This window comes from Staurois parvus, unplaced genomic scaffold, assembly GCF_062004578.1.
Source record: "Staurois parvus isolate SC_StPar_1 unplaced genomic scaffold, SC_StPar_1.0 ptg001212l, whole genome shotgun sequence".
Lineage (NCBI taxonomy): Eukaryota > Metazoa > Chordata > Amphibia > Anura > Ranidae > Staurois > Staurois parvus.
Window position 1 is genome coordinate 7,058 of NW_028319008.1, and position 141,411 is coordinate 148,468.

Genomic DNA, 141,411 nt, shown 5'->3' on the forward strand with positions numbered 1-141,411 from the left:
GGGAACACCAAAGGACAGGGGCAGGTAGAGGACACGTGATTTCAGTGGGCTTGCTCCCGGGCCATGCCAACTAACGGTTGTGTCTGACGTACACACCGACCGTTGGCTGTAGGTGTCAGAGGTGACCTGGGAAGAGGAAGACGACCGAGCCAACCAATCGATGACGGCAGGGTTGTCGGTGGAGACACGACCGCTGGATGACACCGGGAGCACTGGCCTCTGGCTGCGACTAGTGCTGCCTCGACCCCTTCCTCTGCTGCCACGTCTGCTCGCTCCTAAAACATTGCCTCCTCTGCCACTCCTCTGCGTGTTGTCTGACATACTCTTTAATTCTATAAGCACCCCAAAAATAACGTAACGATTCTGTGTCCCTCAGTAACAATTCTGTGTCCCTGAGTAACAATTCTGTGTCCCTGAGTAACAATTCTGTGTCTGTCCCTGAGTAACAATTCTGTGTCCCTGAGTAACAATTCTGTGTCCCTGAGTAACAATTCTGTGTCCCTCAGTAACAATTCTGTGTCCCTCAGTAACAATTCTGTGTCCCTGAGTAACAATTCTGTGTCCCTCAGTAACAATTCTGTGTCTGTCCCTGAGTAACAATTCTGTGTCCCTGAGTAACAGTTCTGTGTCCCTGAGTAACAATTCTGTGTCCCTGAGTAACAGTTCTGTGTCCCTGAGTAACAATTCTGTGTCCCTGAGTAACAATTCTGTGTCCCTCAGTAACAATTATGTGTCTGTCCCTGAGTAACAATTCTGTGTCCCTCAGTAACAATTCTGTGTCCCTCAGTAACAGTTCTGTGTCCCTCAGTAACAATTCTGTGTCTGTCCCTGAGTAACAGTTCTGTGTCCCTGAGTAACAGTTCTGTGTCCCTGAGTAACAATTCTGTGTCCCTCAGTAACAATTCTGTGTCCCTGAGTAACAGTTCTGTGTCCCTGAGTAACAGTTCTGTGTCCCTGAGTAACAGTTCTGTGTCCCTCAGTAACAATTCTGTGTCTGTCCCTGAGTAACAATTCTGTGTCCCTCAGTAACAATTCTGTGTCCCTCAGTAACAATTCTGTGTCTGTCCCTGAGTAACAGTTCTGTGTCCCTGAGTAACAGTTCTGTGTCCCTGAGTAACAGTTCTGTGTCCCTCAGTAACAATTCTGTGTCCCTCAGTAACAATTCTGTGTCCCTGAGTAACAGTTCTGTGTCCCTGAGTAACAATTCTGTGTCCCTGAGTAAGAATTCTGTGTCCCTCAGTAACAATTCTGTGTCCCTGAGTAACAATTCTGTGTCCCTCAGTAACAATTCTGTGTCCCTCAGTAACAATTCTGTGTCCCTCAGTAACAATTCTGTGTCTGTCCCTGAGTAACAATTCTGTGTCCCTCAGTAACAATTCTGTTTCCCTCAGTAACAATTCTGTGTCCCTCAGTAACAATTCTGTGTCTGTCCCTGAGTAACAGTTCTGTGTCCCTGAGTAACAGTTCTGTGTCCCTGAGTAACAATTCTGTGTCCCTCAGTAACATTTCTGTGTCCCTCAGTAACAATTCTGTGTCCCTCAGTAACAATTCTGTGTCTGTCCCTGAGTAACAATTCTGTGTCCCTGAGTAACAGTTCTGTGTCCCTGAGTAACAGTTCTGTGTCCCTCAGTAACAATTCTGTGTCTGTCCCTGAGTAACAATTCTGTGTCCCTCAGTAACAATTCTGTGTCCCTCAGTAAAAATTCTGTGTCCCTCAGTAACAATTCTGTCCCTGTCCCTGAGTAACAGTTCTGTGTCCCTGAGTAACAGTTCTGTGTCCCTGAGTAACAGTTCTGTTTCCCTGAGTAACAATTCTGTGTCCCTAAGTAACGATTCTGTGTCCCTAAAGTATCTGTGGCCCTAACTCTGTCCCTTATACAGAGAGGTCTGTCTCTCTTGAATGACCGGAGGCAAATGGAGAATTGTAAGATGGCCGCAATTTATAGCTCCACCATTACACAGTGCTGGCTGGCTGGCTGCTGATTGGCTAATGCGATCACATGTCATGAATGAATGCATTATGGGTCAGCGCACCTTGTCTGCGCGCCTTCCCAGAGATCCCCGCTCCGTCGCCACACATGTCGCCGCCATTTTTGGGAAAATTTCGATTCGCGCATCCGAAGTTGGCTAATCTTCGGATTCGTCGCGAATCGAATATTTCCCAATATTCGAAACAAATTCCACTTCGCCATGTTCGATTCGCTCATCTCTAATCTTAATCTATCCATCTTGTTAAAAACTTCTCCCTTTCTGTCTTCCATATCCTTATATGACCCAATTTCCTCCCCGACCATTATATCTCTCAATTGCGCCTCCTGTTTTATGATCCATTTCCCTGCTATACTTTCCATACCCAGGATGAAATACTTTGTGTTCCTAAGTGGTATTAATTGTGAATTAAAAACCCACCCCTTTTGTCTGTGTAGTAAATCCCATTCTTTTAAAACATTCAAAGTATACTTACTGGTGCTCTCCTCTAATTCCCTATATTGTGCAGGTACCCAAATACTTTTACTTAAACTTATTCCACTCAGTGCTTTTTCAATTTTAACCCAACTTTTCTCCGGATTATGGATCCAGTCAAAAATTCTCGCAATGATCCCCGCTCTATAATATCTCCTGAAATCTGGTACTCCCAATCCTCCTCTCTCTTTACTTCTAGTCAATATCTCATAACCTATTCTAGGTTTTTTATTTCTCCATATATATTTTATCATCATTTTCCTGAGTTCTTTAAAATATGTCTCTGGGAGTTTAATTGGGATCATTTGAAATTTGTATAATACTTTAGGGACAATTATCATCTTTATCAGGTTTATGCGTGCCATCCACGATGGATTTCCATTTCCCACCCTCCTCAGCTCCGCCTTTATCTCATTTAATAGTGCTATATAATTGGCTTTATATAAGTTCGTGGATGAGGCTGATAATTTTATTCCTAAGTATTTTAAGTCTTTATCTCTCCATAGGAAAGGAAATTCCTCTTTTAGTTTTTCCTTTTCACCATTTTTAAGGTTGATATTTAAAATTTCAGTCTTTGTCGGGTTTATTTTCAGATTCGACAGTTCTCCATACTCTCTCAATGCTTTCATTAGATTTGGATGTGATGTCCTACATAGAACATCAAATCATCCGCATACGCCGCTACCTTATTTTCTCTATCTCCTATCTTTATTCCTTTTATGTCTATGTTCTTCCTGATCCTAGACAGCAAGGGCTCCAGTGATAACACACATAACAGTGGAGACAATGGACATCCCTGTCTTGTACCATTTGACATCTTAAAATACTCAGATCTTCCTCCATTTACCATTATGGTAGCGGTAGGCCCTCTATATAACTCTCCAATCCACCCTCTTATTCTATCTCCCATTCCTAACGCTTCCAGAGTGTCCATCATAAAACCCCAGCTCACTCTGTCAAATTCCTTCTCGGCATCTATCGACATCAGTATCATTGGGGTTTTCCCTTTTTTACCCTCTTGTATAAGCAGCAGTGATCTCAGAGCGTTGTCTCTACCCTCTCTTCCTGGAACAAACCCCACTTGATCTCTATGTATCCACTCCGGCATCAGTTCTTTTAGTATATTTGCCAGAACCTTTGCAAATATTTTAGTGTCTACATTCAATAGCGCTATTGGTCGATAACTTACACATTGCGAGGGATCTTTATCTTCCTTCTGAATCAATACTATATTAGCCTGTAACGATTCTCCCCTCATCTCCATCCCATTCCCCAAGGCGTTCATATAACTCTTCATCTTGGGTATTAAAAGCTCTCTATATTTTTTATAGTATTTAACTGTGTATCCGTCTGGACCCGGACTTTTCCCTGCTTTTTAAGGCAATTTTTATTTCCTCTGAAGTTATTTCTTCCTCTAAAGAGTTCAGTTGTGTTTCTCTTAATTTCGGTAGACCTGCCTCCTCTAGGTATATCTTTCTTTCCCCCCTATTCACTATAAAGGACATGTGACTTAACCACTTGCCTTCCTGAGCATCCCCCTCCTGACCCGGCCATTTTTTTGCAATATGGCGCTGCGTTACTTTAACTGACAATTGTGCAGTCATGCAACGCTGCACCCAAATTAGATTTATGTCCTTTTGTTCTCATAAATAGAGCTTCCTTTTGGTGGTATTTGATCGCCTGTGTGTTTTTTTTTTTTTATTTTGTTTGTGCTATAAACAAAAAAAGACCGACAATTTTGAGAAAAAAAAACATTCTGACACTGGGGGGGGGGGGGGGGGAACTGACTTGGTGTCACTGACATCCCAATGACACCAATACAGTGATTAGTGCAAATAAAAAGTACCAACACTGTACTAATGGCACTGGGCAAGAAAAAGTTAACATAAGGGGTGATCAAAGGGTTAACTGTGTGTGTTTCACTGTAAGCATGCTGCTATGCAGAGCCATACAAAGCAGTGTGCCAGAGCTGACGGGAGAGATCTGTGTTGTTTATACACAGGTCTCATCCCCATTGGAGATACTCGGGTGAACACCAGATGCTGGTGAGAAATCACCGGGGTGGGTCCAATGATTGACAGCCAAGGCCATAACCTGGAACTGCAAAATCACATATATCTGCATGATTTTGTGCACCCGTGCTGCCCTGTAGCTGTATTTCTGCTTTAGGGTGGCGCGGAATTGGTTAAAAACTGCACCAAAAATGCTTCTCGGAGGCATTTTTCAGGCGTTTTCCATTGATTTTTGGGGATTTTTTTTAACAAACATGCCCAGCGGAAAATATACACAGACACACATAGACCCACACATAGACACACACAGACATACAAATACACACACAGACCTACATAGACACACATAGACACACATAGACCTACATAGACACACACAGACATGACACACACAGACCTACATAGACACACACAGACATGACACACACAGACCTACATAGACACACATAGACATGACACACACAGACCTACATAGACACACACAGACATGACACACACAGACATACATAGACACACACAGACATGACACACACAGACATACATAGACACACACAGACATGACACACACAGACATACATAGACACACACAGACATGACACACACAGACATGACACAGACATGACACACACAGACATGACACACACAGACATGACACAGACATGACACACACAGACATGACACAGACATGACACACACAGACATACATAGACACACACACACACACATAGAGAAGCATTTTTCTTGAGCGTTTTCAGGTGCTTTTTTTAACGCAAAAATGCTTCAAAAACTCCTCCGTGTGAACGTCGTCTTGCAGTAAAATAAATGCTGTGTGATTGCAGCAATAGGTTTATTATAGTCAGTATGTTGGGGAGTGACTAATATTACATCTCTTCTGCTTTTCTTTTGTAGGAACGATAATTGTGATATTTTCTCTTCTATTCATCATTTCAATGTTATCAATGTTGCTTATATATTGGATATTTTTCTGGAGAGATTTCATTACAGGTAAGTGTCTGACAGTTTATACAACCAATATGGAGTGTAAGGGTATCAATAGGGAGAGATTTATTAGATTAATGGGGATCCAGCCATCCTAAGGAAACAAAACATTTACCATCTTCTGTACATATCATATATAAACTATTGCAGAAATTGTGGGAGGTTTCCGATATGTTTGCCGACATCCTTATTACAGAATTCAGCCACAAACCCCCCTATATAAGTGTGCGATTTGTGAGGAAATGGGATTATTTATTATTTTATTGAGTTGCACCTCTTTATAGATTTCTGTGGGGGCCGTATGGTGAGGAAGACTTACCCAGCTGAGGACTGTACAATATTTCATCCTTTCCCCTCTATTTGGGTGTTTTGCGTTTTCTGTCATCCAATCCGGTGGGATCAATACATTAGTTTGTGGTTTATATATATAATAGACATAGACAAGCCACACCTTCTGTCTCTCTCCTCTTTGCTGGTTTCTACGTGGTGCCAGTGCTTACCTGCAGAGATTTCCGGGCGGGGGGGGGGGGACGTGGAGACCCCTTCCTTCCTACCCCTTTATTTTTTTGGGGGGGATTCTAATGTGGTGTTATTTGGTCATACTGCTCTCAGCAATTCCTTATCTTGATTGAGCTGTGAGTACTATTAACCCCTCGCCCTCCAGAGGTTTTCCCCCCCCGTCCTGCCCAGGCCATTTTTTGCTATACAGCGCTGCTGTTACTTTAACTGACAATTGCGCGGTCATGCAACGCTGCAACTCAAATGAATTTTATGCCCTTTTTTCCCACAAATAGAGCTTTCTTTTGGTATTTGATCACCTCTGTGTTTTTAATTTTTTTTGCTGTAAACAAAAGACCTACAATTTTGAAAAAAAACAATATTTTTGACTTTTTGCTATTAAACGCGTCCAGTAAAAAAAAAATTTAAAAACAAATTTCAGCACAAATTTATGCCAAAATGTGTAAATTCATTGGTTTACCTGAAAGTTATAGTGTCTATAAATGGTGGTATATATACTGACATTTCTTTTTATAATTGTAATGGCGGCAATCAGCAACTTATAGCGGGACTGCGGCGGGCATTCTGACACTGGGGGGAGGAACTGACTAACTGCCACTGACATCCCCAGTGACACCAATACAGTGATCAGTGCTAATAAAAAGCACTGACACTGTACTAATGGCACTGGACAGGAAGGGGTTAACATCTGAGGCGATCTAAGGGTTAACTGTGTGCTGTGTTACTAGGGAGACATCATACAAAGCAGCATGTCCATACTGACAGGAGAGAGACCTGTATGGTATTGTTCCCATGTGTGATACCATGTGCATGGGAAACCGCTGGTCTGTACCTGATTAAATGTGTGTTCTATTTGACGTGTTTTTTTTTTGTTTTTTGTTTTTTTGATATTTGGAATAAGCAGCATTACACTATGGAGGTCTATCTCGTTATGGTCTTGGTATTCACCGCATATGTTTGAGTCCTACTACGCTGATCATACAGACAGCTCCATAAATATTGGGACATGGACACAATTCTAACATTTTTGGCTCTATACACCACCACAATGGATTTGAAATGAAACGAATAAGATGTGCTTTAACTGCAGACTGTCAGCTTTAGGGTATTTACATCCAAATCAGGTGAACGGTGTAGGAATTACAACAGTTTGCATATGTGCCTCCCACTTGTTAAGGGACCAAAAGTAATGGGACAATTGGCTTCTCAGCTGTTCCATGGCCAGATGTGTGTTATTCCCTCATTATCCCAATTACAATGAGCAGATAAAAGGTCCAGAGTTCATTTCAAGTGTGCTATTTGCATTTGGAATCTGTTGCTGTCAACTCTCAAAATGAGATCCAAAGAGCTGTCACTATCAGTGAAGCCATCATTAGGCTGAAAAAACAAAAGAAACCCATCAGAGAGATAGCAAAAACATTAGGCGTGGCCAAAACAACTGTTTGGAACATTCTTAAAAAGAAGGAACGCACTGGTGAGCTCAGCAACACCAAAAGACCCGGAAGACCACGGAAAACAACTGTGGTGGATGACCGAAGAATTCTTTCCCTGGTGAAGAAAACACCCTTCACAACAGTTGGCCGGATCAAGAACACTCTCCAGGAGGGAGGTGTATGTGTGTCAAAGTCACCAATCAAGAGAAGACTTCACCAGAGTGAATACAGAGGGTTCACCACAAGATGGAAACCATTGGTGAGCCTCAAAAACAGGAAGGCCAGATTAGAGTTTGCCAAACGACATGTAAAAAAGCCTTCACAGTTCTGGAACAACATCCTATGGACAGATGAGACCGACATCAACTTGTACCAGAGTGATGGGAAGAGAAGAGTATGGAGAAGGAACTGCTCATGATCCGTCGCATACCACCTCATCAGTGAAGCATGGTGGTGGTAGTGTCATGGCGTGGGCATGTATGGCTGCCAATGGAACTGGTTCTCTTGTATTTATTGATGATGTGACTGCTGACAGAAGCAGCCGGATGAATTGTGAAGTGTTTCGGGAATATTATCGGCTCATATTCAGCCAAATGCTTCACAACTCATTGGACGCTTCACAGTGCAGATGGACAATGACCCAAAGCAGACTGCAAAAGACACCAAAGAAGTGGAATGTTCTGCAATGGCCAAGTCCATCACCTGACCTGAATCCGATTGAGCATTTCACTTGCTGAAGACAAAACTGAAGGGAAAATGCCCCAAGAACAAGCAGGAACTGAAGACAGTTGCAGTAGAGGCCTGGCAGAGCATCACCAGGGATGACACCCAGCGTCTGGTGATGTCTATGCGTTCCACACTTCAGGCTGTCATTGACTGCAAAGGATTTGCAACCAAGTATTAAAAAGTGAAAGTTTGATGATTATTATTCTGTCCCATTACTTTTGGTCCCTTAACAAGTGGGAGGCACATATGCAAACTGTTGTCATTCCTACACCGTTCACCCGATTTGGATGTAAATACCCTCAAATTAAAGCTGACAGTCTGCAGTTAAAGCACATCTTGTTCGTTTCATTTCAAATCCATTGTGGTGGTGTATAGAGCCAAAAATGTTAGAATTGTGTCGATGTCCCAATATTTATGGACCTGACTGTATATATAGAGGAGTACCAGTTCTGTCAGTGGAGTCTATGTGGAGCCAGGTGGAACTTCCAATAACCTAAATGAGCTGTGGCCCCTAGGGGTCGAGTTAAGGAGGTGAGGAGGCACTCTACCACTTAAGTATAGATACACTAGAGTGTCACCTGAGCACACATCATGCGTGGAGTGGAGAAGTGAAGCACTTAATTTGCATACTTGCACATTTATTATTGTTTGCACTTTATTGTGGACTGAATTTTTGAATATATATTTTTATACATTGTGAGCACCTGTCACTTTGTGTGAATAGATTGAGTGCCACATCACTGTATTATTTCACATAATCGGTCTGGTTAGCTGTTTGGCATATCAGGTACAATTAGTGTTTGCACAACACCACAAGTGTGGGTTTACAACACTATATCACTGTGATGATTATTTATTTATATTGCACTTGTGTATATCATGTTTATTTCATATTGTGTATATAGAATATATGATTTATTTTTGAGTATGGGAATATAATCTGGTATTTTTATGGCACATTCATTTTGCACACATTACTATAGTGTGCATTTATTATTATTTTTATTTATTCATTACGTATTGCACTTTATAATTATGTTAAGCATAGCGCTTCACCATTGTTGAATGTTATAAATCACTTGTATATATTTTAGATATTATATAATAAAGACTACATACAAGTTTGTGTTTTACATTTGCCTAAACAATCCCATACTTCTATAGGGGGAGTTTGTGAAAGAATATTTACACTATGAACATTATATCTAAAGAAAATCCCTCAATATTCGATGCAATTGTGTTTGACTGTCATGTTGCCAAAGTCATGTCATTTCAGTGGCGTAACTAGAAGCTTCAGGGCCAAAGCAACCTTGAAGGGCCCCCCTGATCCTCAGTCGGGGCCCTTCCCTCCAAGCCTGGTGGCGGTACGCCAAGGCCTGGTCGCAAGTGCGACCTTTGTGACTCTGGTTATTTTATTTATTTGTCTATGTATTTATTTATTACCATTTTTTACATTTGTTTATTTTTGTTATTACATTTTTAAAAAATTATTTATTACAATTTTTTAGGAGCTCCGTTGGGGGGCTTTGGTGAAATAGACCCCTGATGTTCCACCTTTGGGACCGAGAAAGGAGATTGAGGACACGGTCCTCTATCTCTGCAGCCTCAGCTGCATAGAATGAATGAACAGGAATAGCTCTGTACAGAGTCGGTGGTCGGTACCAATCACTGACTGCATTCGGAAAAGGAAGGGGCCAGTAAATGACACGTTTACCAGACTCTTCGCCGCTCTCCAACCTGACAGATTCCCCGCCACAGCAGCAAGCGGGAGAGGGAAGGGGGGAACCTGGCAGAGTTGCAGGTGCAAAGGGGGGGAGTGTAGAGCATGAAGGGTGGAGAGAACGGGGGGGCTAAGAGCACCGAGGGGCTGCAGAGCACTGGGAAGGAGAGCAGAGGGGGCAGAAAGCATGGGGGGGGCGAAGAACACAGCAGGGGGCAGAGAGCCACAGATATATGCAAGAGAGACATGTGTAAGAAAAGCATAAAGTCATGTGACCAAGTGCCAATGAAAACTCAATGGTGTGCAAATATCTAAAGTGTCTTCTTGCCACCCCTGGGGCACCACTCCCAAGGGGTACATCACTGAGAAAACCTTGTGCCTCCTAACCCCTGGCCATCATTTCTACCAGAAAGGTATTAGGCTCTGATGGTGACAAGTAGGGATAGGCTGTGTGTCCAAGTGGAACATTCGTGTGTTCGCCTGCCACGCCCCACAATGCACTGCACCCTGACAAAGCATTGTGATTGGCCAAAGCAATGCACCTGACCACAAGTCAGGTGCCATGCTTTGGTCAATCACCGTGCATGATGACGTCACAAGGGGGCAGGTGTGACCCCGCCCCCTTGTGACATCATGCCAGTATTTAGGAACTGTCATCAGGGTTGCAGCTGTCAGACGTCCAGTAGCCAGCGTTGAGAGCGGAGCGGGGTTTTTTTTTTGGTTGGCTGTGGCGGTGGGCATCATGATTAACATTCGATCTACTTCGGGGGACATTTTGCTGATTTTTGTTTTTAATAAAGGACTTGTCAAAGACTGTCTGCTGTCACTTTTTACACTACACTTTTTTTTATATATAATGAATAGCTGTACATTGCATTGGTCAATCACAGCGCATGATGATGTCACAAGGCACGGGGGACCCGGGAGAACCAGATTCTGATCACATGATCACTGTGATAGCCTGACATTAACTATCACAGTGAATATTCACTCTATAGACTGTCCTTGTGGTGTTTCTCCTCTGTGAAGAGGTATGGTAACACTGTATTGCTCTGCTAACTGTATGTTAAAAAAAAATCATGAAAAAAATTTAATAAAATAAGAAAAAAAATTAATAAAATGATTATTTTTTTTTAACCTACTGTCACCAGTCATGTCCTGACATTGGGGGGTATTTGTACTGTTTATCAGTGAGGATCCCGGGCTTGGTGCTTCTCAGCCCACAGCAGTCATTCCCGCGAACATGCAGCACGTGGAACGCCTGGTCTTGGATCATCGATCTTGAAATTGCGCAAGAGACGAATCTTTCTGTGTGAACGGTGAACATAATGATGGGGAATGAAGCCGGCTGTCCTAGGATGGGTCAGGCTGACAAATCTTTCTATGCTGAAGCTGTCAAGGCATTAGTTACACGCTGGGATAAATGGGTAAATGTAGCAGGGGAGTATTTAAAAAAATGACTGCAGTTTCCCCATCATTAAATTTGTTCTTTTATTATATAAACTCAAAAGTCCCGGTTTGACTTGAACGCCCCTCGTTAGGTGAACAATATTGTACTATTGACAAGCAGAGGATGGCAGGCACCTTTAGGCCAATACAGAAAAGAAATGGCGCAGTATTAAAAAAACAAACGCCTCCATCCAGATTACCAGATCTATTTGTACCCTGTTCTGTTACAAGAGACTTTAACAAATAACACGTGTGTTCATTTTCAGGAGATAAACCCAGTTTATAGAGAAGATGGAACAAACCTAACCGGGATCTTCGATGTACAACAAATCCCGTGCTGGAGTCCTGGACACATCATAGACTCTAAAGTTTGACTGTGAAAAACTGCCCCATTGTTGGTCCTCATTATAACTCGCTGGCATTTGTAGCTATAATTGCTGCTGCTGTAATAAAAATAACAATCTGTCCGACACCACCACCCCTCTGTCCAAGTATACCACATCCACTGCCACCCCTCTGTCCAAGTATACCACGTCCACCGCCACCCCTCTGTCCAAGGTCTTGCTCACCTCCTCATAAAAAGAAATCAGATTAGTTAGACAACTTCTGTCTTTCATGAATCCATGCTGTCTGTTGCTTAAAACATTTTTTTCCAGCAAGAACTCATCTATGTGGTCTGTTATTAAACTCTCCAGTATCTTCCCAACTATACATTTGTTTAAATTTATTTATATATTTTAAAAATATTTTTAAATATAGGCACCACATTGGTCTTACGGCAATCCAGTGGTACTATGTCAGTCATTAAAGAGTGGGTGTATGCCATCCGGTCCAGGGGCTTTATTCACCTTTATTCTATCTAAGTATTTTTGGATCATATCAGTTGTGAGCCAATGTGGATCATCTGGAGCTGTGTCAGTACCACGCCCATTATGGACAAGAGCCCCCCCATGCTCCTTTGTATACACAGAGCTGAAGAAGGGATTTAATAAATTTGCCTTCTCTTTGGCCCCAGTCACCCCCTCTAGATTATTTTGTAATATATATTTGAAGAATTTTTGGGGTTGGTTCTGCTAACTTTTGCAATCTGTTGTTCTTTTTCAATTGTTGTGGCCTTGACTTCCTTTTTATTTATTCTGTTATATTCTTTGTAATGTGTAAACGATGATGGCGTTCCTTCATTTTTATATTTAATGAAAGCTCTTTTCTTATTATTTATAGCTTTTTTAACTTTGGCCGTAAGCCACATAGGTTTGGTTTTTAGCCTTTCAAACGTGTTGCCCATGGGAATATACTTTGCAGAGTGTTCACATACAGGTTTATATAAGAACTCCCATTTCTGTGTTGTGTTCATTGATGCCAATATTCCCTCCCAGTGTAAGTCTTGGAGAGCAGCTCTCAGCCTTGGAAAATTAGCTCTCTTAAAATTGAGCGTTTTTATTTTTCCCATATGTGCTTGATGTGTACAGCTAACAATAAATGAAATCATGTTATGGTCGCTGCTATCCTGATGTTCTTTTATATGGATATTCGTAATAAGCTCTGCATGGTTTGAGATTACAAAAAATGGCCCCTGCCCCAGTCTATAACTGGCCTTCACAGCAAAGAGCACATGGAAATGCGACGCATGTCAAGCAACAGAAGAGAAAAATTCCCGGCTCAACTTGCCAAACAGCCTTCGAACAAACCAATTTAACATGTCGAACAGTAAACGTGGGTTTAGTTAGCACAGATTTGCAAATACATGTGTAAGCTACAGAGCCTCATCATGGCACCCCGATATTCTGTAGTTCCCAAAGCTGGCCATACATTATACTATTTTTTTGAGAATTTTGTTTTAGATTTACCAAAAACCATATAATATGAGGTCAAACCTGAACAACACTATCAATTATATCCAATTAGGCAGGCCCTTACAGTACATAGTTGAAGGTAAATCTAAAGGAAATTGGACAGAAAATTGTATAGTGTATGGCCAGCCTAACTCTGCAAATTTTCAGAGCCTACAAAGTATAGGTACAGGAGTGCACTGGACACCCAGCATGCAGCACAATGGCAGCTAAGGTGTCCAGAGCGCCCTCACCAACAATTCAACAGTACAAATAATGGCCACTGCCCCAAGCTATAACTGGCCTTAAAATCAAGGAGTACATGGAAGGGCTATGCATGTCAAACAACAAAAGAGAAAAATTCCCAGCTCAACTTGCCAAACAGCCTGCAAACAAACCGAATGCTATAGTCCAGTATATACGGCAGTGTAAAGTGCAGTGGGGGGGGAGTGCTTCTATAGTCCAGTATATAGGGCAGTGTATAGGATAGTGGTGGGAGTGCTCCTATACGCCACTATATACACGGGTGTGTAATGTACAGTGGTGGGAATGCTCCTATAGTCCAATATATATGGCAGGGTACTGTACAGTGGTGGGATTGCTCCCGTAGTCTACTAAATCTGGCAGCATACAGTACAGTATTGGGAGTGCTCCTATATCCCAGTATATACGGCAGTATAGCGTACCATGGTGAGAGTGCTCCTATAGTCCAGTAAATAGGGCAGTGTAAAGGACAGTGGGGGGAGTGCTACTATACTCCAGTTTATACAGCAGTGTACAGTATAGTGGTAGGAGTGCTCCTATAGTCCAGTATATACGGCAGTGTACAAGACAGTGGTGGGAGTGCTGCTATACTCCAGTATACAGGGCAGTGTAAAGGACAGTGATGGGAGTGCTCCTATACTACAGTATATACGGCAGTGTACAAGACAGTGGTTGGGGTGCTCCTATACTCCAATATATATGGTAGTGTACAAGAGAGTGGTGGGAGTGCTCCTATACTTCAATATATACGGTAGTGTACAAGACCTTTGTGGGTGTGTTCCTATACTCCAGTATATATGGTAGTGTACAAAACAGTGGTGGAAGTGCTCCTATACTCCAATGTATATGGTAGTGTACAACAGATTGGTGGGAGTGCTCCTATACTATATATATGGTAGTGTATAAGATAGCGGTGGGAGTGCTCCTATTCTCCAATATATATGGCAGTGTACAAGACAGTGGAGAGCGTGCTCCTATACTCCAATATATATATGGTAGTGTACAAGACAGTGGCAGGAGTGCTCCTATACTCCAAAATATATGGTAGTATATAAGATAGTGGTGGGAGTGCTCCTATTCTCCAATATATATGGCAGTGTACAAGACAGTGGCGGGAGTGCTCCTATACTCCAGTATATACAAGACAGTGGTGGAAGTGCTCCTATACTACAGTATATACGGCAGTGTAAAGGACAGTGGTGGGAGTGCTCCTATACTAGAGTATATACGGCTTCGTACAGGACAGTGGTGGGAGTGCTCATATACTACAGTATATACGGCGTCATACAGGACAGTGGTGGGAGTGCTCCAATACTCCAGCATATACGGCAGTGTACAATACAGTGGTGGGAGTGCTCCAATACTCCAGTATATACAGCATTCTACAGGACAGTGGTGGGAGTGCTCCTTTAGTCCAGTATATATGGCAGTGCACAGAACAGTGGTGGGAGTGCTCCTATAGTCCAGTATATACAGCAGTGTACAGGACAGTGGTGGGAGTGCTCCTATAGTCCAGTATATACGGCAGTGTACAGGACAGTGGTGGGAGTGCTCCTATACTCCAGTATATACGGCAGTGTACAATACAGGCTCTCCGTGGTGTCTCTGGTACTGGCACAAGGGTTATATCTGCCTTGAGAATCTCACAAGGAGAAGGAAGTTTCTCATTCTAACCCTTAACAATGTCATTAGTTGGTGGTAAAGCAGCACAAAGCGCTTTGACTTTCCTCATCACGGCGTTTGGTTGTTGTATTTTGTTGCCTTTTACTTGTGAGTGACTTTATTTGGAGTGCAGCCTTCAGGATTTGTTCCTTTGTTCAGCGGGTTTGCACCCAAGTGGTAGTTGTGTGGAAGTGTCACAGCGGAACGTCCCGGGACGACACTTGTATGGTTTACAGCACAGGAGTCATTCCTATGAATTATGAATGTATTCAGTATAGTGAGTGATTGTGATATGCAGAGTGAGGTCACGGATAATGTTCGGGTAGAAATCTTTCTTCAGTAATCTGATATTCTGGATGTAAAGGGGCAATACAATCCAATTATCGCCCCGTATATTTTATAACCTTTAATTTGGTCAGATGTGACATTGCTGCATTGTACGTACTGCCAACAGAACATGTTGGTGGTGATCGAGATCTCATGGATCTTCCAATTAGCCATAAGGCAATGGACATCGACAATTCCTCCAATGATGATGTCTCCGTCCAGAACATATTCATGGTGATACAATCTGGAGGTCGCAAGATTTTGGTAAAGTACAGACAATAGAAGAGTAAAACGCTATACAAGGCATAAGAGCGCACAACATGACTTTCACAGATTTCCATTGACAGATACGTGTCCACATCTCCAAAAGATGCAAAGACTGGAGAACCTTGTGTAGATGTGGACACGTTGTATCTGTGAATGTAAAAGACTGGAGAACCTTGTGTAGATGTGGACACGTTGTATCTGTGAATGTAAAAGACTGGAGAACCTTGTGTAGATGTTGACACGTTGTATCTGTGAATGTAGAAGACTGGAGAACCTTGTGTAGATGTGGACACGTTGTATCTGTGAATGTAGAAGACTGGAGAACCTTGTGTAGATGTGGACACGTTGTATCTGTGAATGTAAAAGACTGGAGAACCTTGTGTAGATGTGGACACGTTGTATCTGTGAATGTAAAAGACTGGAGAACCTTGTGTAGATGTGGACACGTTGTATCTGTGAATGTAGAAGACTGGAGAACCTTGTGTAGATGTGGACACGTTGTATCTGTCAATGTAAAAGACTGGAGAACCTTGTGTAGATGTGGACACGTTGTATCTGTGAATGTAGAAGACTGGAGAACATTGTGTAGATGTGGACACGTTGTATCTGTGAATGCAGAAGACTGGAGAACATTGTGTAGATGTGGACACGTTGTATCTGTGAATGTAGAAGACTAGAGAACCTTGTGTAGATGTGGACACGTTGTATCTGTGAATGTAAAAGACTGGAGAACCTTGTGTAGATGTGGACACGTTGTATCTGTCAATGTAAAAGACTGAAGAAGCTTGTGTAGAAGTAAACACATTGTATCTGTGAATGTAGAAGACTGGAGAACATTGTGTAGATGTGAACACGTTGTATCTGTGAATGTAAAAGACTGGAGAACCTCACGTTGATGTGGACACGTTGTATCTGTGAATGTAAAAGACTGGAAAACCTTGTGTAGATGTGGACATGTTGTATCTGTGAATGTAAAAGACTGGAGAACCTTGTGTAGATGTGGACACGTTGTATGTGTGAATGTAAAAGACTGGAGAACCTTGTGTAGATGTGGACACGTTGTATCTGTGAATGTAAAAGACTGGAGAACCTCACGTTGATGTAGACATCTTGTATCTGTCAAAGTAAAAGACTGGAGAACCTTGTGTAGATGTGGACAAGTTGTGCCCAGACTAGTCCAGCCATATGGGAGAAGACAGGCTGACAGCTACCCATGTAACCGCATCCTCCAGCACACTATCTGCCCGGAGGGGCTCTGCTCAGCTTCGGCTACCTTCTCTGTTATCTGCCATCACTGCGGATGCCTGCCATGAGGGATCTGCCAATATGTCTGGGGCTGCTGAGCCCTGTGGTCCCACAACACACAGCCTGCTGCATGGCTAGCAATGACACAGACAGCTAGCAAGGTGTGGGAGAGTGCTTCTGTCCTGATGCCAGTAATACTGCTACAAACCTGTGTCCTGGAACCTTCCTCATGTGGGGAAATTGCTGGGGCTTTCAATCATCCCTGAAGACACCAACCATGGACTCGGCCAAGAATGGACTCTTTCCTGTTCAGGTGTGTTGGGCAGCCACAGCCCTGTAGTTAGGGACTAGGAATGTTAGGAAAAGACTGCACTTTATGCTGAACAGTTATCTTACATTACTCATGTAAAAGGTTTAAAGCTTTGTCATGCCTGGTCTGAAGTTACTTAAAGGGGTGCATGGTGGTAATGGAATGCAGAAGAACACGGCTTTGATGCACACAAGGGGTGAAATGGTAATATGACATTTCAGCCAGACAGTGGGAGAGAGGTACCGGCAGGGTTGATGGGTCTCATGTGTAGTGAGGGGAATGGTTCAGAACCTACCCCCTGAGCAGTTGTTGCCCCAGCAGCCAGGACTGGACCTGCATGACGGAGTTATTTATGCGTGCTCATGGGGTGCACGCTGGTTCCCGGCGGGACCTGCTTTGTCAATGGCTTGCATGGCAGAGGATGTTGAATGGAAATAGTAAGTGGAAAGAAAAGGAAAACCCATTGATTGCATGGCAGAGGATGGTGAATGGAACTCGAAAGTGGAAAGAAAAAAAACCATTGATGGCTTGAAAGGCAGAGGATGGTAAATGGAACTCATAAGTGTAGAGAAAAAAAACATCAAAGGCTTGCATGGGAGAGGATGGTGGATGGAACTTGTAAGTAGAGAGAAAAAAAACCCATGGATGGCTTGCATGGCAGAGGATGGTGAATGGAATTCATAAATGGAGAGAAAAAAAAAAACTATCAATGGCTCGCATGGCAAAGGATAGTAAAAGGAACTTGTAAGTGGAAAGAAAAAACCATCGATGGTTTACATGGCAGGAGACTGTAAATGGGACTCATAAGTGGAAAGGAAAAACCCATTAATTGCTTGGATGGCAGAGGATGGTGCATGGAACTCGTAAGTGGAGAGAAAAAAAATATCAATGGCTCGCATGGCAGAGGATGGTGGATAGAACTCGTCAGTGGAGAGAAAAAAACATCAATGGCTTGCATGGCAGAATTTGGTAAATGGAACTCGTAAGTAGAAAGAAAAAACCCCTCCATGGCTTGCATGGCACAGGATGGTGAATAGGCCTCGTAAGTGGAGAGAAAAAAAATCTATCAATGGCTTGCATGGCAGAGGATACTAAAAAGAGCTCCTAAGTGTAAACAAAAACCCATCGATGACTCGCATGGCAGAGGATAGTGAATGGAACTTGTAAGTAGAAAGAAAAATCCCATCCATGGCTTGCATGGCAGAGGATGGTGAATGGAACTCGTCAGAGGAGAGAAAAAACCCCATCAGTGGCTCATGTGACAGAGATGCCTACACCACGCAAGCCATTGGTGGGTTTTATTCTCTCTACTTACAGAAAAAGGAAAGAAAAAACTTTACAAATGTTTAATTTTTGCAAATGACTTTTTATGTAACAGTTGTTGAGACATACCCAACACTCTGAATGGGTCCAACAACATACCTCTACTCCTATTGTCACATGAGACTCATTTCACAAATATTTCTATCTCACGTTCCAGTTTCAAATAAAAAAATGAACATAGGAAAGTATGAACATGTCCCAAAATTGCAACGCCAAAAATGAAACGGATTCCCCGGCCTATTCTAGGACATATAATCGTTAAAGGGTTTAGTATGGACATCTGTTCTGTCCTGGACACGACTCGCCATCCGTAGGATCATCCTTTTGGGTTGTTAGATGTTTATCCAGCAGGTTCTTCTTGTTTTTGTTGGAAGTTCTTTCTCGTTTTTGAAAAGTCTAGAAGTTCTTCGGATTACAGTAGCTCACCGGTGTTTTGTTATCTCCCTTTTTGAAGTAGACACAACTTGGGAATACAAAATAAAAAATAATATTTCAAATAACGCACGCACAAACTCTCCCGCTGTTGCAAGCTGATTTTGGGGCCGCGGTCCTATCTGGTGGTCCACGTTTGGACGGACGCTCTAGTCCGCGCTGGTGTTCTTCTTTTCTTGCCAGTTCTTCTCTCTCTCCTCAAGTTCACCTTGGGTGAAAGAAGCCGGTCCCCAGTTTGTGATGAACACGGGATTTTTAGAACCTGAAAAGGTGACAGAATTTCAAGAATGCATCAATGTATTTAGAGGAACAGTAATCCAGATATTCCCAGATGGAATGAGAACGGGTCAGGGCTCTCAAATCTGGAATTTCAGAGTTTGGTGGATATCAGAGATTATAACCCCCTGAAAATTAAATGGCTCAGTGATCTCTGTACAGCGCTGCGGTATATGTCAGAGCTATATAAATGTATCATAATAGTGTGGGACTGTGGGGGAGGGGATATTAGAGGGTAAGCTCCTCTGGTACAGAGACTGATGTGACTGTGGGGGAGGGGACATTAGAGTGCAAGCTCCTCTGGTACAGAGACTGATGTGACTGTGGGGGAGGGGACATTAGAGTGTAAGCCCCTCTGTACAGAGACTGATGGGACTGCGGGGGAGGGGACATTAGAGCGTAAGCTCTTCTGGTACAGAGACTGATGTGACTGTGGGGGAGGGGACATTAGAGTGTAAGCTCCTCTGGTACAGAGACTGATGGGACTGTGGGGGAGGGGACATTAGAGCGTAAGCTCCTCTGGTACAGAGACTGATGTGACTGCGGGGAAGGGGACATTCGAGTGTAAGCCCCTCTGTACAGAGACTGATGGGACTGGGGGGAGGGGACATTAGAGTGTAAGCTCCTCTGGTACAGAGACTGATGGGACTGTGGGGGGGTGAACATTAGAGCGTAAGCTCCTCTGATAAAGAGACTGATGTGACTGTGGGGGAGGGGACATTAGAATGTAAGCTCTTCTGGTACAGAGACTGATGTGACTGTGGGGAAGGGGACATCAGAGTGTAAGCTCCTCTGGTACAGAGACTGATGGGACTGGCTCAGTGATCTCTGTACAGCGCAGCGGTATATGTCAGAGCTATATACATGTATAATAACAGTAGCGTGTGATTGGTCTGGGGACAATAAAGTGTAAGATACTATCATGACTCTAAATACTATGGAGACGTATTTTTCTATATAACTGAATAAGAGAATGTCTTTTTCCCGCCACATTGTAGCACAGCAGTTATTCCATACCTGGCTGTATCAGTCGGATTAGGCCTTCATGTTGCGCCACTTTGTCCTTCCAGCTCCTTGTCTTACTCGTCGCAACTTCCAGATTATCTTTAATTTGCTGTCATGGTATAAAAGAAATGTGAATTTTAGTTGTAAAGTGGCATTGTACATTCCAAACATAATAAATGTATAAGATGGTGAACTAAAGTCAGTAAACATTTCATAGATATGGATTCCTGACATTTCAGAATGCTATCAGCCTGGCAATCACTTTTATTTAGTTTTTGATATTACAGAGAGTGGACTAAATCTCTGCCAGATTGTATTGGTGAACATGGCTGCGGGGGGACAATTTCCTCTCATTTCCCGTGTGGCTGCTGAGACAGGAAGTGTAGGGAAATGTCCCAAAAGGTAACAGACAATAGTAGAACCTGGCAGAGGCTCTAACCCTTTCCTACTGAATCTGAAACTAAAACAAAAATTGGCTTAACCTCTACTTTAACTGGGGGCAACCTTAAACTTGAGTCAACAGAAAACACAGATACAGGTCCTGAACCTCATCAGAGTTTAGGGATGGAATCTTGAATGGATCTAGGTTGACCCCAGGTTGACAGGCCCACGCCTACAATGGATCGCTCCCAGTCACCTGGTATTGCTCCAGGGCTGCCATCCGCTCCTTCTCCAGCTGTTCCAGCTGCTGCATAGCCTCCTCTAGCGCTATCTCCTTCATCTCCCGGATAGTCTCCAGTTCCTTCTTCTCAGCTTCCGTCATCTTGATAGCAAGCTCCTGCTCCTGGTGGAGTTTCTCCAGCATGGCTCGCTTGGCTGCTTCCTCTTCCAGGAGTCTGGAAATTACACAGGTATATAGTCAACGAAGACATGAAAATACTCAGGTCTGTTTAGCCCAACTGTTCACAAATTGCAGGTTGTCATCCAGAGGTAGGCCTAACCCCAGCCCCATACATACACATGCCCCCCCATACTAACTTTGTCTCTCACCCCATACATGCACATGCCCTCCAATACTAACTACTGTCTCGAAAAAACTCTTCTTTCTCGAACTCAAGAATAACAAGCATTCAGGCCAAACATTTACAGATGCTTTCTTATATCAAGTTGCCAGAATTCAGTACAATTGCAGATTAAAGCAGGCCTAAATTATAAAGTAAACCAAAGGCCATACTCATACTATTAGATCTTTCTGCAAGCTTTGATACAGTTGGCCACCTGCTCCTCCTCAAAAAATCCACTTCTTTAATCCTCAAAATCTCTGCTCTTTCCCAATTCTCCTCCTACCTATTTAAGTGCTCCTTCAGTGTCACCTACAACTTTATCCTCTCCTCATCCTCCTTCTGTAGAGGTCCCCAAAGGCTTTGTACTTTAGATACCTTCTATCCTCCTCCCTTGGTCAGTTGACTACACCTCTTTTGGTCAGCAGATAGCCTTTCATAGCTTCCAATTCCATCTTTATGCTGAAGACACCCAAACCTATTTCTTTACTTCTCAGCTCACAACCTACAACACTATTTCCTCCTCTCCTCAATCTCCTTCTGTAGTGGTCCCCCAAGGCTCTGTACTCAGATACCTTCTATCCTCCTCCCTTGGTCATTTGATAACCTTCCATGGCTTCCACTGAAATCTCTATGCAGATGACACCCGAACCTATCTCTCTACTTCTCAGCTCACAACCTACTACTCTACCTCCTCTTGTTGTAGGGGTTCCCCAGGTTTTGTCCTTGAACCGCTTCTACTACCTATCTACACTTTTAGGCGATCCCTGAAAATCCATCTACACTTCTTGTCTTGTGATTGTACTACCTTCCATGATTGTAGCCATATTAGTGTACTTGGAAGGCCTAAATTCATAAAGTAAACCAAAGGCCATACTCATACTATTAGATCTTTCTGCAAGCTTTGATACAGTTGGCCACCTGCTCCTCCTCGAAAAATCCACTTCTTTAAACCTCAAAATCTCTGCTCTTTCCCAGTTCTCCTCCTGCCTATTTAAGTGCTCCTTCAGTGTCACCTACAACTTTATCCTCTCCTCATCCTCCTTCTGTAGAGGTCCCCCAAGGCTCTGTACCTCCTATCATCCTCCCTTGGTCAGTTGACTACACCTCTCTTGGTCAGTTGATAACCTCCCATAGCTTCCAATGCAATCTCTATGCAGATGACACCCAAACCTATCTCTCTAATTCTCAGCTCACAACCTAGTACTCTACCTCCTCCTCTCCTCTTCCCGTAGGGGTTCCCCAGGTTTTGTCCTTGAACAGCTTCTACTCCCTATCTACACTTTTCGCCAATCACTGAAAATCCATCTAAACTTCTTGTCTTGTGATACCTTCCATCATGTCTGAGGTGATTGTAGCCATATTAGTGTACTTGGAAGGCCTAAATTCATAAAGTAAACCAAAGGCTATACTCATATAATTAGACTTTTCTGCAAGCTTTGGTACAGTTGGCCATCTGCTTCTCTTCAAAAATTCCACTTCTTTGACCTCAAAATCTCAGTTTTTTCCTGGTTCTCCTTCTGCCTATTTAAGTGCTCCTTTGGTGTCACCTACAACTTTATCCTCTCCTCATTCTCCTTCTGTGGAGGTCCCCAAAGGCTTTGTACTCCCTTGGTCAGCTGACTACACCTCTTCTTTTGGTCAGTAGATAGCCTTTCATAGCTTCCAATACCATCTTTATGCTGAAGACAACAAACCTATCTCTTTACTCTTTGTAGTACTACCTTCTACTATGTTTGAGGGGATTGTAGCCATATTAGTGCACTTGCAAGGCCTAGATTTTTAAAGTAAACCAAAGGCCCTACTCATGCTATAAGACCTTTCTACTAGCTTTGATACATTTGGCCACCTGCTTCTCCTCGAAAAGCTCCACTACTTTGACCTCAAAAACCCTGCCCTTTCCTGGTTCTCCTCTTGCCTATCTAGGTGCTCCTACAATGTTGCCTACTTTATCCCCTTCTCTCTTATCCTGATCCTCTTTCTGTGGGGGCCCTCTAAGGCTTTGTCCTAGGACACCTTCTATTCTCTATCTACAACTCCTCCCTCGGTCAGTTGACTGCACCTCCTCTTTTGGTCAGTTGATAGCCATTCATAGCTTCCAATACCATCTCTATGCTGGAAACACCCAAACCTATCTCTTTACTCCTCAGCTCACAACCTACAACTCTACCTCCTCCTTTCCTCTTCCTCTTCCCATAGGTGTCCCCAAGGCTCTGTCCTTGGACACCTTCTTTTCTCTATCTACATCTCCTCCCTTGGTCAGTTTTATAACCTTTCATAGCTTTCAATAACATGTCTATGCTGACGACACCCAAACCTATCTCTCTACTCTTTAGCTCACAACCTACAACTCTACCTCCTCCTCTTTTCTTCCTTTTTCTGTAGGGGGTCCCCCCGGTTCTGTCCTTAAACCACTTCTATTCTTTATCTACACTTCCTCCCTTGGTCAGTTGATAACCGTTCATAGTTTCTAATAACATATCTATTCTGACAGCACCCAAAACTATCTCTCTACTCCTTGGCTCACAACCTACAACTCTACCTCCCCCTTCCCTCTTCCTTTTCCCATAGGGGTCCCCAAGGCTCTGTCCTTGGCCACCTTCTTTTCTCTAGCTGCATTTCCTCCCTTAGTCAGTTGATAACTTTTCATAGCTTCCAATAACATCTCTAGGCTGACGACACCCAAAACTCTCTACTCCTCAACTCACAATCTACATCTCTACCTCCTCTCATCCTTTTCCCATAGGGGTGCCCCAGGCTCTGTCCTCAGACCACTTCTGTTCTTGATCTACACCTCCTCCTATGGTCAGTTGGTAACCTCCAATTGCTTCCAATACCATCTCTATGATCTCTGCTCTCTCTACTCCTCACATTACCTTTTCAGTCTCCTTAACTCCTCTCTGATAATTCTCTGCAATTCCTCCACAAATTTTCTCACCCAACCAGGGGCGGACTGACAACTCATGGGGCCCCCGGGCAATAGGGGATCATGGGGCCCCTGTGTCCTTGCCCACACCCAAAAAAGCCTATGAAAAAGCCAATGAAAGGTACCAGGGGCATCTCATGGGGCCCCCTACTGACCCCGGGCACTGCACCCAACACATACAATTCAAAATCCTAACAAAAACATACAAGGCTGTCCACTGCTGTCCAATGTTCTGAAATATATCACCAACCCTATCTCAGAATAACACCCAAACTGACCTCCTGTTCTCTAGCTCCCTTGTCACCTCCTCCTCCATACTCACTTCTAGGACTCACGTCTTGTCATGGAAATTTTGTATTTACAGGTTGAACTTTAAATGTGTCATATATTAAGTGTTATTCATATGTCTCTCGTGTGGCTTAATTAAAGCTCTGAAGGCTGCAATTGGGCCATGCGCATGTACAATGTATGTATTACAGTACTCAGCTCGGTAATGGATGAGATGGCAGATCTGCGCTTATAGACCGGCGTGTATGCCACCATGGCATTCGATGCGAATGCTGCCAGCGGTAGGCCGCGGGCCTGTATCCACATATCAGCAGCATAGTACCACATAGACTTCGTATGTCTAGGCGCCAGGCAATGCGAACTCCGCGTCTAGGCTCATGGATATCTCTACAACCACTACCGACCTGAACTGTATCTGAATGGATGTGTTTTAATAAAGATCATATCGGGCCCATTCAGATACAGACTGATGTTTAATCTAGGGGATACTTGTACAGAGAATTTACATACCACTAGGAGCTAGGACAGGAAGTATGCTCTCCATAGAGAGCTCATGGGGGGAGGGGAGGAAGTCTGCTGACCTCAGAGGGCTCATGGGGGGAGGACCGGTGATAGATAAGAGGAAAGGCTATGCTCCAATCGGAATGTACATCCTGTGTATAGGCATTCCCCATGCATTGTTCTGTGGGAGGGGATTGACCTTATTCATGTGGGGGGCGTGTGTCTGCTTGTAAATAAAAATCGGAGGCTGGGGTTGGATCCGCCTCTATGTGAATTCCAACAGCAACCTGAGAGTGTCGTGTGATCATTCCTGGGTAACGGGAGCTCCATTTCCTCACATCTCAACAGAGCTAAATCAGTTGGATGGGCAGGAATCGTGTAGTTTAGCTGCAGTCGTGGTAAGCGAGATTCGCACAGCTTTATGGGGGATTTCTGCGCATCCAACTGCGAGTACTCACGGTAAGGAGAAATTTGTTTAAAAGCTAATTTCCAAGACAGTTTCGAGCCCTTTCCAACCTATGGAACCCTCTACCCCAATCAGTCCGACTATCTCCCACTCCCTGAAAACTCTTCTAACCTTCTTGTCTTGTAACTGTACCACCTTCCATCATGCTTGAGGTGACTGTGGCCATCTTAGTGCACTTCCAACACAACGACTTGCACTAACAGTCAGATTTTCAGGACAAGTATTTGGGGTATTTGGGGAATTTCTGGCATGGCACGGTCAGCGGGTATTTTTTTTGCAGTTTTTGAAATATAACAAAATGCTTTAAATAGTACATAAAGCAGAACATAGGAGAAAGGAGGAAAGGAGAGAGACGCTCCTCTTTAGGGTTTACACACTTCAGTCCTTTTTTGGTTTTATTCGGCACCCTCACCTGGCCTGTAAGAGCCGCGCTCTCTCCTCTTCAAGTCGCGCTTGTTTCTCATCATCTAGCGCCTCCTGCAGTCGATGATACATTTGTTCCAGCTCTCGCACCCTCTTCAAATACTGCTCTAATTCTGAGGACTTCTGTGCTACCTGTTCTTCCATTTGTTGCCGAATCTACGGATAGACGAATAATAGATAGAGGTTCATTCTTTGCAACCTGCTGATCCGGGTTCTGAGCCATTTCAGGATAGAGAAAGGCTGAAAAGAAGACTACCTGAAATGTATTCAATAAGTATTGTAACCTGTGGTGGACACTGGGTATGCTACACACGCCCAGAAGTACACAAGGTATGTGTAGCACACCCTGTGCTCCTGCCCCACTGTCCCTCCCCCCCTTGCATTTGCCTGCCAGCAATTCACACCTTTCAAAATGACTGTCATTAGTTGTGTTGTAAGTGCTTCTGCTGTAATAGCTGCTGCTGCCAAAAAACAGCCACCTGACAATGTATTGTTTAGGCTTGAGATAGAAAGACACAAAGTAGTTATAAACATTGATGAGAGAGAAGATAGATACAAAGTAACATTGTTTATAAACATTGATCAGACGGGAGATAGAGAGATACAAAGTAACATTGTTTATAAACATCGATCAGACAGGAGATAGAGAGATACAAAGTAACAATGTTTATAAACATCGATCAGATGGGAGATGGAGAGATACAAAGTAACATTGTTTATAAACATCGATCAGATGGGAGATAGAGAGATACAAAGTAACATTGTTTATAAACATCGATCAGACGGGAGATAGAGATACAAAGTAACAATGTTTATAAACATCAATCAGATGGGAGATAGAGAGATACAAAGTAACATTGTTTATAAACATCGATCAGACGGGAGATAGAGATACAAAGTAACATTGTTTATAAACATCGATCAGATGAGAGATAGAAAGTAACATTGTTTATAAATATTGATCAGATGGGGGATAAAGAGATACAAAGTAACGTTGTTTGTAAACATGATCGGACGAGAGATAGAGAGATACAAAGTAACATTGTTTATAAACATCGATCAGACGGGAGATAGAGAGATACAAAGTAACATTGTTTATAAACATCGATCAGACGGGGGATGGGGAGATACAAAGTAACATTGTTTATAAACATTGATCAGACGGGGGATGGGGAGATACAAAGTAACATTGTTTATAAACATCGATAAGACCGGAGATAGAAAGATACAAAGTAACATTGTTTATAAACATCGATCAGACGGGGGATGGAGAGATACAAAGTAACATTGTTTATAAACATTTGGTTTGTGTTGAGCAAATCCACATCGAACATGCCAAGTGCACGCCTGTGAAATCACAAAAAAAAAAAACTATGGTACCCAAAATTCTCCATAGGCGATGCTTTAAATCCTTGACAGGTTATCATTTTAGAATTAACTGTGATTTATGGAATTATTGCTCTCACTCTAACATTTGTGACGATACCTCATGTGTGGTGCAATTGATTGATTTTATTTATTTATTACAGGTACTTATATAGCGCCACCAATTTACGCAGCACTTTTACATACCCGCATGGAAGAAAAATATATTTTAAATATATTTTAAAAATATTCTTCCCAAATACATTGGCATATATTTGAAATACTACAATTTTGGCCGTATTCAATATATATATTTATACTGTATGTTGAAATGCGCTTTTTATATATTACACTATATAAAAAATATTTTTAAAAATATACTCTTCAGATTTTTTTTAACATATAAAAAAGTAATTTTAACACATATTTGTAAATGCATTCCAATAAATGTATTTTTAAAGACATACCGTATATCTGAAAATTTATTTTTACAAATATTTTTCATATATTTTGTAATATATAAAAAACGCATTTCAACATACAGTATTATATATATATATATATTTTTTTTTTAATTTTTTTTTTTATAAATATATTGAATACGGCCAAAATTGTAGTATTTCATATATATATGTCCACATATTTGGGTAGAATATTTTAAAAATATATTTAAAATATATTTTTCTTCCATGTGGGTATATACTGTATTTTGTATTCCCATCAGTCCCCGCCCCCGAGGGGTGTACAATCTAAGGTCCTTAACTCACATTCATACATACACATACTAGGGCCAATGTAGACAGGAGCCAATTAACCTACCAGCATGTCTTTGTAGTGTGGGAGGAAACCAGAGTACCCTGAGGAAACCCACGCAGGCACAGGGAGAACATGCAAACTCCAGTCAGGTGGTGCCGTGGTTGGGATTCCAACCAACAACCCGAGTACTGCCAGGCAGAAGTGCTGACCACTTAGCCACTGTGCTGCCCATAATTGATGCTTACATACATGTTTCTGTACACTGTACTTTATTGGGGTGTATGGAGGTATTATTTATTTATGCTTTTTTTATTTTTGTTATTATATTTATTTATTTTGTATCTTTTTTTTTTTGTGCACAAGGTAGCCTGCATTTATTATCGAGTAAATCCAAGTTGCAGTCCCATGTGAACTGCTTCAGTTCTGCCAGACGGGAACATATATTATAGAATGTTCACCTTCCGGTAATTACCATTTGCTCCCGTTCCAGCTCCTCTCTGAAGCGATCCTGTAACTCCATGTGCGTCTCGTGGCGTTTTTTCTCCTCTTGGGTGGCCCGGGCAGCGGCTTCCCTTAGTTGCTGCCCAAAAAAAACAAAAACACAGATCTAGAACGTATATACATTCTAAAGAAACAATATTGTGTTCTAGAAAGGAAGCAGTTTATACCGTATTTATGTTAGTTTAAAAAAAGTGCATCGCTTACAACGGGAATAAAAACTACAATTATATAAATCAACAATAAAAAAACGTCTATGATACAAATGATCGAATTCAGGTGCAGAAAAATGGGGTGCAAAAGTCATGGAATGTGATAACAATCGTCAATCTCCGGAAATGTTCTTGTACATCCAAGTGCAGCATTTTCCACCCGTGATGTGAAATGTCCTTGGGTACAATCATAAATGTGTGCCCACTTCCAAGATGGCCGCGAGCATCCACGCATGCGTAGTGATGTCTGCGCAGACGTCACCACGCATGCACGGACATCACCACCCCTGGGGTCCCTGCAGACACTAATTTGTGATTCCTGTTTTGTACCTTTATAGCAGTGATCTCTAGCAGTCTCTTGTAATAGGTTTCCAGTCTATGACTGTTTCCTGAAGCATGTCTCCAGTCTTCAACAACTCCTAGAACATGCTCAGTCTCTGAAAGTCACCTACAGCATGTTCATAGTCACTGATAATCTCCTGTACCATGTCTGCAGTCTCTGACCATCTCCTGTACTATGTCCGCAGTCTCTGACCATCTTCTGTACTATGTCCGCAGTCTCTGGTCATCTCCTGTACTATGTCCGCAGTCTCTGACCATCTCCTGTACTGTGTCTGCAGCCTCTGACCATCTCCTGTACTATGTCCGCAGTCTCTGGTCATCTCCTGTACTATGTACGCAGTCTCTGACCATCTCCTGTACTATGTCTGCAGTCTCTGGTCATCTCCTGTACTATGTACGCAGTCTCTGACCATCTCCTGTACTGTGTCCGCAGTCTCTGACCATCTCCTGTACTATGTCTGCAGTCTCTGACCATCTCCTGTACTATGTCTGCAGTCTCTGGCCATCTCTTGTACTATGTCCGCAGTCTCTGGTCATCTCCTGTACTATGTCCGCAGTCTCTGGTCATCTCCTGTACTATGTCTGCAGCCTCTGACCATCTCCTGTACTATGTCTGCAGTCTCTGGTCATCTCCTGTACTATGTCTGCAGCCTCTGACCATCTCCTGTACTATGTCCGCAGTCTCTGGTCATCTCCTGTACTATGTACGCAGTCTCTGGTCATCTCCTATACTATGTCCGCAGTCTCTGACCCTCTCCTGTACTAGGTCTGCAGTCTCTGGTCATCCCCTGTACTATGTCCGCAGTCTCTGACCATCTCCTGTACTGTGTCTCCAGTCTCTGACCATCCCATGTACTATGTCCGCAGTCTCTGACCATCTCCTGTACTGTGTCTGCAGTCTCTGGTCATCTCCTGTACTAGGTCTGCAGTCTCTGGTCATCTCCTGTACTAGGTCTGCAGTCTCTGACCATCCCATGTACTGTGTCTGCAGTCTCTGACCATCCCGTGTACCATGTCTGCAGTCTCTGACCATCCCGTGTACCATGTCTGCAGTCTCTGAGCATGCATTGTTTGGTCCTCATATCAAGTTGATTTTTATATTGGCCCGGAGATGCCAATGAAAGCTGCAGATTTCAAAAAACCTGAAAAGCCTTTAAAAGGACGCTGACATGTTAATGTTATTTTAGAGGTCGGGTTCTTCTATCTGCTGTAAAATAATAAGATACCATTGAGGGGAAAAATATTTTTTTCTTTGCATCAGCAAACGTGGGGCGAGTTCTGGACCAATGTGATGGTCAACGTTCCAACAATGACTTCTCCCGATCCCCCCACCTGGTATAGGTAACCAGTTATCTCTGCCCCACCCTCACCATCCTCATCATCTCCAGCTCCTGGTGCTTTGTCTCGTTGGACATCTGGAGGTCTTTCATCTTCTGCTGTAGCTCTTCCTGCTCTGCCTGTAGTTTTTGCCGAATCGCCTTTCGTTTCTGGCGTGCGTCCTTGTGTGGGGAGGGGATCCCCATCTTTCGTAGGTTCACCACCGTCTGGATGGCTGTAGAGGAACACAACGCAGATCTTACAGGTAGGCAGAGAAAACAGAAAGATGGTAGCTTCTACTGCACGCTTCTTTTTGAAGGTTCATGCTCTGGGGATGTCATCTGCACATTACAGGACCTGGAGCAAGCAGTGCATTTTGTGACCTCCAACTCCTCCTTGGCACATGCTTGTTCCTGTGATAACAGCCCCCCCCAGGCTTCAAAAAGGCCCTGAAATACATTGTGTGACCTAAGGTCCTGCCTGACCACTACAACAATATGAGCTTGACCATCCTGAGTCAAATCCATGACCCCTCCTCCTTGTGGCTTTAATGGCCTCCATGTTTCTTGGAAGGTTTTACACAAGATTTTGGAGGGTGTCTGTGTGGGCCCCTGACTGTCACAGTTATATGAGTTTGTTGGACATCTTATTCCAGGGCCATTATTTTTGGGTTGCCCCTCCTTCCTCCACGGTCATTAATGTGGAGTTGCCCCACTCTCTCCATGGTCATTAATATGGGGTTGTCCTTCTCCCTCTATGGCCAATAATATGAAGTTGCCCTTCTCTCTTCTTGGCCAATAATATGGAGTTGCCCCTCTCCCTCTATGTCCATTAATATAGAGTTGCCCCGCTACCTCTATGGCCATTAATATGGAGTTGCCCCACTCCCTCTATGTCCATTAATATGGAGTTGCCCCTCTACCTCTATGGCCAATAATATGGAGTTGCCCCTCTCCCTGCATGGCCATTAATGTGAGGTTGCCCCACTCCCTGCATGGCCATTAATATGGAGTTGCCCCACTCCCTGCATGGCCATTAATGTGAGGTTGCCCCACTTACTGCATGGCCATTAATGTGAGGTGGCCCCACTCAATGCATGGCCATTAATGTGAGGTGGCCCCACTCCCTGCATGGCCATTAATATGAGGTTGCCCCACTCCCTTCATGGCCATTAATATGGAGTTGCCCCCCTCCCTGCATGGCCAATAATATGGAGTTGCCCCACTTCCTGCATGGCCATTAATATGGAGTTGCCCCTCTACCTCTATGGCCAATAATATGGAGTTACCCCACTCCCTGCACGACCATTAATATGGATTTGCCTCCCCCCCCCCATTGAGGTTATAACATCCTCCACTCTTCCTGGAGGGCCTTCTGCACGTTTTTGGAGGGTGTCTGTGGGAATTTGTGTCCATTTGTGAGGTCAGGGACTGACACTGGATGAGAAGAGCCGGCTCACACCTTGGGCCCCATGTTGGGTGCCAAACAAAAAAGACTTGGCTTACAGTCAGCGTTGTAATTCATCCTTTAGGTGTTCAGTAGGTTGAGGTCGGGGATCTGCTTATGACACTCAAGTTCCTCCACCAACCTGAACAGACCAAATCTTTACTGAGATGGCTTTGTACACAGGAAAGGGAGGCGTGAAAATCACGGAGTTCCACTTTAAATATGACATTGCTGTCTAGTACTTCTGTTATGACCCCCTGTGCTCTCTCCTGGCCCCCCTGTCCTCTCTCCTGTGCTCTCTCCTGGCCCCCCTGTCCTCTCTCCTGTGCTCTCTCCTGGCCCCCCTGTCCTCTCTCCTGTGCTTTCTCCTGGCCCCCCTGTGCTCTCTCCCGGTCTCCCTGTGCTTTCTCCTGGTCCCTCTGTCCTCTCTCCTGGCCCCCCCGTGCTCTCTACTGGTCCCTCTGTGCTCTCTACTGGCCCCCCTGTCCTCCCCCCTTTGCCCCCCCTGTCCTCCCCCCTTGCCCCCCCTGTCCTCTCACCTGGCCCCCTGTGCTCTTTCCTGGTCCTTCTGTGCTCTCTCTTGGCCCCCCTGTGCTCTCTCCTGGTCCCTCAGTGCTCTCTCCTGGTCCCTCAGTGCTCTCTCCTGGTCCCTCAGTGCTCTCTCCTGGTCCCCCTGTGCTCTCTCCCGGTCCCCCTGTGCTTTCTCCTGGCCCCCCTGTGCTCTCTCCTGGTCCCTCTGTCCTCTCTCCTGGCCCCCCCGTGCTCTCTACTGGTCCCTCTGTGCTCTCTACTGGCCCCCCTGTCCTCCCCCCTTTGCCCCCCCTGTCCTCCCCCCTTGCCCCCCCTGTCCTCTCACCTGGCCCCCTGTGCTCTCTCCTGGCCCCCCTGTGCTCTCTCCTGGTCCCTCTGTGCTCTCTCCTGGCTTCCTTCTTCCCCCCGCAGCTCTCCCACCGGCTGCTGCAGGGGATCTGTGAAGATGTAGCATGGGGAAAGGACCAGTAAATACGTCATTTACCGGCCTCCTTGTCTGAATGGACAGTCAGTGATCGGAACCAATCACTGACTCTGTTCATTCATAACTGAAGTGTAGTAAACTGTGTTTTGATGCTTCATTTTATGAATGAATGGGAAGCTGTATACAGAGCTAATTCCGTCCATTCATTCTGTGCTGCTGAGGCTGCAGAGATGGATGGGCTGTGTCCTCAATCTCCTTTCTCTGTCTCAAAGGTGAGATGTCAGGGATCTGTTTAGACTCCGGATATCCTACCAAAGCCCCCCATAGGGGCTCCTAAAAAAAAAATTGTAAAAAAAATAATAAAAAACAAAATCATTAAAAATAAATAAATATATAATTGTAAAAAAATAAATAAAAATAAAATAAATGGTATAAGAAAAAAAACTACCGACACCAGCAGGGGAACCTCAGGGGTCGCAAAGGTCGCACTTACAACCGAGCCACCAGACTCCAAGGGAAGGGCTCCCGGGCTCAGTCTAAAATGCCCGTCTGGGCCTGATAACGGGACCCGGGGCAATAAATAAATTTGAAGATGTCTTCAACTTTTGTAAGACAACAAATACTTAAATCTCGGGTGGATGGAGATTATTTATAAATGGATGGGGGTTGTCTTGTGCACAACCTTTGTAAGATGCCCCAGTGTTTGTCAGTACCGGCACGTAGGTACTCATGGGCACCCCGGGAACTGCACACCCGCACCTTTATAAATGGGTTCCCCATCGAATGATTTGTAACTCACCCTGAATCCACTCCTGTTTCTTCTTTTTATCAGAGGCGCTGATTTCATAACTCTTCTCTACGCATTTCACAAGGAAAAGGCACTTCTTCCCGTCTCTGTCCGCTAGAGACTGAAAACAAAAGAATACAGAGTCAGCTAGAAGTAAACACTTCCTCAGTCTCTTTATGGCTCCGCCCCCTACCCATCTCCGAGCGCCGACCCTTGGCTCCACCCCCTACCCATCTCCGAGCGCAGACCCTTGGCTCCACCCCCTACCCACCTTCCAACCAGCCGCAATAGACCCCCCCCAGCAACAATAAACTCCTGCAACAAAAAAACACCCCAGCAAAAATTGATCTCCCAGCAGCCAGCATCAATAGACCCTTCCCTCAATAGTAGATCCCTTCCAGCAACAAATGACCCCCCCCCCAGCAAAGTAAGACCCCCCTCCAGCAACAATAGATCCCCATCTGCAATACTAGACCTCCCCGGCAGCAATAGACTGCTACGAAAAAATATATCCTCTCTAGCAACAATAGATCCCCCAGCAGCCAGCATCAGCAGACTCTTTTCTCAATAGTAGATCCTTTCCAGTAACAATTGACCAACCCCCAGCAAAGTAAGCACCCCTCAAGCAACAATAGATCCCCATCAGCAGCAATAGACCTCCCCAGCAGCAATAGACTGCCATGTAGAATTAGATCCCCTACAGCAACAATAGATCCCCCAGCAGCAAGCATCAATAGACCCTTCCCTCAATAGTAGATCCTTTCCAGCAACAATTTACCTCCCCCAGCAAAGTAAGCCCCCATCAGCAACAACAGACCTCCACAGCAGCAATAGACTGCCACGTAAAAAGAGATCCCCTCCAGCGACAATAGATCTCCCCACCAGCAGCAATAGACCATTCCCTCAATGGTAGATTCCTTCCAGAAACAATTGACCCCACAGCAAAATAAGCCCCACTTCAGCAACAATAGATCCCCATAACCAACACTAAACCTCCCCAGCAGCAATAGACTGCCATTTAAAAAGATCCTCTCCAGCAACAATAGATCCCCCTAGCAGCCAGCATCAATAGACATCCCCCCAGCAAAGTAAGACCCTCCAGAAACAATAGATCGCCATCATCAACACTAGACCTCCTCAGCAGCAATAGATGGCCACGAAAAAAGAGATCCTCTCCAGCAACAATAGATCCCCCAGCAGTCAGCATCATTAGACCCTTCCCTCAATAGTAGATCTCTTCCAGCAACAATTGACCTCCCCCTAGCAAAGTAAGCTCCCCTCCAGCAACAATAGATCCCCATCAGCAGCAATACACCTCCCAAGATGCAATAGACTGCCATGTAAAAAGATATCCCCTCCAGCAACAATAGATCCCCCAGCAGTCAGCATCAATAGACCCTCCAGCACCCCTTGCCATTATGTACAGTACCTTGAGTATGTGCCCCCACACTCCTTTTGGGGATATATATATATATATATATATATACACACACACACAACACACTTTCAGATAGATTTTTATCCAGTACATCCATTGCCCATGAATGTACCAAATCAAATGTTCCTCTATAGGTCATAAAAAAAAGAAAAAACGAATGGCTTTGGAAAATACCCCATTATGGCCACTAGATGGCATGAAGGGTCACGACAGATATGTATTTCCGATGTCATCCTGCAATATTCTCCGACACCGCTCTTTATGAATAAATAACAATTGACCTGTACAGGAACTAGCCCGAGGACATTCGGTTATGACCTATTCACAAAGACAGAGCGCACCGTTGGTCTCCATTGACAAAAAGCAGCGCTGCAACCACACTGCAACTGCAGCCAATGAGGAGGCAGCAGAACATAGAGACAAGCAGCAGAGGGCGCCACCAACCAAGTATCTATAGACAAGTGTCCTGATATATATAGACCTGATATAGGAGCAGCAACAACCATCCAATGGGGGCCGTCAGGGAATAAAAAGCTATTTTATATCTACATACAGCCATGGCCAAAAATCTTGTGTTCCCCCCCCCCCCCCCCGGCATTTCTGTCAGATATCGCACCACTTCACCCAGAAAGTTGCTGCAATGACAAATGTTTCGGCGTTCTCGTGTTTATTTCTTGTGTTTGTATTGATATGACAGAAAAAAGTGGAGAAACAAAAAGTCTGACCCATTCCACCCAAAACTCCCAAAATGGACAAAATTATTGGCACCTTCTCAAAATTGTAAGAAATAATTAAATTCAAGGTTTGTGATGGAGAAACTAAATTTATTCTCTCTTGAGAAGAGAAGATTAAGGGGGATATGATCTCCGTGTATAATACATAAGGGGGGATATGATCTCCATGTATAATACATAAGGGGGATATGATCTCCATGTATAATACATAAGGGGGGATATGATCTCCGTGTATAATACATAAGGGGGGATATGATCTCCATGTATAATACATAAGGGAGGGGATATGATCTCCATGTATAATACATAAGGGGGGATATGATCTCCATGTATAATACATAAGGGGGGGGATATGATCTCCATGTATAATACATAAGGGGGGATATGATCACCATGTATAATACATAAGGGGGATATGATCTCCATGTATAATACATAAGGGGGGATATGATCTCCGTGTATAATACATAAGGGGGGATATGATCTCCATGTATATTACATAAGGGGGGATATGATCTCCATGTATAATACATAAGGGGGGATATGATCACCATGTATAATACATAAGGGGGATATGATCTCCATGTATAATACATAAGGGGGGATATGATCTCCGTGTATAATACATAAGGGGGGATATGATCTCCGTGTATAATACATAAGGGGGGGATATGATCTCCATGTATAATACATAAGGGGGGATATGATCTCCGTGTATAATACATAAGGGGGGATATGATCTCCATGTATAATACATAAGGGGGGATATGATCTCCATGTATAATACATAAGGGGGGATATGATCTCCATGTATAATACATAAGGGGGATATGATCTCCATGTATAATACATAAGGGGGGATATGATCTCCATGTATAATACATAAGGGGGGATATGATCTCCATGTATAATACATAAGGGGGGATATGATCTCCATGTATAATACATAAGGGGGGATATGATCTCCATGTATAATACATAAGGGGGGATATGATCTCCATGTATAATACATAAGAGGGGATATGATCTCCATGTATAATACATAAGGGGGGATATGATCTCCATGTATAATACATAAGGGGGGATATGATCTCCATGTATAATACATAAGGGGGGATATGATCTCCATGTATAATACATAAGGGGGATATGATCTCCATGTATAATACATAAGGGGGGATATGATCTCCATGTATAATACATAAGGGGGATATGATCTCCATGTATAATACATAAGGGGGGATATGATCTCCATGTATAATACATAAGGGGGGATATGATCTCCATGTATAATACATAAGGGGGGGGATATGATCTCCATGTATAATACATAAGGGGGGATATGATCTCCATGTATAATACATAAGGGGGATATGATCTCCATGTATAATACATAAGGGGGATATGATCTCCATGTATAATACATAAGGGGGGATATGATCTCCATGTATAATACATAAGGGGGGATATGAACTCCATGTATAATACATAAGGGGGATATGATCTCCATGTATAATACATAAGGGGGATATGATCTCCATGTATAATACATAGGGGGGGGGATATGATCTCCATATATAATACAAAGGGGGGGGATATGATCTCCATATATAATACATAAGGGGGGATATGATCTCCATGTATAATACATAAGGGGGGATATGATCTCCATGTATAATACATAAGGGGGGATATGATCTCCATGTACAATACATAAGGGGGGATAAGGTCTCCATGTATAATACATAAGGGGGGATATGATCACCATGTATAATATATAAGGGGGGATATGATCTCCATGTATAATACATAAGGGGGGATATGATCACCATGTATAATACATAAGGGGGGATATGATCTCCATGTATAATACATAAGGGGGGACATGATCTCCATGTATAATACATAAGGGGGATATGATCTCCGTGTATAATACATAAGGGGGGATATGATCTCCATGTATAATAGATAAGGGTGGATATGATCTTCATGTATAATAGATAAGGGGGGGGGTATGATCACCATGTATAATACAAAAGGGGGATATGATTTCCATGTATAATACAAAGGGGGGGATATGATCTCCATGTATAAAACATAAGGGGGGGATATGATCTCCATGTATAATACATAAGGGGGGGATATGATCTCCATGTATAATACATAAGGGGGGGATATGATCTCCATGTATAATACATAAGGGGTGATATGATCTCCATGTATAATACATAAGGGGGGATATGAGCTCCATGTATAATACATAAGGGGGGATATGATCTCCATGTATAATACATAAGGGGGGGATATGATCTCCATGTAAAATACATAAGGGGGGGATATGATCTCCATGTATAATACATAAGGGGGGATATGATCTCCATGTATAATACATAAGGGGGGATATGAGCTCCATGTATAATACATAAGGGGGGATATGATCTCCATGTATAATACATAAGGGGGATATGATCTCCATGTATAATACATAAGGGGATATGATCTCCATGTATAATACATGAGGGGGGAAATAATATCCATGTATAACTACATAAGGGGGGAAATGATCTCCATGTATAAAACATAAGGGGGGATATGATCTCCACGTATAATACATAAGGGGGGATATGATCTCCATGTATAATACATAAGGGGGATATGATCTCCACGTATAATACATAAGGGGGATATGATCTCCATGTATAATACATAAGGGGATATGATCTCCACGTATAATGCATAAGGGGATATGATCTCCACGTATAATACATAAGGGGGATATGATCTCCATGTATAATACATAAGGGGGGATATGATCTCCATGTATAATACATAAGGGGGGATATGATCACCATGTATAATACATAAGGGGGGATATGATCTCCATGTATAATACATAAGGGGGATATGATCTCCATGTATAATACATAAGGGGGGATATGATCTCCGTGTATAACACATAAGGGGGGGGGATATGTTCTCCATGTATAATACATAAGGGGGGATATGATCACCATGTATAATACATAAGGGGGGATATGATCTCCATGTATAATACATAAGGGGGATATGATCTCCAGGTATAATACATAAGGGGGGATATGATCTCCATGTAGAATACAAAAGGGGGGATATGATCACCATGTATAATACATAAGGGGGGATATGATCTCCATGTATAATACATAAGGGGGGGGATATGATCTCCATGTATAATACATAAGGGGGGATATGATCTCCATGAAGAATACAAAAGGGGGGATATGATCTCCATGTATAATACATAAGGGGGGATATGATCTCCATGTATAATACATAAGGGGGGATATGATCTCCGTGTATAATACATAAGGGGGATATGATCTCCATGTATAATACATAAGGGGGGATATGATCTCCATGTATAACACATAAGGAGAGGATATGATCTCCATGTATAATACATAAGGGGGGGATTTAATCTCTGTGTATAATACATAAGGGGGGATATGATCTCCGTGTATAATACATAAGGGGGGATATGATCTCCATGTATAATACATAAGGGGGGATATGATCACCATGTATAATACATAAGGGGGGATATGATCATCATGTATAATACATAAGGGGGGATATGATCTCCATGTATAATACATAAGGGGGATATGATCTCCATGTATAATACATAAGGGGGGGATATGATCTCCATGAAGAATACAAAAGGGGGGATATGATCACCATGTATAATACATAAGGGGGGATATGATCTCCATGTATAATACATAAGGGGGGATATGATCTCCATGTATAATACATAAGGGGGAAATGATCACCATGTATAATACATAAGGGGGGATATGATCACCATGTATAACACATAAGGAGAGGATATGATCTCCATGTATAATACATAAGGGGGGGATATAATCTCTGTGTATAATACATAAGGGGGGATATGATCTCCGTGTATAATACATAAGGGGGGATATGATCTCCATGTATAATACATAAGGGGGGATATGATCACCATGTATAATACATAAGGGGGGATATGATCTCCATGTATAATAAATAAGGGGGGATATGATCTCCATGTATAATACATAAGGGGGGATATGATCACCATGTATAATACATAAGGGGGGATATGATCTTCATGTATAATACACAAGGGGGGATATGATCTCCATGTATAATACATAAGGGGGGATATGATCTCCATGTATAATACATAAGGGGGGGATATGATCTCCATGTATAATACATAAGGGGGGATATGATCTCCATGTATAACAAAAAGGGGGGGATATGATCTCCATGTATAACACACAAGGGGGGGATATGATCTCCATGTATAACACACAAGGGGGGGATACGATCTCCATGTATAACACACAAGGGGGGATATGATCTCCATGTATAATACATAAGGGGGATATGATCTCCATGTATAATACATAAGGGGGGGATATGATCTCCATGTATAATACATAAGGGGGGATATGATCATATCACCCCTTATGTATTATACATGGAGATCATATGATCACCATGTATAATACATAAGGGGGGATATGATCAGCATGTATAATACATAAGGGGGGATATGATCACCATGTATAATACATAAGGGGGATATGATCTCCATGTATTATACATAAGGGGGGGATATGATCTCCATGTATAATACATAAGGGGGGGATATGATCTCCATTTATAATACATAAGGGGGGATATGATCTCCATGTATAATACATAAGGGGGGGGGGTATGATCACCATGTATAATACAAAAGGGGGATATGATTTCCATGTATAATACAAAGGGGGGATATGATCTCCATGTATAATACATAAGGGGGGGGGGGGTATGATCACCATGTATAATACAAAAGGGGGATATGATTTCCATGTATAATACAAAGGGGGGATATGATCTCCATGTATAATACATAAGGGGGGGATATGATCTCCATGTATAATACATAAGGGTGGGATATGATCTCCATGTATAATACAAAAGGGGGGATATGATCTCCATGTATAATACATACGGGGGGATATGATCTCCATGTATAATACATAAGGGGGGATATGAGCTCCATGTATAATACATAAGGGGGTATATGATCACCATGTATAATACATAAGGGGGGGATATGATCTCCATGTATAATACATAAGGGGGGGATATGATCTCCATGTATAATACATAAGGGGGGATATGATCTCCATGTATAATACATAAGGAGGGATATGAGCTCCATGTATAATACATAAGGGGGGATATGATCTCCATGTATAATACATAAGGGGGGATATGATCTCCATGTATAATACATAAGGGGATATGATCTCCATGTATAATACATAAGGGGGGATATGATCTCCATGTATAAATACATAAGGGGGGGATATGATCTCCATGTATAATACATAAGGAGGGATATGATCTCCACGTATAATACATAAGGGGATATGATCTCCATGTATAATACATAAGGGGGATATGATCTCCATGTATAATACATAAGGGGGGATATGATCTCCATGTATAATACATAAGGGGGATATGATCTCCATGTATAATACATAAGGGGGACATAATCTACATGTATAATACATAAGGGGGGATATGATCTCCATGTATAATACATAAGGGGGGGATATGATCTCCATGTATAATACATAAGGGGGACATAATCTACATGTATAATACATAAGGGGGGATATGATCTCCATGTATAATACATAAGGGGGGATATCATCTCCATGTATAATACATAAGGGGGGATATGATCTCCATGTATAATACATAAGGGGGATATGATCTCCATGTATAATACATAAGGGGGGGATATGATCTCCATGTATAATACATAAGGGGGGATATGATCATATCACCCCTTATGTATTATACATGGAGATCATATGATCACCATGTATAATACATAAGGGGGGATATGATCACCATGTATAATACATAAGGGGGGATATGATCACCATGTATAATACATAAGGGGGATATGATCTCCATGTATAATACATAAGGGGGGATATGATCTCCATGTATAATACATAAGAAGGGGATATGATCTCCATGTATAATACATAAGGGGGACATAATCTCCATGTATAATACATAAGGGGGGATATGATCTCCATGTATAATACATAAGGGGGGATATCATCTCCATGTATAATACATAAGGGGGGGGATATGATAACCATATATAATACATAAGGGGGGATATGATCTCCATGTATAATACATAAGGGGGGATATGATCTCCATGTATAATACATAAGGGGGGATATGATCTCTGTGTATAATACATAAGGGGGGATATGATCTCTGTGTATAATACAAAAGGGGGATATGATTTCCGTGTATAATACAAAGGGGGGATATGATCTCCATGTATAATACATAAGGGGGGGATATGATCTCCATGTATAATACATAAGGGGGGGATATGATCTCCATGTATAATACATAAGGGGGGGATATGATCTCCATGTATAATACATAAGGGGGGATATGATCTCCATGTATAATACATACGGGGGGATATGAGCTCCATGTATAATACATAAGGGGGGATATGAGCTCCATGTATAATACATAAGGGGGTATATGATCTCCATGTATAATACATAAGGGGGGGATATGATCTCCATGTATAATACATAAGGGGGGGATATGATCTCCATGTATAATACATAAGGGGGATATGATCTCCATGTATAATACATAAGGGGGGATATGATCTCCATGTATAATACATAAGGGGGGATATGATCTCCATGTATAATACATAAGGGGGATATGATCTCCATGTATAATACATAAGGGGGGATATGATCTCCATGTATAATACATAAGGGGGGATATGATCTCCATGTATAATACATAAGGGGGGATATGATCTCTGTGTATAATACATAAGGGGGGATATGATCTCCATGTATAATACATAAGGGGGGATATGATCTCCATGTATAATACATAAGGGGGGATATGATCTCTGTGTATAATACATAAGGGGGGATATGATCTCTGTGTATAATACATAAGGGGGGATATGATCTCCATGTATAATAGATAAGGGTGGATATGATCTCCATGTATAATAGATACGGGGGGGGGGGTATGATCACCATGTATAATACATAAGGGGGGGGGTATGATCACCATGTATAATACATAACTGGGGGGGGTATGATCACCATGTATAATACAAAAGGGGGATATGATTTCCATGTATAATACAAAGGGGGGATATGATCTCCATGTATAATACAAAGGGGGGATATGATCTCCATGTATAATACATAAGGGGGGGATATGATCTCCATGTATAATACATAAGGGGGGATATGATCTCCATGTATAATACATAAGGGGGGATATGATCTCCATGTATAATACATAAGGGGGGGATATGATCTCCATGTATAATACATAAGGGGGGATATGATCTCCATGTATAATACATAAGGGGGGGATATGATCTCCATGTATAATACATAAGGGGGGATATGATCTCCATGTATAATACATAAGGGGGATATGATCTCCATGTATAATACATAAGGGGGGGATATGATCTCCATGTATAATACATAAGGGGGGATATGATCTCCATGTATAATACAAAAGGGGGATATGATCTCCGTGTATAATACATAAGGGGGATATGATCTCCATGTATAATACATAAGGGGGGATATGATCACCATGTATAATACATAAGGGGGGATATGATCACCATGTATAATACATAAGGGGGGATATGATCACCATGTATACTACATAAGGGAGGATATGATCTCCATGTATAATACATAAGGGGGGGATATGATCTCCATGTATAATACATAAGGGGGGATATGATCACCATGTATAATACATAAGGGGGGATATGATCTCCATGTATAATACATAAGGGGGGATATGATCTCAATGTATAATACATAAGGGGGGATATGATCTCAATGTATAATACATAAGGGGGGATATGATCACCATGTATAATACATAAGGGGGGATATGATCTCCATGTATAATACATAAGGGGGGATATGATCTCCATGTATAATACATAAGGGGGGATATGATCTCCATGTATAATACATAAGGGGGATATGATCTCCATGTATAATACATAAGGGGGGATATGATCTCCATGTATAATACATAAGGGGGGATATGATCACCATGTATAATACATAAGGGGGGATATGATCACCATGTATAATACATAAGGGGGGATATGATCACCATGTATAATACATAAGGGGGATATGATCTCCATATAATACATAAGGGGGGATATGATCACCATGTATAATACATAAGGGGGGATATGATCTCCATGTATAATACATAAGGGGGGGATATGATCTCCATGTATAATACATAAGGGGGGATATGATCTCCATGTATAATACATAAGGGGGGATATGATCTCCATGTATAATACATAAGGGGGGATATGATCTCCATGTATAATACATAAGGGGGGATATGATCTCCATGTATAATACATAAGGGGGGATATGATCTCCATGTATAATACATAAGGGGGGATATGATCTCCATGTATAATACATAAGGGGGGATATGATCTCCATGTATAATACATAAGGGGGAGATATGATCTCCATGTATAATACATAAGGGGGGATATGATCACCATGTATAATACATAAGGGGGGATATGATCTCCATGTATAATACATAAGGGGGGACATGATCTCCATGTATAATACATAAGGGGGGATATGATCTCCATGTATAATACATAAGGGGGGATATGATCTCAATGTATAATACATAAGGGGGGGATATGATCTCCATGTATAATACATAAGGGGGGATATGATCGCCGTGTATAATACATAAGGGGGATATGATCTCCATGTATAATACATAAGGGGGGATATGATCTCCATGTATAATACATAAGGGGGGGATATGATCTCCATGTATAATACATAAGGGGGGATATGATCTCCATGTATAATACATAAGGGGGGATATGATCTCCATGTATAATACATAAGGGGGGGATATGATCTCCATGTATAATACATAAGGGGGGATATGATCTCCATGTATAATACATAAGGGGGGATATGAGCTCCATGTATAATACATAAGGGGGATGTGATCTCCATGTATAATACATAAGGGGGGGATATGATCACCATGTATAATACATAATGGGGATATGATCTCCATGTATAATACATAAGGGGGGATATGATCTCCATGTATAATACATAAGAGGGGATATGATCTCCATGTATAATACATAAGGGGGGATATGATCTCCATGTATAATACATAAGAGGGGATATGATCTCCATGTATAATACATAAGAGGGGATATGATCTCCATGTATAATACATAAGGGGGGGATATGATCTCCATGTATAATACATAAGGGGGGATATGATCTCTGTGTATAATACATAAGGGGGGATATGATCTCTGTGTATAATACATAAGGGGGGATATGATCTCCATGTATAATAGATAAGGATGGATATGATCTCCATGTATAATAGATACGGGGGGGGGGGGGGTATGATCACCATGTATAATACATAAGGGGGGGGGTATGATCACCATGTATAATACATAACTGGGGGGGGTATGATCACCATGTATAATACAAAAGGGGGGATATGATTTCCATGTATAATACAAAGGGGGGATATGATCTCCATGTATAATACATAAGGGGGGGATATGATCTCCATGTATAATACATAAGGGGGGATATGATCTCCATGTATAATACATAAGGGGGGATATGAGCTCCATGTATAATACATAAGGGGGGATATGATCTCCATGAATAATACACAAAGGGGGATATGATCTCCATGTATAATACATAAGGGGATATGATCTCCATGTATAATACATAAGGGGGATATGATCTCCATGTATAAATACATAAGGGGGGGATATGATCTCCATGTATAATACATAAGGGGGGATATGATCTCCATGTATAATACATAAGGGGGATATGATCTCCATGTATAATACATAAGGGGGGATATGATCTCCATGTATAATACATAAGGGGGATATGATCTCCATGTATAATACATAAGGGGGGATATGATCTCCATGTATAATACATAAGGGGGGATATGATCACCATGTATAATACATAAGGGGGGATATGATCTCCATGTATAATACATAAGGGGGGATATGATCTCCATGTATAATACATAAGGGGGGATATGATCTCCATGTATAATACATAAGGGGGATATGATCTCCATGTATAATACATAAGGGGGGGATATGATCACCATGTATAATACATAAGGGGGGATATGATCTCCATGTATAATACAAAAGGAGGGGATATGATCTCCATGTATAATACATAAGGGGGGATATGATCTCCATGTATAATACAAAAGGGGGATATGATCTCCGTGTATAATACATAAGGGGGATATGATCTCCGTGTATAGTACATAAGGGGGGATATGATCTCCATGTATAATACATAAGGGGGGGATATGATCTCCATGTATAATACAAAAGGGGGATATGATTTCCATGTATAATACATAAGGGGAATATGATCTCCATGTATAATACATAAGGGGGGGATATGATCTCCGTGTACAATACATAAGGGGGGGGATATGATCTCCGTGTATAATACATAAGGGGGGGATATGATCTCCGTGTATAATACATAAGGGGGGGATATGATCTCCGTGTATAATACATAAGGGGGGGATATGATCACCGTGTATAATACATAAGGGGGGATATGATCTCCGTGTATAATACATAAGGGGGGATATGATCTCCGTGTATAATACATAAGGGGGGATATGATCTCCATGTATAATACATAAGGGGGGATATGATCTCCGTGTATAATACATAAGGAGGGATATGATCTCCATGTATAATAGATAAGGGTGGATATGATCTCCATGTATAATAGATAAGGGGGGATATGATCTCCATGTATAATACATAAGGGGGATACGATCTCCATGTATAATACATAAGGGAGGATACGATCACCATGTATAATACATAAGGGGGGATACGATCTCCATGTATAATACATAAGGGGGGATATGATCTCCATGTATAATACATAAGGGGGGATATGATCTCCATGTATAATACATAAGGGGTGGGATATGATCTCCATGTATAACACACAAGGGGGGGATATGATCTCCATGTATAATACATAAGGGTGGGTATGATCTCCATGTATAATACATAAGGGGGGATATGATCTCCATGTATAATACATAAGGGGGATATGATCTCCATGTATAATACATAAGGGGGGATATGATCACCATGTATAATACATAAGGGGGGATATGATCACCATGTATAATACATAAGGGGGGATATGATCTCCATGTATAATACATAAGGGGGGATACGATCTCCATGTATAATACATAAGGGGGGATATGATCTCAATGTATAATACATAAGGGGGGATACGATCACCATGTATAATACATAAGGGGGGATATGATCTCCATGTATAATACATAAGGGGGATATGATCTCCATGTATAATACATAAGGGGGGATATGATCTCCATGTATAATACATAAGGGGGGATATGATCTCCATGTATAATACATAAGGGGGGATATGATCACCATGTATAATACATAAGGGGGGATATGATCACCATGTATAATACATAAGGGGGGATATGATCACCATGTATAATACATAAGGGGGGATATGATCACCATGTATAATACATAAGGGGGGATATGATCACCATGTATAATACATAAGGGGGGGATATGATCTCCATGTATAATACATAAGGGGGGATATGATCACCATGTATAATACATAAGGGGGGATATGATCTCCATGTATAATACATAAGGGGGGATATGATCTCAATGTATAATACATAAGGGGGGATATGATCTCAATGTATAATACATAAGGGGGGATATGATCACCATGTATAATACATAAGGGGGGATATGATCTCCATGTATAATACATAAGGGGGGATATGATCTCAATGTATAATACATAAGGGGGGATATGATCACCATGTATAATACATAAGGGGGATATGATCTCCATGTATAATACATAAGGGGGGATATGATCTCCATGTATAATACATAAGGGGGGATATGATCACCATGTATAATACATAAGGGGGATATGATCTCCATATAATACATAAGGGGGGATATGATCACCATGTATAATACATAAGGGGGATATGATCTCCATATAATACATAAGGGGGGATATGATCACCATGTATAATACATAAGGGGGGATATGATCTCCATGTATAATACATAAGGGGGGGATATGATCTCCATGTATAATACATAAGGGGAGATATGATCTCCATGTATAATACATAAGGGGGGATATGATCTCCATGTATAATACATAAGGGGGGATATGATCTCCATGTATAATACATAAGGGGGGATATGATCTCCATGTATAATACATAAGGGGGGATATGATCTCCATGTATAATACATAAGGGGGAGATATGATCTCCATGTATAATACATAAGGGGGGATATGATCACCATGTATAATACATAAGGGGGGATATGATCTCCATGTATAATACATAAGGGGGGATATGATCTCCATGTATAATACATAAGGGGGGATATGACCTCCATGTATAATACATAAGGGGGGACATGATCTCCATGTATAATACATAAGGGGGATATGATCTCCATGTATAATACATAAGGGGGATATGATCTCCATGTATAATACATAAGGGGGGATATGATCTCCATGTATAATACATAAGGGGGGATATGATCTCCATGTATAATACATAAGGGGGATATGATCTCCATGTATAATACATAAGGGGGGATATGATCTCCATGTATAATACATAAGGGGGGATATGATCTCCATGTATAATACATAAGGGGGGATATGATCACCATGTATAATACATAAGGGGGGATATGATCTCCATGTATAATACATAAGGGGGGATATGATCTCCATGTATAATACATAAGGGGGGATATGATCACCATGTATAATACATAAGGGGGGATATGATCTCCATGTATAATACATAAGGGGGGATATGATCTCAATGTATAATACATAAGGGGGGATATGATCTCAATGTATAATACATAAGGGGGGATATGATCACCATGTATAATACATAAGGGGGGATATGATCTCCATGTATAATACATAAGGGGGGGATATGATCTCCATGTATAATACATAAGGGGGGGATATGATCTCCATGTATAATACATAAGGGGGGATATGATCTCCACGTATAATACATAAGGGGATATGATCTCCATGTATAATACATAAGGGGGGATATGATCTCCATGTATAATACATAAGGGGGATATGATCTCCATGTATAATACATAAGGGGGGGATATGATCTCCATGTATAATACATAAGGGGGGATATGATCATATCACCCCTTATGTATTATACATGGAGATCATATGATCACCATGTATAATACATAAGGGGGGATATGATCACCATGTATAATACATAAGGGGGGATATGATCTCCATGTATAATACATTAGGGGGGATAGGATCTCCATGTATAATACATAAGGGGTATATGATCTCCATGTATAATACATAAGGGGGGGATATGATCTCCATGTATAATACATAAGGGGGATATGATCTCCATGTATAATACATAAGGGGGGGATATGATCTCCATGTATAATACATAAGGGGGGATATGATCATATCACCCCTTATGTATTATACATGGAGATCATATGATCACCATGTATAATACATAAGGGGGGATATGATCAGCATGTATAATACATAAGGGGGGATATGATCACCATGTATAATACATAAGGGGGATATGATCTCCATGTATAATACATAAGGGGGGATATGATCTCCATGTATAATACATAAGAAGGGGATATGATCTCCATGTATAATACATAAGGGGGACATAATCTCCATGTATAATACATAAGGGGGGATATGATCTCCATGTATAATACATAAGGGGGGATATCATCTCCATGTATAATACATAAGGGGGGGGATATGATAACCATATATAATACATAAGGGGGGATATGATCTCCATGTATAATACATAAGGGGGGATATGATCTCCATGTATAATACATAAGGGGGGATATGATCTCCATGTATTATACATAAGGGGGGGATATGATCTCCATGTATAATACATAAGGGGGGGATATGATCTCCATTTATAATACATAAGGGGGGATATGATCTCCATGTATAATACATAAGGGGGGGGGGTATGATCACCATGTATAATACAAAAGGGGGATATGATTTCCATGTATAATACAAAGGGGGGATATGATCTCCATGTATAATACATAAGGGGGGGGGGGTATGATCACCATGTATAATACAAAAGGGGGATATGATTTCCATGTATAATACAAAGGGGGGATATGATCTCCATGTATAATACATAAGGGGGGGATATGATCTCCATGTATAATACATAAGGGTGGGATATGATCTCCATGTATAATACAAAAGGGGGGATATGATCTCCATGTATAATACATACGGGGGGATATGATCTCCATGTATAATACATAAGGGGGGATATGAGCTCCATGTATAATACATAAGGGGGTATATGATCACCATGTATAATACATAAGGGGGGGATATGATCTCCATGTATAATACATAAGGGGGGGATATGATCTCCATGTATAATACATAAGGGGGGATATGATCTCCATGTATAATACATAAGGAGGGATATGAGCTCCATGTATAATACATAAGGGGGGATATGATCTCCATGTATAATACATAAGGGGGGATATGATCTCCATGTATAATACATAAGGGGATATGATCTCCATGTATAATACATAAGGGGGGATATGATCTCCATGTATAAATACATAAGGGGGGGATATGATCTCCATGTATAATACATAAGGGGGGATATGATCTCCACGTATAATACATAAGGGGATATGATCTCCATGTATAATACATAAGGGGGATATGATCTCCATGTATAATACATAAGGGGGGATATGATCTCCATGTATAATACATAAGGGGGATATGATCTCCATGTATAATACATAAGGGGGGGGTATGATCTCCATGTATAATACATAAGGGGGGATATGATCATATCACCCCTTATGTATTATACATGGAGATCATATGATCACCATGTATAATACATAAGGGGGGATATGATCACCATGTATAATACATAAGGGGGGATATGATCTCCATGTATAATACATAAGGGGGGATATGATCTCCATGTATAATACATAAGGGGGACATGATCTCCATGTATAATACATAAGAGGGGGATATGATCTCCATGTATAATACATAAGGGGGACATAATCTACATGTATAATACATAAGGGGGGATATGATCTCCATGTATAATACATAAGGGGGGATATCATCTCCATGTATAATACATAAGGGGGGATATGATCTCCATGTATAATACATAAGGGGGATATGATCTCCATGTATAATACATAAGGGGGGGATATGATCTCCATGTATAATACATAAGGGGGGATATGATCATATCACCCCTTATGTATTATACATGGAGATCATATGATCACCATGTATAATACATAAGGGGGGATATGATCACCATGTATAATACATAAGGGGGGATATGATCACCATGTATAATACATAAGGGGGATATGATCTCCATGTATAATACATAAGGGGGGATATGATCTCCATGTATAATACATAAGAAGGGGATATGATCTCCATGTATAATACATAAGGGGGACATAATCTCCATGTATAATACATAAGGGGGGATATGATCTCCATGTATAATACATAAGGGGGGATATCATCTCCATGTATAATACATAAGGGGGGGGATATGATAACCATATATAATACATAAGGGGGGATATGATCTCCATGTATAATACATAAGGGGGGATATGATCTCCATGTATAATACATAAGGGGGGATATGATCTCTGTGTATAATACATAAGGGGGGATATGATCTCTGTGTATAATACAAAAGGGGGATATGATTTCCGTGTATAATACAAAGGGGGGATATGATCTCCATGTATAATACATAAGGGGGGGATATGATCTCCATGTATAATACATAAGGGGGGGATATGATCTCCATGTATAATACATAAGGGGGGGATATGATCTCCATGTATAATACATAAGGGGGGATATGATCTCCATGTATAATACATACGGGGGGATATGAGCTCCATGTATAATACATAAGGGGGGATATGAGCTCCATGTATAATACATAAGGGGGTATATGATCTCCATGTATAATACATAAGGGGGGGATATGATCTCCATGTATAATACATAAGGGGGGGATATGATCTCCATGTATAATACATAAGGGGGATATGATCTCCATGTATAATACATAAGGGGGGATATGATCTCCATGTATAATACATAAGGGGGATATGATCTCCATGTATAATACATAAGGGGGGATATGATCTCCATGTATAATACATAAGGGGGGATATGATCTCCATGTATAATACATAAGGGGGGATATGATCTCTGTGTATAATACATAAGGGGGGATATGATCTCCATGTATAATACATAAGGGGGGATATGATCTCCATGTATAATACATAAGGGGGGATATGATCTCTGTGTATAATACATAAGGGGGGATATGATCTCTGTGTATAATACATAAGGGGGGATATGATCTCCATGTATAATAGATAAGGGTGGATATGATCTCCATGTATAATAGATACGGGGGGGGGGTATGATCACCATGTATAATACATAAGGGGGGGGGTATGATCACCATGTATAATACATAACTGGGGGGGGTATGATCACCATGTATAATACAAAAGGGGGATATGATTTCCATGTATAATACATAAGGGGAATATGATCTCCATGTATAATACATAAGGGGGGGATATGATCTCCGTGTACAATACATAAGGGGGGGGATATGATCTCCGTGTATAATACATAAGGGGGGGATATGATCTCCGTGTATAATACATAAGGGGGGGATATGATCTCCGTGTATAATACATAAGGGGGGGATATGATCACCGTGTATAATACATAAGGGGGGATATGATCTCCGTGTATAATACATAAGGGGGGATATGATCTCCGTGTATAATACATAAGGGGGGATATGATCTCCATGTATAATACATAAGGGGGGATATGATCTCCGTGTATAATACATAAGGAGGGATATGATCTCCATGTATAATAGATAAGGGTGGATATGATCTCCATGTATAATAGATAAGGGGGGATATGATCTCCATGTATAATACATAAGGGGGATACGATCTCCATGTATAATACATAAGGGAGGATACGATCACCATGTATAATACATAAGGGGGGATACGATCTCCATGTATAATACATAAGGGGGGATATGATCTCCATGTATAATACATAAGGGGGGATATGATCTCCATGTATAATACATAAGGGGTGGGATATGATCTCCATGTATAACACACAAGGGGGGGATATGATCTCCATGTATAATACATAAGGGTGGGTATGATCTCCATGTATAATACATAAGGGGGGATATGATCTCCATGTATAATACATAAGGGGGATATGATCTCCATGTATAATACATAAGGGGGGATATGATCACCATGTATAATACATAAGGGGGGATATGATCTCCATGTATAATACATAAGGGGGGATACGATCTCCATGTATAATACATAAGGGGGGATATGATCTCAATGTATAATACATAAGGGGGGATACGATCACCATGTATAATACATAAGGGGGGATATGATCTCCATGTATAATACATAAGGGGGATATGATCTCCATGTATAATACATAAGGGGGGATACGATCTCCATGTATAATACATAAGGGGGGATATGATCTCCATGTATAATACATAAGGGGGGATATGATCACCATGTATAATACATAAGGGGGGATATGATCACCATGTATAATACATAAGGGGGGATATGATCACCATGTATAATACATAAGGGGGGATATGATCACCATGTATAATACATAAGGGGGGATATGATCACCATGTATAATACATAAGGGGGGGATATGATCTCCATGTATAATACATAAGGGGGGATATGATCACCATGTATAATACATAAGGGGGGATATGATCTCCATGTATAATACATAAGGGGGGATATGATCTCAATGTATAATACATAAGGGGGGATATGATCTCAATGTATAATACATAAGGGGGGATATGATCACCATGTATAATACATAAGGGGGGATATGATCTCCATGTATAATACATAAGGGGGGATATGATCTCAATGTATAATACATAAGGGGGGATATGATCACCATGTATAATACATAAGGGGGATATGATCTCCATGTATAATACATAAGGGGGGATATGATCTCCATGTATAATACATAAGGGGGGATATGATCACCATGTATAATACATAAGGGGGGATATGATCACCATGTATAATACATAAGGGGGATATGATCTCCATATAATACATAAGGGGGGATATGATCACCATGTATAATACATAAGGGGGATATGATCTCCATATAATACATAAGGGGGGATATGATCACCATGTATAATACATAAGGGGGGATATGATCTCCATGTATAATACATAAGGGGGGGATATGATCTCCATGTATAATACATAAGGGGAGATATGATCTCCATGTATAATACATAAGGGGGGATATGATCTCCATGTATAATACATAAGGGGGGATATGATCTCCATGTATAATACATAAGGGGGGATATGATCTCCATGTATAATACATAAGGGGGGATATGATCTCCATGTATAATACATAAGGGGGGATATGATCTCCATGTATAATACATAAGGGGGAGATATGATCTCCATGTATAATACATAAGGGGGGATATGATCACCATGTATAATACATAAGGGGGGATATGATCTCCATGTATAATACATAAGGGGGGATATGATCTCCATGTATAATACATAAGGGGGGATATGACCTCCATGTATAATACATAAGGGGGGACATGATCTCCATGTATAATACATAAGGGGGATATGATCTCCATGTATAATACATAAGGGGGATATGATCTCCATGTATAATACATAAGGGGGGATATGATCTCCATGTATAATACATAAGGGGGGATATGATCTCCATGTATAATACATAAGGGGGATATGATCTCCATGTATAATACATAAGGGGGGATATGATCTCCATGTATAATACATAAGGGGGGATATGATCTCCATGTATAATACATAAGGGGGGATATGATCACCATGTATAATACATAAGGGGGGATATGATCTCCATGTATAATACATAAGGGGGGATATGATCTCCATGTATAATACATAAGGGGGGATATGATCACCATGTATAATACATAAGGGGGGATATGATCTCCATGTATAATACATAAGGGGGGATATGATCTCAATGTATAATACATAAGGGGGGATATGATCTCAATGTATAATACATAAGGGGGGATATGATCACCATGTATAATACATAAGGGGGGATATGATCTCCATGTATAATACATAAGGGGGGGATATGATCTCCATGTATAATACATAAGGGGGGGATATGATCTCCATGTATAATACATAAGGGGGGATATGATCTCCACGTATAATACATAAGGGGATATGATCTCCATGTATAATACATAAGGGGGGATATGATCTCCATGTATAATACATAAGGGGGATATGATCTCCATGTATAATACATAAGGGGGGGATATGATCTCCATGTATAATACATAAGGGGGGATATGATCATATCACCCCTTATGTATTATACATGGAGATCATATGATCACCATGTATAATACATAAGGGGGGATATGATCACCATGTATAATACATAAGGGGGGATATGATCTCCATGTATAATACATTAGGGGGGATAGGATCTCCATGTATAATACATAAGGGGTATATGATCTCCATGTATAATACATAAGGGGGGGATATGATCTCCATGTATAATACATAAGGGGGATATGATCTCCATGTATAATACATAAGGGGGGGATATGATCTCCATGTATAATACATAAGGGGGGATATGATCATATCACCCCTTATGTATTATACATGGAGATCATATGATCACCATGTATAATACATAAGGGGGGATATGATCAGCATGTATAATACATAAGGGGGGATATGATCACCATGTATAATACATAAGGGGGATATGATCTCCATGTATAATACATAAGGGGGGATATGATCTCCATGTATAATACATAAGAAGGGGATATGATCTCCATGTATAATACATAAGGGGGACATAATCTCCATGTATAATACATAAGGGGGGATATGATCTCCATGTATAATACATAAGGGGGGATATCATCTCCATGTATAATACATAAGGGGGGGGATATGATAACCATATATAATACATAAGGGGGGATATGATCTCCATGTATAATACATAAGGGGGGATATGATCTCCATGTATAATACATAAGGGGGGATATGATCTCCATGTATTATACATAAGGGGGGGATATGATCTCCATGTATAATACATAAGGGGGGGATATGATCTCCATTTATAATACATAAGGGGGGATATGATCTCCATGTATAATACATAAGGGGGGGGGTATGATCACCATGTATAATACAAAAGGGGGATATGATTTCCATGTATAATACAAAGGGGGGATATGATCTCCATGTATAATACATAAGGGGGGGGGGTATGATCACCATGTATAATACAAAAGGGGGATATGATTTCCATGTATAATACAAAGGGGGGATATGATCTCCATGTATAATACATAAGGGGGGGATATGATCTCCATGTATAATACATAAGGGTGGGATATGATCTCCATGTATAATACAAAAGGGGGGATATGATCTCCATGTATAATACATACGGGGGGATATGATCTCCATGTATAATACATAAGGGGGGATATGAGCTCCATGTATAATACATAAGGGGGTATATGATCACCATGTATAATACATAAGGGGGGGATATGATCTCCATGTATAATACATAAGGGGGGGATATGATCTCCATGTATAATACATAAGGGGGGATATGATCTCCATGTATAATACATAAGGAGGGATATGAGCTCCATGTATAATACATAAGGGGGGATATGATCTCCATGTATAATACATAAGGGGGGATATGATCTCCATGTATAATACATAAGGGGATATGATCTCCATGTATAATACATAAGGGGGGATATGATCTCCATGTATAAATACATAAGGGGGGGATATGATCTCCATGTATAATACATAAGGGGGGATATGATCTCCACGTATAATACATAAGGGGATATGATCTCCATGTATAATACATAAGGGGGATATGATCTCCATGTATAATACATAAGGGGGGATATGATCTCCATGTATAATACATAAGGGGGATATGATCTCCATGTATAATACATAAGGGGGGGGTATGATCTCCATGTATAATACATAAGGGGGGATATGATCATATCACCCCTTATGTATTATACATGGAGATCATATGATCACCATGTATAATACATAAGGGGGGATATGATCACCATGTATAATACATAAGGGGGGATATGATCTCCATGTATAATACATAAGGGGGGATATGATCTCCATGTATAATACATAAGGGGGACATGATCTCCATGTATAATACATAAGAGGGGGATATGATCTCCATGTATAATACATAAGGGGGACATAATCTACATGTATAATACATAAGGGGGGATATGATCTCCATGTATAATACATAAGGGGGGATATCATCTCCATGTATAATACATAAGGGGGGATATGATCTCCATGTATAATACATAAGGGGGATATGATCTCCATGTATAATACATAAGGGGGGGATATGATCTCCATGTATAATACATAAGGGGGGATATGATCATATCACCCCTTATGTATTATACATGGAGATCATATGATCACCATGTATAATACATAAGGGGGGATATGATCACCATGTATAATACATAAGGGGGGATATGATCACCATGTATAATACATAAGGGGGATATGATCTCCATGTATAATACATAAGGGGGGATATGATCTCCATGTATAATACATAAGAAGGGGATATGATCTCCATGTATAATACATAAGGGGGACATAATCTCCATGTATAATACATAAGGGGGGATATGATCTCCATGTATAATACATAAGGGGGGATATCATCTCCATGTATAATACATAAGGGGGGGGATATGATAACCATATATAATACATAAGGGGGGATATGATCTCCATGTATAATACATAAGGGGGGATATGATCTCCATGTATAATACATAAGGGGGGATATGATCTCTGTGTATAATACATAAGGGGGGATATGATCTCTGTGTATAATACAAAAGGGGGATATGATTTCCGTGTATAATACAAAGGGGGGATATGATCTCCATGTATAATACATAAGGGGGGGATATGATCTCCATGTATAATACATAAGGGGGGGATATGATCTCCATGTATAATACATAAGGGGGGGATATGATCTCCATGTATAATACATAAGGGGGGATATGATCTCCATGTATAATACATACGGGGGGATATGAGCTCCATGTATAATACATAAGGGGGGATATGAGCTCCATGTATAATACATAAGGGGGTATATGATCTCCATGTATAATACATAAGGGGGGGATATGATCTCCATGTATAATACATAAGGGGGGGATATGATCTCCATGTATAATACATAAGGGGGATATGATCTCCATGTATAATACATAAGGGGGGATATGATCTCCATGTATAATACATAAGGGGGATATGATCTCCATGTATAATACATAAGGGGGGATATGATCTCCATGTATAATACATAAGGGGGGATATGATCTCCATGTATAATACATAAGGGGGGATATGATCTCTGTGTATAATACATAAGGGGGGATATGATCTCCATGTATAATACATAAGGGGGGATATGATCTCCATGTATAATACATAAGGGGGGATATGATCTCTGTGTATAATACATAAGGGGGGATATGATCTCTGTGTATAATACATAAGGGGGGATATGATCTCCATGTATAATAGATAAGGGTGGATATGATCTCCATGTATAATAGATACGGGGGGGGGGGTATGATCACCATGTATAATACATAAGGGGGGGGGTATGATCACCATGTATAATACATAACTGGGGGGGGTATGATCACCATGTATAATACAAAAGGGGGATATGATTTCCATGTATAATACAAAGGGGGGATATGATCTCCATGTATAATACAAAGGGGGGATATGATCTCCATGTATAATACATAAGGGGGGGATATGATCTCCATGTATAATACATAAGGGGGGATATGATCTCCATGTATAATACATAAGGGGGGATATGATCTCCATGTATAATACATAAGGGGGGGATATGATCTCCATGTATAATACATAAGGGGGGATATGATCTCCATGTATAATACATAAGGGGGGGATATGATCTCCATGTATAATACATAAGGGGGGATATGATCTCCATGTATAATACATAAGGGGGATATGATCTCCATGTATAATACATAAGGGGGGGATATGATCTCCATGTATAATACATAAGGGGGGATATGATCTCCATGTATAATACAAAAGGGGGATATGATCTCCGTGTATAATACATAAGGGGGATATGATCTCCATGTATAATACATAAGGGGGGATATGATCACCATGTATAATACATAAGGGGGGATATGATCACCATGTATAATACATAAGGGGGGATATGATCACCATGTATACTACATAAGGGAGGATATGATCTCCATGTATAATACATAAGGGGGGGATATGATCTCCATGTATAATACATAAGGGGGGATATGATCACCATGTATAATACATAAGGGGGGATATGATCTCCATGTATAATACATAAGGGGGGATATGATCTCAATGTATAATACATAAGGGGGGATATGATCTCAATGTATAATACATAAGGGGGGATATGATCACCATGTATAATACATAAGGGGGGATATGATCTCCATGTATAATACATAAGGGGGGATATGATCTCCATGTATAATACATAAGGGGGGATATGATCTCCATGTATAATACATAAGGGGGATATGATCTCCATGTATAATACATAAGGGGGGATATGATCTCCATGTATAATACATAAGGGGGGATATGATCACCATGTATAATACATAAGGGGGGATATGATCTCCATATAATACATAAGGGGGGATATGATCACCATGTATAATACATAAGGGGGGATATGATCTCCATGTATAATACATAAGGGGGGGATATGATCTCCATGTATAATACATAAGGGGGGATATGATCTCCATGTATAATACATAAGGGGGGATATGATCTCCATGTATAATACATAAGGGGGGATATGATCTCCATGTATAATACATAAGGGGGGATATGATCTCCATGTATAATACATAAGGGGGGATATGATCTCCATGTATAATACATAAGGGGGGATATGATCTCCATGTATAATACATAAGGGGGGATATGATCTCCATGTATAATACATAAGGGGGAGATATGATCTCCATGTATAATACATAAGGGGGGATATGATCACCATGTATAATACATAAGGGGGGATATGATCTCCATGTATAATACATAAGGGGGGACATGATCTCCATGTATAATACATAAGGGGGGATATGATCTCCATGTATAATACATAAGGGGGGATATGATCTCAATGTATAATACATAAGGGGGGGATATGATCTCCATGTATAATACATAAGGGGGGATATGATCGCCGTGTATAATACATAAGGGGGATATGATCTCCATGTATAATACATAAGGGGGGATATGATCTCCATGTATAATACATAAGGGGGGGATATGATCTCCATGTATAATACATAAGGGGGGATATGATCTCCATGTATAATACATAAGGGGGGATATGATCTCCATGTATAATACATAAGGGGGGGATATGATCTCCATGTATAATACATAAGGGGGGATATGATCTCCATGTATAATACATAAGGGGGGATATGAGCTCCATGTATAATACATAAGGGGGATGTGATCTCCATGTATAATACATAAGGGGGGGATATGATCACCATGTATAATACATAATGGGGATATGATCTCCATGTATAATACATAAGGGGGGATATGATCTCCATGTATAATACATAAGAGGGGATATGATCTCCATGTATAATACATAAGGGGGGATATGATCTCCATGTATAATACATAAGAGGGGATATGATCTCCATGTATAATACATAAGAGGGGATATGATCTCCATGTATAATACATAAGGGGGGGATATGATCTCCATGTATAATACATAAGGGGGGATATGATCTCTGTGTATAATACATAAGGGGGGATATGATCTCTGTGTATAATACATAAGGGGGGATATGATCTCCATGTATAATAGATAAGGATGGATATGATCTCCATGTATAATAGATACGGGGGGGGGGGGGTATGATCACCATGTATAATACATAAGGGGGGGGGTATGATCACCATGTATAATACATAACTGGGGGGGGTATGATCACCATGTATAATACAAAAGGGGGGATATGATTTCCATGTATAATACAAAGGGGGGATATGATCTCCATGTATAATACATAAGGGGGGGATATGATCTCCATGTATAATACATAAGGGGGGATATGATCTCCATGTATAATACATAAGGGGGGATATGAGCTCCATGTATAATACATAAGGGGGGATATGATCTCCATGAATAATACACAAAGGGGGATATGATCTCCATGTATAATACATAAGGGGATATGATCTCCATGTATAATACATAAGGGGGATATGATCTCCATGTATAAATACATAAGGGGGGGATATGATCTCCATGTATAATACATAAGGGGGGATATGATCTCCATGTATAATACATAAGGGGGATATGATCTCCATGTATAATACATAAGGGGGGATATGATCTCCATGTATAATACATAAGGGGGATATGATCTCCATGTATAATACATAAGGGGGGATATGATCTCCATGTATAATACATAAGGGGGGATATGATCACCATGTATAATACATAAGGGGGGATATGATCTCCATGTATAATACATAAGGGGGGATATGATCTCCATGTATAATACATAAGGGGGGATATGATCTCCATGTATAATACATAAGGGGGATATGATCTCCATGTATAATACATAAGGGGGGGATATGATCACCATGTATAATACATAAGGGGGGATATGATCTCCATGTATAATACAAAAGGAGGGGATATGATCTCCATGTATAATACATAAGGGGGGATATGATCTCCATGTATAATACAAAAGGGGGATATGATCTCCGTGTATAATACATAAGGGGGATATGATCTCCGTGTATAGTACATAAGGGGGGATATGATCTCCATGTATAATACATAAGGGGGGGATATGATCTCCATGTATAATACAAAAGGGGGATATGATTTCCATGTATAATACATAAGGGGAATATGATCTCCATGTATAATACATAAGGGGGGGATATGATCTCCGTGTACAATACATAAGGGGGGGGATATGATCTCCGTGTATAATACATAAGGGGGGGATATGATCTCCGTGTATAATACATAAGGGGGGGATATGATCTCCGTGTATAATACATAAGGGGGGGATATGATCACCGTGTATAATACATAAGGGGGGATATGATCTCCGTGTATAATACATAAGGGGGGATATGATCTCCGTGTATAATACATAAGGGGGGATATGATCTCCATGTATAATACATAAGGGGGGATATGATCTCCGTGTATAATACATAAGGAGGGATATGATCTCCATGTATAATAGATAAGGGTGGATATGATCTCCATGTATAATAGATAAGGGGGGATATGATCTCCATGTATAATACATAAGGGGGATACGATCTCCATGTATAATACATAAGGGAGGATACGATCACCATGTATAATACATAAGGGGGGATACGATCTCCATGTATAATACATAAGGGGGGGATATGATCTCCATGTATAATACATAAGGGGGGATATGATCTCCATGTATAATACATAAGGGGTGGGATATGATCTCCATGTATAACACACAAGGGGGGGATATGATCTCCATGTATAATACATAAGGGTGGGTATGATCTCCATGTATAATACATAAGGGGGGATATGATCTCCATGTATAATACATAAGGGGGATATGATCTCCATGTATAATACATAAGGGGGGATATGATCACCATGTATAATACATAAGGGGGGATATGATCACCATGTATAATACATAAGGGGGGATATGATCTCCATGTATAATACATAAGGGGGGATACGATCTCCATGTATAATACATAAGGGGGGATATGATCTCAATGTATAATACATAAGGGGGGATACGATCACCATGTATAATACATAAGGGGGGATATGATCTCCATGTATAATACATAAGGGGGATATGATCTCCATGTATAATACATAAGGGGGGATATGATCTCCATGTATAATACATAAGGGGGGATATGATCTCCATGTATAATACATAAGGGGGGATATGATCACCATGTATAATACATAAGGGGGGATATGATCACCATGTATAATACATAAGGGGGGATATGATCACCATGTATAATACATAAGGGGGGATATGATCACCATGTATAATACATAAGGGGGGATATGATCACCATGTATAATACATAAGGGGGGGATATGATCTCCATGTATAATACATAAGGGGGGATATGATCACCATGTATAATACATAAGGGGGGATATGATCTCCATGTATAATACATAAGGGGGGATATGATCTCAATGTATAATACATAAGGGGGGATATGATCTCAATGTATAATACATAAGGGGGGATATGATCACCATGTATAATACATAAGGGGGGATATGATCTCCATGTATAATACATAAGGGGGGATATGATCTCAATGTATAATACATAAGGGGGGATATGATCACCATGTATAATACATAAGGGGGATATGATCTCCATGTATAATACATAAGGGGGGATATGATCTCCATGTATAATACATAAGGGGGGATATGATCACCATGTATAATACATAAGGGGGGATATGATCACCATGTATAATACATAAGGGGGATATGATCTCCATATAATACATAAGGGGGGATATGATCACCATGTATAATACATAAGGGGGATATGATCTCCATATAATACATAAGGGGGGATATGATCACCATGTATAATACATAAGGGGGGATATGATCTCCATGTATAATACATAAGGGGGGGATATGATCTCCATGTATAATACATAAGGGGAGATATGATCTCCATGTATAATACATAAGGGGGGATATGATCTCCATGTATAATACATAAGGGGGGATATGATCTCCATGTATAATACATAAGGGGGGATATGATCTCCATGTATAATACATAAGGGGGGATATGATCTCCATGTATAATACATAAGGGGGAGATATGATCTCCATGTATAATACATAAGGGGGGATATGATCACCATGTATAATACATAAGGGGGGATATGATCTCCATGTATAATACATAAGGGGGGATATGATCTCCATGTATAATACATAAGGGGGGATATGACCTCCATGTATAATACATAAGGGGGGACATGATCTCCATGTATAATACATAAGGGGGATATGATCTCCATGTATAATACATAAGGGGGATATGATCTCCATGTATAATACATAAGGGGGGATATGATCTCCATGTATAATACATAAGGGGGGATATGATCTCCATGTATAATACATAAGGGGGGATATGATCTCCATGTATAATACATAAGGGGGGATATGATCACCATGTATAATACATAAGGGGGGATATGATCTCCATGTATAATACATAAGGGGGGATATGATCTCCATGTATAATACATAAGGGGGGATATGATCACCATGTATAATACATAAGGGGGGATATGATCTCCATGTATAATACATAAGGGGGGATATGATCTCAATGTATAATACATAAGGGGGGATATGATCTCAATGTATAATACATAAGGGGGGATATGATCACCATGTATAATACATAAGGGGGGATATGATCTCCATGTATAATACATAAGGGGGGATATGATCTCCATGTATAATACATAAGGGGGGGATATGATCTCCATGTATAATAATAAGGGGGGATATGATCTCCATGTATAATACATAAGGGGGGATATGATCTCCATGTATAATACATAAGGGGGGATATGATCTCCATGTATAATACATAAGGGGGGATATGATCTCCATGTATAATACATAAGGGGGGATATGATCTCCATGTATAATACATAAGGGGGGGATATGATCTCCATGTATAATACATAAGGGGGATATGATCTCCATGTATAATACATAAGGGGGGATATGATCTCCATGTATAATACATAAGGGGGGATATGATCTCCATGTATAATACATAAGGGGGGATATGATCTCCATGTATAATACATAAGGGGGATATGATCTCCATGTATAATACATAAGGGGGATATGATCTCCATGTATAATACATAAGGGGGATGTGATCTCCATGTATAATACATAAGGGGGGGATATGATCACCATGTATAATACATAATGGGGATATGATCTCCATGTATAATACATAAGGGGGGATATGATCTCCATGTATAATACATAAGAGGGGATATGATCTCCATGTATAATACATAAGGGGGGATATGATCTCCATGTATAATACATAAGAGGGGATATGATCTCCATGTATAATACATAAGAGGGGATATGATCTCTATGTATTGTTTCTGAAAAACATCAATGAGAAAACATACCGCATTTTTGCCACTAGATGGTGCTGATGACCATAGAAATGAATCTATTACAGGTAATACGGGAACATTTGTCCAGCCGGCAGGAAGACGCTTTATAAAAAGACCCCTAAATATTTCCCTTAACAATTCCTCGGTGTAAAGTAATCTTCAGGGCCGGTTCACACTATAGAAATGAAGTCCACATGCGCATTTTTCACGCATTCCAGTATGTTTTTGTAGCATTTTTGACGCATTCCAGTTCATTTTCCCCCTCTCTTTTTCAATTTAAATAGGGACATGTGCGTTCCAGTGCATTTTTCCACGTTCCAGTGCAGTTCTGTGCAGAAAAAATGCAAGCTGCTCTACATTTTTTTTCTGCATCTGGAACTACAAGCACTGATGTGAACTATAACACGGACAACCATATCGCCGACTTTCTGTGCGTTTTGGATGCAAGAAAAAAAGACCTGAATGCATGGAGTGTAAACTGGCCCTTAATGCCGGCCATAGACGGGTCAAAAACCAGCTGTTTTTTGAAAAAAAAAAAAAATCGGTCGTTCAATAGGCCGATGTTACCACCAACGGTAAATAAAATCGGCCGATTTTCGTCCCGTCTACGGCCGGCATTTAATGACTTCTGTCCCTGCAGAGAGCTCCGCTATTATATTTTATATGAAAGTCTTGCGGTTGCAACAATGTATCCATTTGTATCCATTTCGGATACAGATGTTTTTATTCGGATACAAATAGATACATTGTTGCAACCGCAACAATAAAATATTGTTATAAAATATAATAGCGGACTGGAATTATTCTTCTTCTCCTCCTTCTCCTTCTTTTTCTTCTTCTTTTTCTTCTTCATTTTCTTCTTCCAGGTCACGGCTCATGCGTAGATTTTATATCGGTTAAAACGATTGGCCAATTTGCCCATCATTGCCGGGAAAATCGTCCGATTGCCAAAATCGGCCATTTTTTTTCCCAACTTTACCAATAAAAAAAGTGCCACAATCCTGAAAAACGGTCGACCAATTAACACACCAACGGTGCGAAAATCGGCCGATTTTTTTTTTTTCGGCCTCGACCCGTCTGTGGCCGGCATAAGTATATAACAAAAAGCCAAAAGGTGTTTTTTGGCAAGGGGAAGCATTATGGCCCCGGTGTTTGTTGATGTTTTTTGAGGTTTTTTTGCTGGCTGTGTCCCTACAGAGGAGGTTTACCTGTATTTACTAACAGGGACACACAAAAATAAACACGTATGTCTAGTAGTGTAGGGGAGGTAGGAGAGTGTTTTGTTTTTATTTATTTTTTGTTTTGTTTCTTATCTCTGTCCATGCCTTCCTTATTATTCTCTGCAGTGCTGTTTGAAGGGAAAGGTGACGGATGTATTACCTCCACGCAGCAGTTTGAATCCAGGATGACGTCTCCCTTTTTGTCCTTTAGATCCTCGCTGACGTAATAGGTCAGGACGTTCGGTTTTAGGACGAACCAGCGCTCCGTCCAGTTTTTCCTCTTGTGGCCTTTCTTCCACAGATAGCCCTGCAGAGACAACCAACATGGCTTTAGCACCCACCATCCCGGGCAGGAGATTCAGAGCAAAGAAAACAAGAAATTCCAGCAAATATATGACGGCTCTGTGATGTCACCTCAGCAGGGGCGGACTGACAACTCATGGGGCCCCCGGGAAATAGGGGATCATGGGGCCCCTGTGGCCTCGCCCACACTCAAACCACACCAAAAAAAGTCTATAAAAGGTACCAGAGGCATCTCATGGGGCCCCCTACTGATCCCGGGCCCTCGGGCAGTGCCCAATTGGTCAGTCTGCCCCTGCGCCTCAGTAATGCTGTCAGTCTTGAGTACACTGACAGGACGAATATGAACGAACTACCTGTGGACACTCGAAGAACTCCAAGTACACAGAGCCTGAGTGGCACATCCTGTCCTTCTACCCCGCTGTAGGACGCAGGCAAGTCCTGGCTGTCAAAATGACAGCCAGGAGTCGCTCTGTAAATACAGAAGTTGTAATAGCTGCTGCGCTCAAAGCACAGATCATGTGACACGGTGTTCATCTGCCTGAACAAAAGATACAAAGTAACATCGTTTATAAACATCGATCAGACGGGAGATAGAGAGATACAAAGTAACATTGTTTATAAACATCGATCAGACGGGAGATAGAGAGATACAAAGTAACATTGTTTATAAACATCGATCAGACGGGGGATAGAGAGATACAAAGTAACATTGTTTATAAACATCGATCAGATGGGAGATAGAGAGATACAAAGTAACATTGTTTATAAACATCGATCAGACGGGAGAGAGAGATACAAAGTAACATTGTTTATAAACATCGATCAGAGAAGAATAGAATAGAAAAAAAAAAGTAGAATAAAATAGAATAGAAAATAAAAAAACAGAATAGAATAAAATAGAAAGAATATAGCTGTCTTCAGAAATTTGAATTTTGAAAATAGATTATAAAAGAATAGAATAGAGAATAAAGGAACAGAATAGAAGAGAATATAATAGATTTGAATAGAATAGAGTAAAACAGTAAAACAGAATAGAATAAAATAGAAAAAATATAACTGTCTTCCGAACTTCGAATTTCAAATGGAATAGAACCAACTGAATGAATTCGGATTGATTCAAAATTTTCAATTCGAACTCGATTCAAATAGTTTGAATCCATTGGAAAAATTCTAATCTGGTCGAAAATGAATAAACAAACCAAATTAGTAACTTAACAAATTGATCCGCAATTAAACTAAACAAAAGTTTTCGTTTTGTACCCGTCTACTGCTTGCATCAGGACTGAGGGCTCTTGAGAGGAGTGCTGAGGCAGGCTGCTGCGATGTGTTCAGAAAGCTATGTACAGCACCCCTGCTGGCCCCTCCCACCAGCCATGATCTGGCGGCATTGCATAGAGACCCAGTGATGACATCACCAGGTCTAAAATAAGTCGAGTTTCCTTACCTGTTTGAGAACATCGAGCACGAGCTCACTGAAGACTTCGTTGATGGCCATGGACACGGTGGTGAAGTCGGTGCCTTTACTGAACTGCCCACTTCCAATCAGATCGATGAGCTCCCAGATGGACAGACCACTCGGCTTATTGTGGAGGCCGATTTTATAGTCTTCAAACAGAGCCTGCTGCCAGCCGCTGCCCATCGCCTCCGCCAGTTTCTTCAGAAAATACTCCATCTGAAAAGAGACATCGAATATTGAAAGCAGTTCTAAAAGGGTTTTCAAATGCCTCATCTGCCCACCACCATCCCTGAACACTTACCTGGCTCCGGCGCCATCCTGCCTGCAGCGCAGCTCCCCTAACTTTCTGCTTTTACAGGAGGTACCGAGGGCAGCAGGGACCATATGTTCCCGCTACTGTCAGTCAAATCCTGCAAGGAGGGAGTGGGGGCGTGGTCAAGCTGGGCTGTGTGTCTATATAGATGCACACAGCCCGGCTCATGAGGTCCTTAGAACGGGACTTGATAAGAAGGAGGAGCATACAGCGGCGGCGGGGGACTTCCAGAGGAGGAGGTAAGGGACCTCACAGTCTAGGTAAGTATTGTGCCTTTTTTATTCCTTTAGAGTCTCTATATTGGGCGTCAGATTTATGTGTTTGTAATAAATGTAAAATGCTGCGTGATGTGTCCGTTATTTCCTCGCCCTAAGATCAACACACTCCCCGTGACAACGACTTCATCGACTTTCTGAAGTTCAAGCCAAGCTATGTCAATCCCTTTTCTTCAGAACAACTGACATGTTTCAAGGGACAAGCTTCTCTTTTTAAGATGCTGATGCGTTTCAAGGGACAAGCCTTCTTCTTCTAAACAGCTGACAGGTTTCAAGGAGCAAGCCCTCTTCTTCAGACCATCTGACAGGTTTCAAGGGACAAGCCTTCTTCTTCAGACCATCTGACAGGTTTCAAGGGACAAGCCCTCTTCTTCAGACCATATGACAAGTTTCAAGGGACAAGCCCTCTTCTTCAGACCATCTGACACGTTTCAAGGGACAAGCCCTCTTCTTCAGACCATATGACAAGTTTCAAGGGACAAACCCTCTTCTTCAGTGCTCTGAGAAAGAGGGCCTATCCCTTTAAATGAGTCAGCTGGCAAGTCTGCCACCGATTCTTGTAGCCATTGACTGTTAGCTCTGGAAAGCCTCCAAAGAAGGAAGAAGAACCATTTCACCATATTAAAAGCCTCGTAACAATTCACTGTGTCATCCAAACTGACCACTCCATCTAAGGTACAGACCCCTCAAAAGGTACAGACCCCTCAAAGGTACAGACCCCTCCAAGGTACAGACCCATCCAAGGTACAGACCCATCCAAGGTACAGACCCTTCCAAGGTACAGACCCTTCCAAGGTACAGACCCATCTAAGGTACAGACCATCTAAGGTACAGACCCCTCTAAGGTACAGACCCCTCTAAGGTACAGACCATCTAAGGTACAGACCCATCTAAGGTACAGACCCATCTAAGGTACAGACCCCTCTAAGGTACAGACCCCTCTAAGGTACAGACCCATCTAAGGTACAGACCCATCTAAGGTACAGACCCCTCTAAGGTACAGACCCATCTAAGGTACAGACCCATCTAAGGTACAGACCCATCTAAGGTACAGACCCCTCTAAGGTACAGACCCCTCTAACGCATCTCGCTTGGTCAGGAGCTTACCCATGATGGAAGTCACTACTCTATGAGTCCTTGACCAAGTGAAATGCACTAGAGGGTCTCCCCTCCCGCCCACCCCTTGTCCCAGCCCTGATTACATTCACATCAATACTTTACAATACCAATACCAGTGAGATTATCCTACGGGTCCAGCACTACTTTTCCACTTTCCTCTACTATTTATATTGGATTGATATGGGGAAGTCCTTATGTTTTTTTTCTTTGTTCTCTACAACTTTTTGGGATGTAGGTGGGCCGTGCGTAACAATATTTGTAATGGTTTTGCACAGAGCAGCCCTGATTCTCCTCTTCTCGGGTCCCCCCGCTGACTCTCCTGGCTCCTCCCCACTGTTGAGTGACCCCATAGCAAGCCGCTTGCTATAGGACTACTTGTGCATGCTCACTCCTGAGCTGGCTCAATGTGTCCATAGACACACAGAGCACTGCTCAGCCCCCTCCTCACTGGCTGTGAATGACAGCTATGGGAGCCAATGGCTGAGGAGAGAACTGAGGGAGCCACTGCTCTCGTGCACATTGCTGGATCAAGATCAGGCTCAGGTTGGGGGCATAGAAAGCATGAAGGTAAAAAAACCTTCAGCCTTTGCAACCACTTTAAATTAACCAGAACAAAGACCAGTGGGAAATTCCTCATAATTGTGCAACAGATACGGCCAGAGACATGACCACAAATTCTAAACACGAGAGGTGATGAAAGACGACGGCGAGAGGGGAAAGCGCTGCTTCAGCATCTTTGTCAATGAAGGCCGTTTCCTCAGATGTTGTGGATTCTTCAGCAGACAGATCTCATTAAGAAGAACACGCGGGTCCTTCCTCTCCTCCCCTTCTATTATTTATAAGATCAAGCCCCTAGGCATGCAGACGGCTTCTACAAACATTGGTGAAAGAATGGGTCGCTCTCAGGAGCTCAGTGGCTCCAAGCGTGGTCCCGTGATAGGTGGCCACCTGGGCAATAAGTCCATTCGTGACATTTCCTGGCTACTAAATATTCCACGCTCAACTGTTAGTGGGATTATAACAAAGTGGAAGCAACTGGGAACAACAGCCACCAAGTGGTAGGCCACATCACATGACAGGGCGGGGTCAGTGCATGCTGAAGCGCACAGTGCGCAGAAGTCGCCAACTGTCTGCAGAGTCAATAGCTAAAGACCTCCAAACTTGGTGTGGCCTTCAGATGAGCCCAACAACAGTGTGTAGAGAGCTTCATGGAATGGGTTTCCATGGCCGAGCAGCTGCATCCAAGCCTTCCATCACCAAGTGCAATGCAAAGCGTCGGATGCCATGGTGTAAAGCACGCCGCCACTGGACTCTAGAGCAGAGGAGAAGTGTTCTCTGGAGAGACCAATTACGCTTCTCTGTCTGGCAATCTGATGGGCATGTCTGGGTTTTGCAATTGCCAGGAGAATGGTACTTGTCTGACTGCATTGTGCCAAGTGTGAAGTTTGGTGGAGGGGGGATTATGGAGTGGGGTTGTTTTTCAGGGGTTGGGCTTGCCCCCCCTAGTTCTAGTGAAGGGAACTCTTAAGGCGATATTTTGGACAATTTCATGCTCCCAACTTTGTGAGAGGAGTTTTGGGATGGCCCCTTCCTGTTCCAACATGACTGCACACCATTGCACAAAGCAAGGTCCATACAGACATGGAGGTGACGAAAGACAACGGCGAGAGGGGAAAGCGCTGCTTCAGCATCTTTGTCAATGAAGGCCATTTCATTGTCAGACAGATCTCATGAAGAAGACAGATAAACACGGGTCCTTCCTCTCCTCCCCTTCCGTTATTTACAGAATAGAACAAGTGTATCATCCGAGGCCGGAGAACGGCTCAGATTGTGTCCGAGGAGTGAAAGCACTAGAGTCAACCTGCAGACCATGTAAGTTCCTTTACCTGTGGTCAGGTATGATACCTGGTACACACACTAAAGGACCCCACCATCAACAGCTATTGATATAAATACTAGCAAAGATACAAAGATATACATACAAAATGCTTATTAGGACCATGAAAAATATTAAGTATTAAAAACATTTTAAAAAGAAAAAAGATCCTTGTTCCATTATTGCACCACCATTATTGCACCACCATTATTATTCCACCATTATTGTTTCCTATAGTAAAAGATTCCGGGAGTCTCACTTAAAGTGGAACTTTAGTCAGGAACTTAGGTGCTTCTAGATCACTTCAGGCTGGCCCCTTATGCAGATATAAAACATTACAAACAAGTGCCTATACTGTTTACAGTCCAGTAATACACTGCCTCACCCTGCTCTGCACATGCTCAGTTGCTCTCTATTCTCGGGACTGTGCCTAAAATCAGAGCCACTAGAGGCCAACCAGCTGACAGCTTTAAAGGACAAGTTCACCTTTGGGAACATGTAAGATGGTTGAACCTGGATCAGGGGCGAACTGACCATTTGGGAACTCGGCACCGCCCGAGGGCCCGGGGTCAAAAGGGGCCCCATGAGATGCCTCTGGTACCTTTCATAGGCTTTTTTGGGTGTGGTTTGAGTGTGGGCGAGGACACAGGGGCCCCATGATCCCCTATTGCCTGGGGGCCCCATGAGTTGTCAGTCCGCCCCTGGATGGACTTTTGTCTTTTTTCAGCCAGACTAACTACCGTATGTAACTATGTATGTACATGTTCCACCTGTTTTTAGGGTGGAACGTATAATATGTTTCCATAGCTGCAGCCACGCTTGAAATCACTGAGCTCCTGAGAGCGACCCATTCTTTCACCAATGTTTGTAGAAGCAGTCTGCATGCCTAGGGGCTTGATTGTATACACCTGTGTCCATGGAGGGGATTGGAACACCTGAATCACATGATATGGAGGGGATTGGAACACCTGAATCACATGATCTGGAGGGGATTGGAACACCTGAATCACATGATCGGGAGGGGATTGGAACACCTGAATCACATGATTGGGAGGGGATTGGAGCACCTGAATCACATGATATGGAGGGGATTGGAACACCTGAATCGCATGATTGGTAGGGGATTGGAACACCTGAATCCCATGATTGGGAGGGGATTGGAACACCTGAATCCCATGATTGGGAGGGGATTGGAACACCTGAATCCCATGATATGGAGGGGATTGGAACACCTGAATCACATGATTGGAGGGGATTGGAACACCTGAATCACATGATATGGAGGGGCTTGGAACACCTGAATCACATGATTGGGAGGGGAACACCTGAATCACATGATTGGGAGGGGATCGGAACACCTGAATCACATGATATGGAGGGGATTGGAACACCTGAATCACATGATTGGGAGGGGAACACCTGAATCACATGATTGGGAGGGGATCGGAACACCTGAATCACATGATATGGAGGGGATTGGAACACCTGAATCCAAGGATTTGGAGGGCTGGCCCAACACTTTTGGCAATATATAGATATATATACACACAATATTGCCTCCTCCTCCTATTAGGTGGCATATACCGTATAGGACTTCTTGGACAGGATTGTCTAAGCCACACTCCCCTGAGGAAGTCCCTCGATGGATGAAACGCGTCTGGACAGTTTCCTATTTCAGTGACAATTCAGATTTTAGAGCTTCATTGAAAGTTGCGCAAAAATACTAAAATCTTCCAGCTTGGCTTACATGTATCCTTTGTCTGAAGTTGGTTCTTAGGGTTGTGTGACCTCACAATGTAGATAGGAGATCTCTTTACTAACTGCCATATTGAGATATTGAGGGTGCAACATGAAAATGTAGTTTCTACAGTTCCTTCCTTAAACGATTTATTGGCTAATACATACACTTTTTTGCCAACAGTATTGGGCCCGCCCTCCAAATCATTGGATTCAGGTGTTCTGATCCCTTCCATGGCCACTGGTGTATAAGATCAAGCACCTAGGAGTCTCTAGAGCAGGGGAGGCGTGTTCTCTGGAGTGACCAATCACGCTTCTCTGTCTGGCAATCCGATGGATGTGTCTGGGTTTGGTGGTTGCCAGGAGAACGGTACTTGCCTGACTGCACTGTGCCAAGTGTAAAGTTTGGTGGAGGGGGGATTATGGTGTGGGGCTGTTTTTCAGGAGTTGGGCTTGGCCTCCTAGTTCCAGTGAAGGGAACTCTTAAGGCAACATTTTGGACAATTTCATGCTCCCAACTTTGTGGGAAGAGTTTGGGGATGGCCCCTTCCTGTTCCAACATGACTGCGCACCAGTGTACAAAGCAAGGTCCATAAAGACATGGAGGAGCCAGTTTGGGGTGGAGGAACTTGACTGTCCTGCACAGAGTCCTGACCTCAACCCCATAGAACACCTTTGAGATGAATTAGAGCGGAGACTGCGAGCCAGGCCTCCTCCCCCGACATCAGTGCCTGACCTGACAAATGTGCTTCTGGAAGAATGGTCCAACCTTCCCATAGATACCCTCCTAAACCTTGTGGACGGCCTTCCCAGAAGAGTTGAAGCTGTTATAGCTGCAAAGGGCGGGGCCAACTCAATATTGAACCCTACGGACCAAGACTGGGAGGCCATTAAAGGTCATGGGCGTGGAAAGGCAGGAGGCCTAATACTTTTGGCAATATAGTGTGTGTATATATATATATATAGTATTATATCTATGAATATTATCACATCACATATAGGGAAAGGTTTGATTTATGGAATGGAATTAAGCACTCCCTCCTTAAGTGGCACTTCCTCTTTAGCATGTCAACTAATTGATATGAGATGTCTCTGATATTATTACTCAAACATATTACTGCTGTTGTCATTCTACCATATAGAAACAAAGATGGAGTTGGTCCATGTGTGGATGGATTGACATTTGTCTTATTGTCCCAGAAATTGGTTTCAAATGGTTACTGTCCTCCTGGACTTCTCCGCTAAATAGTGTTCATACATGGTCATATGTAGGTGTGTTGGATACAGGGCTCTATATACAGTTGCAAGAAAAAGTATGTGAACCCCTTGGGATTACGTGGAGTTTTGCATGAATTGGGCATAAAATGTGCTCTGAACGTCATCTAAGTCACAACAATAGAAGAACACAGTCTGCTGAACATAATACTACACAAACATTAGATGTTGCCATGGTTTAATTGCACATAACATGTAAACATTCACAGTGCAGGGAGGAAAAAGTATGTGAACCTTTGGACTTTATAACTGGTTGACCCTCCTTTGGCAGCAATAACCTCAACCAAACGTTTCCTGTAGTTGCAGATCAGACCTGCACAACGATCTGGAGTCATTTTGGACCACTCCTCTTCACAAAACTGTTTCAGTGTAGCAATATTCTTGGGATGTCTGGTGTGAATCGCTCTCTTAAGGTCATGCCACAGCATTTCAATGGGGTTGAGGTCAGGACTCTGACTGGGCCACTCCAGAAGGCGTATTCTGTGCTGTTGCAGCCATTGTTTTGTTGAATTACTTGTATGCTTTGGGTCATTGTCCTGTTGCATCACCCATCCTCTGCGGAGCTTCAGTTGGCGGACAGATGGTCGTACGTTTTCCTGCAAAATGTCTTGATAAACTCTGGAATTCATTTTCCCATCAATGACAACAATCCGTCCAGGCCCTGAGGCAGCAAAGCAGCCCCAAACCATGATGCTCCCTCCGCCATGTTTCACAGTGGGGATGAGGTTTTGATGTTGGTGTGCTGTGCCTTTTTTTCTCCACACATAGTGTTGTGTGTTCTTCCCAAACAACTCAATCTTGGTTTCATCTGTCCACAGTATATTCTGCCAGTAGTGCTGTGGAACATCCAGGTGCTCTTTTGCAAACTTCAAACGTGCTGCAATATTCTTGTTGGACAGCAATGGCTTCCTCCGTGGTGTCCTCCCATGTACTCCATTCTTGTTTCATGTTTTCCTTATTGTAGATGTGTCAACAAAAATGTTAGCATGTGCCAGAGATTTCTGTAGGTCTTTAGCTGACACTCTGGGATTCTTCTTTACCTCATGCAGCATTCTGCGCTGTGCTCTTGCAGTCATTTTTACAGGACGACCACACCTAGGGAGAGTAGCAACAGTGCTAAACTTTCTCCATTTGTACACAGTCTGTCTTACCGTGGACATATGAACATCAAGGCTTTTGGAGATACTTTTGGAACCCTTTCCAGCTTCATGAAAGTCAACAAATCTTGATCGTAGGTCTTCTGAGAGCTCTTTTCTGTGAGGCATGGTTCACATCAGACAGTGCTTCTTGAAACCAGTAAACCCAAAACAGGTGTGTGTGTTTTTTAAGGGCAGGACAGCTGTCAGCAACACATCCAATATCATCACACTGATTGGAGTCAAGGTTGGCTCACTCCTGGCTCCAATTAGCTCTGGGAGAAGTCATTAAGCTAGGGCCTCACATACTTTTTCCTCCCTGCACTGTGAATGTTTACATGTTATGTGCAATTAAACCATGGCAACATCTAATGTTTGTGTAGTATTATGTTCAGCAGACTGTGTTCTTCTATTGTTGTGACTTAGATGACGTTCAGAGCACATTTTATGCCCAATTCATGCAAAACTCCACGTAATCCCAAGGGGTTCACATACTTTTTCTTGCAACTGTATATTAAAATGTATAAATAATGTGTTTACTCCATTTTTGCATTAAATGCAATCTTGCAATAATTTTCAAAACAGACGTTGTAAACTGGCAACAGGAGTTCAGTGTTCCACTTACCGGCTTCTAGCATGTATCCGTGGGTCTATGCTGACCTCCATTAAGTGGGTGTCGTTGCAGGAGATCAAAGGTATGGCCCAGAACACCTGATCTGTTAGACCTTGGCCGCGTGTATCTTACCGCTCTTCATCCATTAAGGGACTTCCTCAGAGGCGTGGCTTAGAGAATCCTTTCTGAGAAGTCCTCTATATGCCACCTAACACCTTTTTCCTCCTCCTATTAGGTGGCATATACCGTATAGGACTTCTTGGACAGGATTGTCTAAGCCCCTTCCCATGAGGAAGTCCCTCGATGGATGAAATGTGTCTGAACAGTTTCCTATTTCAGTGACAATTCAGATTTTAGAGCTTCATTGAAAGTTGCACAAATGTACTAAAAGCTCCCATATTGGCTTACATGTATCATTTTGTGAAGTTGGCTCTTAGGGTTGTGTGACCTCACAATGTTGATAGGAGATCTCTTTACGAACTGCCATAGCACAGGTGCAACATGAAAATGTAGCTTCTACAGTTCATTCCCTTAAACTTTTTATTGGATAATACTTACACTATTTTGCCAAATGTATTGGCCCCACCCTCCAAATCATGTGATTCAGGTGTTCCAATCCCCTCCCAATCATGTGATTCAGGTGTTCCAATCCCCTCCCAATCATGTGATTCAGGTGTTCCAATCCCCTCCCAATCATGTGATTCAGGTGTTCCAATCCCCTCCATGGACGCAGGTGTATACAATCAAGCCCCTAGGCATGCAGACTGCTTCTACAAACATTGGTGAAAGAATGGGTCGCTCTCAGGAGCTCAGTGACTCCAAGCGTGGTCCCGTGATAGGTGGCCACCTGGGCAATAAGTCCATCCGTGACATTTCCTGGCTACTAAATATTCCACGCTCAACTGTTAGTCGGATTATAACAAAGTGGAAGCAACTGGGAACAACAGCAACTCAGCCACCAAGTGGTAGGCCACGTCACATAACAGGGCGGGGTCAGCGCATGCTGAAGCGCACAGAAGTCGCCAACTGTCTGCAGAGTCAATAGCTAAAGACCTCCAAACTTGGTGTGGCCTTCAGATGAGCCCAACAACCGTGCGTAGAGAGCTTCATGGAATGGGTTTCCATGGCTGAGCAGCTGCATCCAAGCCTTCCACCACCAAAGCTTCAGATGCCGTGGTGTAAAGCACACCGCCACTGGACTCTAGAGCAGTGGAGGTGTGTTCTCCGGAGTGACCAATCACGCTTCTCTGTCTGGCAATACGATGAATGTGTCTGGGTTTGGCGGTTGGCTGGAGAACGGTACTTGCCTGACTGCATTGTGCCAAGTGTAAAGTTTGGTAGAGGGGGGATTATGGTGTGGGGTTGTTTTTCAGGGGTTGGGCTTGGCCCCCTAGTTCCAGTGAAGGGACCGCTTAAGGCGACATTTTGGACAATTTCATGCTCCCAACTTTGTGGGAAGAGTTTGGGGATGGCCCCTTCCTGTTCCAACATGACTGCGCACCAGTGCACAAAGCAAGGTCCATAAAGACATGGAGGAGCCAGTTTGGGGTGGAGGAACTTGACTGGCCTGCACAGAGTCCTGACCTCAACCCCATAGAACACCTTTGGGATGAATTAGAGCGGAGACTGCGAGCCAGGCCTCCTCTCCCGACATCAGTGCCTGACCTGACAAATGTGCTTCTGGAAGAATGGTCCAACCTTCCCATAGACACCCTCCTAAACCTTGTGGACGGCCTTTCCAGAAGAGTTGAAGCTGTTATAGCTGCAAAGGGCGGGGCCAACTCAATATTGAACCCTACGGACTAAGACTGGGGGGCCATTAAAGGTCATGTGTGTGGAAAGGGCGGAGCCAACTCAATATTGGACCCTACGGACTAAGACTGGGAGGCTATTAAAGGTCATGAGCGTGGAAAGGCCCAATACTACAGGCAATATAGTGTATATATTTTACAGGAGCCAATCAGGACAGACTGTTCGTTCTGTGTTTTGCATACAGTATATTGAGGACACGTTTCTAGAGGTTCTCTCTCTATAAGTTTCTGTCTGCTCTTATCTGATCTTTATGTAACGAAGATCTGAAGAAAAGAGGAAACCAATGAAGAGGAAACAGATGGGAATACGGGTTACATCAGCCTGATACCAAACTGAAGACGTGTCAGAGCACCAGCTGAGTCAGGGTGGCAGTTAGTAACCGATCATCGGAGTGGAATTACAGATCTCTTACTTTAAAGAGTAACTCCACTTTTGGGGAGAAACAAACCCCCCCCCCCCCCCCCCCCCCCGGGTGATCTATGTACATTGCAGGGATTTTAGCAAACTTTGTTGCCGAGTTCTTCCTTTTGTTATTGTGAAGAAATAGCTGTGTGCTCCCATGTGCAAAGTCAATGGGAATGGGAGTGACTTCATTATTATCAAGCAGCTGTTGCACTTACAGGGTTCCAATGAGGAAAGTGGCAGGGTCTGAATCCCTTTAGAAGTAATCAACCCTTGGGGAGTATCTCACCAAAATTGAATATTTTTGTAGCAGAGGATGCCTAAAATCTGACTTTTATCTTAGTGCAGGCTTCTGGGAAAATCAGAAAGCCAATCACACAAGTGATGGGGATATGGGAGCTCAATGGTGGGGTTATGGGAACCCAATGATGACATTATGGGAACCCAACAATGGTGTTATGGGAACCCAACAATGTCATTATGGGAACCCAACAATGGGATTATGGGAACTCAAGGATGGGGTTATGGGAACTCAAGGATGGGGTTACGGGAAACCAATGATGGAATTAAGGAAACCCTACAAATTGGGTATGGTAACCCAATGATGGGGTTCTGGGAACCCAATGATTGTATTATAGGAAACCAACAATGGTGTTATGAGAACCCAACAATGGGATTATGGGAACTCAATGACAGGGTTATGGGAACTCAACAATGGGGTTATGAGATCTCAAGGATGGGGTTACGGGAAACCAATGATGGATTTAAGGAAATCCTACAAGTTGGGTATAGTAACCCAATGATGGCATTATGGGTTCCCAGCAATGGTGTTATGGGAACCCAACAATGTCATTATGAGAACCCAACGATGGGATTATGGGAACTCAATGACAAGGTTATGGGAACTCAACCATGACATTATGCAAACCCAACAATGGGATTATGAGAATTCAAGGGTGGGGTTACGGGAAACCAATGATGGAATTAAGGAAACCCTACAAATTGGGTATAACCCAGTGATGGGGTTCTGGGAACCCAATGATGGAATTATGGGAACCCAATGACTGTATTATGGGAACTCGACAATGTCATTAGGGTAACCCAACGATAGGATTATGGGAACTCAATGAGAGGGTTATGGGAACTCAACCATGACATTATGGGAACCCAACAATGGGGTTATGAGAACTCAAGGATTGGGTTATGGGAAACGAATGATGGAATTGAGAAAACCCTACAAACTGGGTATAGTAACCCAATGATGGGGTTCTGGGAACCCAACGATGGGATTATGGGTATGGGCATTATTAATAATAACGGCAGGTGAAACGGGCTGCGGGGTACACACCACGGGACCGAAGGACAGGTAAGTGGCTGCTATTTAAAAGTCAGCAGCTACAGTTTTTGTAGCTGCTGACTTTTATTTTTTGACAGGGTAAGTGGAACTCTGCTTTAAGGAAACCCTACAAATTGGGTATGGTAACCCAATGATGGGGTTCTGGGAACCCAATTTTTGGGTTATCTCTAAATAATTAAGGGAAATTTAAACAGGTTTCTCCGCATTATTGAACCTTAAATCACTTTGAGAATCTATCAGACATGTTGCAGCTTCTAATGCACATTGTGAGAAGCTCCCAGTGTGCAGTGAAATCAGAGTAAGCTGTTTCAGTCCAGGGGAGGAGCCGGTACAATGGTGCAAGACTGAAGTAAAAGCCGGAGTTTAGGTTTAATAACCCCAGTTCTAACATGTGATGGGTCCAACACCGGGACATATATATCTATGAATAAATTGAAAACCAGAAATGGAGGTTACCCTATCCACCTGAGAGGAGCCAGTTCAGGACCAGACCCGAGGCAGCTCTAGACTAGGGATGAGTGAAATTGATCTGTCACCCTGCTCTCTCCTCCTATCAGTGTGTGCCATGCACTGCCACACCAATGGTTAGCTACTAATTATGCTTCTTCCTCCCCTTCTCTGAGCTTTGCTGTACAGGGACTGCCAGAGGCTGATGCCAAGTCCCATTTATGTACTGCACACGGCTTCTACTTTTATTTAATAATTGTATTATTGATTACAGATGCGCATCATGTCTTTTATATCTACCTGGAGTTCAGATTTCAGTCATTTTTGTTCCTGTACTATCCACTGGAAAAGATAAAAATTACTATATCCTTCCTAACGTTCCTAACCCCAGAAACCACAAAGCAGCTCATCCCTCCCTCATCATATCACGACTCGATTACTGCAACTCCCTCCTCACTGGCCTGCCTCACCACAGGCTATCCCCACTTCAGTCGGTCCTGAATACGGCTGCCAGACTCATTCACCTTTCCAACCACTCCATCTCCGCCACCCCCCTCTGCCAATCCCTCCACTGACCTCCACCCCCTCTGCCTATCCCTCCACTGACCTCCACCCCCCTCTGCCAATCCCTCCACTGGCCTCCACTCAGTGTCCTCCACCCCCCCTCTGCCAATCCCTCCACTGGCTCCCGATTGGCCAACGGATCAAATTCAAAATCATAACACTGACGTACAAAGCTGTCCACCATACTGCCCCGAACTACATCACTGACCTAATATCCAAGTACCGCCCAACACGCACACTCCGCTCCTCACAAGACCTCCTTCTCTCTAGTTCCCTGGTCTCCTCCTGCCATGCCCGCCTCCAGGACTTCTCCAGGGCATCACCTATCCTCTGGAACTCCCTACCCCAATCCATCAGACTATCACCTACCCTCCTCACCTTTAGGCGCACCCTGAAAACCCATCTCTTCAGGGAAGCCTATCCCACCCCCTGCTAATTGCCGATCTCCTCCACTCTTCCTACCACTCCATCCCCCACAGCTATTTCCTCCTGTGCCACCATCCCCCCCTCCTAGATTGTAAACTCCAAGGAGCAGGGCCCTCGATCCCCTCATGTATCACATTGTATTGTTATTGTTCTGTCACATGTACTGTCTCCCATTGTAATGTACAGCGCTGAGCGAACTATCGGCGCTTTATAAATACTGTATAATAATAATATCCTTTACTAAATAATTGAATGGCAATATTAAATGCTTATATGCTAATGTTGGGTTCTCTATATAACAGGTTGGCCTATTCGAATAAATGTTTAGCACTTTCGCCTGGCAGTACTCGGTTCGTTGGATCAAATCATAACCAACTGCCTGGAGTTTGCATGTTCTCCCTGTGCCTGTGTGGGTTTCCTCCCACACTCCAAAGACATGCTGTTAAGTTAATTGGCTTCTGTCTAAATTAGCCCTAGAATGTGAGTTAGGGACCTTAGATTGTACGCTCCTCGGGGGCGGGGACTGATGTGAATGTACAATGTGTATGTAAAGTGCTGCATAAATCAACGGCGCTATACAAGTACCTGTAATCAGGGCCATGGATAAGGGGGTACCACCAGTCCTCCTGTACAGGGCCCTGGCCAGCGGGGGGGGCCCAGGCAGCTGGGTAAATCGTATGTGCGTTGGGAGGGTGATCGGCGCGGTGGGAGTGCAATTACTGGAACCAATCCCCTGTATGGCTGTCTCTGCAGCAGCTGAAGACTGGTTTCTTCTCCTCTCCCTCCCGCTGCTGTTCAGCTGCTGCAGAAAGAACTCCACTCCATTGCACCCATCATCCTCCCTGTGGCCCATGTTGCCCAGGGCCCTCTGTGTGTGCCTCAATGCCGCCCCCCCACAGTGCTCTTGGGTTCAATCAGCATGGCGGGGGCCAATGACTGGAACCTATCCCCTTTATAGCTCTCTCTGCAGCAGCTACATCCATACACGTGAAAAGTTCAGCTTTCCCTCAGTGGGAGGTCGTTGAATACTTTTAAATTTCTCTCTGAATACATTCGTACATCCCGAGGAGAAGGTGTCCATGTCATGGAATGTCTCCTCCAGCAGATTGATGGGAAGTCCAGGAAAGGGAATGAGGGAGAAGAATACAGAAATAAGAGACAATAGCCCATTGTAGAGTCACAATACAGAACGACCTTTCATCGATCGTTTTCCAGGACAAGGGAATATAAAACTTTATTTTGTAACTTGAGATACTATTTTTAGCAATCGTAATTAAACAAATCTGCAGCTCTGTGCTGCTCCCTACAGACATAAGACACGGCTCGGCAGATTTTTATCTTTCATTCAAACACCTTTCTAAAAATAGTAACAATTTTATCTGCAGGAAGAATCACTTGTTCACAAAATGTAAATATGAAAGGATCAGATACACTATATTGCCAAAAGTACTGTCCCCGCCCTCCCAATCATGTGTTTCAGGTGTTCCAATCCCCTCCCAATCATGTGTTTCAGGTGTTCCAATCCCCTCCCAATCATGGGATTCAGGTGTTCCAATCCCCTCCCAATCATGGGATTCAGGTGTTCCAATCCCCTCCCAATCATGGGATTCAGGTGTTCCAATCCCTACCATATCATGTGATTCAGGTGTTCCAATCCCTACCATATCATGTGATTCAGGTGTTCCAATCCCCTCCATATCATGTGATTCAGGTGTTCCAATCCCCTCCCAATCATGTGTTTCAGGTGTTCCAATCCCCTCCCAATCATGTGTTTCAGGTGTTCCAATCCCCTCCCAATCATGGGATTCAGGTGTTCCAATCCCCTCCCAATCATGGGATTCAGGTGTTCCAATCCCCTCCCAATCATGGGATTCAGGTGTTCCAATCCCTACCATATCATGTGATTCAGGTGTTCCAATCCCTACCATATCATGTGATTCAGGTGTTCCAATCCCCTCCATATCATGTGATTCAGGTGCTCCAATCCCCTCCATGGACACAGGTGTATACAATCAAGCCCCTAGGCATGCAGACGGCTTCTACAAACATTGGTGAAAGAATGGGTCGCTCTCAGGAGCTCAGTGACTCCAAGCGTGGTCCCGTGATAGGTGGTCACCTGTGCCATAAGTCCATCCGTGACATTTCCTGGCTACTAAATATTCCACGCTCAACTGTTAGTGGGATTATAACAAAGTGGAAGCAACTGGGAACAACAGCCACTCCGCCACCAAGTGGTAGGCCATGTCACATGACAGGGCGGGGTCAGCACATGCTGAAGCGCACAGTGCACAGAAGTCGCCAAATTTCTGCAGAGTCAATAGCTAAAGACCTCCAAACTTGGTGTGGCCTTCAGATGAGCCCAACAACAGTACGTAGAGAGCTCCATGGAATGGGTTTCCATGGCCGAGCAGCTGCATCCAAGCCTTCCATCACCAAGTGCAATGCAAAGCGTCGAATGCCGTGGTGTAAAGCATGCCACCACTGGACTCTAGAGCAGTGGAGACGTGTTGTCTGCAGGGACCAATCACGCTTCTCTGTCTGGCAATCCAATGGACGTGTCTGGCTTTGGCAGTTGCCAGAACGGTACTTGCCTGACTGCATTGTGCCAAGTGTAAAGTTTGGTGGAGAGGGGATTATGGTGTGGGGGTGTTTTTCAGGGGTTGGGCTTGGCCCCCTAGTTCCAGTGAAGGAAACTCTTAAGGCGACATTTTGAACAACTTTGTGGGAAGAGTTTGGGGATGGCCCCTTCCTGTTCCAACATGACTGCCCACCAGTGCACAAAGCAAGGTCCGTAAAGACATGGAGGAGCCAGTTTGGGGTGGAGGAACTTGACTGTCCTGCACAGAGTCCTGACCTCAACCCCATAGAACACCTTTGGGATGAATTAGAGCGGAGACTGCGAGCCAGGCCTCCTCCCCCGACATCAGTGCCTGACCAATCACGCTTCTCTGTCTGGCCATCTGATGGACGTGCTGTGATGGATGACACACACATAGACCTTGCACTTCGGTGTAGACAAACGTTTCCATGGAGAGTTCAGTTCTGCTTTAATAGTGCAGTGGTATGACAGGAGGATCCCCTTCTCTAGTTCATGAACATTCATTTCACATGCAACATACATAGATATATGACACTTGTATGTACGGGACTCCAAAGTCTAACTTCCTTCAGGCTGAGGAGCTCAACGATGAGGAAAGATACATAAATAGATTGATGGGCCATATAGTGAACTCGGTGTAGTCATTCCCCCTGAGGTCATCACAGAGGACAAGGGGAGCTCTTTACGTCTGGAGGAAAAGAGATTTAATCTCTGAACACGGAAAGGTTTCTTCACAGTAAGAGCTGAGAATGTGGAATAGACTCCCTCAACGACATGGAAGAAAAATATATTTTAACTGGAGGACACAGCGGGCACTGGATCACAGTGCTGCATGCTCCCAGGGAGCACGCACAAGCAGGGGGCGGGGAGGCCGTTTATATACAACGGCCGGACGGGAGGTGGTTAAGGACACCTTCTGCATTCCCTTTTTGCATTCAGGGATACTGAACAGCTTCCCCTCCTGATCAATATCAATGCGTCTTGTTGTATTATTAGATGGTTGTTCTTTTGTACAAATGACCGTTTGTTCTTCATATCTCACTTCCTTTATTTCCTATCCGTAAGTCAAAAATTAGGAAAAAACCCCTTTAATAAAAAATTATAAAAATTAAAGTGATTCTAAACCATAAATATTTTTACTTTAATACATTCATAGTTACATAGTTAGTCTGGCTGAAAAAAGACAAAAGTTCAACCATAGAAAATAAAGTTATAATCCTACACCCAGTTGATCCAGAAGAAGGCAAAAACCCAGCAAAGCACGATCCAATCTGCTCCTGCAGGGAAAAAAATCCTTCCTGACCCCCCCCAAGAGGCAATCGGATATTCCCTGGATCAACTTTCCCTATAAATATTCTATCCAGTTATATTCTGTGTATCCAAGAAAGGATCCAGGACTTTCCTACAGCAATCCACTGAGCTGGCCACAACCAACTCTGGAGGGAGTCTATTCCACATTCTCACAGCTCTTACTGTGAAGAAACCTTTCTGTGTTTGGAGATTACATTTCTTTTCCTCCAGATGTAAAGAGCGCCCCCTTGTCCTCTGTGATGACCTCAGGGTGACTAACTACACAGAGTTCACTATATTTGTATAAACACGTATTAATAGTTCATGACACTAGTAAAGTTTTCGTAAAACAGAAGAAGATATTCACTCATTCCATCATTAATCCCAAAAATAAGAGGATTTGTCCTAATTTCAGTGGGTGGAGCCAGGCAAATCATGGCGGCTTTATGCCCCAAGAGCCAGGTGCCAATTAAGAACCTCTTGTGTGTGTGGCAGATACAGTTGTAACACCCTCCTAGGCAGCTAGGGGGAGCTAGAATCCAGTTGCTAGCTAGGAGGGCTGAGTAGCAGCCTGGGTGTGATAGCTAGCAGGGGTCAAACAGAGGCTCTGCAGACCAGCTTTCTGGAACTTCCCCCCGCACTAGAACTTTAGAGAAAGATCTAGAACACAGCTGTCAAACTGGCCCCGAGGGTACAGGTTTACTCACTCAGTCCGCTGTGAGCAGATGGGTTGCTACCAGGCTTTCTAGCTTAGCTGCTCTTTCCCTGCTACACAGGCGGTCCTCTCTCTGGGGGCCAAATACTGAATGTGGTTACTGAGGAGTTGTCCTCTGTTCCCAGACCCTTGGGCATCCCATACATCCCTTTCCCCATCCAAGTTCAATCCCCTAATAAAACTTTAAAACAAGCTCAAGGACTGGTTGCTGTCTCCTGTATGCAAGTCTGTATGAAAAATGTGTGTTGCCTGGCTGTGAAGGACTATAGATGGACCCAAATTTCAGCAACTTGTAGTTTCACAACTGCTGGAGTGCCGCCCGTTTGACACCCCTGGTCTAGAAGCAGTGGGCGGAAGGGAGGAGTGGCTGGTCTGTATTCTTAGAGGGTGGCTTTGATGGCTGAGAGCATCCAATACAGCCAATGTATTTCAGGGGGAAAAAAGCCTCTCTCTGCAGGGCTTCACGACAGAATGCACTAAGGGATCGGTGGTGAGGCTAGACGAGGGAGCGGTGGGCGAGGCTAGACGAGGGAGCGGTGGGCGAGGCTAGACGAGGGAGCGGTGGGCGAGGCTAGACGAGGGAGCGGTGGGCGAGGCTAGACGAGGGAGCGGTGGGCGAGGCTAGACGAGGGAGCGGTGGGCGAGGCTAGACGAGGGAGCGGTGGGCGAGGCTAGACGAGGGAGCGGTGGGCGAGGCTAGACGAGGACTAACATCTCCTGAGAGCTCTAAAGACAGCTATTTCATCATCAACTGCTCAAGCCTGGAAGAATGGGGAGACTTCCCCCCCCCCCAAATATGTTGGCTGTATTTGATGCTCTTAACTAGTAGTCTCCACGCTGGGGCCGGATGTGGCCCTTTGCTTGTCTTTATCTGGCCTTGGGCACTATTCCTTACACTGATAAGACACACTATTCTGCCAACTGATACCAACGAAATTGGTCACCATTTCACCCACTGACACCAAATGATGGGGCGCTATTCCTCCCACTGACACCAACGACGGGGCGCTATTCCTCCCACTGACACCAAATGATGGGGCGCTATTCCTCCCACTGACACCAACGACGGGGCGCTATTCCTCCCACTGACACCAACGACGGGGCGCTATTCCTCCCACTGACACCAATGACGGGGCGCTATTCCTCCCCCTGACACCAATGACGGGACGCTATTCCCCCCACTGACACCAATGACGGGACGCTATTCCTCCCACTGACACCAATGATGGGACGCTATTCCTCCCACTGACACCAATGACGGGGCGCTATTCCTCCCACTGACACCAATGATGGGGCACGAATACTCCCCCAAATACTGAATGTGGCAATGTTTACTCCTTCTGATGCCAGGAAAATATCCACTCCAGCTGGACACAGTCCAGCCTCCCTAAAGTCTGAAGGACAATAAACTGGCCCTGTGTTTAGAAAGTTTGGAGACCCCTGCTCTTAACCACGGCCCATGTACAAAAACGGCCAGACGGGAGCGGTGCAGGAGCGGGGGGCTATTTATAAAACGGCACCCGTACTACCTGCCTGTGCGTGCTCCCTGGGATCCGGTGCCCGCTGTGTCCGGAGGACACCTATCGCTGTATGGGACCTCTCTGTGAGGTCCCGATTCATGTGATCCCTGGTTGGCCAATCAGTGATCACATGAACAGTAGTAAACAAGATGTCACTTCTGACATCATTGTTTACTACGTGTGAAATCTGTGAATGATCACAGAGGTCACATGGTACAGGGCCATGCACAACAGCCTTGAACCAGGTGACAAGCTGTGACCAATCACAGCTCTCACAGTATTTCTCAATGGCTGCAGGAATGCAGCCAGAGAGAAGGAGAAATGATTGTACAGCCTTTATGGGTATAAAGCAATCAGTATAAAAAAAAAAAAAAACTTCATCACCCCCCACAAGTAGTACAGTGTCACTATGGTAACCCTATAGTGCTAGGGTGACAGTATGTAAAAAGAAAAAAAAAAATGTAAAAAAAAAAAAAAAAGTAGAAAATTATAATTTTTGGTTATAAACTAATTTGGGTTAATTTTTTTTTACTAAAAAGATAGATGAATACATTTTGGCCGAGATTTATGAAGAAAGATCATTTGCAAACTTTTATACGAAAAACACTTTTATTTTTTCATTTATATAGCAAAAAAATAAAAATCCCAGCGGTGAATAAATACCACCAAAATAAAGCTTTATAGGTCTCAAAAAAATGCTAAAAAAATTCATATGGGTACAGTGTTGCATGACCGCGCAATTGTCATTCAAAGTGTGATAGTGCTGAAAGCTGAAAATTGGCCTGGACTGGAAGGGGTGAAAGTGTCCGGACTGGAAGGGAGGGGGGGGGGGGGAAGTGTCCGGACTGGAAGGGGGTGAAAGTGTCCGCAGTGGAAGGGGGGGAAAAAGTGTCCGCAGTGGAAGGGGGGGAAAAAGTGTCCGCAGTGGAAGGGGGGGAAAAAGTGTCCGCAGTGGAAGGGGGGGAAAAAGTGTCCGCAGTGGAAGGGGGGGAAAAAGTGTCCGCAGTGGAAGGGGGGGAAAAGTGTCCGCACTGGAAGGGGGGGAAAAGTGTCCGCACTGGAAGGGGGGGAAAAGTGTCCGCACTGGAAGGGAGGGGGGGGGGGGGGGGGGGGGGAGTGTCCGGACTGGAAGGGGGTGAAAAGTGTCCGCACTGGAAGGGGGGGAAAAGTGTCCGCACTGGAAGGGGGGGAAAAGTGTCCGCACTGGAAGGGAGGGGGGGGGGGGGGAAGTGTCCGGACTGGAAGGGGGTGAAAAGTGTCCGGACTGGAAGGGGGTGAAAAGTGTCCGGACTGGAAGGGGGGGAAAAGTGTCCGCAGTGGAAGGGGGGGAAAAGTGTCCGCACTGGAAGGGGGGGAAAAGTGTCCGCACTGGAAGGGGGGGAAAAGTGTCCTCACTGGAAGGGGGGGAAAAGTGTCCGCACTGGAAGGGGGGGAAAAGTGTCTGCACTGGAAGGGGGGGAAAGTGTCCGCACTGGAAGGGAGGGGGGGGGGGGAAGTGTCCGGACTGGAAGGGGGTGAAAAGTGTCCGCAGTGGAAGGGGGGAAAAGTGTCCGCACTGGAAGGGGGGGAAAGTGTCCGCACTGGAAGGGGGGGAAAGTGTCCGCACTGGAAGGGGGGGAAAGTGTCCGCACTGGAAGGGGGGGAAAGTGTCCGCACTGGAAGGGGGGGAAAGTGTCCGGACTGGAAAAGGGGCCGGGGGGGGGGGGGTTTGGGAAGTGTCCGGACTGGAAGGGGGTGAAAGTGTCTGCAGTGGAAGGGGGTGAAAGTGTCCGGACTGGAAGGAGGGGGGGGGAGTGTCCGGACTTGAAGTGGTTAAACATTAAATGATTCAAAAAGTCCTTCAAGAAAGATGAACTTTTATACTTTTATACCCGGCCTATATACAGTAGTGAAGGTGGATATACCATAAACACCACATCCCCATATAAACATGTCAACACACAAAGAGAACACCATACCAGGCACTCCTCCGAACACATCCATGGTATCACTGTCATGTAAGGAGAATAGTTTGAGCTGAAGACCACACTGGACTGATTACAACGGTCACTGGTAGTTATAAGGGGGGTTTCATGGGGGTTTAGTGGTGCTAATCCCCTTTTGGAGGTTTAGGCTGCTACCTTACAGATACGACAGAGCAAAGACAATACATGAATGAGGAAGGAGGGGCAGAAGAATTGTTGTGTGGGGTCTTCTCTTAGAGTAGTACTCTTTATCTCCAAAGATCTTTCTGGCTTCCACAATATAGGTTTTCCAGGTCTTATTCCACCTCTCTCGTCTGCACTCTGCCAATTCAATTGTCCTCTTTTAGCCTTTTTGGTTCTTCATGTTCTTGTCTACTTAGGTGGTTGTTTGTGTGCCTCAAGTAATTGGACAGTTGTGACCAAGGTCTGGAAGGTAGAGGGGAATTTTCCCTCATGGGGTAACCTTTGAATTTGGCTTGGACGTCGTGGATATCTACAGTAACTAGATAGGATGTAATGCTCTTGTAGGGGACGGGTCAGTTGTATTGGGGTGACTTTGTAATCCATTGTAGTTTGAGTTCCTTGTCTGCATGATATCTCTGGAGGGCGAGTTTCCTTATGTAGTTTTGTAGATCTATAAATAGTTTAAATTGCTTGGTTTGGTTATGAGGCAGAAATTGAGACCTTTTCTAAGAAGTGTCTCCTCAGTTGAAAGTTTTTAAGTGGATCTACTGTTTCCTGTGTTCTTGTTGTGGTTTCTTGTTGTTTCTTTTTCTAGTTCCTCCTCTGTATCTCCTTCGGTGGTGTCGGTGTGTTGACATTTAGAGCTCTGAAGAAGTGTGTGATTTTCTGGGGTTTTGGGTTTTGAATTGGAGGGTGTATCATGATTGTGGTGGAGCTAGTCGAAATGATCTAAAAAAAAATGGATGGAGGACATAGTTGTGGATTGGGAATGGTTGGATGGGGGAGAAGACAGGCCATCAACGATGGTTTCTAGTAGAGTTACGGTGATTAGTGGGGAGGGATCCTTATCACTTTCCTGTCTACTTAGATTGTTGGTTGTGTGTCTCAAGTAGTTGGTCAGTCTGTTAAGATCAGCTGTGACCAAGGTCTTGGCTTTGAAGTCCATCGTTATACAACTAGATAGGATGTCAATCTCTTCTGGGGGCATTTGAGTTGTTTTGGAGGGTGTATCGTGATTGTGGTGGAGCTTGTAGAAGATCTAAAAAATGGATGGAGGACATAGTTGTGGACTGGGAATGGTAGGATGAGTGAGAAGATGAGCCGTCAGTGATTGTTTCTAATGGAGTAATGGTGATTGGTGTGCAGGGGTCCTTCTCACCTTCTGTCCTGACAGGTTTAGGAATGTGATCTTTGTGTTCCCCATAGGGAAGATCAAAAAAATAGGTAAAGGACATAGTTGTGCATTGGGAATGGTTAGATGGGGGAGAATACAGGCCGTCGGTGATTGTTTCTAGTGGAGTTATGGTGATTGGTGAGGAGAAGTCCTTATCTTCTGGTCTGACGGGGTTAGGAATTTGATCTGTGTGTTTCCCATAGGGATGATCAGAAAAATGGATGGAGGACATAGTTGTGGATTGGGAATGGTTAGATGGGGGAGACGTTACGGTGATTGGTGAGCAAGGGCCCTTCTCACTTTCTGGTCTGACAGGGTTAGGAATTTGATCTGTGTTCCCCGTAGGGAAGGTCATAAAAATGGATGGAGGACATAGTTGTGGCATGGGAATGGTTAGATGGGGGAGAAGACAGGCCATCGGTGATTGTTTCTAGTGGAGTTACGATGATTGATGAGGAAGAGTCATTATCTTCTGGTCTGACGGGGTTAGGAATTTGATCTTTGTGTTCCCTGTAGGGAAGATCAGAAAAATGGATGGTGGACATAGTTGTGGATTGGGAATGGTTCAATGGGGGAGAATACAGGCCGACAATGATTGTTTCTAGTAGAGTTACGGAGATTGGTGGGGAGGGGTCCTTATCACTTTCCTGTCTACTTAGATTGTTGGTTGTGTGTCTCAAGCAGTTGAACAGTCTGTTAAGATCAGCTGTGACCAAGATCTGGAAGTTGGAGTTGAAGTTGCCCTTGTGTTGTGCGGGGTAACATTCAGATTTGGCTTTGAAGTTCATCGTTCTACAACTAGATAGGATGTCAATCTCTTCTGGGGGACATTTGAATTGTTTTGAAGAGTGTATCGTGAGTGTGGTGGAGCAGGTAGGAAGATCTAAAAAATGGATGGAGGATATAATTGTGGACTGGGAATGGTTGGATGAGGGAGAAGATAAGCAATCGGTGATTGGTGTGCAGGGGTCCTTCTCACCTTCTGCCATGACAGGGTTAGGAATGTGATCTTTGTGTTCCCCATAGGGAAGATCACAAATATAGATGGACATAGTTGTGGACTGGGAATGGTTGGATGAGGGAGAAGATGAGCTGTCAGTGATTGTTTCTAATGGAGTAATGGTGATCGGTGTGCAGGGGTCCTCACTTTCTGGTCTGACAGGGTTAGTTATTTGACCCTTGTGTTCCCCACAGGGAAGATCACAAAAATAGATGGACATAGTTGTGGATTGGGAATGGTTAGATAGGGGAGAAGACAGGTCGTTGTGATTGTTTCTAGTGGAGTTACAGTGATTGGTGAGGAAGAGTCCTTATCTTCTGGTCTGACAGGGTTAGGAATTTGATCTTTGTGTTCCCCATAGGGAAGGTCATAAAAATGGATGGAGGACATAGTTGTGGATTGGGAATGGTTAGATGGGGGAGATGACAGGCCGTCAATGATGGTTTTTAGTAGAGTTACGGTGATTGGTGTGGAGGGATCCTTATCACTTTCCTGTCTACGTAGATTGTTGGTTGTGTGTCTCAAGTAGTTGGTCAGTCTGTTAAGATCAGCTGTGACCAAGGTCTTAGCTTTGAAGTCCATCGTTATACAACTAGATAGGATGTCAATCTCTTCTGGGGGACATTTGAGTTGTTTTGGAGGGTGTATCGTGATTGTGGTGGAGCTTGTAAGAAGATCTAACAAATGGATAGAGGACATGGTTGTGGACTGGGAATGGTATAATGAGGGAGAAGATGAGCCGTCAGTGATTGTTTCTAATGGAGTAATGGTGATTGGTGTGCAGCGGTCCTTCTCACCTTCTGTCCTGACAGGGTTAGGAATGTGATCTTTGTGTTCCCCATAGGGAAGATCAAAAAAATAGGTGAAGGACATAGTTGTGCATTGGGATTGGTTAGATGGGGGAGAATACAGGCCGTCGGTGATTGTTTCTAGTGGAGTTATGGTGATTAGTGAGGAGAAGTCCTTATCTTCTGGTCTGACGGGGTTAGGAATTTGAGCTGTGTGTTCCCCATAGGGATGATCAGAAAAATGGATGGAGGACATAGTTGTGGATTGGGAATAGTTAGATGGGGAAGACGTTACGGTGATTGGTGAGCAAGGGCCCTTCTCACTTTCTGGTCTGACAGGGTTAGGAATTTGATCTTTGTGCTCCCCGTAGGGAAACCAAGTCCTCATGGCAAAATTATGGTGTTTAGAATCTGCCCAGTGTGCTGGGATTCTGCGGTTTGCAAATGTTCTGGTCGTATTTCTATACAAAATCTTCATGTTGACTATATTCTTTTTAAAAGTTCTTATCTGATCATCCTTACACTTTCTCAATCATATATACACCTTTTTTATTTAGATTTACCCCGTTTCTAGATACCTATACTTAGCATACCTACTGCAGATACTCATTGTACACCTTTATGGTCATATTTCAGCCCTAAAGAAGGGGGAGGCAATACCCCCGAAGTGCGTTGGTTCAAGTTGTACGTTTTTATACTTTCAATAAGCGATTGTGTTTTCCCATCAAGGGTCACATTATTCCGGACACCAGGCGCTCCTCCTTCCTCAAATATATAAGGAGAATGGAACTGTGTGACCATATAGATCCAGGGCCACATTTGGAGGCCAATGCCTTGAGTTGGAAAGGGGAAAGGGGGCAAGGAGACGCACAAAAGGAAAAATGTATTCTTTGTGTAAATGTTATAATTTTTTGTTGCCTCGTATGACCAACTCTGCATCTTTATGGGTAAAACCAGAGCAGTGGATAAGGAGGTACCATCAGCCTTCCTGCACGGGGCCCAGACCAGCAAGGGGCCCAGGCAGCTGGGAGAACCACATGTGGGCGGGGGGTACTCGGCATGGCGGGGGCTAATAACTGGAACCGATCCCCTCTTTCAGCTGCTGCAGAGAAAGCCATACAGGGAAGCGGTTCCGGTAATTGCCCCCCCATCACCCTCCCTGTGCACCCTACCTTTCCCCCTGCTGCCCAGGCCCCCGTGTGCCTACTCCCCCTCGGCTTCCCTCCTCTCCTTCCCACCGAAGCCGCAAGCACATCATAGGATTCTTCAGGATGGAGAGTGGGGGAAGGGTCCGGTAATTATATCACATTTACCAGCCCCTTTCCTGAATGAACACAATAGGTGATCGGTTCCAATCTGGCTTTCAGCTACTGCAAAGAGAGCCATACAGGGGAGCGGTTCCAGTAATTGCCCCCTGCTGCACCCATCACCCTCCCTGTGCACCATACCTTTCCCCCTGCTGCCCAGGCCCCCCTGTGCTCCTACTCCCTGTGGCTTCCCTCCTCTCCTTCCCACCGCAGCTGCAAGCACACCATAGGATCCTTCAGGATGGAGAGTGGGAGATGGGTCCGATAAATATGTCACATTTACCAGCCCCATCCTTTCCTGAATGAACACAATGAGTGATTGGTATGCTGTGTTCATTCATAACTGAAGCATAGCAAACTGGGTTTTTTTTTGGGGGGGGGGTAGCTGTCAGGTTGGCTGTATGGGGCCCCATGGTTTCTAACAGCAGCCTTGGGTAAAACCTATGAGGGAAGGGTGCAGAAGATGCAGAGAGGAGTCCCTCACAAGACTCTCTGAAGTTCTTCTACCCACAACATCCTCTTCCTTCTCTTCAGTCTTTCGATTAGCAGACTGCAGGGTGTGACAGGAGTCACTTTAGGTGGGGGGCCCATGGAACACAGCTCACTTCGGAGGGGTGGGGAGACCCCTATCTCAGCTCCCCATATCCCTCTTATGTGTAAGTCACCCTGTGCCTGTTAGGGGTACAGGGTGATCTGTCCTAATATTGGGGTGGGGGGGTTGTTCATTGTTTAATGCCATGTGGTTGCATCCCATTGTTCTATTGTGTGTCTTGCTTGGGAGCAAACTATTATGGGATGTATGTGTTTGTGTATTGGCTTGGTGGGGGGGGGGGGGGGGGGGTGTCTGCTGATGTGTCTCTTGTTGCAAGATGTGATTTGCCCCGCCCTGTGTCACTATGCAGGGAGCGGGGCTGTTCCCTTGAATGTATATATCTTGTACCTGTGTTAAAATAAAGGAATTTATTTCCTGGTTTCCTTCCAAGTCTGGTGTCGTCTAGTCTTGTATGGTCAGCGGTGGTGTCCGTGGTCGATGTTCGGACAGGGAAGCGGTATTATAACGGAAGTACCCAAGTGCAGTCGGGGTCCGGTTCTGTTACACAGGATCTAACAGGAGCTCATAACCGAACTGCCTCTTACAACACTCTGATTTGAATTTCTGCAACCATGTTAGGTCAGGATCAGGAGCAAAGGGGTGGAGCTTAAAGAAAAAATGGTGGAGGCCCATCAAATAATGAAATTATTTCCTCAAGCATTAAAGCAGCACTCCTGAAACAACCCTGATGATGGCGCTATTTATAAAATGAACCCGGTAAGCACCCCCGGGGGCAGCCTGCGGCACTCACCTCTTCAGGAACGATGGTGAGCGGGTACTTGTCATCGGACAGGAAATTAAAGATGCACCACACCTTGAAGGCGCTGTCCTCACTGATACACAGGGGACCCCTGACCAGATGCTTCTTGGCGCACAGAGTCCAGCACATCCTATAGAACTCCACCTTGTCGAAGTCTCCCTGAACCTGAGGAATACAATGGAGAAAAAAAAAACCTCATGAATCCAATTATTGGAAAGACTTTCAGGTCAGGTGGGTCTACGCTTTACATAGCGCACAGTATTAATTATAAAGTGATACAAAAGTGATACAAACTGGATTGTATCCAAAGAGTATTCTCCTATTTTTGGATGATTCTTCTTTTTTTTTTTTTTCTTCCCGTTGGGAGTAGATAGAGGGCGAGGCAGCCATCTTGGGGACACTCAGACTATCATACTAGGGCCAATGTAGGGAGAAGCCAATTAACCTTCCAGCAAGTCTTTGGAGTGCAGGCACAGGGAGGAGATGCCAACTCCATGCAGATTTTAGTCTCCGGCCTCATTCGCACAGGCATTTCCATCCTTCCGTCCGTGTGAAGGGCCGTCTTCATCAGCAGCCGGTTCAGTTCAATACACTAGAAAAACACATGCGGCCCAGACTTTTAAAGGACACGTATGGAGAAAGTTGTTGTCTAGCACAGAGAAAAAAAAAAAAAAAAAAAAAAACTTTAGCAACAAACATAATATACTTACCTGCTCTCTGTGGTGGTTTTGCACCAAGCAGCCCCAATCCTCCTCTTCTCGGGTCCTCCCCCCCTGCTGAGTGCCCCCATAGCATGCCGCTTGCTCTGGGGGCACTCATGCAGGCTAGAATATAAAGTTGATGCAGCGCTAAAAAACTAAATGTAATATATAACCAGATAGTAAATGAGAATAATAATAACATGACCCAGGACCACCTAGGGATACACAGAAAAACAATAGCCCTTAATAGACTAGTAACAGTGGTTAAGTGGTTAGGTGCAGGATAAAGTGTCCATAGTTCATACAGAGGTGTAAGTGAATCACAGCACACTTCAAGGAACGTGACCCCGGGCAGTCTTGCTGCAGTGGCCTCTCACCTCCACTCCACGACCCTACAGAGCCATAAAGCGTAATGTAGATCACCACGGAATCCTCCAATTCAGGGACTCTTTAGATGAATGAATAACCAGGGACAGAATTCCTCCAGGCCAGTGGATGAATAGAAGGCACTCTCCTCCGATATCACAGCCGCTCATATGCCGTGGGAGCAGCGAGGTACAGGACGGCAGGCCGTTAGGTCTCCCTGTGTTCCCTTGCTCTGATTCCTGTGTGTACTGCCTGATTGCTGACCCGGATTGCCTTGACTTGCTGCCTTCTCCTATCCTGACCTCTCTCTTGGATCTCCCTTTGGATTAACAACTCTGGTATTGACCCTGCGTGTGACCCGACTCTCCTCTGCCTGCCGTCCTGTACCTCGCTGCTCCCACGGCATATGAGCGGCTGTGATATCGGAGGAGAGTGCCTTCTATTCATCCACTGGCCTGGAGGAATTCTGTCCCTGGTTATTCATTCATCTAAAGAGTCCCTGAATTGGAGGATTCCGTGGTGATCTACATTACGCTTTATGGCCCTGTAGGGTCGTGGAGTGGAGGTGAGAGGCCACTGCAGCAAGACTGCCCGGGGTCACGTTCCTTGAAGTGTGCTGTGATTCACTTACACCTCTGTATGAACTATGGACACTTTATCCTGCACCTAACCACTTAACCACTGTTACTAGTCTATTAAGGGCTATTGTTTTTCTGTGTATCCCTAGGTGGTCCTGGGTCATGTTATTATTATTCTCATTTACTATCTGGTTATATATTACATTTAGTTTTTTAGCGCTGCATCAACTTTATATTCTATTCATATTGCCCTTATTTGGTGTGGGACAGATGCTGGCTGCTTTTTAGTTTCTTTATTCACCATTTGCCATAAGAGCGCAGGAGGATTTTTATGTTATTTACTCATGCAGGCTAGCTCCAGAGCCCTGTTCTGTGAGTCTGTTGACCGCCCAGCCTCGCCCCCTGCTACATTCTCACTGGCTCCAATGCCTCCCACTGCTGTCTCTGAGCCAATGAGGAAAGAGAGAGGTGGGAGAGACGCTGCTCTTGTGCACATCCTCCGCTAGCGCTCCTGGCTCCCCCCCCCCTTCCTGAAAGCCCCCATAGCATGCCTCTTGCTCTGGGGGCACTCGTGCAGGCTAGCTCCAGAGCCCTGTTCTGTGAGTCCATTGACAGCCCAGCCTCACCCCCTGATCCATTCTCATTGGTTCCATTGGCTCCTGCTGTCTCTGAACCAATGAGGAGGGAGAGAGGCTGGAGAGACACTGCTCTTGTGCACATCCTCCGCTGGCGCTCCTGGCTCCTCCCCCCCCCCCCCCGAGTGCCCCCATAGCATGCCGCTTGCTCTGGGGGCACTCATGCAGGCTAGCTCCAGAGCCCTGTTCTGTGAGTCCGTTGACAGACCAGCCTCGCACCTTGCTCCATTCTCATAGGCTCCAATGGCTCCCAATGCGGTCTCTGAGCCAATGAGGATGGAGAGAGATGGGAGAGACGCTGCTCTTGCGCACATCCTCCGCCAGCGCTCCTGGCTCCTTCCCCCCAGCTGAGTGCCCCCATAGCATGTCGCTTGCTTTGGGGGCACTTGTGTTGTCTCTGGACCATTGAGGAAGGAGAGAGGCGGGAGAGACGCTGCTCTTGTGCACATCATTGGATCTAGATCGGGTTCAGGTAAGTAATGGGAAGACTGGGGGGGGGGGGGGGGAGAGAAAGCTGCACACAAGAGGTTTCCTACTTTCATGCATAGAATGCATGAAGGGTAAAAAAAAAAACTTCATGCACCCTGGGGGGCAATTAAATAACGCTGGTAGCCTTAGCTGTGTAAAGTCACGTTAAAAATTCTTTTCAGCGGATTTTAGCATTTTTTGCATTAGCGTTTGGCCGCATTTTTCTACATTTGCATTTTTTTTTTTTACAAAAAAAATTTTTGCTCAAACAAAAGAAAAAAAAAAGTACAAAAAACACCAGTTTGCTGCGTTTTTCAGCATGAGTCTTTTTGACCATGTAAAGTCATGTTAAAAATGTGAGTTTTTCAGCTTTTTTTAGCGTTTTTGCATTAGCATATAGCATCATTTTGCCACATTTTCCCATGATTAGCACGGTTTTCTCAGACTTGTGGTTTTTAGAGGTTTTTTTTTGGTCAAAAAAAACTCCAAAACCGCCGGTGTGCTGCGTTTTACCGCGTTAGAGCATTTTTACAGCTAAAAGCCCTCACGCACAAGGGACGTTTTGATAATGCTGGTAACGTTAGCTATGTAAAGTCAGTTTTTCAGCTTTTTTGCATTAGAGTTTAGCTGCGTTTGCGGTTTTAAACGTTTTTTTTTGACCAGAACAATAAATTGGGGGGTCAAAAAAAGTCCAAAAACACTGGTTTGCTACATTTTTCAGCATTAGAACGTTTTTACAGCTAAAAAACTCCTCTATAAATCCTCTAGTCCAGGGTTTCTTTCCCACCAAAAAAACGTTGATTCCAGTCTATGTGTGCATGGACACAGGATAACATGCTGGGGGGGGTTTACTGGCTGTAGAGAAAAAAAACAAAAACGCCAAAAGCCAGAAACAGCCGCTGTAAAAACGTCCCGTGGGCACAAGGACTTAGAAACACTTTAATAACAGATAAACATGTATAGCGACTCATCAGTCAATCTTATGTCCATATAAGCACAGTGGCTGAGTGGTCAGCACTTCCACCTGGCAGTACTCGGGTCGTTGGTTCAAATCCCAACCATGGCACCACCTGCCTAGAGTTTGCATGTTCTCCCTGTGCCTGCGTGGGCTTCCTCCCACACTCCAAAGATAGGTTAATTGACCCTAGTATGTATGAATGAGTCTGGGACCTTAGATTGTAAGCTCCTTGGGGGTGGGTACTAATGTGAATGTACAATATATATGTAGAGTGCTGTGTAAATTGTTGGCGCTATATAAATACCTGAAATAAATAATTGGTCAATAACTTGGTTCATATTTAAATTATACATCATTCTTTTTAAAAAGATGACAAAATCCACAGGAAAAGGCTCAACGAGTTTTGAACGCTTGTCTTCCTCAGGGGCACAGGTAGGTAGTATCTGCTACTGGTGTGGGTTCAGATCCCAGTTTGGACAAGGAGCCATGACACCTCCATCAGAAGCCCAGGTTCCAATCAGACAAAGTGAGCCTCGAAGCCGGCAGCTGCTGTATAGTCCCTTAGCTAAAAGATGACAATTCACAGGAAATGGCTCAACGAGTTTCGAATGCTTGTCTTCCTCAGGACCACAGGTAGATAGTATCTGCTACTGCTAGTGGTTTGGGTTCAGATCCCAGTCCGGACAAGGAGCCATGATGCCTCCATCAGATGCCCAGGTTCCAATCAGACAAAGTGAGCCTCGAAGCCGGCAGCTGCTGTATATAACCTTGGCTAAAAGATGACAATTCACAAGAAATGGCTCAACGAGTTTCGAACGCTTGTCTTCCTCAGGACCACAGGTAGATCGTATCTGCTAGTGGTGTGGGTACAGATCCCAGTCCGGACAAGGAGCCATGACGCCTCCTTTATCAGAAGCCCAGGTTCCAATCAAAGTGAGCCTCGAAGCCGGCAGCTGCTGTATAGTCCCTTAGCTAAAAGACGACAAAACTCACAGGAAATGGCTCAACGAGTTTCGAACGCTTGTCTTCCTCAGGACCACAGGTAGATCGTATCTGCTACTGCTAGTGGTGTGGGTACAGATCCCAGTCCGGACAAGGAGCCATGACTCTTCCTTCAGGTTCAAATCAGAAAAAAGTGAGCCTTGAGCCGGCATCGGCTGTATAGTCTCTTAGCGAACACATAGTGCTCAACAGAAACATTTTCATGTATTACATGTTTTTTTAGAAGGTCAAAAATAGCATAGTAACAATACAATACAGCTGAAACTGAAAAAACATTCCAAAAACTATTTTTGTTTCTATGTACACATAAAATGTATTAGGTAACTGGAGAGTACCTTTAAGTGGACTATAAACAGCCGGTAATCTTTGTCTGGAGGGTAAACACAGCTTGGCAACGACTACCATCAAGTCTGGGTGTAGTCTCGCGTCTATTTTTACTTTGGGAAAATCCCACACTTAGCTCAACGTTTTACAAGAAGAAACGCCGAGACAATAAACACAGACCTCCCCGGCGCGGGACCTCTACTGAAAATGTCCAAATCATTTCGGTATCCTATACCTGGCTGTGTCTCGGGACGGATTCTTTTATTGCGTTTTATATTTTCAGCATTTATTTAATGCTAGTTTTTTTTTTTTATATATAGCATTACAAAGTACATTAAACCATTTACATCTGTCCCCATACCCCACTGGGACTCGGTGTTTATTGTTCCCGCCATATTCATATACAAGATAGGGGCAATTTGGTGAAAATAGGCCAGTTAACCGGCTAGTATGTTATTTGTGGGGGGGAATTGGAGCAAATCAAACCTCATGGGAACATTGTCCTCAATGGGCCCTGAACTAAAACACAGACACCATCCTGCCCCATGTATTAGACAAGCTTCCCACAGGAATAGCAGATACAAGGAGGCACATTCTCCAAAACAAAGAAACCACCACTGGTCCTGACTAAGCACTACATATAAAATGTCCAGAAGGGAAGGAAATTGGAGCAACACAAACTCCATGGGAGCATTGTCATTGGTGGGTCCAGGGAAAAACATGGCCACTATGCTGCCACATGTATTGGACATGCTCCCTACAAGAAGAGCAGAGAGAAAGAGGAACAATCTCCAACACAAAGCAACCACCACTGGTCCTGCCTAAGCACGGTCTACATCTAAAATGGCCAGAAGGAAAGGAAATTGGAGAAACAAACACTCCATGGGAGCATTGTCATTGGTGGGTCCAGGGAAAACCGCGGCCATTATGCTGCCACATGTATTGGACATGCTTCCTACAAGAAGAGCAGAGAGAAGGAGGAACAATCTCCGACACAAAGCAACCACCACTGGTCCTGCCTAAGCACTGTCTACATCTTACATGGCCAGAAGGGAAAGAAAATTGGAGCGACCCAACACAAACTTCATTGAAACATTGTTATTGGTGGGCCCTAGGTGAAACACATAGCCTCCATGCTGCCCCATGTATTGGAAGAGCAGAGACAAGGAGAAAAATTCTCCAAAACAAAGCAACCACCACTGGGCCAGCCTAAGCACCATCCACATTTTAAATGGCCAGAAGGAAAAGGATTTGGCGCAAACCAACAAAAACTCTATAGTAGCATTGTCCTTGATGGGCCCCAAGCTAAATACATAGATATCATGCTGCTCCATGTATTGGACATGTTCCCTACAAGGGAAAGAGCAAAGACAAGGAGGAACCTTGTCCAACACAAATCAATCACCACCAGCCCTGCCTAAGCACCGTCTACATCTTAGAAGGCCAGAAGGGGAAGAAATTGGAGCGACCCAACACAACCTCCATTGAAACATTGTTATTGATGATCCAGATGCTGCCCCATGTATTGGAAGAGCTTCCAACAAGAAGAGAAGACAATTATTGCTCTCACACCAGCATGCAGGCCAATATGTGACATTTTCATACGTAGGCACCCCAATGGGTTTTTGTATGTGGATGCCCATTACGTGAAGCAGGTTCAACTATTTTTTTTTTTGGGGGGGGGGGGGGTTAAGTGCTTTGGTGTAAAGTTATTTTTTGACAATTTGTTTTCCAAAAAAATTACTTATATCTCATAGGGGACAAAAAATCCCTTTAATAATGCCTTTGTGATAGATTTTGTATTCAGCCATCAGGGGTCTTTATATCCCTGATATCTCATCTGCCCTCCATTGGAGATAATGGATTGCAGATCACAAATTCACCTTAAAGAGGAAGTAACGTTATACGTCTCTGGGTTCTGTACAGCTTGGGGAGAACAACAAACACACCTTCACTGGTCACCCTCCTCTCCATCCACCATGCCGACCCCAGGCCCACAAGTGGGACTGTGAAACCCATGGAGGGAAGCATGGCGGGGAAAGTTGTGGACGGGGGACACTTCTGAGGGGTCAGAGAAAATCGATCTGATGGCTGTACCTCAATTTCACCAAAAATTGAAAAGTCAGCTTGTGACACATACACACACCGGCCACTTTATTAGGTCCACCTTGCTAGTCCTAGTTGGACCTTCTTTTGCCTTCATTCTTGGTGGCATAGATTCAACAAGGTGTTGGAAAAATTGCTCAGAGATTTTGGTCCATATTGTCATGATAGCAGATTTGTTGGCTGCACATCCATGAACCATTGATACAAGGCAGGATGGATCCACCACACCATGACACCATCACCATCAGGCTGAACCGTTGATACAAAGCAGGATGGATCCACCACACCATGACACCACCACCACCAGCCTGAACCATTGATACAAAGCAGGATGGATCCACCACACCATGACACCACCAGCCTGAACCGTTATACAAGGCAGGATGGATCCACCACACCATGACACCACCAGCCTGAACCGTTATACAAGGCAGGATGGATCCACCACACCATGACACCACCACCAGCCTGAACCATTGATACAAGGCAGGATGGATCTATGCTTTCATGTTGTTTACGCCAATTTCTGACCCTACCATTTGAATGTTGCAGCTGAAATCCAGACTCATCAGACCAGGCAACGTTCTTCCAATCTTCTGCTTTCTAATTTTGGTGAGCCTAAGCGAATTGTAGCCTCTGTTTCCAGTTCTTAGCTGACGGGAGTGGCACCTGGTGTGGTCTTCTGCTGCTGTAGCCCATCTGCTTCAAGGTTTGACATCTTGTGTGTGCAGAGACGGTATTTTGCATATCTTGGTTGAAATGAGGGGTTGTTTGAGTTCCTGTTGCCTTTTTATCATCTATAACCAGTCTGCTCATTTTCCTCTGACTTCAACAAGGCATTTTCCTCCACACAACTGCCATTTACTGGATATTTTCTCCTTTTAAGACCATTCTCTGTAAACACTATAGATGGTTGTGTGTGAAAACCCTGTAAAGGAGAATTTTTTTTAAAACACTCGGAGCCGTCCATCTGGCACCAACAACCATGTTACGTTCAAAGTCACTTAAATCCCCTCTCTTCCCCATTCTGATGCTCAGTTTGAACGTCAGCAAGTCGTCTTCACCACGTTTAGATGCCCAAATGCACTGAGTTGCTGCCATGTGATTGGCCGATTAGCAATTTGCGTTACCAAGCAATTGAGCAGGTGGACCTAATAAAGTGGCCGATGAATGTACATAACCCCGCGCCCCCCCATGTGGCTGTATTACTTCTCATCTTGGAGTAGACCAGCCAAATGTCCTTGGAGCTGCAATATGTTACCGATGAAGCTACACACAAATATTTCAGGTTGGGAATGTTGAAATGCATGTAGTTTACTGATGCAAAGACCAAGGTGGGGAGTGTTCCTCATTTTCAGAAGTCCACTCATCCTATAAAGAAACATGAAGATCTCATTTGTATGCTGTCTGCAAACCTCCAATTCAATGGCCCATGTCATTAAAATTCCACATACCTATTAATAATGCGGAGAACGAGTATATCTGCATCCATCTGCAAGGCTGGGGAGGGGATTCATACCGGAAAATAAATCTCAAAATGTTGCTCCTCGAAGGGCTGCCTATAAAAATTGAGATATATGTGTGGAATAGCGGAATACGGGGTGGTAAGAAAATTTTAAAAAAGGACTTTTATCGCCCTTCCAACACAGGTTTTGAACGCGCAGATTTTATTCCGGGCTCCGTGCCAAGGTGCCTCCAACGTACAATACGCTCAGTGTTGACCAAAAGCTCATTTCCTTTCTCCAAAATCAATAATTCATTTGCATCTGTGACAAGGAAGAGCTTTCTTCAACAGCTTGGCAAGAATCTCCGGCTCCCCCAGCAAAAACATGGGCTTTCACCACCGACCTGACACACATTCCGTAGCCACGGTGAGCCGGTTGCTTTTGGCTACTGCAAGCATGGACAAGGACGGGAAAGCATCTTCAGACTGCCAGAAATCCTGCACTGTGTCCCCGTGTGGTAGAAATACACTATATTGCCCCAAGTATTGGGCCCGCCCTCCATATCACGTGATTCAGGCGTTCCCAATCCCCTCCATATCACGTGGTTCAGGCGTTCCCAATCCCCTCCAGATCACGTGGTTCAGGCGTTCCCAATCCCCTCCAGATCACGTGGTTCAGGCGTTCCCAATCCCCTCCAGATCACGTGGTTCAGGCGTTCCCAATCCCCTCCAGATCACGTGGTTCAGGCGTTCCCAATCCCCTCCAGATCACGTGGTTCAGGCGTTCCCAATCCCCTCCAGATCACGTGGTTCAGGCGTTCCCAATCCCCTCCAGATCACGTGGTTCAGGCGTTCCCAATCCCCTCCAGATCACGTGGTTCAGGTGTTCCAATCCCCTCCATATCATGTGATTCAGGTGTTCCAATCCCCTCCATATCATGTGATTCAGGTGTCCTAATCCCCTCCATGGACACAGGTGTATACAATCAAGCCCCTAGGCATGCAGACGGCTTCTACAAACATTGGTGAAAGAATGGGTCGCTCTCAGGAGCTCAGTGACTCCAAGCGTGGTCCCGTGATAGGTGGTCACCTGTGCAATAAGTCCATCCGTGACATTTCCTGGCTACTAAATATTCCACGCTCAACTGTTAGTGGGATTATAACAAAGTGGAAGCCACTGGGAACAACAGCCACTCACATGACAGGGCGGGGTCAGCGCATGCTGAAGCGCACAGTGCGCAGAAGTCACCAACTGTCTGCAGAGTCAATAGCTAAAGACCTCCAAACTTGGTGTGGCCTTCAGATGAGCCCAACAACAGTGCGTAGAGAGCTTCATGGAATGGGTTTCCATGGTCGAGCAGCTGCATCCAAGTCTTCCATCACCAAGGGGGACTCATAAGGTGGACTCTGCTGTAAGTGGGAATGTAAGGGGGGACTCTGATAGGGACCCTTATGTAAGGGGAGACGTTAATAGGTCATCTGATATAAGGGGCGACTCCTAAGACAGACTGATATAAAGAGAGGCTCTGATGGTGGACTCTGATGTAAGGGGGCCCCTAATGGGAACCCCTGATAGGGACACTAATGTGAGGGGAGACATTAATGGGTCATCTGATATAAGGGCGGACTCCTAAAGCAGACTATGACGTAAGGGGGCTCTGCGGGGGGACCTGATGTAAGGGGTGACTATAATATAAAGTGGGACTCATAAGGTGGACTCTGATGTAAGGGGGCCCCGAATGGGAACTCTGGTGTAGGGGGGAAGGGGGGGGGGGGGGGGGGACGGTGTCAACCCGTATAGGTTGCAGATCCATCCTGCGAGGATTGTCAGCATGCAACCTACACGAAAAGAAAAGCCGACCATCCCCGCAGAATGGGTTGAATCTGCGAATTGGGGAGCATAATGTATCCATTATACTCAATCCGCAGATCCGATCCATTCTGTGGGGATCGCCGGAGGGGATGTCACCGAGTGTTATCCCACCGGGTGACACCAACCCTAGGGACGCCCCTGAATATAGGGTACTGAAGTTTCTTGGGGTGTCACAGATGCACACAATTTCAAGTCTTGACATGTTGGGTAGCCAGGGGCGGACTGACAACTCATGGGGCCCCCGGGCAATAGGGGATCATGGGGCCCCTGTGTCATCGCCCACACCCAAAAAAGCCTATGAGGAGGAAAAAAGGTACCAGGGGCATCTCATGGGGCCCCCTACTGACCCCGGGCAGTGCCCAAGTACTCGAATGGTCAGTCCGCCCCTGTGGGTAGCTTTTTACCTCATCTTTTTTATTTGACCAAAATAATGGGAAATATGCTGCATTTGTGTGCCATAAAATAACTGTAGTTTAAAAAAAAAAAAAAAAAAAAAAAAAGACAACTCCCTCTATTTTATTCTCCAGGGTGTCTGATTTCAGAAAATGTAAAATGTTTGGGGAGTTTAAATAATCTTCATGCCTAGAACGATTTTGTTTAAAAAAAAAAAGAAAAAAAAATTCCGAGGCTAAAGTGGTGAAGTTCATTGACTAAAAAGGTGAGAATTCAGTTTGCAGAGTGAACATGTTTTACTACATCAGCCCCGAAGTATGTACGGCTCAAGGCAGAAACAGGGAAAAGGCTACGCTGGAAGGAGAACAGGTTTGTCCGGGGTTCAAGGTTCAGCTTTTTGTGTCCCAGCGTGGCCCCAGGGAAACCCAGGGAAATTCTGCAGCAAACCCAGATGGGATGGATCAGAGCTCAGCCTCCCTGCCACATCAGCACCCACTGCTCTGTACAGCAAGGTATGGTGGGCCACTCCAACAAGACCCCTCAGAATAGATTGGGGGGAAAATGAAGCATTTTCTATTTGTACTTATACACCTATTAGAGGGGGGGGGGGGGGTCCAGGCATTTTGTTTTACAAAAAAATATATAAAAAAGGGCCAAAAAAAAAGCCCCAAATTCTGCAGCGGAGGAGAGGAGGGGTGGATGGGAGGCAGCACGCCCTGGAGGGTGAAGTTCTGCTTTAACCTCCAGCATTGGTGTCAGCGGACTGATTAATACCCTCCATCAGTAATATCAGTGACAACAATTAAACCCCCAGAATTGGTGTCAGTGGACTGAATAACCACCTCCGTCAGTAATCACTATTAAACCTCCAGGATTGGTGTCAGCGGACTGATTAATACTTCATCAGATACTTCATATCATTAATATCAGTGACAACAATTAATCCTCCAGCATTGGTGTCACCGGACTGAATAATACCCTCCATCAGTAATATCAGTCACAACAACCAAATCCCCAGCATTGGTGTCAGTGGACTGAATAATAACCTCCGTCAGTAATCACTATTAAACCCCCAGCATTGGTGTCAGTGGACCTGCCAAAACCCTTTGAGAGGCTGAAAGCTGCTGCAGCTGGACGGTGCATGAAAGGAGAACCGCGGGGCGCAGACTAAGTGCAGTAGTAAAAACAACGATTTTATTAGACACAACGATCAGCAACTCACAAGAAAATGGAGTTCACGTCCTCATCACCCGTCTGATCCCGGATGGGGGTGTAGTCTCAGCGTGGTAAAGCTCAGGAATATTCAGAAGCGTCCATCCACCGCGGTAACCAGCTTGGAACGCAGATAGCACCAGACCGGAAGTGATGTCACCGGGAGGACGGTAGGAGGGGCGTAACGCGTTTCAAAGCTTCTGCTTCTTCCTCAGCGGCCAGGGACAGGGTACACCTGTGCGAGACTGAAGGGGAGGAGCCGGGACACCTGTGCAAGACTGAAGGGGAGGAGCCGGGACACCTGTGCAAGACTGAAGGGGAGGAGCCGGGACACCTGTGCAAGACTGAAGGGGAGGAGCCGGGACACCTGTGCAAGACTGAAGGGGAGGAGCCGGGACACCTGTGCAAGACTGAAGGGGAGGAGCCGGGACACCTGTGCAAGACTGAAGGGGAGGAGCCGGGACACCTGTGCAAGACTGAAGGGGAGGTGTGCTAGGAGTGGTGATTTGGGGGGGGATTTGTGTTGGGAGGGAGAAGTAATATAACAAAAACAAAAAAAAAAAAAAGTTCTAGAGAAAAATCAATAAACCAGTCAAACTAAACACTTCTAAAAGTTATTCCCCCCCCCCATGCAATTTCACTCTCAGATTTCACAGGACCCCCTCCACCCTATACTGCCCCCATCATTACACAGGACCCTCTCCCCATACTACCCCCATCATTACACTGGAACACAGGACCCCCTCCCCCATACTACCCCCATCATTACACAGGACCCCCTCCCCTATACTACCTTCATCATTACAACCCCCATCATTGTACAGGACCCCCTACCCCATACTACCCCCATCATTACAACCCCTATCATTACACAGGACCCTCACCCCCATAGTACCCCATCATTATACAAGACCCTCACCCCCATACTACCCCATCATTACACATAACCCCCTCCCCCATACTAGACCCATCATTACAACTCCCAGCATTACATAGGACCCCCTCCCCCATACTAACCCCATCATTAAACAGGAGCCCTCCTGATGTCAGGCGAACACCAGACACACCCTGTCGAACCCCCTGGCGAAGAAGTTCTTCAGCGGGCCGATGGTCTGCGGCTTGTTGGCCATGGTGAAGGAGTGCCTGGAACTGGCAGGCGCTCTCCCCAGACAAGGTTTACCTTACTGAGCTGGCCAATCACCACACAGGCTGCAGACATTACCCCCAACCAATCACCAGCGCCCCCAACATTCAATTCTGCCCTCATCTCCTGAGTGACAGCCAAATCCATTTATCAACTATTTGTGAGCCGCGCGGGCTCAAGGGACAGCTCAGCTACTTTGGGCCCTGCAACAATGATTGGACGCGGGGCAGCTGCCCCTTTTGCCCCACATTAAAGATGGCCCTGGTACTTGGATGAGTCTTCAGCATTCTAGAAGTCCTACTGGATGGGACTATCTCCTCCCAGCTCTACCATGACTGGGATAAATGAGAACATGGTCACCATGAACAGCAGGACCTGTCCATGTGGTCGGAGTCTACAGAAGAGTTTCCTTGTGTCACACCACCAGAGACTTGCCGACGCGGCCAAACTTTCCGAAGACTTTGTCTGCTCACATGACACGCGGTTGGATTAGGCGGTGAAGTTCCTCCGGTTATTTTTGGAACAATAAAAAGATCCTCTCTGGAAATCCTTTGTGATGAAGGAAGATGTGAACACCGGACTGTCTCAGGGACTCTGAATCCACACAGCCAACTGACATTGAGGAGGCACCTCCCAGAGGGCGCCACCAAAAGAGGCTGCTGAGGGCGCTGGGGGGGGTCATTATGAGAAATTTATTTTTCTAGTTCTGTATATAAGGAAAACAAGTAGCAGTTGGTCAGTTGGGGGGTAGAAAAGTTAACCCCCCCCCCAGAGCAGGGGCGGACTGACAACTCATGGGGCCCCCGGCAATAGGGGATCATGGGGCCCGTGTCCTCACCCACACTCAAAAGCTTATGAAAAGGTACCAGGGGCATCTCATGGGGCCCCCTACTGACCCTGGGCCCTTGGGCAGTGCCCAAGAGTCCGAATGGTCAGTCTTCCCCAGAGCAACCACGGCACACTGGCTGTGCACCCAAAGGGCGCGCGCTCTCACCAAATATGTATTTTTCAATGGCACACTAATATGCGGTCGCTCTGCCTCAAGGCCCAGACGCCAAGAGGCCACATATTTGCGTGTGTTCGGCGTCAAGAGGTTAAAGAAGAGCTCCACCCACAAGGGGAAGCTCCGCCTTAAGGCTTTGTCCCGCAAGCTGTCACAACCGGGTGCCCACACTAAGGATGTTGGCACCACGGAGAGAAGACGGCCGGTGAAACCAGCCGTGGTGAGGACACTGCGGGACCGAGGGACAGGTAAGTGGCTGTATTTTAAAATTCAGTTTTTGTAGCTGCAGTCTTTTATTTTTTTTATTCAACTGGAACTCTGGAGCTTTAAGAAACAGTTTAAAATCCAGTGTTTGGTGGAATGACTGTTAAAAATGGCTGTAAACCCTTCCATATACCCATGGAAGTGCCCAGCCTCAACAAATCTTCCTACATAAGTTGTACCTGTTTACCTGCGACCCACTCACCTCTACCACCCTTCAAAGAGCAGAATTTACGCAACATTTCTGCACTTCAGAAGGCAGGGGGTGAGGATCTGATGTCGCACACTGCGCAGCATAGAGCTGAGTGTAATCTGAGACCTGAGTGGAGGGAAAGGACGCACACCCTCCCTCTACAGAGTCTCATCAGGAAACATGCACAACCGGGGGCGGACTGACAACTCAAGGGGCCCCCCGGGCAACAGGGGATCATGGGGCCCGTGTCCTCACCCACACTCAAAAAAGCCTATGAAAAAGGTACCAGGGGTATCTCATGGGGCCCCTTACTGACCCCGGGCCCTCGGGCAGTGGCCGGGAGCCCAAATGGTCAATCCGCCCCTGTGCACAACTGAGACTTTCAATCACCTGCTGTGTGCTGGGGAGGGGCATCTCCTGGGATAGCCGTTGGCATAAGCAGAACGAGAGAGGAGACATAAATCACACTCAGTGGTTTGGACTGAGACAAGTACACACTGTAGAGGAGTATGCTTAGCTCATTTTTCATTATAGAGGTTCACAACCACTTTAAATCATTATTAGCTTGACGGTGTTGTAACTTTATACATATACACAAAGCAATATGACAGGGCAAATCTAAGAGGGGTGGTTGGGGGGGGGGGGGGCGGTCTACCAGCCACAAAAAAAAAAAGTTCCCCCTCAGTGATGTACATATAGTGGAGCTTGATTACCCCAATACCATGTGATTCCAGTTGATGTCACTGCTGTGAGTGTGATGACCTCATAGTCTGTTGTAAAAATGACGTCATGATGCTAACTGGACCCTAGTAGGGAAATACAACGGTCACAGAGTGGCCAAAATGTTTACAGAGAAACACCACCAGTTGCTCGGCCATCTCTACACATTTAAAGGTTCATCGTGTTTGAGAATTTTCGGCCACAAATCAAGACTCCATAACATCTCCTAACTGCCCGGCCAATAGGATTCTGGCACAGAAATGGTTTATTTTGGACACAATGTGTTATCTTTGTATAAACATCAATTAAAAATGCTATAAAAAGTATCATTGTCACTTCCTCTTTTGGAGTAACACTACCTGGACAGAGACTCTGAGGTTACTTTTTATAGCCTCGGGCTGAGAATCAAGGAAAGGAAATACAAAATTCAGATTTCTATGAATGTGGACAAATGTTACGGACGTGAAGAAATCCGGCTGATGATTAGGTGAGAATTCATTATCAAGATGGCGCGCGTACTGCGCATGCGCGGGCGGCCAATTACCGATCTAATGATCTACACTTTAAATAGATATGACGCATGGCACTGGCATGACAGCCGGCCTTTCCGAAGAAGTGCTGCAGCACGAAACGCGTTGGGGCCATTACGCCGTGACGTCTTGTCGCCGTCACCTAACATAGGTCCGGCGGCCATCTTTTAAATTGTGAATGGTCAGTATACCGTTTTTGTGCACCTTTACTGCTTTTATTCTCATACCACGTGGATTTATAAATTGAATCATTTTTAAACTACTACACTACGGACCGTTCTTTGGTTGGCTCCCCAGTGAGCTAACGTTCACTTCCAGAGCCCATTTTAGAGGATACAGGAGCCAAAACACATGTGGTACCAACCCAGAGGAGGGAGCTGTTCCAGTGATAGCTGACAAGCATCCACCCATCCATTAAGGAGACCTCTGCCTGGATTCCATCCACACACACCAAGGGAGACGTCTCTATAGCTGCTTACCATCCAGAGGGAGGAGAGTCTGTGAAAATGGCCCAACTCATCCATCCCATCCAGAGAGGGGGACCTCTGGTCAGACTGATTATATGCGTATTTAAAGATACGCATCTGGTGAGTGCGTATTTTTACTATTTTTTGGCACGTCACCGGAATTTGAAGTCACCATCAACTCCTGTATCAAACACTTTATCACAAACTGTCACTAATTTTTAATATAGTTTTATATTATTAGACTTGGGAATATATATTTTTAAGCGCTGCACTTTACAGGATATACTATACACGATTTACAAAGCGTCAAACCGTTTGTTGTAGAGATTATTTTTAAACCATTTGGGAAATTCTTTTGCAGAGTGGTTCCAAAGCATTCCTTTCACTTCATATGTCCCAGGATGCCACAGGACCAGCTGTGCCACGTGAACTCACGCATGCGTAATGGAGACCCAGCTGTAATTCCTCTGGAAGTCACAGCCTGCTCCCATATCCAAAATGGTGGTGCCAGGGACTCGCAGCAATAAGAACAGGCTGCGGGAAAACAGCACTAGACTCCAGGAACCTGATATCTAAAGGTTCTACTGAGGTTCCTCTTTAATTGAGGTCAAAATTGTCCCAACAAGGTGGCATGGCAGCTGTAAAAGGTATGCTCCCAATAGAATGGAACTGCATGCAAAAATACCTACCTTAGTTCCAATGGTCCAAAGCTCTCTCCAGTGCCGGCATTCTCTCCCTTGGCTTCTTCTAGGTGCTGGTCTTTTAACACCTTGACTGGTCAGTGGATGTCCAAGAGCGCAGTCATCCCGGCACACAGGCAGTGCGCGCTCTACAGGAGATAGCGAACAGAGAGGTGCATTTTATTGCAGAGGAGACATTGCTTGTCTCTTTTGCAATGAAGAGCCCGCCTGTTCACAGTTTATTTTTCTATTTCAATATTTTTATTAAAGAAGTTTTTGTTTTTATAATACATGATATGCCCACGCAAGGGGCAGAGCGGAACAATAGCATACATAAGCAGATACAAATCAGCAGTGTCAGCACCTGTGGTAGTGAGCCCTTGTAGATCGTCAACTTGGGGTTCCCCAGGGCGCGGAGTCTAAGCCCCAGCCTGCTTCTTCACCAGAGCCCCTGATGGTGGGGATGGGCGTGCAGCAAGCTGGGACCAGGTCACGGCCCCCAGGTACGCCCAGCTGAGGAGACCGCTCGCGGGAGCAGAGTACAATGGGAGGAGACAAACGGAAATCTGATGGACTAGCCGAGGTCAGGACAGGTGGAAAACAAGCACAGTCAGAGAACGAAGCCGGAATCGGTACACAAGTAGTCAATGCAGGATACAGGCAATAGCAACACACAGGAGCTCAGACAACTAGGAAGTTGCTCAGGCAAAGTGGCCTAGTCTGAGCACGTCTTATATAGGCAGGCAAACAAGGAGGCGGGCCGGGAAGTGATGGAAGGGAAGGAAATAAATCCCAGTGAACAGCAGACGATGCCCATAGGTGAGCACAGACAAAAACACACATGTGAAAGGGATCAGGAACAGCGCTGCAGCAAGGAAGTAAGAATACACAAACAAGAAACTGCAGGCCAACTTGTGACAAGCAGGGTGTATTAGCCAAATAATGACACCAAGGAGGGATGGCAAAAAGCCGAACCAAACAGTAGCAGCAGCAATCCATCCAATCCATTACCGAAAAAAAAAAAAAAAAAAAAAAGAGGAGGAAAAATCCCTACCGAGAAGTATCAACTCAGAACACATGGGAAATAAACCCAAACTGATAAAAAAGAAAAAAAAAAAAAAAAAAGAAGAAAGTATAAGAACATCGAAAGAAAGAAAAATTCAGGGAGAGAACATGGAAGAAAGGAAGACTAGAAAAATCACGGATCCAGGGCCAGCACAGGCAACGACTATAAGAGGCCATAGCTAGTAGGAGGCAGGGATGGCAGGGAATAACGTATCCAAAGGTTCCCAAACCTTAAGGAATCTCGGATGAGAATCTTGAAGAACGGTAGACATCTGTTCATTGATCAGCATAGAATTCATCAGGGTCTTCACCCCCCGAAAGACAACCGAAGGGGTTCTCCAAGCTAGAGCTATAGCACGTTTGGCCAAAATGAATAGGTAGGATGCCAATTTGTGCTGAGACTTATACAGACCCGAAATTGGGCAATGCAGGAGGGCCACTCTTGCATCCTTACGGACCGTAATATGAACTAACGTTAGCAGCAAACCAAGAACCCTAGACCAGAAGCCCATCAATAGCGGGCAGGACCACCAGATGTGCAAGACGTCCCCATGTAGACCACAGTGCTGGAAACACCGATCTCCACCAGTCGGATTAAAGAGAGCAGTGCGAGGCGGGACAGTTTTTTATTTTTCAACTTTAGTTCAACATTGAACACAAAACTCAAGGGTCAAAAATTACCTGCCAAGTAGTGCCAACCTGGTTTTATCTTGGGGCACCTGGCTGTTCCGGCAAATAAACGCCTTTTGTTACTGGGATTGTAGGAATAGCCCAGAATGTGATTCTGAAAAAAATGTAATCATTCTGTTCCCACGGCTCCAAACTCCACCCTCTGTACTTCCCAGGGAGGATGGCATCATAGATCAGAATCATGCCAGAATGTAATTTAATGCCTCCTTAAGGCAGCATGAAAAGCCTAATGAATTTGGTTGCACTTGGAGATTTACTGCACAGTTTCTTGGATGGCACCAACGTCTCACTGATTGGTTTTCCTCATGGTCTGCATTTCCTCTTAAAAATTCAAACCACTTTCTTCTCCTTTACAATTTTTTACATGAGATTAATCATAGAAAAGCAAAGTAAAATGACAAAAATCAACATTAAAAAGTGGTTTTCTGTTATGATTGAATGGTATCAAAAACTTTAGTGGAACGGCAATGGGTGCCTTCACAGCCCCTGTCTGTGTCACGGTCGGAGCTCAGGGTCAGAGACCAGTAACTATAGCAGCAGACCAACCAACAGGATAGGTAAACAAGCAGGTCACCCTGGGAAATGACGCAAGCTCACCCTAGGTGCGGGGTCTAAGCACTAACTGGTATTCACCAGAGCTCCTGATGGTGGAGATGGGTTTTGCTGCGTGTTAGTACCAGGTCGCAGTTCTCAGGATCTCCCCACAAGGAAGTGAGCAAGCCAGGATCCAGTAACAGATATGGCAGGTAGAGATCTAGCAGAAGCGTAGTCAGTAAAACAAGCCAGGGGTCGGTAACCAGTGATAGCAGGTTGGGATGAGGCAGAATCATAGTCAAGGAACAAGCCAAAGGCCGGTAGCAAAGATATGGACGGCAGCAGGAGAGACAAGAGCGAGATACTGGAGAAGGCACAATAATCTGGCAAACAGGACATGCAGAGACATGGCTTAAATCAGGAAGTTCATAGGAGGAACAAGGAGTTCAGCAGAAAACAAGGCAGGATTGTCCAATTAACTACTACTACTACTACTACTAATTGTCCAAAAAACTTGACGCATTTCCGGTTTCTATTCCGTACGTCTGACGTCACTTCCGGTGAGTGGAGCGCACGCTGAGCGGTGCGTTCCAGCGGCCATCTTTTGGGATCTGTATATGCGGTGTCTCTGTAGAGCTTCTGCTGTAACCTGGAGCTGTGATGTGAGATTCCATGGGAGGTTGCCTTGCATCTACTGTTCATCTGAAAGAAGCTGGTCCTAATAAATATGCCTTTTTAAAGTGAATTGAATGTGAGTGGCCTTAATCCTTGATTTCACTTATGAATGGTGTCTTACAATATTACACTATCTGAGATTTTTTCTCCCTGGTCGGATGGTGGAGCCTATGCTGGAGAGGAGGATTCCTATAGAGTGGATACGAAAGAGGGTTTAGGATCCCATAAATTCCTAAGAGGCGTTTTATTCACCTATATCTGGTGAGTGCATTTGATATTGGTTTTCACGGGTGGAAGGTGGAAGTTCCTTTATAATAGAAGAAGAATTTGAAAAATATTTATTTTTGCACAAATATTTTTTGAACTTTGGTTTATCTTAATGGACTTCACTATTGATCAATTTTTCATTTATGTTTGCACTTTGTATATTGATTTTATTTAGAGGTCTATGTTTGCGCTGTTTTTTCTTTATTTTTTCAGGATTGTCCAATTGATCGGGCAGAGTGATGTCCAACATCTCAGATAGTTCAGTGAGAAGCGTTACTGCCAGACACAGCCAAGGCCCCAGGTTCAAGTCCAGGCCTTGACACCCTGTGCCCGCTGTGGAGAATAAAGGGCAACTGTGGGTTATTTCATTGAGACAATGACTGATGTAACGGGAGGTCACAGCACTGGGGAGACCCATCACTTACTGTCATTCCGCCTCCTTCCTCTTTGCCAGTGCAGAAGCTAAGATGAGACACAGGAGTGCCTAGGCACAATCACATACCAGGAAGTGCTATTTGTCCGTAGGAATTCCAGAAAAAAAAAAGGGAAATTTCCAAGATACTGATTTGGCACTTCTAAATGTTCCCTATAGCAAAGTCTTCAATTTTGGGTCTACTTCAAAGCCAACATATTTCAGGGAAAGATAACAATGATGTTTTTTTAATAAAACTGAATGATCTCAAATACTTTAGTGGAATGGCAATGGGTGCCATCACATCCCCTGTGCCTACCGCGGAGAATGAAGGGAAACCTCAGATTGTTGTTGAGACAATGACTGATGTTACAAGAGGTCACAGCACTGGCGAGACTCATCACTTATGATTCCAAAGTGGTCACCTCTTTCTCCTCACTCTGCCTCCTTCCTCCTTGCCAGTGCATTAACTAGGATGAGACACAGAAATGCCTAGGCACACTCGCATACCAGGAAGTGCTATTTTTTTCAGGAGGAATTGCAGAACTTTTCAAGATACTGATTGGGCACAATTTCTAAATGTTCCCTATAACATAGAAAATCTTCACTTTTGAGTTTAGGTCTACTTCAAAGCCAACATCTTTCAGGGAAAGATACAAATTATGTTTTCTATTAAGATTGAATAGTATCAAAAACTTTAGTGGAACGGCGATGGGTGCCGTCACATCCCCTGTGCCTGCTGTGGAGAACAAAGGGCAACTGCAGGTCTTTAATGAGACCATGACTGATGAATCTACAGAGCAGAAACTGGCAAGGATCGGATGGTACAGAGATGACTTAGAAGGCATTATATGTTTCAGTCACTGAAATGTAAATTTTAAATCCCTTTGTTGGTTCCCAGAGATAATAACTAGATAGAGGACTAGTCTTACCTTGTCCAGAATGAATTTATTGAGGTAGGGCATGTAGCCCTGGTTAGACACTGGACCTTCGTCATCGTCTCTAAAGTGTTCTTCCAGGGCCACTGGATCATGAGGAACATTCAGCAGCGTGCAGAGGTTGTGTGAGAGGACCTGCAAGGACACAGAGAGGAGAATTTCATTACCTTTTTCACCTTTGTTTGGATAAAACTACAGATAAACAATGCAACTACAAAATTTCCAACTGGTTCCCAACTTATCCGAGCCTTCCCCAGTCCCAGGACTCATTCAGCACTGGAGTCCTCGACTGGATTTCTCTTAATGACGTTTACCACATTGAGCATCTGTGGAGGTTCTCTCAGAAGCCAAATATTATTCAATATACAATATATTGCCAAAGTATGGGGCCCGCCGGCCTTTCCACGCACATGACCTTTAATGGCCTCCCAGTCTTAGTCCGTAGGGTTCAATATTGAGTTGGCCTCGCCCTTTGCAGCTATAACAGCTTCAACTCTTCTGGGAAGGCCGTCCACAAGGTTTAGGAGGGTGTCTATGGGAAGGTTGGACCATTCTTCCAGAAGCACATTTGTCAGGTCAGGCACTGATGTCGGGGGAGGAGGCCTGGCTCGCAGTCTCCGCTCTAATTCATCCCAAAGGTGTTCTATGGGGTTGAGGTCAGGACTCTGTGCAGGACAGTCAAGTTCCTCCACCCCAAACTGGCTCCTCCATGTCTTTATGGACCTTGCTTTGTGCACTGGTGTGCAATCATGTTGGAACAGGAAGGGGCCATTCCCAAACTCTTCCCACAAAGTTGGGAGCATAAAATTGTCCAAATTGTCACCTTAAGAGTTCCCTTCACTGGAACTAGGGGGCCAAGCCCAACCCCTGAAAAAACAGCCCAACAACAAAATTCCCCCCTCCACCAAACTGTACACTTGGCACAATGCAGTCAGGCAAGTACCGTTCTCCTGGCCACCACCAAACCCAGACACGTCCATCGGATTGCCAGAGAAGCGGGATTGGTCACTCCAGAGAACACGTCTCTACTGCTCTAGAGTCCAGTGGCGGCGTGCTTTACACCACGGCATCCGACACTTTGCATTGCACTTGGTGATGGAAGGCTTGGATGCAGCTGCTCGGCCATGGAAACCCATTCCATGAAGCTCTCTACGCACTGTTGTTGGGCTCACCTGAAGGCCACACCAAGTTTGGAGGTCTTTAGCTATTGACTCTGCAGACAGTTGGTGACTTCTGCACACTGTGCGCTTCAGCATGCGCTGACCCCGCCCTGTCATGTGACGTGGCCTACCACTTGGTGGCTGAGTGGCTGTTGTTCCCAGTTGCTTCCACTTTGTTATAATCCCACTAACAGTTGAGCGTGGAATATTTAGTAGCCAGGAAATGTCACGGATGGACTTATTGCCCAGGTGACCACCTATCACGGGACCACGCTTGGAGTCACTGAGCTCCTGAGAGCGACCCATTCTTTCACCAATGTTTGTAGAAGCCGTCTGCATGCCTAGGGGCTTGATTGTATACACCTGTGTCCATGGAGGGGATTGGAACACCTGAATCACGTGATATGGAGGGGATTGGAACACCTGAATCACATGACTGGGAGGGGATTGGAACACCTGAATCACATGACTGGGAGGGGATTGGAACGCCTGAATCACATGACTGGGAGGGGATTGGAACGCCTGAATCACATGACTGGGAGGGGATTGGAACGCCTGCATCACATGATTGGGAGGGGATTGGAACGCCTGCATCACATGATTGGGAGGGGATTGGAACGCCTGCATCACATGATCTGGAGGGAGGAGCCAATACTTTTGGCAATATAGTGTATATACACTTCCAAAGCATTTTCCTGCACTTACCATTCTGTGATCTCATTAAAGCTGACTGCAAGGCAAAAGAGATCATTTACTATAAATATATCCTTCAAAGGCCACAACGGATACAAATCCACTTTGTGTGATCCAAATGCTTCTCCTTGGCCAGGGAGTCTCAGCCCATGACATGGAGTCTGGGGCACGTGCCCTCCCCCTCCCCCCTTTGTCCCAGGTCAGATGAAAGTTATAGACCAGGGACAGTCAGGCTTAGGGGGAAAGGGCTAGATCCTCCCAAGCCTGACTGTGCCTGGCCCGCCCCTTTGAAGTCCAATGAATGAAAGAGATGGGGCCAGAGACAGTCCATGGCACTGAGCCCGGGGCACGTGTCCCTTCTGTCCCCCCTTCCCCTATGTTGCTCTGATGAAAGGGGCGGGCCAGGGACAGTCCGCTTTGGGAGAAAAGGGCTAGATCCACCCCAGCCTGACTGTGCCTGTCCTGCCCCTTTGAAGTCCAATGAATGAAAGGGGGAGGGCAGGGAAGTCAGTCCATGACATTGAGCCCGGGGCACGTGTCCCTTCTGCCCCCTCTTTCCCCTTTGTTCCAGCTCAGATGAAAGGGACAGGGCCAGGGAAGGAAGTCAGTCTATGACATTGAGCCCGGGGCACGTGCCCCTTCTCCCCCCCCCCCTCCTTTGTCCCTGCTCAGATGAAAGGGACAGGGCCAGGGAAGTCAGTCCATGACATTGAGCCCGGGGCTCGTGGCCCTTCTGCCCTCCCCCCCCCCCCTTCCCCTTTGTCCCAGCTCAGATGAAAAGGGACGGGGCCAGGGAAGTCCGTAAAGGGCATTGAGCCAGGGGCACGTGCCCCTTCTGCCCCCCCCTTCGTCCCAGCTCAGATAAAAGGGACGGGGCCAGGGAAATCAGTCCATGACAATGAACCTGGGGCACGTGCCCCTTCCCCTTTGTCCCAGGTCAGATGAAAGGGGACGGGCCAGGGACAGTCAGGCTGAGGAGGAAAGAGCAAGATGATGCTGGACATCCTCCAGCCAGGAAAATGCAGTGAATTCAGGTGCAGAAGAGGAGCCGGTATAACTGTGCAGACTGATATTCTCTCTATATGGGATTGGATTGTGAGCTTTTCTCTCCCTCTGGCACACTGGGAAAGGTTAGTCACCTCTTACTGGAAGGCCGGGGGGTGGAGGGGGGTGTGATGTCACCTATTCTTCTCTGGGGAGGAAGTGGCTCCCTCCTTGTCGGTGAAGGAGACAGAATGGAGCACAATGGGGACACGAGAGACAAACAACTCCGAGGTCGCAGCCGAGTCCCCATTCGTCATCCCTCACCACTCCCAACACAGTCTCCAACTTTTAGGAATTTTTTTTTTTTTTTTTCAAAGCAGAACTCCGGGAAAACGGCTAAAAACACAAATTAAATATATATAATGGAGATGCCAAAGGATTTGTATCCCTGTCCATCCATTCCCCAGATCTGCACAGCTCTGCCACACAGCACAGTCCTGTCTGGCAGGGCGGGAGACCTGATTTTTCTCTGCAGTTCGGTAGGTCTAAAGCCCAATCACACCTTAGTTTTGCATCGTGGCGCAACGGTTCAAATCGGCCGGCCAGGCACCGCAACGCCGCCAAAAACGGACGCGACTCGTTATTAGCGCACTACAATGGGTTGGGGTGCCTCGTTCACTACTGTATCAGCGTGTTGGGGTGCAATTCAAAATAAATGCCCCGCAATTCACCGAAGAACATCAGCTTGGAACACTGCCTTCACCGGCTCTCCCGCAGGTCGGCGCCATCTTTATTCAGGCATCATCCAGGGTCACCATCTACTGCCGGGACCGAGATGCCGGCTCAGGGATGACACAATCGTATAAATGCTGGTGTCTGTGCGACGCGTCAGGTGCGTGTATTGCGACGCGTCAGGTGCGTGTATATTGCGACACGTCAGGGGCGTGTATATTGCGACACGTCAGGGGCGCGCATACTGCGACACGTCAGGGGCGCGCATACTGCGACACGTCAGGGGCGCGTATATTGCGACACGTCAGGGGCGCGTATATTGCGACACGTCAGGGGCGTGTATATTGCGACACGTCAGGTATTTCGTCATACAATCCTGTAACGTTACTGAAGGTTCCCTTTCAGGCCATCCGATTGGTTTAGCTATGCCGGTGTGCTCTGTGTAACATTCTCCTCTCCATGGGATTCTCTGACCTCCACATACCTGACAGTCCAGAGCGCTCCGCCTCGTCATACCGGTCCATCCGCATTGTTCGCTCTCTTCTAATTGATTCATAAAGTTCTTACAAAACACAGGAATCCTTCCTGCACCGACTTCTATTCATCATTAACTGAAATCCCATAACAGGCGTCTACAAACGTCACTACCAAAGGGCCAGATTAGGGTCCTGCAGACTGCAGGGGGGGGGGGGGGTCAGTGGGAGGAATGGTGCCCCGTCACTGGTGTCAGTGGGAGGAATGGTGCCCCGTCACTGGTGTCAGTGGGAGGAATGGTGCCCCGTCACTGGTGTCAGTGGGAGGAATGGTGCCCCGTCACTGGTGTCAGTGGGAGGAATGGTGCCCCGTCACTGGTGTCAGTGGGAGGAATGGTGCCCCGTCACTGGTGTCAGTGGGAGGAATGGTGCCCCGTCACTGGTGTCAGTGGGAGGAATGGTGCCCCGTCACTGGTGTCAGTGGGAGGAATGGTGCCCCGTCACTGGTGTCAGTGGGAGGAATGGTGCCCCGTCACTGGTGTCAGTGGGAGGAATGGTGCCCCGTCACTGGTGTCAGTGGGAGGAATGGTGCCCCGTCACTGGTGTCAGTGGGAGGAATGGTGCCCCGTCACTGGTGTCAGTGGGAGGAATAGTGCCCCGTCACTGGTGTCAGTGGGAGGAATAGTGCCCCGTCACTGGTGTCAGTGGGAGGAATAGTGCCCCATCACTGGTGGGGGGATTTGGAGGGGGGGATTTGTACTGGAAGAGGGGGAATTTTTGTTCAGACAGAATTTTGGCTTGCAAAGATAATTTATGCTTATGGGTACGTGTGAAGATTAGTGCTTGAATGTTTTTTTTTTTGGTGGGGGGGGGGGTTGGAGGAGGGGATTTTTGCTGACACAATGTTCATGCAGTTTTGGGAGGTGCAGGGGGATGGGGCGGGAGCACCGTTCGGCATTTTTGCCCTGGGCACTAGGTGACCTTGCCCCAGCACTGCTGATGGGGACTCTGATGTAAGGAGGGATTGGGATGGGGATTCCCATGTTGAGGGAAACTCTAAAGTAAGGGGGACTTTGAAGGGGAGTCAGCTGTAGGAGGGACTCCGATTCAAATTTACTGGAGTTTCCTAGTTTCGTTTTACTGAAGTTTTCTCTGTTGTTCCTAAGAGTTTTTTTTTTATTATCAGTGTGAAATGATTAAGTAAATTATATTCATTTACATTTTTTTCATTCATTTATAAAATGTTTTTTTTTCCTCATCCCGCAAATACTTGTAGAATATACGAAGCCGCCCTCGTGCTGAGAAGATTCGAGACTCCAATCTAGTTCAACTAATAGAAAACAATCAATAAATAGAATAAAATAACTAAAAAAAAAAAAGGAATAGAAACCCTCCACAGACACAATCCTGCACCCGCAGCTGATCCAGAGGAAGGCAAAAAAAATAAAAATAAAAAAATGAACAAATTCACTCCAGTGGGGAAGAAAAAAAATTCCTTCTTGATCCCCGAGTATTATCAACTGTGGGTGGAGGATTATAAATGGTTGAACTGGATGGACTTTTGTCTTTTTTCAGCCAGACTAACTATGTAACTAATTATATATAATAGGGGAATTACTTCTACTATTATACATGATGGCTTCCTGTTGTCACTGCCAAGTCCCTAAAAACCAGTGATGTCACCAGTCCCAATCACTTACATGGTCGGGAATCCCTGGCCATAACAAAAAAAGTCCTTTGGTTCCCCCTCCGGGCCCCAAGGCTTACCTAGATCTGATCTGGGGCTACAGTATAAGGGGTAATACAGTCAGCATTGAGTGACAGCCTGTCAGGGAACCCGTATTCCCTGCTCACTCAGCGGGCCTCTGTACCACAAATCAAGACCAGGAGGGGATTTCTAACAGGTATTGCAGAGGCGGCGTCCCATCAGTGCCCCTTGCATCAATATTTCCCAATAAGAGCGCCCTTACATCAATTTTCCCCATCAGAATGCCCCCTTCATCAATTTTCTACATCAGAATGCCCCCTACATTAAATATCCCATCAAAGTGCTCCTTTACATTAATTTTCCCCATCAAAATGCCCCCTTACATTCACTTTCTACATCAGAGTGCTTCCTTACAGTCATTTTTCCCCCAACAATTGTCCTCATCAGAGTGCCCACTTACATTATTTTCTCCATCAGAGTGCCCCCTACATTAAATAACCCATCAAAGTGCTCCTTTGCATTAATTTTCCCCATCAAAATGCATCCTTACATTAATTTTCCCCATCAAAATGCCCCCTTACATTAATTTTCTACATCAGCATGGCCCCTTACATCAATTTTCCCCATCAAAGTGTTCATGTACATCAATTTCTGCCATCAGAATGCCCCCTTACATTAATTTTCTCCAACAAGAGTACCCCCTTATATCAATTTCCCCCATCAGAATGCCTCCTTACAGTAATTTTCTACATTAGTTTGCCCCCTTACATCAATTTTCCTATTAAAGTGCTCATGTTCATCAATTTTCCCTATCAGAATGCCCCTTTACATTCATTTTCTCCATCAGAGTACCTCCTTATATAAAATTTTCCACATCAATATGCTCATGAACATCAATTTCCCCCATCAGAATGCCTCCTTACCGTAATTTTCTATGTTAGCGTGCCCCCTTATATCAATTCAACCTATTAAAGTGCTCACGTTTATCAATTTTCCCCATCACAATGCTCCTTTACATTCATTTTCTCCATCAGAGTGCCCCCTTATAGTCATTTCCCCATCAATTGTATTCATCAGAGTTCCCCCTACATTAATTTTCCCCATTGAAGTGCTCCTTTATATCCATTTCCCTCATCAGAATGCCCCCTTACATTAATTTTCTACATCAGTGTGCCCTCTTACATTAATTTTCCCCCATCAAAGTGTTCTTTTGCATCAATTTCCCCATAAGAGAGTGTCCCCTTACATTATTTTTCCTCAACAGGGTACCTCTTACATTAATTTTCTCCATCAGAGTGCCCCCTTATAGTCATTTCCCCATCAATTGTATTCATCAGAGTGCCCCCTTACATTAATTTTCTCCATCAGTCATTTTCTACATTAGCGTGCCCCCTTACATCAATTTTTCCTATCAAAGTGCTCATGTACATCCATTTCCCCCATCAGAATGCCCCCTTACGTTCATTTTCTCCATCACAGTACCCCCTTACATTAATTTTCTAGATCAGAGCGTTCTTTTGCATCAATTTCCCCCATAAGAGTGTCGCCTTACATTAATGTTCTCCATCAGTGATCCCCCTGCGGAAAACGCAGAAAAAGGTCCCCGACTCTTCCAAAAACATTCTTCTGGAACCGCATGGTGCTATGGCACCATGCAGTTAGGTATGCGCAAAAAACATGCACTATTGCAGATGCATGGGGGGGGGGCAATGACAATTAATGGTACTGTCCTGCTGACAGCGCACTTCTGTGCATATTCCAGGAAAATTAACAATTTTGCAAGAATTCCTGACATGGACCTAGCGTATTATGGCCGCGCATTTTTTTTTCACGCTTTTTTGCACGTTTTTGCGTTCTACACATAGGGCAATCTGTTCATTTGAATGGACAGTCCTTATGTGCAACAAATGCGCCAACGAGCTCCTGTACCTGATTGGGTGTTAAGCTTTGCGCATTCTTTTAAGGCACCTGAAAACTCACGTCTGCTTGCCGCATTTGGGGTACCACCAGGGGCGGACTGACCATTTGGAAACTCGGGCACTGCCCAAGGGCCAGAGGTCAGTAGGGGGCCCCATGAGATGCCCCGGTACCTTTTTCATAGGCTTGAGTAGGGGCACAGGGGCCCCATGATCCCCTATTGCCCGGGGGCCCTATGAGTTGTCAGTCCACCCCTGTCTCGGACACTCCTGAAAATCAGAAAATCCGCTGTCTCCTCTGCTCTAGAGTCCAGTGGCGGCGTGCTTTACACCACGGCATCCGACGCTTTGCATTGCACTTTGTGATGGAAGGCTTGGATGCAGCTGCTCGGCCATGGAAACCCATTCCATGAAGCTCTCTACACACTGATGTTGGGCTCATCTGAAGGCCACACCAAGTTTGGAGGTCTTTAGCTATTGACTCTGCAGACAGTTGGTGACTTCTGCGCACTGTGCGCTTCAGCATGCGCTGACCCCGCCCTGTCATGTGACGTGGCCTACCACTTGGTGGCTGAGTGGCTGTTGTTCCCAGTTGCTTCCACTTTGTTATAATCCCACTAACAGTTGAGCGTGGAATATTTAGTAGCCAGGAAATGTCACGGATGGACTTATTGCACAGGTGACCACCTATCACGGGACCACGCTTGGAGTCACTGAGCTCCTGAGAGCGACCCATTCTTTCAACAATGTTTGTAGAAGCCGTCTGCATGCCTAGGGGCTTGATTGTATACACCTGTGTCCATGGAGGGGGATTGGAGCACCTGAATCACATGATATGGAGGGGGATTGGAACTCCGGAATCACATGATATGGAGGGGGATTGGAACTCCGGAATCACATGATATGGAGGGGGATTGGAACTCCGGAATCACATGATATGGAGGGGGATTGGAACTCCGGAATCACATGATATGGAGGGGGATTGGAACTCCGGAATCACATGATATGGAGGGGGATTGGAACTCCGGAATCACATGATATGGAGGGGGATTGGAACTCCGGAATCACATGATATGGAGGGGGATTGGAACACCTGAATCACATGATATGGAGGGGATTGGAACACCTGAATCACATGATATGGAGGGGATTGGAACACCTGAATCACATGATATGGAGGGGGATTTTGCTCTTTTTGTGAACACACATGTAAAAGTGTGCTTTTGCGCATGTTCACGGAACGCTCAGATGTGAATAGAGCCTAAGGGATTTAGAAATCCACAGTTCCGTAAATCCCAGGACCAGGAGTGGACTGACAACTCATGGGGCCCCTGGGCAATAGGGGATCATGGGGCCCATGTCCTTGCCCACACTCAAAAGCACACCCAAAGAAACCTATTAAAAAAAAAAAAAAAAGTACCAGGGGCATTTCATGGGGCCCCCTACTGACCCCGGGCCCTTGGTCAGTGCCCGAGTGCTCAAATGGTCAGTCCGCCCCTGCCCAGGACTCTCCTGTATATTCTTCCACACACCGACCTGGCGCTGGAATACGATACCGCTGTGCGTGAATTGGTAGAAAGCGTCATTTCCATCCAGCGGGTTCTTAAATATCTCCTCCATACAATTCTCTGTTCTCCTGATGACACATGATCTGCTTCTTATAAATGGAACAATTAGAGCAGCGGGGGGGCTCATGCATTATAAATCGCCATCATTCATTGCCGTGTCCCGGCACAGTAAATACTAACTGTTACAAACTTCGGTTTTATCTACGCCGAGCGCTGATCCGTATCTCCTACACAAAGGTTCTAAAGTTTCCCGGCTTTGGCTTTCCTCTGGTGGGTTGGGTTTAAAGTAGACCTGCCTGGAAGCCGGGGGCAAATCTGGGCAATTACAACAGGGAGTCTGATGGAACCTTCAGAAGGATCAACAGATAAAGAGCTATAGATAGATGAAGTTACTGGCAAATCTATGCTTGGCTCCTCCCACCCTGCCACCCTATTGGTCGGCTACCCACCATATTAAATGACTTCAAAAAAATAGTAAGCTTGACTCTCCATACAACCAAGGGTCCTGCCTTGGAAACCCCTCCCCTAGAAGGTTTCATTCTCCAGGGGTTTAACTGTAGATATTAATAGACTAGTGGGAAGGCTTAGGGGTAGGACACATAGAAACCCCCACTGAGTCAGATCTAGAACTTTCCAACCAACAGAAAGCATGTGTTTTGCTGAATGGCTCTCTCTCTCTGACTTAGCATGTTGGGGCCTCTACAGAGATCCCCCTGCTTCAACACACAGAGCAAGGGTTCTTCCAGCAGGACTTCCTGCCAGCATAACTGTCGGGACCCAGATCTGGACCCATGACCTCTGCTGCATTCAGCAGCAGTTCTTCTAGATGAGCCACCTGAGATGCTGGACAGTATACCGTCTGATTCTTTGGATAATCTTGCCTTGTGTTTAGTTTCTCTTGAACCTTGAACTCCTACTCCTCCCATGAACTTGCTATTTAAGCCATGCCATTGCACTTGCTTTTTGCCAGATTGTTGTTCTCTCTCCAACAGATATCTTGCTCCTTTGCATACCTACAGCCCCCCTTATGTCCACTACCACTCGTTACCAACCTTTGGCTTATTATTTGACTATGCATTCCCCTTGATCCCAACCTGCAACCACTTAATACCAACCTTTGGCTTGTTCCTCGACTACGCTTCCTCTTGATCCCAACCTGCAACCACTCTTTACTGACCTTTTGACTTGTTCCTCAACTACGCTTCCTCTTGATCCCAACCTGCAACCACTTAACACCAAGCTTTGGTTTCATGTTGGGATCAAGACGAAGTGTAGTTGAGGAACAAGTCAAAAGGTCAGTAAAGAGTGGTTGCAGGTTGGGATCAAGGGGAAGCGTAGTCGAGGAACAAGCCAAAGGTTGGTATTAAGTGGTTGCAAGTTGGGATCAAGGGGAAGCATAGTCGAAGAACAAATCAAAGGTTGGTAATGAATGGTTTCAGGTTGGGATCAAGGGGAAGCATAGCTGAGGAACAAGTCAAAAGGTCAGTAAAGAGTGGTTGCAGGTGGGGATCAAGAGGAAGCGTAGTCAAGGAACAAGCCACTCTTTACTGACCTTTGACTTGTTCCTCAACTACGCTTCCTCTTGATCCCAACCTGCAACCATTCGTTACCAACCTTTGGCTTGTTCCTCGACTATGCTTCCCCTTGACTTCAACCTACAACCACTCATTACCAACCTTTGGTTTGTTTACTGGACTATACTTCTGCTTGATCCCTACCTCCTATATCTGCAACTGGATCCCGGCTTGCTGACTTCCTGGTGGGGCAATCCTGAGGACTGTGACCTGGTACTAACATGCAGCAAAACCCAATTCCACCATCAGGATCTCTGGTGAATACAGGTTTGTGCCTAGACCCCACACCTAGGGTGAGCTTGCATCATTCACACCTAAGGTGACCTGCTTCTGTACATATCCAGCTGGTCGCTGGTAGTCTCTCTGCTGCTATAGCTATTGGTCTCTGAATCTAACCCCCGATTGTGACAATGACAGTTGCCAGTCAGGCTGGTTGCGGTTTGAATGGCTAGCCTGAGAAGAAAAGCCTATTCCTATTAGAAAGCTTTATAGAAAGTCTCTTCCTCTCTACGAGGAAGCAATGGTCTCTCTGCAGAGGTCTGAAGTGCCCCCTGCTGGGTCAGAGCTAAAGTTTTGCAATAGGCAAAGTTTATGCTCCTTGCTGGTTATGGAGCTCTAGCTGTGACTCAGTAGGAGGTCTGCAGAAAGACCACTGATTCCCCATAGAGAGCAAGAATCCTTCTCTGCAGCATGCTGGCAGGGAACAGACTTTTCTACTTAAGATGTTGCTTCTTTTCTAAAAGACTTTGCACACCTTTTGTTAAGATGCACCTGAAATGCGTTTATTTAAACTGAAAATTCAGTTGGTACTTAAATTACAGTAAATATTATAATCTCAGTTGTGGAAAGATTGAGTTGCAGAAAGTGGTTTATAGGTCATTATAGACCAAGGTGATGCGTGAGATTTAAGGTGTAGAGTAGTGAGATAGATTTGGGTGTTGTCAGCATAGAGATGGTATTGGAAGCCAAATGAAGGAGTGGATAGAGAACAGAAGGGGCCCAAGGAAAGAACTTGGGGGGGGCGCTATGGAAATAGAAAGAGAAGAAGGTCGAGTTGTAGGTTGTGAGCGAAGGAGAGGTAGATGTAGGTATTTTCAGGATAGAGATGGTATTGTAGGTCGTGGGAGGTTATCAAATGACCAAGGGAAGACAAGTAGATAGGGAATAGAAGGGGTCCAGGGACAGGGCCTTGAGGACCCGTATGGAAAGAGGGAAAAGGGAGAAGGAGATGGAGTTGTACATGAGATTGAAGGTGCACTGTGACAGGTAGGAGGAGAACCAGGAAAGAGTGGAGTCTAGGAGACCAAGAGAGTTGAGCTTTTTTGGAGGAGGTGGTCCATTGCGTTGAAGCTGGCAGAAAGGTCTACTAGTATGAGTGAAGAGTAGCAGCCAATGGTTTTGGCAGATAGTAAGTCATTAGTGAGTTTTAAAGGAGCAGTTTCTCTGAGGTGTTGCCAGTGAAAGTCAGACTGTAAGGGATCCAGAAGGTTGTTATCAGTGAGGTGGTAGGTAAACAGGAGCGAAGAGATGGTTTTTCAGACTGGTGAGGTCCAGTGAGGGCTTGTTAAGTATGGAAGGTGACCTGTGCATGCTTTAGAAAGGGGAGGAAAATGCAACTAGAGGGGGAACAAGAAGGAAGAGGTAGCGTTGAAGGTGAGACTGAAGATGTGCTGAGATAGGTAGGAGGAGAACCAGGAAAGAACAGAGTTTTGAAGGCCAAGTGAGTGCAGCTTTTTTGAGGAGGGGTGGGTTGTCAACTGTGCTGAAGGCCAAAGAAAAGGTCTAATAGCAGAAGTACAAAGTAGCGGCTACTAGTTTTAACAGTTAGTAAGTCCATAGTGAGTTTTGTAGGTAAAAGCCAGACTGGAAGTGGTCAAGAAGGTTATCAGTGATAAGGAGACTCATATGGTTTTGGATTAGGTGTGCTAGGCATTTGGAGATAAGAGCAAGGAGATGGGTCATAGGTTGTTCATACTAATCTGGTCCAGTGCATGATTTAGAGGACAGAACAAAAAATGCCACTAGAGAAAAAGAGCAAGGAGGAGGGGGTGGGGGGGGGGGGTAGCGTTTTAGGTGAAACTGAAGGTACACTGAAATAGGTAGGAGGAGAACCGGGAAAGAACAGAGTCTTGGACGCCACGGGAGTGGAGCTTTTTGAGGAGGCAGTAGGTTGTCAACAGTAGCAGCGAAAAGGTTGTCATCAGTGAGGTGGTGGCTTAGACGGTTGTAAACTAGGTGTTCTAGGAGTTGCAGGTGAGACTGAGGGTGCAATGAGATAGGCAGGAGGGGAATCGAAAAAGTGCAGAAACTAGGAGACCAAAGGGGATGGAGCTTTTCAGTGAGAAGGTTGTTTTCAGTGAGGAGGTGGATCAGACGGTTATAGATTAGGTGTTCTGGGCATTTAGAGATAATCTATAACCATCTGATCCACCTCCTCACTGAGAACAACCTTCTCAATCCCTTACTATCTGCCAAAACCAATTGCTGCCGTTTCGTACTCCTGCTATTAGACCTTCAGCACAGTTGACCATGTGTTCTTTCACAGAAAGCTCCATCCCTTTGGTCTCCTAGTTTCTGCACTTTTTCGATTCCCCTCCTGCCTATCTCATTGCACCCTCAGTCTCACCTACAACTCCTAGAACACCTAGTTTACAACTGTCTAAGCCACCACCTCACCGATAACCTTTTCACAGCTACTTCGTACTCCTGCTAGACATTTCTCCTACCTTCAACACAATTGACAACCCTACTCAAAAAGCTCCACTCCCGTGGCGTCCAAGATCCTGTTCTTTCCTGGTTCTCCTCCTACCTCAGTGTACCTTCAGTTTCACCTAAAATGCTACCCCCTCGTTTCTCTAGTGGCATTTTTTTCTGTCCTCTAAAACATGCACTGAACACCCCCATACTTACCAAGCCCTCACTGGACCTGATTAGTATGAACAATGACCCATCTCCTTGCCCTTACTTATCTCCAAATGTCTTTGAACACCTAAACAAGAGCAAAGAGATGGGTGTTAATTTGTTCAAACTGGTGGGGTTCAGTGAGGGCTTGTTAAGTATGGGTGTGACCAGTGTATGTTTTAGAGGGGAGAGGAAAATGCCACTAGAGAGGGAACGATTGAAGATGTGAGCAAGCGGGTGACCGAAGTAGTTGTGAGGAAATGGGGTCCAGGGAGTCGGTGGGGAGATGGGCATCAGAGAAAGGTTTGGCAACCTCCCATGTAGTCACTGGGCCAAAAGAGGAGAATGTTGAATTTGGTGGTAGAGATGATATGTTGGACACGTTACATGTTGGGTACAGATGTAATTTTCCTCTCGGTGATAACCAACAAGGCTGATTGGCGATTTCACCGGTACCTGGCAGGTTGGCAGTTTGTTGGTTTGGGATACAAGATGGCTTCCTCCATTGCACAACCAATCACTTTTGGTGTACATTTTGAGGAGTTGTCTACTGGAAAAATGACTGACCTGAAACCCTTAAATATAGCCATGGCAGCCTCAACCGAAGCCTTCTCAGACAGGAGTTTTACTTCATGATATCATCTACACCAGTGGGAATGTGATCAGAGGGAAATGATTGTTCTCCTTTGACATGGCAGATTGTACAGGTGAAACTCAAAAAATGAGAATATGGTGCAAAAGTTCATTTATTTCAGTGCAGCAACTTAAAAGGTGAAACTAATATATGAGACTCATTCCATGCAAAGCAAGATAGTTCAAGCTGTGATTTGTCATCATTGTGATGATTATGGCTTACAGCTCATGAAAACCCCAAATCCACAATCTCAGAAAATGAGAATATTGTGAAAAGGTGGAATAATCTCGGCTCAAAGTGTCCCACTCTAATCAGCTCATTCAGCCATAACACCTGCAAAGGGTTCCTGAGCCTTTCAATGGTCTCTCAGTCTGGTTCAGTAGGAATCACAATCATGGGAAAGACTGCTGACCTGACACCATCACTGACACCCTCCATAAGGAGGGAAAGCCTCAAAAGGTAATTGCAAAAGAAGTTGGATGTTCCCAAAGTGCTGTATCAAAGCACATTAATAGAAGGTTATGTGGAAGGGTAAAGTGCACAAGCAGCAGGGATGACCGCAGCCTGGGAAGGACTGTCAGGAAAAGGCCATTCAGAAGTGTTGGGGACTTTCACAAGGAGTGGACTGAGGCTGGAGTCAGTGCATCAAGAGCCACCACACACAGACGGATCCTGCACATGGGCTTCAAATGTCGTATTCCTCTTGTCAAGCCGCTCCTGAACAACAAACAACGTCAGAAGCGTCTTACCTGGGCTAAAGAAAAACAGACCTGGTCTTTTGCTCAGTGGTCCAAAGTCCTCTTTTCTGATGAGAACAACTTTTGCATCTCATTTGGAAACAAAGGACCCGGAGTATGGAGGAAGAACGGAGAGGCCCAAGGGACCCCGAGTATGGAGGAAGAACGGAGAGGCCCAAGGGACCCCGAGTATGGAGGAAGAACGGAGAGGCCCAAGGGACCCCGAGTATGGAGGAAGAACGGAGAGGCCCAAGGGACCCCGAGTATGGAGGAAGAACGGAGAGGCCCAAGGGACCCCGAGTATGAAGGAAAAACGGAGAGGCCCAAGGGACCCAGAGTATGGAGGAAGAACGGAGAGGCCCAAGGGACCCCGAGTATGGAGGAAAAACGGAGAGGCCCAAGGACCCCGAGTATGGAGGAAGAACGGAGAGGCCCAAGGACCCCGAGTATGGAGGAAGAACGGAGAGGCCCAAGGGACCCCGAGTATGGAGGAAGAACGGAGAGGCCCAAGGGACCCCGAGTATGGAGGAAGAACGGAGAGGCCCAAGGGACCCCGAGTATGGAGGAAGAACGGAGAGGCCCAAGGGACCCCGAGTATGGAGGAAGAACGGAGAGGCCCAAGGGACCCCGAGTATGGAGGAAGAACGGAGAGGCCCAAGGGACCCCGAGTATGGAGGAAGAACGGAGAGGCCCAAGGGACCCCGAGTATGGAGGAAGAACGGAGAGGCCCAAGGGACCCCGAGTATGGTGGAAGAACGGAGAGGCCCAAGGGACCCCGAGTATGGAGGAAGAACGGAGAGGCCCAAGGGACCCCGAGTATGGAGGAAGAACGGAGAGGCCCAAGGGACGCCGAGTATGGAGGAAGAACGGAGAGGCCCAAGGACCCCGAGTATGGAGGAAGAATGGAGAGGCACACACTGCAAGATGCTTGAAATCCAGTGTGAAGTTTCCACAGTCTGTGTTGATTTGGGGAGCCATGTCATCTGCTGGTGTTGGTCCTCTGTGCTTCATTAAGTCCAGGGTCACCGCAGCCGTCTACCAGGAGATTTTGGAGCACTTCATGCTTCCTTCCACAGACAAGCTTTATGGGGATGCTGACTTCATTTTCCAGCAGGACATGGCTCCGCCCACACTGCCAAAAGCACCAAAACCTGGTTCAATGACCGTGGGATTACTGTGCTTGATTGGCCAGCAAACTGGCCTGACCTGAACCCCATAGAGAATCTATGGGGCATTGCCAAGAGAAAGATGAGAGACATGAGACCGAACAATGCAGAAGAGCTGAAGGCCGCTATTGAAGCATCCTGGTCTTCCATAACACCTCAGCAGTGCCACAGGCTGATAGCTTCCATGCCACGCCGCATTGAGGCAGTAATTGCTGCAAAAGGGGCCCAAACCAAGTACTGAGTACATATGCAGCTTCTACTTTTCAGAGGTGCGATATTGTTCTATGTACAATCCGTGTTTTATTGATTGCATGGAATATTCTCATTTTCTGAGATTGTGGATTTGGGGTTTTCATGAGCTGTAAGCCATAATCATCACAATGATGACAAATCACGGCTGGAACTATCTTGCTTTGCATGGAATGAGTCTCATATATTAGTGTCACCTTTTAAGTTGCTGCACTGAAATCAATGAAATTTTTGAGTATTTTTATCCCTTGACTTTCCGGGTGATGATTTCACAACTTCCTCTTCCAGTGAAGAGTTAACTTAGCAAGTTGACAGCCGTACTTGTGAAATCTGTCACACTGCCTGTTCTCCTGCCCTGGGGCTTCCTGCTGCAACATGGGATCACAGTGTGTACCACAACCTCTGCCTCGGCCCTTTAAGATGCCGAAACATCCTCCATTCACATGACCACGATGGCACCTGTGACCTTCATGGGTGACACCGATCTGTGACACCCCCCCGCCGTGACACCACTCAGCCGTCTGAGAAGAGGAAGGCATAGTCGGGGACTTCTGTAAAGTTACAGCAACACTTTTATTGCAATTTGGGCCTTTAAAACGGCCTGCGCCGGATCGAAAAATCCCTGCCACCCACTGCAGCAGCTTCAAGGGCACATGTGGCGGCTTCAGGTAGTTCTTAGTAGGCACCAGGGGCGGACTGACTACTCATGGGGCCCCCGGGCAATAGGGGATCATGGGGCCCCCGTGTCCTTGCCCAAACTCAAAAAGGCCTATGAAAAAGGTACCAGGGGCATCTCATGGGGCCCCTTATTGACCCCGGGCCCTCAGCAGTGCCCGAGTTTCCAAATGGTCAGTCTGCCCCTGGTAGGCACCACCTTTATAAAGTGGATCTCTGATGGCAGAAGTTAAAAAAAAAATATTCACCTCCAGTTTGTGGATAAACAGGAGATAATTAAGAACTGTAATTTGGTGTACAGAGACAGGCAGTGTGCCCGTCTCTGTGCGGCATAGTGGCATGCTTGCCGCCGCCTCTTCCTCTCTCCACCTGTCACTGGTTGCTAAGGATGCTGTTGGTTTCACAGCCAATAGTCTCCTAACGGGCAGTGGGCGGATTCCAGAACTGTCTATTGGCTATGGATCCGTCCAACCACAAAGGGAGTGGACCTGATGAGAAACCTGTGAATCCCCATCCAGCTTTCCAAATCCTTGCCTGCTCCACTGTCCGCGTGAAAACTGCAGCAGTGGGGATGGAGATCAACTGCCCAAAGGATGGACAATCAGTATGGCGTCTCTGCACGCGGTCTGCGCCAAAGATTCGCATACCTTTTTTTTGGCCAAAATTTGTTACCCACGCCGACAATTGGAGGGCACGTCAGAATTCTAATGAGTTTCTCAGACCAGGGGCGGACTGACCATTTGGAAACTCGAACACTGCCCAAGGGCCCGGGGTCAGTAGGGGCCCCATGAGATGCCCCTGGTACCTTTTTCATAGGCTTTTTTGAGTTTGGGCACAGGGGCCCCATGATACCCTATTGCCCGGGGGCCCTAAGAGTTGTCAGGCCGCCCCTGTCTCGGACACTCCTGAAAATCAGAAAATCTGCTGACTCCCTCTGCTCTAGAGTCCAGTGGCGGCGTGCTTTACACCACGGCATCCGACGCTTTGCATTGCACTTGGTGATGGAAGGCTTGGATGCAGCTGCTCGGCCATGGAAACCCATTCCATGAAGCTCTCTACGCACTGTTGTTGGGCTCATCTGAAGGCCACACCAAGTTTGGAGGTCTTTAGCTATTGACTCTACAGACAGTTGGTGACTTCTGCGCACTGTGCGCTTCAGCATGCGCTGACCCCGCCCTGTCATGTGACGTGGCCTACCACTTGGTGGCTGAGTGGCTGTTGTTCCCAGTTGCTTCCACTTTGTTATAATCCCACTAACAGTTGAGCGTGGAATATTTAGTAGCCAGGAAATGTCATGGATGGACTTATTGCCCAGGTGACCACCTATCACGGGACCACGCTTGGAGTCACTGAGCTCCTGAGAGCGACCCATTCTTTCACCAATGTTTCTAGAAGCCGTCTGCATGCCTAGGGGCTTGATTGTATACACCTGTGTCCATGGAGGGGGATTGGAGCGCCCGAACCACGCGATATGGGAGGGGGATGGGAGCGCCCGAACCACGCGATATGGGAGGGGGGTGGGAGCGCCCGAACCACGCGGTATGGGAGGGGGGTGGGAACGCCCGAACCACGCGGTATGGGAGGGGGGTGGGAACGCCCGAACCACGCGGTATGGGAGGGGGGTGGGAACGCCCGAACCACGCGGTATGGGAGGGGGATTGAAACGCCCGAACCACGCGGTATGGGAGGGGGATTGAAACGCCCGAACCACGCGGTATGGGAGGGGGATTGAAAGGCCCCGAACCACGCGATATGGGAGGGGGGCGGGAAGGCCCGAACCACGCGATATGGGAGGGGGGCGGGAAGGCCCGAACCACGCGATATGGGAGGGGGGGCGGGAAGGCCCGAACCACGCGATATGGGAGGGGGGCGGGAAGGCCCGAACCACGCGATATGGGAGGGGGGCGGGAAGGCCCGAACCACGCGATATGGGAGGGGGGCGGGAAGGCCCGAACCACGCGATATGGGAGGGGGGCGGGAAGGCCCGAACCACGCGATATGGGAGGGGGGCGGGAAGGCCCGAACCACGCGATATGGGAGGGGGGCGGGAAGGCCCGAACCACGCGATATGGGAGGGGGGCGGGAAGGCCCGAACCACGCGATATGGGAGGGGGGCGGGAAGGCCCGAACCACGCGATATGGGAGGGGGGCGGGAAGGCCCGAACCACGCGATATGGGAGGGGGGCGGGAAGGCCCGAACCACGCGATATGGGAGGGGGGCGGGAAGGCCCGAACCACGCGATATGGGAGGGGGGCGGGAAGGCCCGAACCACGCGATATGGGAGGGGGGCGGGAAGGCCCGAACCACGCGATATGGGAGGGGGGCGGGAAGGCCCGAACCACGCGATATGGGAGGGGGGCGGGAAGGCCCGAACCACGCGATATGGGAGGGGGGCGGGAAGGCCCGAACCACGCGATATGGGAGGGGGGCGGGAAGGCCCGAACCACGCGATATGGGAGGGGGGCGGGAAGGCCCGAACCACGCGATATGGGAGGGGGGCGGGAAGGCCCGAACCACGCGATATGGGAGGGGGGCGGGAAGGCCCCGAACCACGCGATATGGGAGGGGGGCGGGAAGGCCCGAACCACGCGATATGGGAGGGGGGCGGGAAGGCCCGAACCACGCGATATGGGAGGGGGGCGGGAAGGCCCGAACCACGCGATATGGGAGGGGGGCGGGAAGGCCCGAACCACGCGATATGGGAGGGGGGCGGGAAGGCCCGAACCACGCGATATGGGAGGGGGGCGGGAAGGCCCGAACCACGCGATATGGGAGGGGGGCGGGAAGGCCCGAACCACGCGATATGGGAGGGGGGCGGGAAGGCCCGAACCACGCGATATGGGAGGGGGGCGGGAAGGCCCGAACCACGCGATATGGGAGGGGGGCGGGAAGGCCCGAACCACGCGATATGGGAGGGGGGCGGGAAGGCCCGAACCACGCGATATGGGAGGGGGGCGGGAAGGCCCGAACCACGCGATATGGGAGGGGGGCGGGAAGGCCCGAACCACGCGATATGGGAGGGGGGCGGGAAGGCCCGAACCACGCGATATGGAGGGGGGCGGGAAGGCCCGAACCACGCGATATGGGAGGGGGGCGGGAAGGCCCGAACCACGCGATATGGGAGGGGGGCGGGAAGGCCCGAACCACGCGATATGGGAGGGGGGCGGGAAGGCCCGAACCACGCGATATGGGAGGGGGGCGGGAAGGCCCGAACCACGCGATATGGGAGGGGGGCGGGAAGGCCCGAACCACGCGATATGGGAGGGGGGCGGGAAGGCCCGAACCACGCGATATGGGAGGGGGGCGGGAAGGCCCGAACCACGCGATATGGGAGGGGGGCGGGAAGGCCCGAACCACGCGATATGGGAGGGGGGCGGGAAGGCCCGAACCACGCGATATGGGAGGGGGGCGGGAAGGCCCGAACCACGCGATATGGGAGGGGGGCGGGAAGGCCCGAACCACGCGATATGGGAGGGGGGCGGGAAGGCCCGAACCACGCGATATGGGAGGGGGGCGGGAAGGCCCGAACCACGCGATATGGGAGGGGGGCGGGAAGGCCCGAACCACGCGATATGGGAGGGGGGCGGGAAGGCCCGAACCACGCGATATGGGAGGGGGGCGGGAAGGCCCGAACCACGCGATATGGGAGGGGGGCGGGAAGGCCCGAACCACGCGATATGGGAGGGGGGCGGGAAGGCCCGAACCACGCGATATGGGAGGGGGGCGGGAAGGCCCGAACCACGCGATATGGGAGGGGGGCGGGAAGGCCCGAACCACGCGATATGGGAGGGGGGCGGGAAGGCCCGAACCACGCGATATGGGAGGGGGGCGGGAAGGCCCGAACCACGCGATATGGGAGGGGGGCGGGAAGGCCCGAACCACGCGATATGGGAGGGGGGCGGGAAGGCCCGAACCACGCGATATGGGAGGGGGGCGGGAAGGCCCGAACCACGCGATATGGGAGGGGGGCGGGAAGGCCCGAACCACGCGATATGGGAGGGGGGCGGGAAGGCCCGAACCACGCGATATGGGAGGGGGGCGGGAAGGCCCGAACCACGCGATATGGGAGGGGGGCGGGAAGGCCCGAACCACGCGATATGGGAGGGGGGCGGGAAGGCCCGAACCACGCGATATGGGAGGGGGGCGGGAAGGCCCGAACCACGCGATATGGGAGGGGGGCGGGAAGGCCCGAACCACGCGATATGGGAGGGGGGCGGGAAGGCCCGAACCACGCGATATGGGAGGGGGGCGGGAAGGCCCGAACCACGCGATATGGGAGGGGGGCGGGAAGGCCCGAACCACGCGATATGGGAGGGGGGCGGGAAGGCCCGAACCACGCGATATGGGAGGGGGGCGGGAAGGCCCGAACCACGCGATATGGGAGGGGGGCGGGAAGGCCCGAACCACGCGATATGGGAGGGGGGCGGGAAGGCCCGAACCACGCGATATGGGAGGGGGGCGGGAAGGCCCGAACCACGCGATATGGGAGGGGGGCGGGAAGGCCCGAACCACGCGATATGGGAGGGGGGCGGGAAGGCCCGAACCACGCGATATGGGAGGGGGGCGGGAAGGCCCGAACCACGCGATATGGGAGGGGGGCGGGAAGGCCCGAACCACGCGATATGGGAGGGGGGCGGGAAGGCCCGAACCACGCGATATGGGAGGGGGGCGGGAAGGCCCGAACCACGCGATATGGGAGGGGGGCGGGAAGGCCCGAACCACGCGATATGGGAGGGGGGCGGGAAGGCCCGAACCACGCGATATGGGAGGGGGGCGGGAAGGCCCGAACCACGCGATATGGGAGGGGGGCGGGAACGCCCGAACCACGCGATATGGGAGGGGGGCGGGAAGGCCCGAACCACGCGATATGGGAGGGGGGCGGGAAGGCCCGAACCACGCGATATGGGAGGGGGGCGGGAAGGCCCGAACCACGCGATATGGGAGGGGGGCGGGAAGGCCCGAACCACGCGATATGGGAGGGGGGCGGGAAGGCCCGAACCACGCGATATGGGAGGGGGGCGGGAAGGCCCGAACCACGCGATATGGGAGGGGGGCGGGAAGGCCCGAACCACGCGATATGGGAGGGGGGCGGGAACGGCCCGAACCACGCGATATGGGAGGGGGGCGGGAACGCCCGAACCACGCGATATGGGAGGGGGGCGGGAACGCCCGAACCACGCGATATGGGAGGGGGGCGGGAACGCCCGAACCACGCGATATGGGAGGGGGGCGGGAACGCCCGAACCACGCGATATGGGAGGGGGGCGGGAACGCCCGAACCACGCGATATGGGAGGGGGGCGGGAACGCCCGAACCACGCGATATGGGAGGGGGGCGGGAACGCCCGAACCACGCGATATGGGAGGGGGGCGGGAACGCCCGAACCACGCGATATGGGAGGGGGGCGGGAACGCCCGAACCACGCGATATGGGAGGGGGGCGGGAACGCCCGAACCACGCGATATGGGAGGGGGGCGGGAACGCCCGAACCACGCGATATGGGAGGGGGGCGGGAACGCCCGAACCACGCGATATGGGAGGGGGGCGGGAACGCCCGAACCACGCGATATGGGAGGGGGGCGGGAACGCCCGAACCACGCGATATGGGAGGGGGGCGGGAACGCCCGAACCACGCGATATGGGAGGGGGGCGGGAACGCCCGAACCACGCGATATGGGAGGGGGGCGGGAACGCCCGAACCACGCGATATGGGAGGGGGGCGGGAACGCCCGAACCACGCGATATGGGAGGGGGGCGGGAACGCCCGAACCACGCGATATGGGAGGGGGGCGGGAACGCCCGAACCACGCGATATGGGAGGGGGGCGGGAACGCCCGAACCACGCGATATGGGAGGGGGGCGGGAACGCCCGAACCACGCGATATGGGAGGGGGGCGGGAACGCCCGAACCACGCGATATGGGAGGGGGGCGGGAACGCCCGAACCACGCGATATGGGAGGGGGGCGGGAACGCCCGAACCACGCGATATGGGAGGGGGGCGGGAACGCCCGAACCACGCGATATGGGAGGGGGGCGGGAACGCCCGAACCACGCGATATGGGAGGGGGGCGGGAACGCCCGAACCACGCGATATGGGAGGGGGGCGGGAACGCCCGAACCACGCGATATGGGAGGGGGGCGGGAACGCCCGAACCACGCGATATGGGAGGGGGGCGGGAACGCCCGAACCACGCGATATGGGAGGGGGGCGGGAACGCCCGAACCACGCGATATGGGAGGGGGGCGGGAACGCCCGAACCACGCGATATGGGAGGGGGGCGGGAACGCCCGAACCACGCGATATGGGAGGGGGGCGGGAACGCCCGAACCACGCGATATGGGAGGGGGGCGGGAACGCCCGAACCACGCGATATGGGAGGGGGGCGGGAACGCCCGAACCACGCGATATGGGAGGGGGGCGGGAACGCCCGAACCACGCGATATGGGAGGGGGGCGGGAACGCCCGAACCACGCGATATGGGAGGGGGGCGGGAACGCCCGAACCACGCGATATGGGAGGGGGGCGGGAACGCCCGAACCACGCGATATGGGAGGGGGGCGGGAACGCCCGAACCACGCGATATGGGAGGGGGGCGGGAACGCCCGAACCACGCGATATGGGAGGGGGGCGGGAACGCCCGAACCACGCGATATGGGAGGGGGGCGGGA

General features: G+C 45.4%; 1 protein-coding gene across 1 annotated transcript; it reads right to left on the bottom strand.

The window, feature by feature from the left end:
* Nucleotides 1–18,570: 18,570 nt before the first annotated feature.
* Nucleotides 18,571–121,653, bottom strand: LOC149438148 (switch-associated protein 70-like). Its single transcript, XM_089660197.1, has 12 exons — nucleotides 121,624–121,653; nucleotides 117,565–117,705; nucleotides 95,923–96,096; nucleotides 68,676–68,903; nucleotides 67,089–67,235; nucleotides 33,557–33,665; nucleotides 30,410–30,591; nucleotides 28,460–28,567; nucleotides 25,856–26,022; nucleotides 20,899–21,097; nucleotides 20,274–20,370; nucleotides 18,571–19,242 (listed from the first exon to the last, which is right to left on the bottom strand). Exons 1-12 carry the CDS (start codon nucleotides 121,651–121,653, stop codon nucleotides 19,130–19,132), a joined length of 1,695 nt encoding a protein of 564 aa, XP_089516323.1. The 3' UTR covers nucleotides 18,571–19,129.
* Nucleotides 121,654–141,411: the final 19,758 nt, after the last annotated feature.

Bases quoted from the DNA above. Each gene is read 5' to 3' on its own strand.
- LOC149438148 (XM_089660197.1), bottom strand. From the start codon at position 121,653: ATGACGAGGCGGAGCGCTCTGGACTGTCAG. The intron at 96,097-117,564 runs GTAAGACTAGTC...TGTATTCCTCAG, and splicing joins ATAAATTCATTCTGGACAAG to GTTCAGGGAGACTTCGACAA. The intron at 21,098-25,855 runs GTGAGGGTGCCG...TGTAATTTCCAG, and splicing joins GCGCGGCTCTTACAGGCCAG to ACTCCTGGAAGAGGAAGCAG.